We start from the raw sequence: 113,348 nt of genomic DNA on the forward strand, positions 1-113,348 counted from the left end.
TGAAAGAAAGAACAGAACCATCATGGAGATGGTCAGATGCATGCTCAAGTCAAAACAAATGCCTAAAGAGTTTTGGGCAGAAGCAGTCGCAACAGCAGTTTATATTTTAAACAGGTGTCCAACAAAAAGTGTTCGTGATAAAACTCCAGAGGAAGCTTGGAGTGGAAAGCGGCCTTCCATTCATCATTTCAGAGTCTTTGGGTGTATTGCTTATGCCCACGTACCAGATCAATTAAGGAAGAAGTTAGATGACAAAGGCGAGAAGTGTATCTTTATTGGTTATAGCATAGACTCAAAAGCATACAAGTTGTACAATCCAGTATCAAAGAAAGTAATCATCAGCAGAGACGTGACGTTCGACGAGAAAAACATGTGGAACTGGGACACAAAGACAGAAAAACATCCGATTGTAATTTCAAATACATGTGATGATGAAGAAGAAAGACAACCAGATGCAACCGAACAACCTGAATCATCTAGAAGACCTCAAAGAGAGAGGAGACTACCTGCTAGATTAGCAGATTATGAAGTTGGCAATGACAACGATCCGTCCGATGAAGAAATCATAAACTTTGCTCTATTTTCAGATTGTGAGCTGTTGAACTTTGAAGAAACATTTTTAGACAACAATTGGAAGAAAGCAATGGATGAGGAGATTCATGCCATTGAGAAAAATGACACATGGGAGCTGACAGATTTACCAGCAAATAAGAAGCCGATTGGAGTAAAGTGGATTTACAAGACTAAGTACAAACCCAGTGGTGAAGTTGATTGTTTCAAAGCAATATTAGTTGCAAAAGGATACAAACAAAAATCAGTGATCGAGTATTGTCCAACTGAAGAACAAGTTGCTGATATATTTACAAAGCCATTAAAGATCGAGTTATTTTACAAATTGAAGAAGATGCTTAATTCTGCAAGTTTGATTTAAGGGAGGCAATGTTGATTAAAATTTTAAATCAACTTGCATAGATTAAAATTTTCATGAAGCATGGTTAAAGAATTGAAGAAGCAAAGTTTGAATTGAAAACAATAAACATTAATTTACTAGAAGATGTTGGAAATTTGGAAAATAACCAAGAACATTCAAGAGAGTAGTATAACTACAACATTCTACAACAATGAAGAAGTTCAAAATCAAATTGAATTGGAATTGAAAGGAAGTTGCACTCATCACCTCCATACTAGAAGAATCATGAAGTGCATTGAAAGGTTCAAGATTGATGACTAAGCTTAATGAAGAATTTTCAAGATGTGCTAGAAATTACTTATTTGAATAGTCAAAGGAAGAAGCAAAGTTGGATAAGTATGTGTATTAAGAAGTTAGTAGAATCATGAACTTTTAATATGAAACTTTGCCTATATAAAGGCATATATGCCTTATGTATTTTGTGTGTTCATAATGAAATGGGTATGTTTGGTAAATTCTCTCCCTTGTTTTATGAGTGTTAGTGAGTTTAAGAGATGAAAAATATGATAGCGTCGTTTATATGAGTGAGTGATCCTAGGGCCAATATAGTGTGGGTATTATACTTACAGTGAATAAATTTTATACATATTTTAGTTACGTCAATAATTTTTTTTATTACAATTATTAGATATTATTTAAAAAATAAATATAATTAAATTATTGTATTTATTTTTTTAGTGCATCATAGTTAAACTCATAACTAAATGCTTATGGAGACTCAAATCCATAACATTCAACAAACTCAGCTCTACTTCACATTATGTGTCTAACACTGAGGATGTCATCATATTATTCAAGTTCTAAGTAGCACAAATTGATACGAATTACTAATTTGCCAAGAGAAAAAAAAATGTGGAGAGAGTGAGGGACTATATTATTCTTACAATTTAAAAATTTGTATATGCGTTTTTAGTTTCGAAAAACCAAGTTATTTACTATTGTTCTAATAATTTGTTAGTATATGTGATAAACATAATTATCCATTTTTATTTTGGGGAATTCTCCCACTTATAAGCAACCGATCGATGCAATTTGGTAAAATTTGTTGAATATGAAGCAAATGTGTTAATGGCAATCACGTACACAGTCTAACTGCCCCCATATAAGTTTCATTTTATGGAGCAAGCTTTATAAAATAAAAGACAAGAGCAGGCAGCAGCAATATCTGCTTCATATATTAACTTTTTCACAACAGTCCATATGAATTTAATAATGGCCATAGGTATAGCGATAGAGGCTAAAATTATTTTATACCTCCCTTCAATAAGTCTAACTAATAATAAATAATTGTTCCAAAGAAAGTGCAAACACCACCCCTTTACCGTTCATCTTATTAACTAGTTAAAAAAAATGATAAGGCTTTTTAATGGGTATGTCCGATAGATTCTGTTTGGTATGAAATACTTATATTAAAACGAAGATGTTGTAAAATAAATAAATAAAAAATATAAAATAGAAAAATATAAATATACTCTTATCTTACTATAATATAAGTAATTTATTTATTTACTAATATTATAAATATTATAGCTTAAAACTACAGAGAGATAAGAGAAAGAGTTTATTAACAGAGAAGAATATTATAATTTATAAGAGAGAAAGTGAAATATTTTATTGCTGTGTGTAATCTTTTTTGTATTAGGTCATGCTTATTTATAGGCGTGCAAAAACATTGCTATTTGGTTTCATTAATTTCATTTTGTTTTGAGAAACTAAATCCTCGTCCTAAAAAAGAGTGAACCGCCCATTAAATGGGCATCCACATCACCAGACTTATCTTAACAGAAGAGATTGTGTTTGGTATGAAATACTTATATTAAAACAAAGAGATGGAAAAAAAATTGAAATTTAGTATTGTGTTTAATGATTATAGATTAAAATTAAAATTTTAGTTTTGAAATACAAAATTTCAGTTATTTCAATATTTCTAAAAAGTGAGAATATATAGAGCTGAAATCTTTGGAGACGAAAACTAAAATTTTACTAATATTTCTTTCTTAAATTACCCTCTATCAAAATTTAAAAATTCAACTCTACCCTTTGATGAAAATTACTTAGGACATTCTCCTACATTCTTTCTCTGTACAGTCACTCTCCTCAAAGCATGACATCATCGTCGCCACCAGGACCAACTCGTCATCGTCATCGGAATCACTGTGACTTCCTTCTTTCTCTCTTCTCCTTCTTCTCTTCCTCATCCTTGCACCGCTAGTGTTTACTCGCTTCTCAAATCCTTCTTTGTCCTCTTCTTTCCGTATCTTGTCTTAGCTGCCTTGGCTTTATCGTACCTCGTCTGTCTCTGTCTTGTGCTCGTCTGCCTACTTCTTTCATTTTGTCATTGGGTCGAGTCCTCTACAAGCTCTGCTCTGCTCTCTATTGTCGATGGCTTGCTCTTTAATGGCGCAACCCGACCCTTACTCGTCATTATGCCGTCGCCGTCGCTCGTCCCTATGCCATTTTTCATCTTTTTCTATGAGTCACTAATTCCTTTGTTAAGGGGATTAGGAGTTTTGTTTTTATTTTCATGGATTATTAATCTAAGTTTTATTTTATTTTGAGGTTATGCATTGATCTATTTTTAAGGTTGAGTTTTCATTCTTCATTCTTTAAAGGATTAGTAATATTGGTAAATATGCTAATTCTGTTTTAAATTTTGTTTATTATTTTAAAAAATTTAATATCGGAATTACAGTTTGAATATTTTTTCTCATTACTTTTTGATTTGACTAGGAATAATATTTTAAAAAGTGTGCGACGTTATTTTTCTTTTAACTCTCAATTGTTTATGACTAGTTTAAATATGTGACACATACAATACTTTTTTATAAAACACCATCTTTTATATATATATATATATATATATATATATATATATATATATATATATATATATATATATAAAGGCTGTAAAATTAAAATTAAAGTAAAAAACGACAACATTTAACCCTAAAATTTTCATTTTTTACAAACACAATTACAAAACCTCATTGAAGATATTGCAAGAAGAGAAGATTTTTTTTCAAGCTAGCGTTGGTTCAAATAAAATTATCATACTACAAGATTATAAGAAAAATAATAAGTGACCTACTAAACTTTACAAGAATAATGCTTCTTATTCTTTTATGTATAATACTTTTTCTTATTTATTAGTACTAAACTACAATATGTAAATCACTTATTCATATAATTCGCATGCTTTACATTTTTCTTCCTAATTTTGTGTTATGATTGAAAACATGCTTCTTTGCCCTTAAATTTGCTATGTTTAATCCTCTCTCATTACCATTCGATGCCTTGATATGTGTGTTAAGTGATTTCAGAGATTAATAGGGTAAAGTTGAATTTCGTGGATATTGTTCTGCAGAAGTGGAGAGAGTGGGTTATGGAGTGTGTTAGCACAACTTCTATGTCGGTGTTGATAAATGGGTCGCCAATAAAGCCGTTCAAGATGGAAAGAGATTTGCGACAAGGTGATCCTCTATCTCTATTCTTGTTTGTTCTTGTTGTGGATGTCCTACATAGAATGATTGGAGTGACAGTCAGGAACGGTTGGATAGCTCCATTACTTGTTGGGAGAGACAATATAGAACTGTCACATCTCCAGTTTGCTGATGATACTGTGTTATTCTGTCCACCAGAGGAGTATTAAAAATTACAAGAGGCTGCTTCGTAGTTTTGAGGTGATGTTGGGGCTAAGTATCAACTTTGACAAATCCAACTTGATCCCAGTCAACTGTGAACAACAGTGGGTTCAAAGTATGTGCAGCTTGTTGGGGTGCAAAGAGGCTACTCTCCCGATCAGGTACCTTGGAATCTCCTTAGGAGCTAACCCAAGGTTAGTCAAGACTTGGAAGTCAATTATAGACAAAGTGAAAGAGAAGCTCAGCTTATGAAAATCAAAGACACTCAACAAAGCGGGGAAGCTTGTGCTCATCAAAGCAGTTCTGAATAGCCTCCCGGTATATTATTTAAGTTTATATAAGATGCCGAAGGGTGTTCAGGAGAAACTTATTTCATTATAGCCAAGGTTCTTGTGGAGTAAGGAGGATGGCAAGAAGGGGATGACTTTGGTTAACTGGGAATTGGTCCAAGCTCCAAAAAAGCTAGGTGGGCTAGGAGTTGGTAATGCGATGCTTCGTAACACAGCTCTCCTGTTTAAGTGGTGGTGGTGGTTCTCAAAAGAGGAGGGTCCGTTGTGGAAGAAGGTGGTTTGCTCATGTAATAGTCTCTCTCCTACTAAATTATTATCTTCCCAGACTTTACCTACTAGAGGGGGCCCGTGGAAGGATATCTGTCAGCTACAGATCAGGGAGCAACATATAAGAGACAAGATGATAAATGGCTTGTCTATGGAGATTGGCAATGGCAGAAAACTCTTTTTTGGGAAGATGTGTGGCTAAGTGGTGGTCCTCTAAAGGAAAGGTTTCCAAGGCTTTTCTCAGTTTCAGATCAAAATGAATCTGTCATAGGGAACTATGGTTTCTGGGATGGGTTAGAGTGGATTTGGAACTTCCAGTGGAGGCGTGAGCTTTTCCAATGGGAGTTGGAATTGGTGAATCAACTACATGATGCTTTGAGACCGATTAAACTAGCTTTTGATAGAGAGGATAGAGTTGTCTGGAAGTTTGACAAGCAAGGCATTTTTTCTACTAACTCATTTGTGCAGGTCTTGCAGGTGGAAACACTACCGGAAGAGATAACAAGCTATAGCTTCACGAAGACTATTTGAAAAGGCTTAGTCCCCTAAGAGTGGAGTTACTTGCCTGGTTCGCTTTAATAGGCAAGGTGAACACAAAGGAAAGGTTGTGTCGTCTCGAAATCGTTAATCAGGATGAGAATGTGTGCGTATTATGTAATCATGATGTGAAATATATTCACCACTTGTTTCTTGGCTGTAAATTTACCTGACAGGTGTGGTGCACTTGGCTATCTGATTTTGGCAGAAAATGGTCTGTTCCGAGTACCCTCAAGGAACACTTTGAAAGCTGGACAGGTGCTACAGGTAGAAAGGAGGAACATAAGGTGTGGTTTATAAGTTTCTTTGTCATTGTATGGAACGTCTGGCTGGAAAGAAACAGGAGGTTGTTTCAGAATAAAAGTAAAAGTGTCGAAGACATCATCAACATGACGTGATTTAACTACAAGGAGTGGAGGTGTGAAAATCCTTTTTGTTGTTGATGGCAATACTGGAGATGACATTGGGATGCATATATATTCGCTCTGACAAGTTACTAGGTGGATATAACAGACGTTGTTTTATTTTATTTTTATTTTGTTATTGTCACTACTTTGTGCTCCATGTTTGTGTTGAGCTTCTTTGTTTCAAAAAAAAAAAAACAAAAAGTACCAAACCAGTGATAATATAATAACACTAGTAAAACCACATATCTAATTCATTACTTAATAAATAAGTCAAAAAAATAAAAAATTTTCATCATCTCTATACTTTAACATGTGGTGATTTCAATGAGTCAATTATAGCAGCGTCAAATAATTCTTGTGGTAGCTTTGGTGGATTGATTATGGCAAAACAGAGGAATTTACAATTTTCTATGTTAAAAGATGATGAATCATTATTTTGCATTTGAAAAAACCAAAATAATGCGTAGAGTTTGGGCTTTTTATATAAATAAACATTGGAAAAACATTAATTCTCGAAATACGCATGGCTTAAATTAATGACTGAAATACGCATGGCCAATTCAATCTCGCCAGCCACGAAATGGAGTTCCACACCAAATCGCAAGTGGCGCCCACGAAATGCAGGGAAGAGCAGCATGCTTTTTCATTTTGTGGCTGGCAGAAAGGAGATGGGGCTTCTTCAAATCTTGCAACGATGTTTGTGGTGGAATCATTATCCACAATGGATCGTCGCAAACGAATGTAATACCTTCTGCTGTATGAGAAATTTCTCCATTAGGATATATAATCATGTAAACATTCTCCGCAGCCATACAAATAGCAGACCAATATTACTACCTGGAAATTTTAAAGAAAGAATGAGGGTGCAGAGGTTGAGGGCTAGTTTGGAGTGTGAGAAGAGAGTGATAATGGTTCCTTTCGCCGTTGATCCACGAGCGTTTATATAGGAAAATTACGGTACCAATTCGTGGCCGGTACACCTGAGGTGCACCAATTCGTGCCCGCCCCCCTTGGAATACCCATTTCGTGGGTGCTAGCCACAAAATGGCTGCTCCCCCATTTCGTGCCCGACACAGCTGATATGGCCCCTACTTCACTCTCTTCCATTTCGTGGGCGCCACTTGCGATTTGGTATGGAACTCCATTTCGTGGCCGGCGAGGTTGAGTTGGCCATGCGTATTTCAGTCATTAATTTAAGCCATGCGTATTCCTGGAATTAATGTTTTTTCCATGTTTATTTATATAAAAAAGCCCGTAGAATTTTAAGAAAAAGGAAGGGGTATGAAAACAAAAAAAAAAGAAAAAAAGAAAATTGATAATACTAAATAATGTGAACAATGGACATATCGGATATTTAATTCAATAGGTATATAGATAATTATGTTCATTATTTTTACTGGGATGCTTTTTTTTTATTCGATTTACTTATATACAATTAATAATAGCTTGATGTTCAATTCACTAAGTGTATAAATAGTTATTCTCATTGTTAAAGTTTAAGAAATAATTTAAAAGGTAGAGTATTTTTTTATTTTGTTAGGTCAACTCTAAAATTTATTATTTAAATTATTTATAAAAATTATTGTTTACCTAAAAAAATGATCAGAGCAACAAACGCTATAAAAAAATTTAACAAGTGTATGTCAATTTTATCGAATTACCAGGATAATTAGACTTCTATTCATTTCTCATTAGGAACTATATTTTTTTTTTTACTACAAGAATTTGAGTTATATTATTAAAATAATTCGATTAAATGTATGATCCAATTTGACTATAATTCTGTGAGGAAAAAAAAAATCCATGTTTCTATTGTGGGAATTGCAATGGTAAAACCTGGAAGCAAAGATACTTAGACATATAACAATTTACCAACAATTTATTGTGGCCTTACTAATTTGAGAGATGTCAGCATCAATTTCATTGAGAACTAGTGAAGTTGCACGGGGTATGATAAGTATAATGAAAAAAAAAAATAAAAATATTGTTAGATTAGGTGCTTAATATGGATCTTTTATATTAAATTGAATCATAAAAATAAGAATATATAATTTTACTTTTTAAAAAAATGCAAAATTTTATTAAAAAATTAAAAATACCGTTTAATTATAATAAACACATTATAATATAATTGTATAATAAAATTGTGAACAAAACAATTTAATATTAAGGGGTAAGTACGATTTTGGTCCCTTAAGTTTAGTGTCAGAATCGAATTCATCACTCTTGTTATTTTGCCATTAAAGTCGTCCTTAATATTGCATTTGTATTTAACTTCGTCCTTTGTAATTAAAATTTTTTTTAATGACAATTCTACCCTTTTTTATTTCGCGGGAAATGCTTGATTTCTTTCCTTGGACGAGAAACCCTTAACGTTTCTTATTCATAACACTTGGTTTCTTATTCACAAGGCTTGGTAAAGGAAATCCAATACGTTGTGCCCTAAGCCATGATCGGAGAGGACCGGAGATGTTGATGGACTGAAACCGAAGAGTGGAGGCGAGGACGAGGAAGTGGAAGAAAGGGATGTGAGGATTCGCTGGAGCATTACCGATAGGGTTTGAGTAGGTATGTTTTTGTTCCTTCTTTTCAGTTTGGTAGCTGTCGCTGCAGTAGGTATTCTCGGGTTAGATTACTTAAGGTTTGGGGGTGTGTTTATCGTTGGAATGAGGCCATGTGTGTGGAGAGTAGGGAGTAGGTAGTTCCGTCTGTTTCATGTTCTATGTTAATGTGTATGTGTTGTTGTACTCTATTTCAGGGTGTGGTAGAAGATGATGGGTAATTTTAAAGTGAAGGTTTACCATGGAGGATGGTTTACGTATAAGAATGGTCCATTAGAGTATGCGGGAGGAGAAACAACGGTGATAGAAGATATTGATGGTGATCGTTGGTCTGTTTTTGAAGCGTATGCTAAGCTAAAGCAACTTGGTTACGTCAAGGAGAATATCCCATCATTATGGTTCAAGGATCCAGTTGCTGAAGATATGGAAAAAAATCTGAAATTGTTTAAAACTGATGCGGATTCCATTGAGATGTGTCGAATAGCAAAGTTGAGAGACCATGTAGAGTTATATCTTGTCCATAAGGTTCAGGAGGAAGAGATGTTTCCTGATGTTGGCTACATTGATATTGGGGATAAAGAAGGGATGGGTGACATTAGTGAGGGGCTGGAGCTGGTTCCGTATGGTGGAGTAGATGAGGGGGGAAAGCAATCTGAACCATTTGCTGTTGAGTCTGGGGCAGAGGTCGACAATGAAGTTGGGTATGATAAATCTAGTAACAGTGACAGTCTCGATCGGAGTACAATCCATCTGGGGAAGAGGATGATAGTGAAGATGATGTGCACTTTACTGATAGTGATGATGATGTTGATCCTGAGGTTAGTGGGTTTCAAGATGTGAATGTGATGAGTAAAAAACCTAGGGCTATGAATAAGAATGCTTGTGTAAATGAGCAGTTTGAGAATGTTGAGGGAGGAGACAGTGATGAGGGAGATTTCGATCACCAGGTTGGGTCTGATTCAGAGCATGAGGGCTTCACATTTCCAGTTCACAAGCTGCAGAAAGATATGAGTCAATACAAATGGGAAGTTGGCACATTGTATGCATCTCGGGAGGAGTTCAAGGACACTATAACTGCTTATGCTGTGCATACGGCAAGGTCAATCAGGTTTAGGAAGTGTGACTTGTAGAGGGTTAGGGCTGTTTGTTCGGGTGATTGTCCTTTCTGGGTGTATGCTACGAAGGTCAGGGGTGAGGAAACTTGGCAGCTACGCAGCATGAACTTGACACACACATGCACACAAGCACACAGGGTGGGGATCTTACATTTGAAATGGCTGGGCAAGGCGTTTAAGAAGAAGGTTGAGTCGAATCCGAAAGTGAAAATAAAGGAGTTGGTTTCCAAGGCACAGAAGAAATGGAACTTGACTGTGACTAAGTCACTGGCCACTAAGACCAAGCAGATTGCACTTGATCAAATTCAGGGAACCTTCCGAGAGCAGTATAAAAGAATTTACGATTACGGACAGGAGCTTATGAAGGCAAATCCAGGATCCTCCGTTCGCATACAAGTGCAGAGGTCCCCAGATCTTGACAGTGAAGCACCAGCATCATCAAGGACCAATTACTGCATCTTTCAGAGGATCTATGTGTGCTTGGAAGCATGCAAGCAGAGCTTCCAGCATTGCAGGGATTTTATTGGCCTAGATGGATGCTTCTTGAAGACACCCCAGGGAGGACAGCTGCTAACTGCAATTGGGTGGGATCCCAATGACCAAATGCTGCCAATTGCGTATGCGGTTGTGGAAGCCGAGACGAAGGACTCATGGAGCTGGTTTCTAAGTCATCTTGCATCTGATGTTGGGCTGGATAAGATGGGAAGATCTACCTTCATGTCTGACCAACAAAAAGTAAGCAATTAACACTAAATTTATAGAGTGAAATGCATCCATTCAATTCTCCCTAATTACAATTTTCCTGATTCTATGCGTGCAGGGTCTGTTGCCAGCATATGATGAGGTTATACCTGGCGTGGATAATCGGTTCTGTGTGAGACACTTGTACAGCAACTTCAGAAAGAGGTTTCCAGGATTGCAATTGAAGAAACTGATGTGGAAGTGCGCTAAGGCAACTCACTGGAGGGATTGGGATAGGCACATGGCCGAGATGAAAGTTGTGAATCAGGAGGCCTATAGGTACCTAATTGCTATCCCTCCTAGGTATTGGTCTAGATCTAGGTTCACCTATAACTCTAAGGTAGATACATTGCTTGAAAAGTGCAGTGTGACTTGTAATCTACTTCTTGCTATGTTATGTTTCTGTCAACTTTGCCTATGAGCAACTATGACTTGTACTTGGTTGCTGGATTGGACCAGCCATCCCTTTTGGGATTACATATGTGCCTGAAACACTTTTTATTATCTAATGTTATTATGACATTTTACCATATTAATAGAGGTTATCTTTGATTCAAGTTTGTTATATTGTTAGGAAATTAATCAGTTATGGATAACAGTTATTTAACAAGCAGAAATCAAATTCACATAATTGTCATTTATACATGATGAGAACCAATTCAACATAACACATTCATACCAGGTACATAATTGTCACCTAATAACTTACCACCAAAACACTTCTCACCAACACACAGTCAACAAAACCAACCCTAAAAGAATCTACCAACAACAACAACAGCATCATAGCCATACACCCTTTTCATACCATGTTCAACGGAATTACACACTTAGGCCTAGACATAGAAAAATTATGCAGCAACAGAAACAGGAACCCAGCCCACCCAACAAACCCTAACAGAGCAACAACCATTAACTTCCACTCTGCCGCTTTCGTCCTTGATTTCAGGGAGGCAAGCTTCTTCTTCTTCCTTGCAATTTTTGGGTTTCCCAACTCTGTCTCCGACTCTGCCCAACGAAAGAAGTTGCAGCCTTCATGAACCTACACAAAATCACCCTCTTCAATCTCCACTCCTCAACCCAGATAACTCAACTGAGAAGAAAAGAAAGAAAAACAAACCCCATAATAAACACAGCCCCAAAATCTGTGCCTGTAGTTCTCCTTCGTCCCCGAGGTACGCAGCACCAGCCTCTCACCATGGGAACAGAGCAGCAACACACCATGCGAGGAAGATTTGCTCCGAGACGACATCGAGCTTTCGGCAGCCATGGCATTCTCCCTCCTCGCCGTGGACGACGGTGGTGTCGGCAGCAGATCCAGATGCAACCAACTTGCCCTTCTTTTTTGGGGTTAACATATACCTATACCATTTAATTTTATATAACCATTCTTCTAACTACCCCAACGAGTCAAAGGGCATTTATGTCCAAAAGAAAATTTAAGGGCGAAGTTAAATACAAATGTAACATTAAGGACAACTTTAATGGCAAAATAACAAGAGGGACGAATTTGATTCTGGTACTAAACTTAAGGGACCAAAATCGTACTTACCCCTAATATTAAAGTCTGGTAAAAAAATTAACTATAAAATTAAAATTTTAATGAACAAATTATTACCTTAATATAACAAAAAATATTTGTTATGCCATTTACTACAAATTACAAAAAATGATGAAATTCTATTAATAAAAAATTATAATACAATGCAGTATAGTTATCACCATATTTAGATAATGAACTTTTAAAAGTTTATATTTGAAGATAAATGATATTATTAATGAAACTAAAATCCATACGACTGGCAAGATTCTCTGCCAAACTAAAATCAATCCCACACTAAGCTGTCAATTAATGAGACACTATGTAATAAGCCAAAAAAAAAATATGACCCGTAAATCAAAACGGACCTGCTACACATACAAGCTTACAAGCTTACAAGTTAGCCCAGCCCAAATAGAACTCACGCGCATGAAGAGAGATTACATGGAGCGTCACATTCACGCGCTCAACACTCAAACGGTTACGTATGGCAGACTCTTCCACTTCTTCCACTTCTTCCACTTCTCAAAGCGCTTCGAAAACAAGGAAACCCTTCCATTTTCGAGCGAAAATCAAAGTTCAAAATATACAAGTCATTGTTCGAAACCTCCATCAAAACACCATCAAACTCTCCATCAAGAATCTGAAGAGAAAACAAAGCAACAATACTCAACGTAAGTTCATTAAGATTCCTGTATATTTTCCATATTACAAACTACGTTTTACTTTCTTTCTACGTCGTTGTTATAGGGTTTACTGTTATTCTTGTTTCTTTGTTACACTGTTCTTCTACGTTGTTGTTCTAAGTTATCCTGTTATTCTTGTTGTTCTAGATCTTCTGGTAACTGATTTTTGGGGGTTTATTCCATAGATTGGGGGGTGTATACTGCTTGACCTTGTAATGTGGCTTGATATTGAAGCATGTTTGAGTGATATCTGACTGATATATATGGATACTATATCTGAATCATATCTATGGGAGTATCTCACTGTTATCAATGGGTGTATCTGACTCATATATGCGTGTATCTAACTGTTATTAATGGGTGTATCTGACTCATATATATGGGTGTATCTTACTGATAACTTTGGGTGTATTTTTCGTTTCAGAGAAAATGGCAGCAAGAAACCAAACAAAAGATCTTAAGTGTGCCACACATCTCCTAAGTGATAAGTTCAGAAACATGACCGAGGAGAAGAAGGCGATTGTGAGGGATTTAGGATTCGGTGGGTTGATGCACATCCCACCACTGAGGGTGGATCACCAACTGTTAAGGAAGCTGGCAAACAACTTCAAACTTGGGGAGAACAGACTGAAAACAGGATATGGTTCTTTCCAAATAACACCAAAAATAATAGGTCATGTGCTTGGCATCAATGCAACAGGTAACTAGCTTAAAATTATAGGTGTATATTAAATTGATGCTTGGGGGTATATTAAGTTGATGCTTGGGTGTATTTGAACCGACTTGGATACTTTGTTGTTTTCCTTTTTGTAGGAGATCTATTTCCTGAGAAAGTTGAGTATAAGAAACTTTCTGATGATGACAAAATAATTTTTAGAAGATTCCATGGTAAGACCCTCAAAAGGCTTACCGATGAAATGATGGAAATCGGCGTTGGCAACGAAGAGGAACGCCTGATGTTCAAGAGGATATTCATCCTCTATATACAGATGGCGTTCCTTTTGCCAACGACGATAAACAAAATATCGCCTGTGCACCTGGCCCCAATTTTTAAGATGGACAGCATATCGGAGAGAAACTGGGGGGGCATGTTTTGAACTTCATGGTCAAGGGCATCACAGACTACCAGGAGAAAAAGAAGAAGGCAATTGATGGCTGCCTCTTCGCCCTGATGATAATTTACTTTCATCTTTCAAAAAACAAAGGCAAGAAGAGGGCTGAAAGACCACCAAAGCCCTGGATTGCCAACTAGAGTAAGGAGCAGTTGGTGGAAAGAATGACTGCAGAAAGAGAGGAAATTTTCGTAAGTAAACATAATATGTTGGATGTATTTTATTTACCTGAATACTGCTAACTAAAATATCTCATGTTTCAGGGAATTGTGAAGATGGCGGAGACAAGAGAAAAAAATGAAAAAAAAGAAAAAAAAGAAAAAAAACAAGAAATCAAAAAAACAAAAAAAGGAAGGCGAGTCCAACATCGTCTTCGGAGACAGAAACAACTACCAACAGTGACACTTCTACCTCTGAGTCTGAGACTCAAGAAGACTCAGAGGATTCAGGAAGAAAACGCCCTAGCAAAAAGGGGAAAAAGTAAGTACCATACTTGGGTGTAATTTCTTTTTCTAGTTGGGTGTATCTTGTGTTTCATTTGGGTGTATTTTTAGTATGTTCTAAATAATGATTGTTTGCCTTCCAGAATGGACTCCAGAAAAAGAAAGAAGAGGCAAGAGGAGTCAGATTCTGATTCAGAATTTGAATCTGAACCAAGTGATGAGTAATATTCTGAAATTATTACTCCTTTCTTTTGGCTTCATTATAAAGATTTCATGTATTAACTGAAGTGTCTCTTATTAACTTATAGAAGCAAAGAATCATCACCGGCGGAGAAGAAAAAGAAAAAGAAAAAGACAAAAACAACACCAAAAAAGTAAGCGCTTCTTTGGATAAAAATTCTGTGATAAAATTAGTTATTTATTTCTGATTCTTACTTTTTTTTTCAACCCAGAACACAACCAAAAAAGAAAAAAGTTGTTGTAGAGGATTCACCTCTTGAAAAAGATCAATACTTTGATGGGTACAGTACCTCGTAAGCTATATTACCGTCTATCGTTGTAATTATTTTTGTTAACATCTTCTTTTATGAATGTAGTGAGACATATGAAATATCAAGTGACGAACTAGATGAATGGCTAAGGGAAAACGTTGATAAATCTGCTGCAGAGGGGTATGTCTTGCTGGGGTGTCTATTTCAGATTTTGGTGTGTTTTGTTTGCTAATAATTGTTTCTTGTTTCGCAGGGAGAACCAAGCTGACCTCCGATCGACAGAAGGTCGCTATGTGTCCTTTGAAACGTAAGAAGCTTTATTTAATAAAATCTTATTATCATGATTTGGGTGTATATTGTACATTCTGTTGGTTGTATCTTGTGCATTCATTTGGGTGTATTTTATACCTGTATCCTATTTTGTCTGAATAACATGAAATCTATTTTAGAATACCGGCTGTGAACTTGGGAAGTGATGATCCTTCCTCTCAAGGACACACTGAACAGAGTAGTGTAAATCAGGCGTCACAGAGCATGTAATTTCTCTTTCAAATAACCGTTACTTTTGTTCTTCTATTACCTTCTACTTCTAATTCTGTATATATTTTTTTTAGAAAAAAAAGACCTTTATTATTTTATTCAAGAAAAAAAAGGCACGAAAAAAAAGCAGAAACTGCGAGTATGTAAGTTTTCAAAAAACAAAGCCTGTCTTCTTTTTGAATTGTTCGGGTGTTATTTTTTGACTTTCTTTGGGTGTATTTTAGGTTGAGTCCGGCTGATTCGGATATGATGGTTGTGAGAGAATAGACACCGTCGGAAGCGCTTGCAATGTGAGTTTTCCAATAATATTTCAACCTTATAACCTTATTATTTTCAAAGGCGTTGTTAACCTTTTATTTTTCTTCTTGTTTAGAGTTCCGATTCAGGTTTTTGTGTCGGCGTCCCAAACAACCACTGAGACAGATTTTGAACCAACCCCTATGCTACAGATTGAAGGGACTACAGAAACGTAAGAAATAGTATTGGGTGTATATTTGTTTAGAGTTTGGGTGTATATTTGCTAACAGTTTGGGTGTATATTGTTCCTGATTAATTTTTTTTGACGCCATGATTAATTTTGTGTAACTGTGCAGCACTCCTGAACCCCCCAAACAACTTCAAGAAACCACACCCACGCTTCCCCCAGCTCCAACTAAAATGTAAGTTCATCAGACTAAAATCAATCTTTCCTTATCATCCGTATATTCTTATTTTTACTCTTATTCTTATACATGATGATGCAGTCATCCAGCCGCAGAAGACGCTGCTGCCATGTTGATGATGGCACGGACAGCAACCTATGTTCCTAAAATAGATCCAGGGGTGCCATCATTCAGCCTTGGATTGACTGATTCAAGCCAGGAGGGGGCGTCAACGCAGGAGACAGAAAGGGCAAAATCTCCAGAAGATGCAAATTTGATAGAACAATTGGACGATTTGGTCCAAAAAATAGCAAGCAGTGCGGCGAAGGGAAAAAATAAAAGTCCACAAATTCAGAGGGAGACTGGGGTAGAAATTTCTGCGAAGTTTGAAACTCCTGGGGGATTAAATTAGATTACGGATGATATGAAACAAAAGTGCTACATCTGGGGGACGAGACTGAAGAAAGACGCAGATGGCAATACTAACGAGTATGAGGAGATGTGCACTATAATTGCCCAAGATGAATACATTTTGATGAGAATGCACCTTGCATCCCTCCAGGCAAAAAGTGATATAGAATCTCAGGTAATATTAGAATAACATTAATGTTTTTACACGAAAGTCAACTGCAATGTGTATTAATGTAAAATTGATTTCGGCATATATTTCTAGATTGTATCTGCCATCTGCCTCATCCTCAACCAGAAAAATGAAAAGAGGTTTCAAGAACAAATATACTGTCTCCCCCCGATATTGTGGTAAGTGTTACTTCTACGAACTTTGGGTGTATTTTCTATATTGATTTGGGTGTATTTTTTACGTTCAATTGGGTGTAAGTTGTGAATTTTCAATATTTCATTTCTTGTTTTGCAATTCTTGCAGAGCATGGCACTTTCGGATCACCCAAAGGGGGAATTCGTATCACTGAAAACGAATAAGGAATTCAGAGTGGAAGACTACCCGAGTTTTATTCCCTTCATAGATAAAAAAAATTAACTTCGCATCCATATGTAAGTTTTCGTTTGCTAAATTTGTTAGTACGCTTATTTACTTATATGCCAAATAAAATAACACACTGTTGAAATGTGGCAATCCTTCAGATTTTTGCACCTGTTTGCCACACGGGGCATTGGTGGTTATGGCTGATAAATACAAGGAAGCGGAAATGTCATATACTTGACCCGCTACATAAAAAAGCTCCAAGCGAAGAGAGAAAGAAGCTTAATAAATTCACTGTAAGTTGCCTCTGTCTTCTTTACTTTAATAGATAGGTCTATTTCGTTAGTTGTGTTGGGTGTATATTGTCCATTCAATTGGGTGTATCTGGTGCATTCATTCGGGTGTATTAATGATTTGTTTTGGTATTTAAGGGATATGTATTTTCAAGATTGATAGCATATGCCGGCGGGGAACCTCTGCAGAAAGGCGAGAAGGAGAAGGAAATTAAATCATCATATGTTAAAATATCAGGCCAAAAATCAAGGTATAAATTTGTGACTCTGAACATTAAACTTTCCTAAATGAGATTTGTAATTTATTTTCTTCGTTTTCAGCTATGACTGCGCTATCTACATTATGAAATGGCTCGAGTTAATTGAGCCAAAAAACATTAAAAAGGGGAAGTATGAATGGGATAATTGGCCACAGGTAACTGTCTTTAGAACTATATAACTATGTATTACTTTACTGAATTAATATTGCTGTTTAAACAGAATGTACTTTTTAATTGTAGGAGGAGGTGGACCACTATAGAGTGGAGTATGCTTCCCGGATACTATTCAGTGAGATGAATAAACAGAGAGATCGGGCAATTAGAGAGAGTAGTGCTATAAGGCTATCGAAGCCATCCTCTGTATTATTGAGTCCATTTTGTCAGATAAATTCTGCTAATATAGAAACTGCGTAATCCAACTGCTGGGTAGTTTGTAAATTGAATAAATGATGTAAATATTTGCCATTTATCAACAACTTCTATTCCATGTATATTTTTTTCCATAGTTAAACTATCTGTGCTGTTGAACTGCCTGTGCTGTATTCAAAAGCTGTATTACAGGTGGTAAAATATGAAGGAAAAAATCAAGGCATATATAAACGCAAATTATAAACTGTTACACCCAACGCAAGTGTAATAATACACCCAAGATTGCATAAAATATACACCCAAACTGTATGTGCTGTATTCAAAATGTATGAATTACATGTACTAAAATATGAAGAAAAAGATCAAATCAAATATACACCCATAACTTGCGAATTTTTACAGCTTTTGTTCTATATGTATCTATATATGTGTCTATATGTAAATTGTGAATTAACAAAAATACACCCAAAAGAACAGTGCTTTTACACCCATATTCTATAAAACTATACACCCAAAGAGTTATCCCCTGCTGCTGGTACCCGAACTGATAATTCATAACGTGTCCTTGATATTGGCTGGAATTTGAATGCACCGCTGATGCAACTTCAAACAGGTTTATCTGAATATAACACTCACACATTAGCTAAACTATTAACGAGAAAAATAAACTCAATCGCCACAAATTTAAAGAACATTACTTTTACCTCGCTTAAAACTTTCGTCTTCTTCTTTGTGGCATTTGCAATCTGTTTCTCCAACTTTGAACCTAGCCTGTTTTTTGGACGTCCTCTTGTTCGAATTCTTGGCGGGCTTTGAAGCTCGTTAACGGATTCCAAGTTGGCATCTTCGTGGGATAAAGAAGATGTCCCCTTCCTTTTGACTTTTAATGATTCCATCTCGGCCATGACGTTATCGTACGTGTAGCGACCCTCAATTTTAAAAATATAAATATAAATAAGTTATAATTTATTTTATAACATTATAATTCTTTATTTTTAGAAAATTATTTTTATTATTAGTAATTGAACTAATTTTATAATAATCTGAAATTAATCAAAACCATATTATTATTATTATTATTATTATTATTATTATTATTATTATTATTATTATTATTATTATTATAAAACATTGGATATAAACATCATGAGTATTATATGTACTATAAACTTATATAGTTTTGCTCCCTAGTGTTATAAAATCATTGTTGTTATTATATTACACTACGTTGTTGTTATTATTATTATTATTATTATTATTATTATTATTATTATTATTATTATTATTATTATTATTATTATTATTATTAATTATAAAGTATGGAAATGAAAGACGGTTTATGTTTTGGTATTAAGTTACATATATATCATTATTATTATCCACTAAAGACTATGCATAGACGTCCACTATAGTTTATCCTTATCATTATATATATATTATATTAATTTACTTCAGATATTATAAATATAATAATAATATCATTCTTATAGTAATGATTATATTGGTATGCTAACAAAAGGATTATGTAAAGCAGTAAAAGTGAGAACGGGAAAAAAGAAAGAAATGAAGGAGCATAACCGAGAGAGAGAAAGAGAGAAAACGGAAACCTCCACCAAACTTTTGGCTTCAATTTCTTGCCATCCGTAACTCCAATAAAAAATCTAATCCGGTAAAAGTATTCATATCTTCCTCCTCTACACGTTGGCACCACTTTTGGTCGGTAGAAGTTGACGGTGATGTAACTTTTCTATCCCTTGAGTTCGGCCAACAGGAGTTTTAGGAGGCACAGACGATTCTGGACGTTTTCTTCTTCGATAGCTCGATCAGAAAGCTTCTCCGGAGCTTTGAATATTTTGATTACGTACGAAGGTATGGTTTTGGTTTCTCATAGTTAATGTTTAATGTCACGTGAAAACTTAGGCTAGATGACCTTAAGATAGGAATGAACTGAGTGAATAATTGATGGATTGTGTATATGGTATAATATATGTGGTTTAGCTGTTATTAATAATTTGCTATTGAAGTTGGTTGGTTTTGGGAAAAGATTTAATATTGGTATTTGTTTGACTTTGAAATAATTTGTTACTGGAAATAATTTGAATGACTGAGAGGTGTTTGGTTTGGTAGTTGGGACCCTTGAAGGGTGGCAGAAATTCGAGTTTTAGAGGAGGTACTGCCAAAGTTTCTGTAAGAACTGAAGTTTTCGATTTAAAGTGATATTTTAAAAGAAAGAGATTATCATGTAGCTTGTGTATTTGAGATTATTAGTTGACCCTCTGTCGCAAGATGTGACCGGGCACTTTAACTCCCCGAATTCCCCCATGGGCATGCATATATATGAATATTGAATATTACATTTGAGCTTGGAGTTTAACTCCATGGAATACTATATTATTGAGCTTGGAGTGTGACTCCATGGAATATTATATTTGAGCTTGGAGTTTGACTCCATGGAATATTATTGAGCTTGGGGATGCGCGCACAGAGGGACTGTCCAATGGTTAACTACCAGGACTTGTCGGGTTGGCTGTATAACCGACAGATGAGACTTATCAGCCATAGGACAGGCATACATCATATGCATTTGTTTGCTTTGTTTGGGTGTGCATTGCTTTAGTTTGCTTAACTGTTAAATTCTGCTTATCTGCTACTTGTTCTACTTACTGTAAATGCTTCTCTATTTGTGTTTTCCTTGTCTGTAATGTTTGTCTATGTAATTAAGAGGCCCCTTGTCTGGAGAAGGAATGACGAGGGTTGTTCCACCAGTGATTCAGAGGATTAGAAGTGACAGAAAGTAGAAATGTTGGGTTAAAGTTAGATTCAGAACTAGAATACCTTAGACAATTTACCTAACTTCCGGTTTAGTTGAATTCTTAAGCTGAAATCTGAGTGTCGAAGTTCTAGGAATGCCTCTGGCTTTCCCGAGACCTTTTATATTAACTATGTGGGTACCTTTACCATACTGAGAACCTCCGGTTCTCATCCCATACTATGTTGTTGTTTTTCAGATGCAGATCGAGAGACACCTCGTTGAGCGTCTGGGTATTCTCCTTACGAGTGAAGAACTACCTTTTTGACTGTCATATTTTGATTTTGGGCTATGTATACATGTTTATAGAATCTCCATATGTACATTTTGTGTTTTGTCCCTCCTAGAGGTCGACTTGGAGATACAGGGGTTTACTTTGTGGTTTGACTTTTATTTTGGGTTGTATATATATAATCATATACTCTGGCCGGCCTTAGCTTCGCAGGTCGAGTCTGGAGCTTGCTATCTAAGTTTTGGAACTCTGATATGTATATATGTTTTCAGCTTCCTTTTGATTTTTCCTGTCCGTTTTACAAATATCCATGCGAGTGTGACACGATTTCCTATTTATCGTTTTTGATTAGCTTATCCTTCAAGGCTCCTAGATATGACTTCATCCAACTATATATATGTACATATCCTTTTCTTTTAGAAGTCGTAATACCTTGCCACCTCTGCTTTACGACTTAAGCGTAAGGCCCTGTGTGGTAGGGTGTTATAGTACGCACGGTGCAGAATTGCAGTCAGCTCCTCCAATTCGGATGCAAATTCGCAAATATTTTGCGAACGAAAAACCAATTGATCGAACCTCTTGCTTCTTGGCTCCATCAGTGGCTCGTCGTGGCTGCTCTTGATGTGTGTGTGTCGCCTCTTTACCTTCTTGCTCCATCGTTCCAGTATATATCTAGGGGACACTTGGCTTACTTGTTCGAAGCTTAACACGCTTAGTGCGTGATGGCACAGTATCCCTCTCGACTCAAATAATAAGCATTGGCATTTTACCTCGGCTGCAACTGAGTCGTAAGTAACCACGAACTTGTTGAATATTGAGCTGGAAACTTGTTCTCCGACTTCGTATACTGAATAGCCTAGAGCGGAATTCTTTAATCTGGTGATGCAATTCGCCTTTCCTCTGAATTGTGCTTGGACTTCCCTAAACTTTGCATGAGTGTACGCATCTTGAAACTGAGCTTCAATGGAGGATTTGGTTGCACACGGTATGACCGTATGAAAATCTGCAGCATCTGATTCTCTCTCTGCTTGCTCCCTGCTTCCGAGGCAATTATCGTATTGTTTGACGAACTGAATAAGCGAGCTGTTCCGGGTGATATACTTGTTAAAAAATGAATGCATGCTCTCGCTCCTTTGTGTGCTTCTCATCCCTGCCTAGAAGTGGTGATCCAGATAGATAGGAACCCATATGTGACGGTCTTCGTACAGATCTGCATAATACACCCAAACACAGACTGTAAATAACCATAGTACAGAAACTCTTTCGGAGCGTTTCCTCCCATGCAACGAAGCCAGCATTGAAATAACCATTTGAATGATTCAATTTCTTCGTTCTTGATCAAAGAGCATCCGAGAAGTGTTGACTGACTGTGGTAATTCACCCCGACAAAAGAACCACAGACCAAATTATACCTGAAACAAATTACCATAGTCCAGAATGCAAAATCATTAGATACACCCCAACAAATGCTTCGTATACACCCAATGAAACAACCAATATACACCTCTGCTGCGGATTCGTAAAAATAAATTAATTTAGCATCATAAACAGGGGCAGTTTGTTACCTGTTTGTATTGTAGGTGGTGTCGAATGAAATGACGTCTCTGAAATACTCAAAGGCAGCTCTGCTTCTTGCATCGGCCCAAAAAGCTAGCTTAATCGATTGATCCTCCTCGAATTCGAGCTCAAAAAAGAAATTTAGATTCTTCTCTTTCATTCTTAAGAAATATTTCCCGAATTTCTTTGCATCTTCTTGTTCGGAAACATTCTGCACTTCCCTGGTAATGTAATTCCTCACGTCCTTTTCGATAAAATTTAACTCGCGGTGACCCTCGGCAGCCGCAACAAATGATTGGTAGGTTTTGCTTGGTCTGATACCGGCCTCCTCGTTATTCTCTATCGTACGACGAATGGACATGCTTAGTTCCCTGTGCTATTTGAGCATCTCTGCTTTACTTGGACAGCAGGGGTGTGAATGATCGAGCACAACCTTTGAAATGATCCAAGCACCGACATCCTTCAATGTGTGTATATAAATTCTTGCAGGACAGTTTAGACCGGCCGTCGGATTGGTCTTCTCGGTCGGAGATATTTTAGATTTCTATTTTCCCTCTCTGCTACATGTAATCAGTTGATTCTTAATCTCGTTTTCCTTCCTATTTATGCACTGAACTCTTGTAGAGAAACCTGCAGCCTTGGCGTAGTTCCTGTAAAATTTTCCAGCATCTTCAAGGGTGGTAAAGGTCATTCCAACCTTCGGAACAAGCTCGTCATCAACAACCGAGAGAGGCTGCACAATACACCGTGTCAGAAACTATGAATACACCCATAGATATGATTCAAATACACCCAATCATGTCTAATATGATACACCCGAACCGCAACAACTCAACTACACAATGACCTTTAAAGCAATAAACTGTAAATACACAGGCTGCAGAATACACCATGTCAAAAACTAAAAACACACCCAATCATGTCTGATATAATACACCTGAACAACAACAACTCAATTAAAATAACAAAAAACCAGTAAAGTGTAGATACACCCACACTTCTAGAAAAAATACACCCCAAAAAAAATCTGATCTACACCCGAGCGTCTGCTATAAATTCCAGGTAATTAATCACAACTAATACATTGAATCGACAGATTCATGTTAACGTGTTAGTTTCACAGTCAATGTTCAGCAATTTTTCAACTACACAATGCTATACAAATTACAGAAAGAAAATTCATACTAATCTTATGTAAATCAAACCTCAGAAACTTCGTTAGATTCAAATTCATAATCCACTTCGCTTGGATTCAGCTGACAATCTGAGGTTGAATGATCCATTATCTTCAAAACGAGTTCAAACTTTGATTTCAGAAAACAGCAAATCAAAATAGAAAACGAAGCTCGAGTTGCAGAGAGAGAAAAAGGTAACGTAAACAAAGAACATACCAGTGAAAAAAAGAGAGGAAAAGAACGATGGAGAAGAAGGAGGGAAGACGCGCGAGAAGAAGAACAACCAAATCTCAAAATAACGAAAATGAAGAAGGAAACAAATATTTTAAATTCGGTAGTTAGATATACGTGGGATCTTATATAGCGCGTGTAATCAACGTATGTGGAGCAACGCGTATTTTGGTTTTATTGTTTAATGAACTTGTAAAGCATACAAGCCCTAATGGCTTGTATGCAGAGCTTTTCTGAAATCAAAATCAATTACAATAGAAACTTAAAACTAAGATTTCAAACTCAAATTAATAAAAAATCAACCAAGAGGATGAGGGTTCCATTAACTGGACCATTCTTTATTAATGACATGTATTTAATCTTTAGTCAAGGTTTAAGTCTATAAAATAATCCTGCCAATATTGTTGATTCTCAATTAATTATGCAGTTGGAATATCTCATAATATAAAGAGAGACTAAAAAATAAAATAGCATAACCATTTGAAACACAATGGCTCTATTTTTTTAGAAGTAATTTATTAAATATTTAAAACATCTTATAATGCTAAAAGTCTTTAGTATAGTTGCAACATATGAATGAAGAATGGTGAATACAGTGAATGGCCTGGGAACAGTACTGGTTCCCATCTTTCCTGTCATACTCATAGAAAGGTTTGCACATATGGAAGGCATACAAACTGCATACAATGAATGGTTTGTCGTGCATAATCTTTCCAACATTATCACTACAGATTGACACACTTGTTCACCCAAAGCCGTCATTGGCTTTTCCTAAATAATACCAAAAAACAAAGACGTAATTAATGTTATTTAATGTATCATTTAATCACTAAGATATTTGAATTCATAATACCATAAAATGAAGAAACCTCTCCATGCAACAATATATGTTGATTATTTGAATTAATCATTATATGTTACATAAGTTCAATCACAAATGAAAAAAATAACTTGAAAAGAAAACAAACATATATATACTCTAATGCATACTCTCACAGATCAAAACATGAGCAAAAGTAATTCCAAATCTTATTCACTATGTCTAACCAAAGCTTTGAAATGGAGAGTAACGGTAGTATTCAACCTGATTATCAATATTTGTTATTTTTCACACTTTTTTTTATCATAAAAACTTTAACCTAATACCCTCTTCTGCTGGAATGTCTTTCAAACATAGCATAATACACAAAGCAAACCATATAATTTCAAAAAGGATAAAAATAAAATACAAATCCTTATAACATATAGCTCGTATGAGCCTTAACCATTCAATGAAAAAATAACCTAAAGAACAATAGTCAATCAATCAATGATGAAGATGACAAATAGACCCTTTTCAGTGAAAATGCATAACATAAAAATATTTATCAATAGGTGCTAGGGCGATACAATGCTTTGATATGGAATTTTTAATAACTTGATTTTTTTATAGACAAATAATAATAAAAGAAAACTACAAACTTCAAGCTTCAGCTAGATGAGAAAAATTTTATGTATCTTCATGACAGGCTTTAGCAAATGACGAAAAACTTGAAGATAGCATTCATCCCCCATGAGTTCATAAAACAATCTGATAATTAATAACAGAGGATAACACATAATAGACATAAGTGTTTTTTTTTATCTCACATCAAGCTTGAAAATCATGTCTATATAAGTCATATAGTACTTACCTGACAATTATGCAAGGGTTGAAAGCATGCTATTACTCTAACAACAATTGTTGATCTGCCTTCAATTCCATTCGCATGTTTTAATGCACCCCAAAAGATATGCCACAATAGAGTATGGCAATGAAGGCAATGAACTAATAACTACAAAATAAAAAATAAACTAAAGTGAGAATGTGTATGGCAGTGTTAATGGAACCTATCATACCTGCGAAAACAAAGAATAATATGAGTTAGTTACTTTGTTATTTATGAAATGAAATTGTCTCAATTTGAGGATTCATTCATATCCATCATATATACCTTATTTGAGGCACAACTGAACCAAGCACCATCAGCAGAACCACCATGCCAGAGAAGGCTTTGCAAGGAAGAATGTGAACCTGAACCACCATTTTCTTTCTCCAAATCCTCCCTTCTCTTTCAATTATTACATTCAGGACTGCCATCATGGTTTCTTCACCTCCTTGCTTCTGTGGTGATATTATTTTCTTTTTTCTGAGGTTATGATAATGATAAAGATATGAAAAGATCACATAAACAGTTAAAATCAAAATATTTACCAAATTTCATTATCAAAACTCAAAAAGGAGATACCAAACCGTGTATCATAAACAGTAGAAGTTACCAAATCTAAGTCAATAATGTATTGGAAAAATAAGATTATAGAGAGGTGATATGAAATGAAAATCAAGATTTTAAAATATGGTTAAAAAACATATTAAAAAATATAATAGTAATGTCACTCTTAAATTAAAAGAATATAAAACCACTATTAGAAAAAATTAAAATAAAAAATAAACGCAATAACAAATCAATCAAATGCTGACTTCAAAAAGAAAGGAAGAAGACCGAACAAAAGGGATTGCAAGAAAGAAAGCAGTAGAGTAAGGGGTGCACAAAAGTGTGCATATTCACTTGTTATGAAGAAAGAAAGCCATAGTGTCAGGGATTGCAAGAAGTTAGAGTACCACAAATCTAAATGAAAGATTGGAGATCCCATAAATCTGGCTGTTGCAAGAAAATGTCTCTGGAAATCAAGCAGAGCTGCTGGATCTTGGACTCCGAAAGCTAAACCTTCTTGCCGGGGTTGCCCACGAATTTCCAGTAGCCAATTTGATTTTGCCTTCACGTACTCTGCTCCATTAATGGAGTGATGAAAAGAAAAAAATTGAAAAATATGATCTATGAGGATGATGAAAATGAATATATACTCTGAAAATACAAAGCCAGGACATCAAAAACTAAAGGAAAAATGATTAGTTCATGCTGCATTACTTAACAATCTCATTTGGTTTGTACATTGGATGCAAATTGAAGATAAAAGGGAAAGAGATTAAGACCTTTTGGCGAATTGCAAATAGAATCCCGGCAACAACAATGAGGTTATGGATTTACTGCATCAAAAGCTCCACACCAAGCAAAGACGCCTCTGCACAACAACAACATCATCATTTCAATTCTTACCAAAATTAGAACATATACATCAGATCAAATAATAAGGAACACACATAGCTCATCATCGCAAACCATTATGAATCTGTGACTGAACAAAGAGGAGTATGAGTAGGCATATCAAAATTAAAAATCGTATACGTTCATTTGAAGAAGACGACTACTTACATAAGCATAGAATACAACATTATCGCACCAAGACCGTTGATGGCCGCTTCTGGTGCTACAACTATGACTTCTCTTCCGTTCTATCTATTGCCATCCGAATCATCTCAGCCTCACCAAACTGCATGCCCATTGTTGTCGATGCCAGTATGCATCTCTCGCTCCTCCCTGTCATGTCTCTACTTCTTCCCTCTGCTTCCCCGCAACAAACACAATACCATAATGCATGTCACCATCAAGAAATCTCCGTTTGACAAAGAGAACACAGAGATAACAAAAATAAAAGAAAAGAAATGATGCAAAGAGATATATAGATCTGGGAGAAGAAAGACATGAGAGAAGATAGAGAAAGAAAGAGAGTTATGGTAAGAAGAAAATTGAAATTTGATTATTTGAGAGATGGTTTGAATGCTTGATAAGGTTGTGCATATTTAAAATTCAAATTTCATATCAAATTACATATAGATATAGTCAAAATTAAAAGGATGGACATTAGGAACATCTTGAAAATAAAGATGAATCCTTGTCTGGTTGCAAATCTAGTCTTTACGGACAGAAAGATAAAGACAAATATAAAATTATTATATCATTGTTGTGCTCTTTGCTTTCATAGTCTCATTGCATGTGCTCTTTGTGGCGGTGACTCAGTACCTTCCAGCGATCTGTTAGGTACCAGACAAATGACACAGCAAAATATAGAGATGAAAAATTAGAAATTTGTATAAAATATGGAAATAATTGAATAATTTTCTTTGAGAATTAACTTCTCTCTATCACAAGGAGACTACAATAACACTCTCTCTTGACAAAAGGAGAACACACTTCTCTCTATCAAATATAGGAGAAAACTACTCAAAGAAATCTTATGTTATTCTATCTGGATGACTTGATTGAAATGAATTAAAGAAAAACTCAATTTATAGGTGAGTCTCTTCAATATGAACCATCCATCAATTAGAGGTATATAATTCTTTTCTTTTTCAACCATTAAAATCCTAAGGTTATAAACTAGGATTGTTTATTACCTTTCATTTTATTTAGTTATTATTTATTTATTTATTTATTTTCTAAAATTAGCTTTACTAATTTTCACAATCTCCCACTTAAAGCTAATTTTGATAAATTTTCAAAATTCATGTTGCTTATGTATTCCATAGGCCGTATGAGGATCTACACCATTCAAACTTTTCTGTGTTGATTGGTTTTGTCATGGCATCTGCTAGGTTGTCTTTAGTGTGAATCTTCTGCATATCAACACTTCCTTCTTCTACTACTTCCCGAACAAAGTGATATTGTACTCCAATGTGTTTTGTTCTTGAATGAAAGGCAGGATTCCTTGCAATGTGCAAGGCACTCTGACTGTCACAATACACAGAAATCTTCTGTTGTTTGTGCCCGAGTTCTTCTATCAACCTTTGGATCCAAATAGCTTCCTTGCATGCTTGTGTAGCTGCCATATATTCAGCTTCTGTAGTAGATAAAGCCACAACAGTCTGTAATTTAGATAGCCAGCTTACATCTCCTCCTACAAGTGTAAACACATAGCCTGTAGTAGATTTTCGTTTATCAAGATCACCTACAAAGTCTGAATCGACATATCCATTGACAATGAATTCTGATCCTCCAAAACATAATGCAACATTCGAGGTTCCTTTGATGTATCTCAAGATCCTCTTAACAACATTCCAATGCTCTTTACCTGGATCTGCCATAAATCGACTTACTACCGCAACTGCTTGAGCAATATCTGGTCTTGTACAGATCATGGCATACATAAGGCTTTCCACTGCTGATGCATACGGTACTCGAGACATTTCCATCCTCTCTGCTTCACTACTAGGGCACATACTTGAGGATAATTTGAAATTCATAGGAAGTGGGGTTGAAATTGGCTTACATTCTTGCATATTGAAGCGTTGCAAGATCTTCTTCAAATAATTCTTTTGCGATAGCCAAATCTTCCTATCTTTTTTGTCTCGGTGAATTTGCATCCCTAAAATCTTGTTTGCTGGTCCCAAGTCTTTCATATCAAACTCCCTAGCCAACTGTGCCTTCAATTCTTGGATTTGATCTTTGTTGGGACCTACCACCAACATGTCATCCACATACAACAGCAGAATGATGAAATCATTATCACCAGACCTCTTGTAATAAGTACAATGATCTGAACTAAGTCTGTTGTATCCAAGGCTAATAATGAAAGAATCAAATCTCTTGTACCAACACCTTGGCGCCTGCTTTAGACTGTACAGAGATTTAGTTAACCTGCAAACCAAGTTTTCTTTTCCTTTTTCTTCAAAACCTTCTGGTTGGAGCATATATATCTCTTCTTCAAGTTCTCCATGAAGAAAAGCAGTCTTTACGTCTAATTGCTCTAGATGTAAATCAAATGCAGCACATATAGCCAAAACTACTCTAATAGTAGTTAGTCTCACCACCGGAAAAAATATTTCATTGAAGTCAATACCTTCTTTCTGAGCATATCCCTTGACAACCAATCTTGCACGATATCGTTCCACCTGATCATTACTATCTCGTTTGATCTTGTAAACCCATTTGTTACCAATGGCTTTCCGACCTGCTGGAAGTTCAACAAGTTTCCAGGTATGGTTCCTATGTAATGCCTCAATTTCTTCTTGCATTGCTGTCATCCACATAGAAGCATCTGGATTGCGCATAGCCTCCATAAAAGTTGTTGGTTCTCCATCTTCTGTCAAAAGACAATATGCATCATGGTTTGTCAAAACATAATTTGAGTGCCATGATGGTGTTCTTCTTTGTCGAGTGGATTGACGAACTTCTATGTCATTGGCCTCTGCTTCTTGTTCTTCGTGCTGTGGTTCTGCTTCAGAAAGATCACCTTCTCTGCATTTTTCATCTATTTGAACAGTGGTTATATCTTTAACAGTGCTGTCATTTTCTTGTTCCTTTTGCAATTCATCTTCTGCAAATATCACATCTCTACTGACAACTACCTTGCGGGCAGTGGGATCCCACAGGCGATACCCCTTAACTCCGTCAGTATAACCCAAGAATATACATTTTCTAGACTTTGGGTCCAGCTTTGTTCTTTCCTGGGAATTGTACATTACGTACACAGGACAACCAAATATATGTAAAGAAGAATAATTAGGTGGCTTACCTTGCCACATCTCCATTGGTGTCTTCAACCCAATTGCAGTTGATGGTGACCGATTTATCACATAACAGGCAGTTTTAACAGCTTCTGCCCAAAAAGACTTAGCTAAACCTGTAGTTTGCAACATAGCTCGTGCTCTTTCTAGGAGAGTCCGATTCATTCGCTCTGCTACACCATTTTGTTGAGGCGTATATGCAACTGTGAATTGCCGTTGAATACCTGCTTGCTTGCAAAATGTTAGAAAATCGCCATCGACATATTCTCCTCCATTATCTGTCCTTAAACACTTGATCTTCTTTCCAGATTCAAGTTCTAACTTTGCTTTAAACTCTTTGAACATCGCAAACACGTCTGACTTCTTCTTGATCGGGAACACCCATAGCCTCCTAGAGTAATCATCAATAAATGATACAAGATATTTTGCTCCTCCTAGGGACATCTCCGGCGATTCCCACACATCAGAATGAATCAACTCCAATATGTGCTTGCTCCGAGCAGTTGATCTACCAAACGTCAATCTATGTTGTTTGCTTGTAACGCAGTGCTTACAAAACGGTAAGTTTACCGATTTGAGCCCGGGAATGAGATTACGTTCTACAAGAATCTTCAAACCTCGTTCTGACATGTGGCCTAGTTTGCAATGCCATATCATCGTCATTTTTTCTTGGCTTGTTGAAGCAACTGATGCCTCTACTTCTTGCAAAGTATCTCCCACAAGCATATATAGATTTGCTGCAATCTTTTCTGCTTTTATTACCACAAGAGCTCCTTTAACAACTTTCAAGATCCCACCTTCAATATGGGTCTTGCAGCCAAGTTCATCCAGTTGCCCAATCGACAACAAGTTCTTCTTCAAGCCCTTCACATGTCTTACCCCTTGAAGTGAACGAATAGAACCATCAAACATTTTTATTTTGACAGTACCTATTCCAACAATTTCTAAGGCATGATCGTTTCCCATAAACACAGATCCTTCTAAGACAGGTTCATATGTACAAAACCAATCACGATGAGGAGTCATGTGCCATGTTGCTCCTGAATCAACAATCCAAACATCAGTGAGCTGTTTGCTGCCTTTAGAACCAATTGTTGCTTCGCCATACAGGATTTCTCCATCATCAGAGGTACTCGCAACACATCCTTGAGAACTTGATCCTTCTGTAACCTTCTCTATACTCTTCTTATTCCAACAATCTTTCTTGAAGTGCCCTCTCTTACCACAATTGTAGCATTTGATCTGCTTCTTACTTTGTGACTTTGGTCTACTTTGACTCCCACTGGAACCACGCTCCATTGATCTTCCTCTTGTCATCAACAAAGCCTCTGCTTGTTTTGAGCTCTCTAATCTATCTTCCTTATTCTTGCGCCTAGATTCTTCTTCAAGAACCGCAGCAGCCATGTCATCAAAAGAAAGATAATCAGTCAAAACATTATTAGTTAAGTTAATGATTAGCTGATCATATGAATCTGGTAGACTTTGAAGTAAGAGCTCTGCACGTTCATTTTCCACTATGGTATATTCCAACAATGAGAGTTGGGAAAATAGCGTATTTAGATTGTTGATGTGATCCGTTGCCGATGTGGACTCACTCATTCGAAGAGTATAAAGTCTTCTCTTCAAGAATATCTTGTTGTGAAGTGACTTGACTTCATATAATTTGGTGAGAGCATCCCAAATTTCCTTTGCTGTCTTTTTCTCTGCTACACTTGATAAAACTGAATCAGCTAGTGCCAAGTGTAAGTTTGCAACAGCATTGTTGTCCATCTCCTTCCATTTTTCATCTGTAATTCCAGTGGGTCTACCTTCAATTGTTGTCACGCAATTGTCTTTTCTCATAATGGCTTTTATCTTCAATTTCCATATGGAAAAATTACTCCCACTGAATTTCGGAATTTCATACTTTGCTGCCATTTTTTTTTAGACGGTAACTCGCAGCGAAAAAAAAAAATCTTAATCAGCAACCTTTGGCTCTGATACCACTGTTAGGTACCAGACAAATGACACAGCAAAATATAGAGATGAAAAATTAGAAATTTGTATAAAATATGGAAATAATTGAATAATTTTCTTTGAGAATTACAACTTCTCTCTATCACAAGGAGACTACAATAACACTCTCTCTTGACAAAAGGAGAACACACTTCTCTCTATCAAATATAGGAGAAAACTACTCAAAGAAATCTTATGTTATTCTATCTGGATGACTTGATTGAAATGAATTAAAGAAAAACTCAATTTATAGGTGAGTCTCTTCAATATGAACCATCCATCAATTAGAGGTATATAATTCTTTTCTTTTTCAACCATTAAAATCCTAAGGTTATAAACTAGGATTGTTTATTACCTTTCATTTTATTTAGTTATTATTTATTTATTTATTTATTTTCTAAAATTAGCTTTACTAATTTTCACACGATCTGCTCTCTTTCGTTGATTCCTCCTCCGTATCCATCCCTACAGCATTGAAGATCACCACAAACTCCACCGCACCCACTGCGACCACCACCGACGTAGCATGGTCCAACACTGCCATAGCATGGTCCACCACCGTAGCAGTCGCCATCTCATCCACTGCCGCAACCCTACCACCAGCGATAGCGTTGCCTCCACCGCGATGACTCCCCGAAAGGTTGGATCCATCAAGTACAGTGACATTCTCTGTCTTAGTGCGTACACTAACTCTATAATCTCCACTTCTGACTTAAATTAGGAACAGTAAGAATTAGAAGAAGAAGATGATGAATAAAAACTACTGAAGAAGAAGAAGAAGATTATACAAAAATAGAATCATTAAAAGGAGGAGAAAAAAAAGAAGAGAAACTGATGATGAAGAAGTAGAAGAACCGAAAAAGAGGAGAAAGAGATAAAATTGGAAACAAAGAAGGGAGAGAAATCCTTTTTTTAGTTTTAATTTTGTATTCAAAATTTAAAATTTGAAATTTTAGGAATGTGTGTACATGTAAATTGTAAAGCAAACTGAGAAAGGGAGATTAAAAAATTGGATACGGTCATGAAAAGTGTGGTGTAACGAAATTAGTTTGATGTAGGAATGTAATATAAGAATCATAATGATTGAAGACCTTTAAATTTTGGTGGATGAATACATATAATAGAAATTGAGAATAAATCTGGTAAAAGACAAGTAGGAATTCCACTATGAGAATAACCTTCTTTTATAGGATTAATTGGACTTTGTTATTGTGTTTAGGCTTGTTACTTTTTTTAGTTGTTACGTACTTATGCCACTTTGTAAAATGACACTGTACATGAAGCTCCACAAATGACATACACAGCATTGAATAACCAAGATACATCACATAACAGTGCAAGCATTGGGGTTCTCATCGCTGAAGGCGGTGGTGTACTTGACCTCAAAGGAGCTAGCACGTGCCAGTTGAGAAGCTTCTGGATCCAAGAGCACGTTCCTGACGTACCCAGGCGGAGCCTTTTTGTCATAAGCCTCTGGCGCATACGGGTGTGGAACGACGTCGTATGGTACATATGGCCAAAACTCTGCTTTCTTCCCAGTGCGCTGCCTCACGCGCTCTAACACTTTCTCTGGATCCACGTAACCCTTTACAGTTAACTTGCTCTACTTGGGTTCAACTTCCACTTCTGTCACGCCTTTCATCCCTTCCACTGATTTCTTCGCCCTTCTCTCGCACCCTTCGCAATCCATCTTCACCTTTATTTCCATTCCCTGTATTTGGTTCAGCTTTTTCTACTTTTGTGCTGTATTCCACACCATTTTTCACACACCTCTCCAATACTATCAAAAACACCCATTATTGTTTATTAGTTTTTACGTGCCTAATTAATCTAAGCTACCTAGTTTGCTTAGTTTATGAAATTTTTTATATAGTCCCAAATGAGCAATCATAAGATCAAATGCGGCCCTGCTTTTGGCAGAAGATTCTAGTGAAAAAAAAGTGAACCAGATTATTCTAGTGAAAATATTCTTTTTAAATTTTTTATTTTCTTTTATTTGCCGTGGTGAAAAGTGAAGACGATAAACCTACCCACCTATCGTCCATATAATCATCATCATCCAAGGTGAAAAGAAAAGAACAAGTTTGTAATTGACCTCAAACAATAATTGATGTCTAGTTTTAGTCTTCTAGTTATAACAATTTAATACGATTACCAACATTGATAAGGAGCTCAAGCACATGCATAAAAATAAATAAATAAATAGTTAATAGTTAAATTAGTTTCTTAAAGACATATTTAATACTGACAACCCTTGGACAGACCACAATGTTGTTGGCTTGGGCAGAATTACCGCCAAGGACTTACAGATTTACAAGAATCGAAACAATGCCTTTCAGTCTCTCCGAAATTGACTGTGTTGGAAACTACCGATAGGCAACAGTTTTAAAGTTAATTGTAATGCAAGCTTGTATCAGGATTCAAATTTAGCGGGATTTGGGTGTATTATTAGAGATTCTAAGAAAGATTGGGTCTCGGGCTGCTCTAGAAGCATTCCATCTAGTCTATCATCAGATGTGAATTATTTGATGCTTGAAGGGGGCTGGTTTTAGTTTAGGATTGCGGTTTGAGGGATATTCCTTGACATTCTGCCTATCATGCATGAGCTTACAAGTGGGTATTCATCTGAAGTAACAGATTTGGTTCACAAGATTCAGGAGCTTTTATCTCATTCTTGGCTTGTTCACGTTGAGTGGGTGTCCCGAGAAGCAAATAGAGCTGCGGATTGGATGGCTAGATATGGTGTCAAGAGTAACTCTAATCATGTTATTTGGTCTGAGCCTTGTGCTGATCTCCAACAAATTATTCGCTCGGATATAGGATAGTGTTGCTTTGTTTCTTTCCATGTTTAGACACAAAAAAAAATAGTTTCTTAAAGATAAGACATTTTTTTAATTCGTTCCTGAAAGATTTTTCAATCAAATTAGTCTTTCAAAGATTACGAATTAATTATATCTGTCCTTTGATTACTTTACTCACAATTTTCGTCAATAATTGATGATGTAAAATATTAACTGATAGCATACATGACATATAACATGTTCAATTAGACGTTAACTAAATATATTTACGAAAATCTATAAATTTAGTCACTATGTTATATTAGGAATAAGATTTTTGTAATTGAAGAAAATGACTAAATTAATAAATTTTCATAAACATATCTGATCAATATCCAATTAGACATATTAGGTGTTATATATGTTATCAATTAACGTTTTATAACATTAATCTTTGAAGAAAATTGTTAATGGAAAGACAGGAGGACAAATATGATTAATTCACAATCTTTTAATGATCAATTTGATTGAAAAAATATTTGAAAAATGAATTTAAAATTTTCAGAGACTAATTTGACTATTAACCCAAAAAATAAATGAAGAAGTTACGAGTTTTTGGATGAGAATTATAGAAACCCCCCAATTATGGCAATGACTAAAACCGAGTATAAAAAGTTAGAATTCTATATTCAAATCAAATTCATAATATTATTTCTATTGTCATAAGAACTTGCTAATGTTAACCCCAAAATAAAGTAAGAATAATGCATATGAGATGTGAATTGAAAAGAATGTATGAGTGTGTGAAAAAGTGAATAATGAGTAGCTAGTTTTGTATTAAAATTGTATACGTTGTTATGTATGTTAGATGAAAGTTTAAGTTAATCAAAAATTCAAATTTCAAGCTCATTTGATCACATACATCTTTATCTTTACTCTAATCCCATTACAACCTTTAGATAAGTCCTCATGATATTTGTATGCATGTATTGAATAATTGTTGATTGTTAGATGAAGAACAAATCTTAAAAAACTTGATTAGAGGAGAATTGAGTGAATCAACCCTAAACACTTGAGCGACTAAAGCGTATACACATTTGATGAAGAGTTCGATTAGTCAAATTTATATTTTCTCCTGTAATTTTTTCTTGTAAATTTGTACATTTTTTTTAATTTAATTCAATTGTAGATTTAACTTGACTGTGGTGGCTTGAATTAAGCTTTTAGTTTGAAACATAACCCGACGTAAAACATTAGCTAGATGAATTCGTTGTTATCCATTTTATTTGTTGTGTTACACAAACATTTTCTTATGCGATAAAATACATACTTTGAATGCTTATTCTATTTCATATATTTAGTTGACAAGTCATAAGAAATTATATGCCCGCATAATACAAAATAGAAATATAAACAAATAAATAGGACTCATCTCGTGTTGTTGAGAGAAATATAGTTTGCTTCGTTGGATCAAGCTAGTGACCACAACTATGGTGCTCTTCTGGCTGACATTTGGGTTTTGAGGCATCGAGCATGGACTGTGTCTAACATTCTAACTGCCTATTGTGAACTGCATGGACTCATGGGTGAGACTAGGGCAGTGTTACCGACCCAAAAGAATCACAAGACTAAAGAAAAATAATTATTTATATTCATAAATTTTGTAATAATTCTGCTACGTTACCAACAATATTTTTGTCAACATCTGCCAACTCTTATTTATAAGTATGTTTAATAAAAGTGTCTTTGTAGATGTATCTAATAAAAATATCTTTTTTATAGCTGTATTTAATAGAAGTGTCTTTATAGATATATTTTTTGGATGTGTCTCTTTATATATGTGTTTAAAATATAATAATTAATTATTATTGGCAATAAGTTGGCAGATAATATGTTGATACCTCATACTTTTTCATTTTGTAAATATTAACAAAAATATTTATTAAACAAAAACATTAATATTATATTTATAAAAAATGAGTTTTGTGTAACACAAATACTTAAATTTTAATTTTTTAATAAAATTTTTAAATAATTCTTACATTTTATCTTCAATCTCAATTCTATTATTTTTTTTCTTTCCAACTTTTTCATTTTTTAACAAAGATGCTTCTTTTTCTTCATGCACCACTGCATTGTATTTCTTCTTCTCGTTGTCATTTTCAATCGCCAACACTAAGTTCAATTGATTTGTGGTACTTCCTTTTTTCTTCTCCAAAGCTTCAATTACAGAGTCGGTGGAGGGATTCTTCTTTAAAACTTTTTTTTTCTTTTATCCTTTCCGGTATTATGGGGTGCGAATATGATATTGTTAGGGATTTGAATTTGTTCATTTGATTCCTAAGAAGGTTGAGTGGGATTTTTCCAAAAAGAATTATTGTCAGAAAATAAAAAAGCAAGGGCAATGCCTGCTTCCAGCAATGCGGCGGTGAAGAATGAGGAGAAAATGCTAACAGTGGGGGGGTGGGGGGAGGAAGGAGCTAAGTTGATTTGGAAAAAATTCTTTAATTTTTTTGTCTATTGTTTGAATTTGAGAATATACTGAGTCATAAATTCGGGTTTAGGTAGTAAAAAAAATAATCCTAAAATTGACGCGACGAGACAGAACAAAGAAGCACAATATCAACCTCAAATATGGTAAGAGTGGGAATCGATCCCAGGTGTAGCTTAATATGAGGCAAATTGATTTGTCACTCACACTTTGTCTCAACTACGTCTGTAGTGGGTTAATTAAGGGAGTTTGATTTTTTTTTTTTGTGTATTAAAGGAGTTTGATTTTGGTTTAAAGAAAATGTGTTAGTTGTTGGATTTTTTTGACATATTGGATAAAGTTTTTGTTAAGATTGGACTTTTTGTTGATTATTGAGTGTGGAAGGATCATTGTAGTTTTATTTTTATTTGTAGGATATATCAAAACTAAATTTTTGTAAGATTATAAAGGATTATCTTAGAATTTGTTTGGGTGTTGTTTTTGCGCGGTAAGTTTTGGGAGAGGTACATCTTGTTCGGACTAAGGTTGAGCTCGTTTCAATTTGGGTGGGATGAAGCATATGTGATATGTCGATTTTCAAAGAATGAAGGCGGTAAAAATCTGTAAAGACACTCTAATGTTCAAGTCAAAAAGAGTGTGAAATAAATATAGTGCAATTCAGAATGAATAGTGTTGAGTTTGGAAAACTTATGTCTAATTTAAATGATGATCAAACATTATTAAAACATTTATTAGAAAAATGTTAATTTGATATTTGCTTCAAATTGTTTGTATGATGGGTGTGTTAGTGTGTAGAAAATTAAAATGAGTTTCCTATTAGGTCAAAAGGCAATATGAGCTCAACTTGTTATTAATCAAGCCTTGTGCAAAATTAATATAAGTGGCTATGCATTGAAATGAAAGAAAGAAGATCCAAAGAGGCCCATGTCACAAGCGCACTAACCAATATTGAATGATCAAAAGAAGGAACCCAAAGGTTTTCAAAGCAAGCCACGGTTACCTACTACATTGTGGAATGGAATTCAAAATTTAAATTGATTAATTGTATGCATAGGTAATCGAAACTGAAAACTAAATTAGGTTTAATATTGCATTGAAAGCTTTGTATCTTCTCTCTCCTCTTTCTTTGCATTCGGTCATATCATTAGTCAGAAAAGAAGATGGAATAAAGAAGAAGTTATCAGAAGAAAAAGTAAAGTAACAGAGAAGCCTATGGAAGAAAGGTTATGAAGAAGGAAGATCTGAAAAAAGGCATGGCAAGATTTTTGCCATTGAAGGCAAGATTTGAAGAAGGGCTTTAAGATTTTCGAAGTCAAAAATAGAAGCAATCCGCCTCTGTCAGAGAGGAAGATTTTAGTTGCAAAAGTTCACTTCCATTTTTTGTTCATCAAAGAAAGAAAGTAGCCGCAGAGCTACACGTAGGAAGAAGCAAAAAATAGAAAGCAAGGAGCTGTCCTGGGATAGAGGTTCATCAAGGGTTCAAATTCATTTTTGGGGCCAAAGTCAAGATGAAAGGCTCAGATTGAAGAATTTTGGTGAAAAGGGTTGAGAGAGGTACATGTATGTTGGTTTTGTTTCGGTTTTCCCTCTCTCTTCTCTCTGTTCGAACCACTGCTACTCTGGGTTGGAGAAGAATTTGCTTGGTTGAATTGGTTTCAACCTTGGAAGCTTTCCCTTCTATATTAAGGGTGAACGGCCAAGGGTTGAGATCAAAGAGAGAAAGTGAAAAGCACAGATTTCTCATAGCTACTTAAGCTTCCTGAGTTCTTCTCCTTCAAAGATGTTCATTTTGTTTTCTTTTTCTTAGTATTATTTATCTGGGTCTCATGGTAAAAGACAAACATGGTGAGGTTTGTAAGAAAAAGCCAGTGAGAGGAAAAATGCAGTAATCAATATTAGAAAAAAAAGTCATAGATGTCTCAGAGTTTCTTTGTACATCTGTATGTTGTGTTTCATGATCTTGTGAGAATTCTCTTACAAGTTAGGTTAGCACTTTGCGGTTGAAAGCTAGGTTTTGAGTCCTAATCAAATTCAGATTGGGTGTAGAATATGGGTTTGTCTCTGATAGGGTTGGGTAGATCCTAGAAAAAGTATTGGTGTTTGTAATCTTGTAAAAGATAGTGAAATTCCATCATTGTTATGATAGAGACTGGATGTAAGCTGTATTGCACTTAACAGCTGAACTATGATACTTCTTGGTGTGATTCTCTCTTCTCTGCTTCTTCTCCGTTTCTGGTTCGCAGGAGACAAAATGAAAATTGTCTCTCAACTTGTTACGAGACAAAACAAAAATGTCTCTTAACTTGTTAAGAGACAAAAGTAAAAATATCTTCTAAAGTTCTTTTAAAAGTGAGAAAGTAATTTTTAGTAAAAAGGGAGGCTAAGATTCAACCCCTCTCTTAGTCATTGATTACTATAAAAAAACATATCTTTTTTCTATAGAATTTCTTTTTTATATAAAGTTGTTACACTATAGGTGTTTACTTCATGGACCTACTATTTCGGTAATCACTTTTAAATATTTGCAAATGATTCCATTATAGCTAAGATTTCGTACAATTAAATAGGCACATTTTATTTGTTTTCACCGAAGTTTCAATTTATAGATGTATTTGAGTTGAGTTATAACTAACAAATCAGGTGTCATTAAGTTGTAAAATTTTTTTTCAATAAAATTTATTTTTTTATTTTTTAGTGTATTTAAAAAAATTTAAAAAATAAAATTAAAAAACAGAGATGGATCCAGGAATCTAACAGTGGAGGGGCCGAAAATTAAAATATTATATAATCAAATATAATATTATATATTTGATAATAGATATAATTATAATTAATTTTTTAATTTAAAAAATTAATAAATATTTGTCAAATAAAAGAATTATCTCGGTTCTTATAATTTTTTCATAATTTTTTTGTTGTTTTATATCTAATAAAATATAAAATTATATATTTTTAAATATTTTATTAATTAATTTACTTTATTAAGTATTTATGTGACACTAAGTTATATTTTTATGTTTTATATCATTAAAAAATATGACATATAATAATATAAGTTAATTGCACTAACAATTTTGTTATGTGAATTTAAAATATATTAAAGTATTTTTATATAATAATAGGGATAAAAATTAATTAAAAAAGAATAAAAAAACAACTAAATAAAATTTAAAAAATAATATTATCATAAATAATATTAAAGTATTTTATATGATTATAAATGTTAAAATTAATCTTAAGAAAAGAAATGTAAAAAAAGAAATTTTGAATTAAATAAAAAATACAAATAATATATTCTAAAAAATACAAATAATATAAATATATGTAAAAAAATTTAAACCCTATTACATAAAGAATAATAACTTTTTTTTATCAAAAATAAAGATATTCGAACCCACAACTTCTTAATTGAGTATGGAAAAATTATGTCATTTGAACTATAGTTCATTAGCAAGAATAATAACTTTTTTTATTATTACTATATTATTAAATTTTATCCTATACAAGATATCTATTATAATAGTATATGAACTTTTAAAATTTGTTGGGAGCCAAGACCACTACTCTCCCCTTGAATCCGTCCCTGTTAAAAAACATATTTTTTTAACTATACATTATTTCTTGAAAGATTTTTTATTTAAAACAAGATGTTTTTAAACATTATAAATAAATAAAATTTTTATGTTGTGATATCCAATCATAATTATTAAATAAAATAATATTTTTATATAAAATATCTAAATATAAATTTATTTTTGTCCCCTTAAAATTTCACCCAAAGAGGTGAAACAAGTCCTTATTCATGCATAGCCTTATTTATCCTCGGTAGCTATTATTAAGATAATTGTTTAAGCAATAAAGGAATTTGTTGATGGTTCATATTCTAATTTATTTTGGTTCATATTCCTCTTTCTTATTTTAAAAAATTGCATAGTTTTATAAAGATTTTCTGAATTAATAATGCCTTATTAATCATTTCTTTAAAAAAACAATTTAATTCATTATTTTAAAATCAGAGTATTGTTAATCTGTGTTTTCTTCTTTACCAAAATTAACCCAACTCAAAGCGAAAGAGCTAATAATGGTCAAAGAGGGCGAGATCAAGAGGAAGAAGCATATTCTCCATTACGTACATCCCAAGCGGGACGCAAACACTCACAACTAGCTACCACGCACACACTCCTTCCACCGGCAGTTAGAGGGATCCAACAACCCACCCTCCTCCCTCAAACTCCATCACCACCACCGCCTCCGCCGCCGCACACAGTGAGGAAAAAATAAAAATTAACCATGTTAGACGGAACCGAAGACGAAGAGAAGTTTCTCGCCGCCGGAATCGCTGGCCTTCAGCAGAATTCCTTCTACATGCACCGCGCATTGGTAACTACTCTTTTAAACCCTAACCTCTCTCTCTCTTTGCCGCTTCTTCTTCCTTCTGTTCCACGCTAAATCCAGATTCGCCTCTTCGCAAATTAATCGCAATTCCTTTGGATCCAATTCCGATTCTATCTCAGGACTCCAACAATCTAAGAGATGCTCTCAAGTATTCCGCTCAGATGCTCTCCGAGCTCAGGACTTCCAAGCTTTCTCCTCACAAGTACTACGAACTCTGTCAGTTTTTCGCTCTCAGAACCCCCTTCACTTCTTTGATTTTTTGTTTATTTTCATAATTGGATCCTGAAATTGGTTATGCTGTTTTTTAATTGCGACCTTTGCTGTTCGTAATTTGCGTATCTATTGTGAATTTTTTTTTGGTGGGGCTTTAGACATGCGCGCATTTGATCAGTTGAGGAAGCTGGAGATGTTCTTCGAGGAAGAGACTCGTCGTGGTTGCTCCATTATTGATCTCTATGAGCTCGTCCAGCACGCCGGCAACATTTTGCCTCGACTGTAAGTCACAGTTGTTAGTTATTGTCTTTGCATTCATCTATTAGAAAATGCTTGTGATAGGACATTGTTCCCGAACGGTATCTTCTCTATTATAGTCACCATCGTGAAAATGTCTAGTTAGTTATGTATTTGATAAGCTTCACTTTTTTTTTTCAATTACTAATTTGAGTTATGTGCAATACGGCTGATACTTAAATGCTGATTTCTTCTAATTGCTCGTTGTTGGGTTTGATATTTCACAACGGTGAAAATAATTTCTCTTGCTAAGAAAACCAATGGCAAGTAAATTTCTGATTATTGCCTTGACATGTGTTTTACTAGTAAGCTGTCACATCAGTTTTGGATGAGAAGGGTTTTAGGTATTGAGGTTGCAGTGGTTTATGCATTATTTCTTTCATATTAATCTGCTTCTCACATATGATGTTTTAATTGTACAATCATGATCAGGTATCTCCTCTGTACAGTAGGATCCGTGTACATCAAATCAAAGGAAGCTCCTGCCAAGGATGTTCTAAAGGATCTTGTGGAGATGTGTCGTGGTATTCAGCACCCTGTTCGTGGACTCTTTCTCAGAAGTTATCTTTCTCAAGTTAGTAGGGACAAATTGCCGGATATTGGTTCTGAGTATGAAGGGTAAGCATTTTTTTTCCAACTTTGAAGTTATCGGAACAGAACAGACTAGGTGTTTCATGATATTTGCAATTTAGTTGATCATTCATTGGCTCTCTTTTGGCATGGTCATTTCTTTTGGTTTTGTCCAGAACAAGAGTCTAATCTGAATCCAATTTAAACTAGTATCTTACTGGTCCCTGCACTTTTGTGATGTTGATGATGATTTTAACTATTAGTGTGATTAGAGTATTGGGTCCTCCTTTTTGTTTATTTTTATTTGTTTCTCTTTCAAATAGTGTGTGTTTTACTTAGATATGGGGCAGTGGTGTTGTCATTCACTTTATTTTATGCTGCACCGATTTGAGATTGAACCAGATACGTGAATGTCTACTCTGTTATTTGTAGGGATGCTGATACTGTATCTGATGCTGTAGAGTTTGTACTCCAAAATTTCACAGAAATGAACAAACTTTGGGTGCGCATGCAACATCAGGTTGGTTAAATTGCCTGCAGAGTGTTTCTGCTCTCATGTTTGGACATGCATGTCGTCACAATAGTTGCATGTCATGAGGGCATGATTTCTGGTCACGCAGGTTTAGTAATGCATGTGAATCATTCATACTCTTAGCTGACCCTGAGTTGAGGCTTGCTGTCGGGCTTTCTGGTCTGCAGGGGCCTGCCCGGGAGAAGGAGAAACGGGAGAAAGAAAGGAGTGAGCTGCGCGATCTTGTAATATCTGAAGCCTGTAACTGGTTTAGTTGGCTGCAATGGGATTGTATACATGATCAAATGCTTATAGAAGGTTTTGCTTGCTTCTTTATCCTTATTTGTTAGGTTGGGAAGAATCTCCATGTTCTCAGTCAGATAGAGGGTGTTGATCTTGATATGTACAAAGATATTGTGCTTCCCAGAGTATTAGAGCAGGTCTTATTTGTTGCTTTGTTATTTCTATTTTGTTTGTCAAAGACATAATTCACTTTTTAACTGGATTTTTCTTTTTCCCTTGTGCTTGATTATCTTTGACAGGTTGTTAATTGCAAAGATGAGTTGGCCCAGTTTTACTTGATGGATTGCATAATTCAAGTCTTCCCTGATGAGTATCACTTGCAAACTCTTGATGTATTGTTGGGTGCTTGCCCTCAGCTTCAGGTTAGTGAACTTGGTTAAAAACACGAGGTTTTGTTCAATAAATAGAGTTGCAAAGAAGCTCCAAAAATGTATCAGCAAGATGATTACCCATAGAAAGATTTGACTAAACAGCTACAAAATAGCATGTGGACCCTCAATTTTTTAAAAACTGCTGCAGATGTTTCTGTAAGTCGATGCTGTTCAACTTGTAACTTGAGGAGTAGCTCATTTGGCATCTCCAAAATTTTACTTAATAATGTGATATGCAACAAATGGAAGCCAACCTAGTGATATTCTTAATGCATTTATTTGCAAATTATCTTACGGCCAATAAAGTATTTTGCATCAAATTCTATTTTCAGGATTTATGTTTTGCAGGTCTACAGAACTCAAAAATACCAGTTAACTTGTTTTAGTAAATTAGCATCTGCCTTTTCTGAGTGCTAGTTGTTACCTTTTATCTTGAGCACTAACCCCTTTAGGGAACCATTGTACATTACCTGTATTGTTTTAATATGTAGGCATATGAATGAATTTTACATCTAATAGTTTACAGTTGCTCCCCCATCTGGATCGATTGGAAATGTTTAAGCAAATGCTTAACAGTAGCTAATGTATATCTTGTTCAGAATTATGACATTATCCAAAATATATACGACAATTTTATGGTGTAAATCCTGTATGTATCGTCACTAAGTTGCTTTTTCATTTTTCTTTCTTATTATCTTTTCCCATAGCCGTCCGTTGATATCAAGACAGTACTGTCTCAATTAATGGAAAGGCTTTCACATTATGCTGCATCAAGTGCAGAGGTGTTGCCAGAATTTTTGCAAGTGGAAGCATTTGCCAAATTAAGCAATGCCATTGGCAGGGTATATTTGGACTTTTTGGTTTAATAAATGTCAGATGTTGGCATCATGCAGTGCCAACACGTGTGTCTCATTGATTGTGAAATACGAGGTCTTCCATTGTTATGCAGGTGATAGAGGCACAGCCTGACATGCCCACTCTTGGAGTTGTAACTTTATATTCATCTCTTCTCACATTCACTCTTCATGTTCACCCGGATCGACTTGATTATGCAGATCAAGTCCTGGTATGTTTCCATTCAAAATGGTTGTGTGCATGCATGTTAACTGCTCTTCTTACTAATTCATTTGATCAAAATTCAGCCATTGTCATTATTTCCTTAATTTGTGGTAATAACTAATAAAATACTTTAAAAAAGAATGAAAGAAACAATATCTTTGTTGAATTTTGTCATAAAATAGCATTATTGCATTTAATGGACAAGAACACTGTTCCTTTCATGGCAAGAAAAAAAAAAAATCCTTAATTCTGTCAAGGTCATGTCCTGATTGTATGTACCTCTTGTTAGGGAGCATGTGTGAGAAAACTCTCTGGCAAAGGGAAAATTGAAGACAGCAAGGCAACAAAGCAGGTTGTTGCTCTATTAAGTGCTCCATTAGAAAAATATAATGATATTATGACTGCCTTGAAGCTTTCAAATTATCCTCGTGTACTGGAATATCTCGATGTTCCAACTATTAGGGTCATGGCAACTGTTATTATTCAAAGCATTATGAAAAATGGAACTCGCATTTCTACTTCAGACAAGGTATATAGGTTATTTAATTGTCTTTTTTTTTTTTTTCATTTCACTTTCTTTTGTTGTTGTTGTAAGTATCTTACTACAACATTGCTTGGATTCTAGGTTGAAGCATTGTTTGAATTGATAAAGGGGCTTATCAAGGATTCTGACGGGACCTCAAATGACAAGGTCATTTAAGTTCAACAGCTAGTCATCTAGGGATATTTCTTAAAATCCTGGTTATTGTGAAAACACAATCCTTATTTGTTGGATCCTTTCTCAGTTTGGATTTTTTTTTAATCCCCCCTTTCCTCCCTTTTAGCTGGACGAAGATGACTTCAAAGAGGAGCAAAATTCTGTTGCCCGCCTAATCCAGATGTTTTATAATGATGATCCTGAAGAGATGCTTAAGGTGAATATACATGCATTAGCATGATGATAATTATGCTCATTTTTTCTGCCTGAAAGTCCATATATCTTTCTAACTGCAGTTAATAGTTTCGTCTGATTTCACTTCCTTCTTACTGTATTTTTTGTATTCATGCTGCTCGTGGGTTTTGCCCTTGCAAGTACTCAAATAAGTTTTTTACTTGCAAGCTGGATCTGGTGGCGAGTTAGTTTGTCACATTGAACTTTTCACCTTAATAATAAGTTGATAACTGTTCCTGGGCTCCTGTGAGTGGAACTTGTTATCTGTATTTTACTGTTATTATAGTTTGTTTTAACGGTATTTGAGATGAAATCAGTGAGTGGAAAGTTCAGCTTTTACTTTATGTTGTGTCATAATAGTTATCCACTGAATTGCAGATCATAGAAACTGTGAGGAAGCACATATTGGCTGGAGGACCAAAACGCTTGCCTTTCACTGTTCCACCTCTTGTTTTTTGTTCGTTAAAGGTTTGGTTGATCATATTGATTAGTTGTCTTCTTTTGTTATACCTTGTTTTCTGCTTAAACCGTGATGAATTGATGATGCTGTAAACAATAGCATAGATTAGATACCAAATTGAAAACCATAATGATAACAATAATGCGGTTGTGAACTAGTTGAGGATGGCTGGTGGAAAAACCGAATCACTTAAGCATTTTGGTGGTTTCATTTATAGGTTGGTTGTAACATTTCATTTATTTTATTAGATAATCATTTTGAGGCCCTGAAAATGCTACTAAGGCTTCTTATCTCACGGTAGATAGTGTATTTGGCATTGGCATTCTATTTGAGAACTCTGATAAACGGGGAAGCGCTGCCTAGCAAGCTGCAAGTTGTTGTCATATAACAGAAATTGTGATTTTTGTCTTCCTTTCCATTGCTAGATGATGAGAAATAATGGGAGCTCCATTTCTCATTCTGATTAGGTGGCATACATAACAAGCCATAATATCAATCATGCCAAATTACTATGACAACTATAAATTATCTGTTCATGCTCTCTTGATTTTCTTCATGAGAATGGCTGTTTTTGTATTTTGTATTTTTTATTTTTATACCTTAATTTACAAAGCCAAATACAAGAATTAATGCAGTATATATACTGTATTATATATGCAGTTGGTCAGACAGTTGCAAGGCCAAGAAGAAAATCCTTTTGGAGATGATGCATCAACAACACCAAAGAAAATTTTTCAGCTTTTAAACCAGGTAATTTTTCCCCCTAGAATGATTGGTGCTAGCCTAGTTGTACAATATGACTGAATATTTATTAATGTCGAGGGTGTGAGATTTGTTGGCGTTTTAGTATATACAGCAACTAATCATCCTTACAATTGAGTGATGTTTACATCTTATCTATTCTCTGCTTTGGCCTTTTGTTGAAGTTCAAATTGTTAAAATATTATGGGTTCATAGTTGGTCAATTGGTCTGCTGATACTTGTTCCTTTTTGTCTCAGATTATCGAGACTCTGTCCGGTATACCTGTGCCGGAATTGGCATTGCAGTTGTATTTGCAATGTGCTGAGGTACTGGAATATTCTTGGAGCACATCGAAATGGTATTTTGTAACTATAATACTAATATTATTTTGTTTTACCTTTCCAAAAGGCTGCAAATGACTGTGAGTTGGAACCCGTTGCTTACGAGTTTTTCACCCAAGCTTATATTCTATACGAAGAAGAGATTTCTGTGAGTCCAAACTATCTCCATTCCCTCCCCACATTCCTCTTCTTTCCCTTGTCTTTAGGGTAATTTCAGAAGAGAACCTTTCACATTGATGCATTTTATGGGTTACCCATGCTTAGTTATGCTTTTCCATTGTCATACTAGGATTCAAGAGCGCAGATCACGTGTATCCATTTAATAATAGGAACTCTTCAAAGGATGCATGTCTTTGGTGTTGAGAACAGGGATACTTTAACTCACAAGGCCACAGGGGTGATTATTTATACTGATATTTAAATAATGCTCATATATATTCTTCTACTAAATCTTAAATTTATTGTGCCTTTTCATTGGATAGTATTCAGCAAAGCTTCTGAAGAAGCCAGATCAGTGCCGAGCTGTGTATGCATGCTCACATCTGTTTTGGGTTGAAGATCATGATAACATGAAAGATGGAGAGAGGTGTGTTTCTATACGACATCTAGGAGACTTCGAACTCCTGATGAATTATTGTGTTTAAAATTTTTTAAGCATTTTTCACAGTGGTGGTTTATTTGAACTCAATTAGTTTTAGGTGAATTTCAGTGTTTTACATATCCTAAGTTAGTTGTTAAGATTGATTTTAACCAAAATATGTGGCAAAGGCATACAATACTTGGCCATGGGGAATGGTTGAAGAGAAATATGGGAATTAGTATATAAATTTATCTTTTGTGATCCTTAATTGTTTTTGTTATGTTCATACTTATTTTTGGACCAGAGTCTTGTTATGCCTCAAGCGGGCTTTAAGAATTGCAAATGCTGCACAACAAATGGCCAATGCAGCACGAGGTAGCACTGGATCAGTTATGCTCTTCATTGAGATATTGAACAAGTAAGATTGCTTCTGTAACCTTACTTCGCGTCACTTTCTTGTTGCTGGAATATTGATGTGCTGTGTGTTTACAAGGTATCTATACTTCTTTGAGAAGGGGAACCCACAAATCACCGTTGCTTCAATCCAGAGCCTAATTGAGTTAATCATGAACGAAATGCAAAGTGACTCTACGACATCAGATCCAGCTGCTGAGGCTTTCTTAGCTAGTACTATGCGATATGTACAATTCCAGAAACAGAAGGGTGGTGCAGTTGGTGAGAAGTATGAACCCATCAAGTATGAACCCATAAAGGCTTGACGCGCAGGTTTGATCCTGTTAGATTTGGAACTATTTGATCGTGGGATGTCTAGTGATTGTTTTCATTTATCTTTCGATTTCAACTGTGGGCCCACAAGTTTTGGTGTTCCTGATATTTTCTGACAGCAAAAACACTCGGCCATTTAGTTAGGATCAAGATGCACTATGTAACTCATGAGAGAATGAGTCGTTATTGAACTTTTGGTTGATCCTTTTTCAGGCCTTACATCAATTAAGAGAATTAGTTCGTAGTACAGTCGCTAGATTATTCCAGTTGTGCAAAAGGTTTACACGAAGTCGTGGTTGTCTAGTTTAGTCTACAGATTCAGAATTACTGTCCATATTTATGTCATTTGCGCTATGCACTATGGAATTGTGGATACCGTACCATTCTATTTTTTTTCGGTGGACTGGATACCATACCGTTGTTAGTGTTTGCTTCTTTGCCTAGTTTGTATTGGAATGGGCTAATAAAGTTTAGTCGAATGTAATTTTCTTCGGTTCCGCTACGTTACCAACAGTATATCTGCCAACTTCTGCCAACTCTTATTTATAATTGTGTTTCATGAAAGTGTGTTTATGGATGTGTCTAATAAAAATGTCTTTTTTATAACTGTGTTTAATAGAAGTGTCTTTATAGATATATTTTATGGATGTGTCTCTTTATATATGTATTTAAAATATATTAATTATTAGACACATCTACGAACACACTTCCATAAAACACAAATATAAATAAGAGTTGGCAGAAGTTGGCGAATAATATGTTGGTACCCTATACTTTTCCAATTTTCTTTTTCTTTTTCCTTTCTTTTCTCCTTTTTTTTAAACTATTATTATTATTTGTCTAGTTGTCTTACCAGTGGGGGGGAATAGAATGGTGGATGTATTTGGGTCATTGGGTGAATGTCAAACTTACCTTATCTCTCTTGTCAGTTCTCCGCACTAAACTAGTATTTATGCTCGGAATAATATTACGGAAATGCATTCTTTTAAAAATAAAATGAGCTAGTTTTTTAATTTTTTATTAAGAAATAAAAAATTATTATCTAACGATGTAATAAATTCTAAAGATTTTATCAAATTATACGTGGAGGGAGGAGATTCAATGTTGTCAATAATGTCATACCATACGGGTGAAGTTTCTACATCGTGAATTACAAACAGCTAAAATAACCAAAATTTTGGGTCGATCGGCGGGCGGTTTGTCAAATGATCAGGGGCAGGTCTTTGGTCGAACAATCTGTCTGGGTAGCACGGCAAATGGTTGGGTCAATAGGGTCAATCAGCGTGCATTTGCTTTGTTGTTCGACCGACTGTGTGTCACTTTGCTGTCAATAGGCAATCTATCCGGTGATCGGTCAGTTGGTTGGCCTATATTGGTCATGGGATGGTCGTTCGGTATAGGTCGACGTCAGCCGATCAAATAGTTGGTTGTTGTTAGTTACGCTCATTTCCAATCAAGGGCAATTCGTTGTCCAGATGTCGCTTGGCAATCTATGAGATTGCTAATCCGATGGTATGTCTGTTAGCATATGGTCGACTGACGTTGTTAGTGTGCGAGTCCGTGGGACTGTTGTCCTACCTCTCAAAATTCTTTTTGCATCAATATATAAAGGATTTTTTTCATTTGATATAAAAATAGAGATAAAAAGGATAAAAAAAATTCTTTAATTTTGGAGGAAAAACTATGTCATGACACATTTTGATTATAAAATGTAATATATAATGAATTTGATTAGATCATCATACCAAAATAAATAAATAAATAAGATTGATTGGATGTTAAGTTCTACATTAAATTAAGATGGTTCATGATACAAGAAATTGAGGGAGAGGTATTCTTATATACTCAGGAATTTAGTTTATGATTTTGTCCATTAAATTTCAAAAGAGGGAGGGAGGGAGGGAGAGAGAGAGAGAGAGAATAACTTCATTCTATAAAGTAAATAAAATTTCTCAATTGAGCAACATAATAATGCAATCGAAGATGTATGATGAAATTGTAGGTTAAGACAATAAAAGGAAGGCGATTAGTTTAGCAGTCGACTATTATATGTTTGGTTCCAATGTTCCATGATGGTAATCAAGTCTCTAATAACACGAAAAATACCTCTACACATTACATCAAATGAGTTTGTAATTTGCTCAGTGCACGTTACATACTACCTATGAAGCACGAATACTTCGCTGAGTTGTCGTGTCGGACACATTTCGGACACGACACTCATCGATACACGTGTCTGTTGTGTCCAACTGTGTCTTAATAAAAAATAAAAAATAAAAAAATTTTTGCCGGAAAAATACAGGGTAAAGAAACCCCAGCGGCATCACCATTCAAGGTAGGTGTGGTAGCTATTTGGTGCAATTTTCGTTGAACCATTGTCCATTGAACATTGAACATTTGGGCATGGTTTGGGTATAATAAGGGTGTCGAGTTCTTTTTATTATCGAAAAAGAAAGGATGAAATTTCTCATGCAATGCAGAGGGTGGAGTTTCAACAACTCCCAAAAGAAGAAAAAAGAAAGAGCTCCATAAGTCTAAGTCTTCCCCGGATGGCAACTGAATTATAGAGGTGGAAATACAAATAATTTAAATATTAATATATATCCAAGCAAACAAGGCGTTATCCTTAGTGGGATATTCCAGTCTTTGAATACATAAAATCAAAAGGTGGGAATCATAAAATGCAAATTTGACTATTAGAGTTGACAATAATTCCAAGAAAGCAAAGCAAGTTATACTCAAGGAGATGTAGAGTATTTGTCGGACGAACACCCACATACTCTTCTTCAACAACAAAAGAAATGATTGATGAAAATGAAGAGGGGCAGGACAATGCAGGTTGGTTGAACATAGGGCTGTCAAATCTTTAAACCTAGCCAATCACAATATCGAACACGCCTTTTGTCCTTTACCCTTCTTTTTCTTCTGCTTTGGTGGTTGAAGCACAACTCTTATGGCTGCATCAAACACTGCCTTCACATTCTGCAAAACACAAGTCAATTTCAAACTCAATTAGCATATTAACCTTAGGAGTGGGAAATAAATGTCAGAAAAAGATTCAAATTATGTACCTCCTGTGTTTTAGAACTGCATTCAATGTAAGCTGGTGCATTGATCAGCTTCCTAAGCTCCTCGCCCTTTAGGGGGATCCACGTGTCAGATTCGATTTGTTATATAACCAAGCAAGATTCAAAAGCACCAAAAGCAATGTTTACCTGAGCATTGGTAATGGGCACGGCACCAGGATGGTCTATGCAAAACTGCTTATCATCCCGAAGATCTGCATCATTGCAAAATCACAAAATGAAACTCTCACTTTTTTGGAATTTGTTTGGAGAAAGGGCCAACCTGTCTCCATTTACGCTGTACTAATGAAAGTTATGAAACCAACAGCCAACCAGAAACATCAAAGCATTGACCATAACTGGGTTCATTCAGATAATCGAAAGTTCCAAAGAAGTCAACATCTATTGCGTATGCATTATGAGAGGTTTAAGTTCTCATCCGATTTCATCATGTTCATAGCACAAACTGTATACATTTAAAAAGAAATAAACAAATCCTAAACGCTCTGTGATTCACGTAACATACAAAAACATGCTTGAAGGCAGCATCTAACAAAATCACAACATCACGATAGCAATATCACATTAGATGGTAATAAACTAACCGAGCTTCGTGCCAACCAGAATTATGGGGACACCAGGTGCATAATGCTTCAACTCTGGAATCCACTGGAAATGAAACATGAACATATTTATCAACAAATATTCATAAACACAATAAAACACAAGGAACACAATATCAGTGCAAGATAAGTACCTTCTTGGAGACATTCTCATAACTAGCCTTGCTTATGAGAGAGAAAGCCAATATGAACACATCGGCACCACGATAACTCAAAGGTCTCAATCTGTTGTAATCTTCTTGTCCTGTTCCCCAAATAACACAATAAATCTGGAAAGAACTTCCCAAATCACAGATTTCACACATTAAAATAACTTAATTATGCAACATTACCAGCAGTATCCCACAAGCCCAGGTTAACAATGCTTCCGTTGACAACCACATTTGCACTGAAATTGTCGAACACAGTTGGCACATAATCCTGTTCCAAAGCAAATTGCAGTGTAAATAACATTCAAACAAAATATCACCAATCCAAACACTTGAAAGGAATATTTAAACTCATTCAAAAAAATCATCATTTTTTATATATAAAAAAGTAGGCAAGTTCCATGGCTAAATTTCATAATTTCAAAATTTCATCACCACCCTAATACACCCAAAAACTAAATTTTCAACAAACAAAGAAAAATGCTGAAGACATGGAAGAAGAAATCACCGTTGGGAAGGTGTTGCTGGTGTAGGAAATTAGCAAGCATGTTTTTCCCACAGCTCCATCCCCAACAGTTACGCACTTAATGAACTTGGAAGCACTCATCTTTTCACCTTCTCTCTCACCAAAACCCCTCCAACAAACAAAAAAACGATAGCCTCAGATCTTTCACCTGAGGAACCAATGAATCACACAACCACACACTCTCTCTCCCTCCAATTTCACCTTCTCCTCCTCCACGTACTTTATCTTCTGCTTCAATTACGCATCTGTGCAGAGCAAAACCAAAATGCACTCACAAAAAGACGAAGAGGAAGCAGCTTCCATGAATGAACCACGAAATTTTCAAAAAACAAAAGAAAATACCGAACCCTAATCGTTAGGTAAAATGGGTAAAAAAAAAGAAAGGAAAATAGGAGAAATGTGGAAACCCTAACCCTTTTGGAGGAGAAGGAATTAAAAACGGTAATGGGTGTGGTGGAGACAGTGAAGAAAGAGAAAAAGACGAAACCTTTTTTTGGCCGATAAATTTTGCAGTTGAAGCGTTCGTTCGTTCACCCAATTCACCAACAAACTCGTAGCACTTGTGAGTTGTATTATTTATTTATTTATTTACTTACTATTTTTTGGTAATAAAAATTATTTATTTAGTTATTTTGGTAATAATAAAAAATTTGTCATCTTTTTTACAACTTTAACATGACGTTTTAATCGGAATAAATTTCGGATCCGGCCGGACTCAAATGAATTTGTGGCCAGGGACAGTTCATATTTTTGTTTGTTTTTAATTTTTATTAATTATTACATTTTGAAACTTATTTTATTTCAAATGAAAATGGAGGGAAAAGAATAAGATCGAATTGAAAAAGGGTGATGTGTGTAGGTGGATGATAATAAAGGCCAAACTAAAGAGATCCGTTAACTTCAAATTGTGCTATGCTTTTAGGCTATTAGCTTTATTTTGAATACAAACTTTTTGGTCAACAGAAAAGAATCTTCAACAATATTAGGTTAAAATTTGATGGAGGGAACTAGGGAGTTGAAAGTTAGGTTCAATCAGTTTAACAAGCATAGTATTGAGCTTCTTCACAATTTTGCTTTATTTACTTTCAACAAATCAAAATTTAAAAAGAGTGGGACATGCAATTTTTATTCATCTTTTTTATTTTTAAGCCTATACTACAATATATTTAACTTAGTGCGAATCTCAAATAAGTTATAGATTATAACATCATTGATTTACTAAAGATGTCATATGAATAAGAAATATTAATCGACAAAATTTTGTCTATACTATATTATTGTAAATTAAGATAAGTGATCATGAAAATTTGTAATTCTAAATATTTATGTGTTTTTTTTATATAAGATTTAGATATTATATTTTATATTAAGAAATATTAAAGGGAGTTAATTTGAGGTTTTAGTGTTAAAAAACAAAAGATAGAGAATTGACTTGTGTTAATTCAAATATAACTTAACATTTTTTATATTGACATTTTATCACTTTTAAATTTTTATGTATGATGTATTTTTACACTTTTAATTTTTATTATTAAATATTGCTAAATATTTTATAAATATTTATTTTTAAATGTTTAAATAACACGATTGCAATTTCATGCTTCCTATGCTGCCTTCAAATACAAATAAAATGAAACGAAATGGAACAAAAAGCAATCAAACTGCTTGACTAAAAACTTAATCCAGAAACAACAATATTTCAGGTGGGGATTTAAATTCCACGTGTGATGCAGAGAAGCCTCAACCATTCCAAAATTGTATGTTTTGACCAAGTCAGATTGTCAACAATAGCTAAATGTGAATTGGACAAACAAACTGAAATAATTGTCACACACACACACATTAGAAGCACCGAAATATTCTCCTAAGTCACATAATTGAAGGGCTAATCCGTGAGTTTTGATTACAATATAGTAGTGTTAATGGATGATCCTTCACATATACTCAAAAAACATAACATATCCTCTCCTGTTATGCACAAATTCTCTATGTTAGAATCTGAATTAAATGAGTTGTGTTTGAAGTTTTGACCATTTTTTTTGGGAGAGCTTTTTTGTTATGATATGATGTTGACTATTACAAGTAGAGGTTTGTTTCTCACAGCACTTGTTACACAGCTTTTTGTCTCAGTTGTTTCAAATGGTCCAGCCAAGGGTGTTACTTATGATGGGAAGTCATTGTTCATCAATGGCAGAAGAATGCTTCTCTTCTCTGGTTCAATTCATTATCCTCGTTGCCCCCCTGAGGTACACATAACACATGCATATTTGCCATATTGTCTATGTATATATAATAATGTCACTCCTATTTTTGATTAATAAACGAAAGAGAAAGTATAAGGAGCCAATGAAATATTTGTACAATGTGTACAATTGAGGTTTAGGGAGTATTAGAGATATAACCATTAGTATTACCTTTTCCCATCAGTTGAAGCTTTTGAGATGAGTGGTATTATGACATGGTATTAGAACTCTAGATCCGAAAGGTTAAAAGTTTGATCTTTGGTGAACCCCAAAATCAGTTTAAGCTTTTTGGGATGAGTGGTTTCGTGACCTAAGATGTTTATTATCCCCATTACTCGGATGGTTATTCTGGATAGTATGAGTAATGTTCATTTTGTAACTCAATAGCTCATTGTACATATTGTACACTCAAACCATTGGCTCCCTAGCAGTACTCTAAACGAAAAGTTATACATATATATTACATAAATTCAATAAATGCGAGTATAATTTACTTTTTAATTTTGACAAGGACATGGAGACTTACTATATGTTTCATTTGCTATACTTTCATCTATTTTGATTAGATGTGGCCAAATATTTTCAAGAAAGCCAAAGAAGGAGGGCTAAATGTGATTCAGACTTATGTCTTTTGGAATATTCATGAACCAGTACAAGGCCAAGTAATCATGTCTAAAGTGTTTAAGTACAAAGTTTGTGTAAGATTATTTTATTAATTATTCTTTTAAGTATGCTAATTAATGCTAATAGATTAGTGTTTCTTATCCTATTGCAGTTCAATTTTGAAGGAGACTATGATTTAGTGAAATATATAAAGACAATTGGGGAGAATGGTATGTATGCAACACTTAGAGTTGGGCCATTCATAGAGGCTGAATGGAATTATGGGTATGGAATGAAAGTTTAGTTTCTTAATTCTAACTTAATGATTGAAATTACTATATAATACCATTGATGCTCTTCTCAATTTGCATTGTTGGCAACATTTCAGAGGATTGCCAGTATGGTTAAAACATGTTCCCAACATTACATTCAGATCAGACAATGAACCTTTCATGGTAGTTGCTCTAACTTGTTGCTTTAAGTCACAGAATTTCTTCCTGAAATAGCATAAATGAACTTGATTGTATTTGTATATGCAGTATCACATGGAAAAGTTCACCAAAATGATCATAAAAAAGATGATGGATGAGAAGCTTTTTGCCTCTCAAGGAGGTCCAATTATTTTGTCACAGGTTAACAATTGAAGTGAGAATTAAATTGAAGTTCAAAAATAATAAGTATGTACCTTTGATCAGAACACAAGCTTTACATTTTCACTGCTGTTTTTCTTCTTTTTCAGATTGAAAATGAATATAACACAGTTCAAAAGGCATACAAAGAACACGGAACGGCGTATGTCCATTGGGCGGGAGACATGGCTGTTGGCCTAAACACTGGAGTTCCATGGATTATGTGCAAGCAATCAGATGCACCAGGTTCAGTGGTAGGTCATGCAGTTCCTCTATGATGGCTTCTTTTTTATCTTCTGAATGAAAAATTGATTGGAAGAAATCAACAACGGTTGCGCAGATAAATACTTGCAATGGAAGAAACTGTGGAGATACTTTTGTTGGCCCCAACAGTCCTAATAAACCAATATTATGGACTGAGAATTGGACAGCACAGTAAGTGTAACACTCAAGTGATGACATTAAAATGGTGCTAGGTACTTTATTCATTTGGAATCACTATCTCATTACAGGTATAGAGCATTTGGAGATCCTCCATCACAAAGAACTGCTGAAGACATTGCATTCTCCATTGCTAGATTCTTCTCTAAGAATGGAACTCTTGCTAACTATTATATGGTGAATAGCGTTTCAGTAATGGATGTTGCAAAGTTTAGCTGTGAAACTTAGAATCCAAAAAGATTTCCATTTCCAATAACACTTTTGTTTATCTTTTGCTTGACAGTATTATGGTGGAACCAATTTTGGACGAACAACGTCGTCTTTCATAACAACTCGGTACTATGATGAAGCTCCTCTTGATGAATATGGTTAGGCATGTTGGACTTGGACCCTCATAAAAATTTTATTTTGGTTGCTTTAGATTGCAGAATGAACCTTTATTTGGCACTCCATAATTCAGCTTTCTTCATGTCTGAGGTGCATTTGTTTGTGAATTTAGGACTGCAGAGGGAACCAAAATGGGGGCATCTGCGAAACTTGCACGACGCTTTGAAACTAAGCCAGAAAGCTTTATTGTGGGGAACTCCATCACTGCAAGAGTTCAGTGATGATACAGAGGTAGGCCTGTGAACTATGGAGTAGTTTACATCAGTGTCTTAGGCTGCATTGTTGCTTATTATGGGAATTCTTTGTTTGTAGGCCAGAGTTTATGAGGGGAAAGGAAACACATGCACTGCTTTCTTGTCCAACAACAACACTTTATTGGATGCAACTGTGGAATTTAGAGGAGTCAAATATTACCTGCCGCCGCGTTCTATAAGCATACTCCCCGACTGCAAAATAGTTGTCTACAACTCAAGAATGGTAGTATACACGTTCATGTTCTCATCTTCTAAGTTGTGAGCTTGATGCCAAGCTAAGCTTTAGTTCAATCTGATTCAATTTTACTTAGATTGTTTCCCAACACAATGAAAGAAGATACAAGGATTCAAATATTGCCAATAATCTCCAATGGACAATGTTCAAAGAGACCATTCCTACCCCAGATACTTCTCCTCTTAAATTTGTAGAGCCTTTGGAGCACTTCAGCACAACCAAGGATGATTCTGATTATCTATGGTTTACAACAAGGTAAGTGGAAATCCTTACCAGAATATCAAGAAATGGTTCTGAACTTCTCACTGGATTGACTTGCCTTTCCTTTCCTTTCAATGAATCTGTTGGTGTTCTTTCTCCATGGCGCAGTTTAAAGTTGGACGCTACTCAGTTAAACTCGGCAACTGGTCGCCTGGTGCTTGAAATAACATCCCTTGGTCACCTTTTGCATGCATTTGTGAATGGTGAATACATAGGTAATATTCTTTCTAAAGAGACTGTCCTCTACTCCAGGGCCTCATCTTCAATGTGGCCTTGACATCTCTCAATTTGCACTGTCATCATAGGATCTGGGCATGGGACCCTTATACGAAAGAATTTCGTCTTCAAAAAGCCGATATCCTTGAAGCCAGGAATAAATTACATATCAATCTTGGGTGCAACTGTTGGGTTCCCTGTAATACTTTCATAACTTCTTGTTGCCTCATTTATTATTCATTCTTTCCTCTCAAGCAGAGTGGTCTAGGAACTCAAAACATGTCTTTCTTAATCACTCTAGGATAGCGGATCCTATTTGGAGCACAGGGTCGCTGGTGTGCGCGCTATAACCCTGCTTGGCCTTAAAACTAGTCCTCTTGATCTGTCGAGAAAAGGATGGTCACATAAGGTGTGACAATAAGTACTTCACATGCACACAATTATTCCCTAGTGGATAGTTTTGAGACATAAAGTTACAATTGTGTTGCAGATCAGCTTAGATGGCGAAAAAAACAACATTTTCACAGAGCAGGGTTCTCAGAAGGTTAAGTGGACTAAAGCCGACAAGGGGGCGGCTCTTACATGGTACAAGGTATTCTTGTTTGGTAAAACATGATCATGTAACAAAGGAGAACATGAATTTGAAATCAAAATGATAGGTAAAGAACCAATTTATCTAATGCTTGAAATGTATGTTCCATCAATAACAGGCTAACTTTGATGCTCCTGAGGGAAATGACCCTGTTGCTATTCAAATGGAAACCATGTCCAAAGGCATGGTTTGGGTTAATGGAAAAAGCATTGGGCGTTATTGGCCATCGTACCTCTCTCCTCTAGGAAATCCTTCGCAGGGCATGTCAGTAATGTGCTATATAATATTACTTCCACCCACTTTTAAGTGTCATTTTTTGGATGTATTTGGAAACTGTTTCCAAATGCAGCCGAGAAATGACACTTAAAAGTGGGCAGACAGAACATGCAATCCGCAAGATATACAATAACATGAAACCTAAACTCTTATTTCAATATTTTTTGTTCCCAGATATCATATCCCAAGAGCTTTCTTGAAGCCAAAGGAAAATCTAATAGTTGTATTAGAGGAAATGGGAGGGAAAGTAGAGGGTATCAAGATCCAAACCGTCAATAGAGATACAATTTGCAGCATAGTAAGGGAAGATTATCCACCAAATGCGAAGACATGGAGGAGAGAGATGGGTGTGGTAAGCACCAAAATGAAGAATCCAAAACCAACAGCAAACTTGGCGTGTCCTGAGAACAAAATAATTACTCACGTTGAATTTGCAAGTTATGGTGATCCGGTAGGCGAGTGTGGACATTTGTTCCCTGGAAACTGCACTTCACCAAATAGCCAGAAGGTGGTTGAACAGGTAAAACAACTTAACCAACCTTTATGTTTTTTTTTTTTTAAATTTTACAACTCGCATGCAGGAATGCATTATATTCAGATGAAACATTCTTCATGTCATTGTGCAGTATTGCTTGGGAAAGGCAAAGTGTGCTGTGCCCCTGGACAAGAATATATTTGACAAGCAAGGAAAATTATGTCCAAATAACTTAAAGACTCTTGCTGTTCAAGCACACTGTGGCCACCAAACCTGATGCAGCAAAGTGGATGTGGATCCTCAAAAGTAAGATTCTCATTTTAAAGGGTAAATGAGGAATTTCATCATTGGATCAATAAAGAGAAGATGAGTCTTGCTTCTAAATTCATTGATCCAAAGGTAAAATTTGCTTACTTTATCCTCTAAAATGATATCTTCGCTTCAAAAGATCCTTGTCCACAGTGAATAGTCTATGTAAGGTAGGCACCAGGAGGATCAGAAAACAATGTCCAACACTGGTCTGACATTTTTACATGCAATCTTTTTGCAGATTTAGGTAGTCTATATGAATCCTTTTAGCCGTTGTTATGAGGCTATAATGTGATTTGGTTCATCACAGGCTAGGTAGAAAAGTTGGAAATTTTTGTCATGGCAAACCAGCAAATGTAACCATATTTCTCAAGAATGATAACCAATTATAATATTTATTTACTTGTGTACATCACAGTTCTTTTTCTATATTATCCACTTGAAATGAACACTGCCTATTTCCAAACACCACAAAGAATATGCAGCTGTAAAAGTTAGCTTCTATTAGAAACTTTGCCGAATCTTCATGACATTAGAATTAAAGTAACCATCTTTAGTCTTCAAGTCACCGTGTTCTGGAGCACATTTCAGCAAAGTTGTTAGCAACGAAAAATATGGGAATAATATGAGCTCTGCCCAGATAATAATTATTGACCAAGCCTCGATTTTTTAATGTAATACACTCTTGCTTGTATAATGGTAGTACAAAGTGTGACATAGCGAGAACACAGGAAAAAATACACGAGACTATCATGAGATACAAGCATCATTAAAAAGAATTGCAAATATATCATAACCCAAAATCAGGATTTACAGAATGCATGAAGAGTATCATCTAGTGCCTTTCTATCATAGTCCCCAGTGAAGACACAATTGCCCAGAGGACCCTTCAGAAGGATAAGTCTTAGCAACCCATCTGCTACCTTCTTATCAACCTGTCAAACCAAAACGAATCAACCATTGAACAAAACAAAAGAAAATCAAGCATGGAAAGAGTGGTAAAGTGTCGAGACCCTTACCGCCATCACAGATTTGAACATGTCCACCGTCATGATTTCAGGAGGTGTAGTAGGTAACTTAGCCTGTTTTAAAATGTCTCCAACTCGTTTCACAATCGAATCATCAATCCAACCTAAGCGATATGACATGTCAACAGCCATTACCTGTATACATAGACATACAATTTCCATTCACTATGAGAAAAAGTGGGCAAGAATAAAAACACAAATGTTCCTATTAAGGGTTCTATTTGAACTTTGAAAAATAAAGAATAAAATACCGTGCCAGCTGCAACAGCCTCTCCATGAAGCCACTGCCCATAGCCAACTCCAGTTTCTATTGCCTTTAGTGGCGCAAGAAAGAGAAAAAAAAGTTAGGAAATTACAGAAGAATATTCTTGACAACCTTCAGTACTAATTTTTTTTCAAACAATCCATGTTTTCCATATTTCTATTTACTCAATTTCAATTCTGATTACATTATCAGTTTTATACTTGCTCGAGAAGAAATATGCATTTATATCCTCAGTTATACAATTTTTCAGGATATCACATAGAATAATACAATACAATACAATAACCAGTAAAAAGAAAATCACTCACATGACCAAATGTATGACCCAGGTTTAATGTTGCTCTCATTCCACTTTCCTTCTCATCTAAGGAGACAACCTCAGCCTTGTTTTCACATGATCGCTTTATAGCATATGCCAGTGCCGCAGGATCTCTGTAAATGCAAGCACTAAATTGTTAGGAATGGAAGAATAGAAAACCACTACAGAAGAAACTGCACAACGTTGTGATGAAAAGTAAAAAGAAGACAAAGCGAAAAGCATGTGAAATGCAATAAGCAATGAGAAATTGTAAAATACAAACTCGAGAGTTGTGACACATTTTTTCCCTTCCCGCAAACAGCACATTTTCATATCACTTCCATGGTTCCACCAATAATATTATGACCCATGAGATGCTTCACCTCTTCTTACAAACTTCATATGCAGGATTGTTAAAGTACAGTACAGTACTTAAAAGTTTACCTTGCCATTAATGCCTGCATATTTTTCTCTTGCCACTCAAAAAATTCTGCATCCCTAATAAGCCCATACTTTATAACCTCTGCAAAACCTGATGCTAGCTCCCTATCTGGCAACGTATTCAATGTGTCTGTGTCAATAAGCACACATTGGGGTTGGTAAAAAGCACCAATTAGATTCTTTCCAAGACGATGATTTATCCCAGTTTTACCACCAACTGATGAATCAACCTGAGAAAAAAAAATACACAATCTAATGAATAGTGAAGAACAGTAACTTAGGAATTGGAAATCAGAACTATTACCATTAGATGGAGCAGCAGCAAAATCAATAGAGAATTAAAGAAAATCAAGAAAGGTGTGAGGGGGACAGAGAGAAGCAAAAGACCTGAGCCATAACAGTGGTAGGAATCTGAATAAAATTAACACCCCGTAGAAAGGATGCAGCAGCATAGCCACACATGTCTCCAATCACACCTCCTCCAAGGGCAACAAATGTACTGCGTCGGTCCAACCGTGACTCGATGGCCTTGTCAAAGACTTTCATAAGCGTATCCTATCAGTTGAATATGCAATCACCATTTACACAATTTCCCACGGGAGCCAATAAACACAAAAGTCAACTTTAACGAGAAAGACCTACCATGTCCTTGTACTGCTCGCCATCCGGCAAAATTACACTCTCGACTGAAACGTTTGGGTTTCCCTTTGTTAAAGCATCAATGACCTTGTCTAGATACAATGGTGCAACCGTGTTATTAGTGACCACAAGAACCCTCTTTCCATGGACATGCCTATCACACAACAACAAACTAGTAAGAACAGAGCACTTCAGAATAATATAAAATGAAATATAATCCCCCATCTGAATGGCAAGTTTGAGTTCTCAATCATATTTTTAGGTATGGGATAACACACTACATAATTAATTTGAGAACGGAGAAACCGGATATCAAATAATAATTAAATATACACTACAACAATACATCAATCAAAGGCATCCAAGTGTCCTATTGTGACACTAGCACAACCCTGATCAATACAATTATATGATTGCGATGAAGCATGGTTGACTGATATAAACTAATAATATGAATATCTTCCTTTTGTGCACAATTTTGGTCCATTGCAGTGACTTGGAACTTCCAACCAATACCGACATTTACATCATTTGAGCGATCAAGATTCAAAAACACAAATTTGGCAATAATTAAAGACAAGAAAAAAACTGGGGATGCCATAAATGAAAGAAAAGTTTGAATTTGAGAAATTCACCTCTGGAGAAGCTCGGGTTTGTGGAGCAAGGCGGATCCAATATAAATGGGGTAGCTGCGGTTGCCCAAATCGACGTCAACGATGGTGGGTTCATTCTTGGAAGTGACGGGATCCATAACTTGAGCTGAGCTAGCGCAAATCCTTGATTTCGAAAGAGGGACACTTTGACTGTGAGAACATCGTAATCCGAAGTGGGGTGGCACCAAGTTCGGTTTTTGAAGCGAGGAGACACGAGTGGGTAGCTTGGAGGCTGTTGTTGGGGCTGCGTGTTTGGCGGAGAGGGAAAGGGAGAATTGGGTGGCGGTGGAAGAAGCCATTGAAGGTCCTCAGGAGGAGTATGAGGTTGTTGATGATTGTGGGTTGGTGGGTGAAGAAGGTGCGAACATGATGAGTGTGTGAGATTGAAATAACAGAGCCTTTTTGTTTAAGACAAGACGAAGATCGGAAGGGTGTGTGGGACTGTATGGGTAGGTGAGGGACCTGAGTTGGTGAGTTAAAAATTAGACTATCAGTATGATTCTTTAATATAATAAATGATAGATGCATTATATTTTTTTTATCAATTTATCACATAAAATTTAAGAATAGTATTTATAGGTATAATTAACTATTATAGCGTCTCTATTTATAAAAAAATATTAAGTAAATAATAATTTTTGGAGGGAAGCTTCATTTATTTTGATAGAATTAGTAGTAAATAAAAGTTATATGAAAATTCAAAAAATAATGAATGCTTTATTATCTAAAATTACATCGTTTCTATACTCATGTGACAGTAAGTAAAATACACTCACTACTAGGGGTGGAAATAGGCCAGACCAGACCAGGCTTTGCTTTTAACAGGCCTGGCCTGTCATACAGTTGATTGGTCTGAGCCTGGCTTGCAGCCTGTTATAGGCTCTTTATAAAGTACTAGGTCTGGCCTGGCTTGAAGCCTGTTAAAAGGCCTGATAAGTTTTTTTTACAAAAATAAAAATATTATTTAAAAAATTATTTTTTAATAAAAATAGTTATATGTAATATGTCATATATTTAATATTTATAAAAAATTTTAGACTTTTAACATATTTAAAATATACAAAAATATTTATAATAAAATATAATAAAATTAAAATATCTCATAATTTTATTAATAATAAATAATTATTTATATATTTAATTATATTTTAACAGGCCCAGGCCGGCCTGACAGGCCTATAAGACTAATTAGTGAGCCTGGACCTGGCCTATTAATGTATTAAGGCTTTTAGAAGAGCTTGGGCCTGAGCCTGTACCTATTTTATAATAGGCCAGGCCAGGCTAGGCCAAACACAGGCCAGGCTGCAAGCCCCTGGCAGGCCGCCTGGCCTTTTTTCACTCCTACTCACCACTATAGATAACAAAATACATGGACAACTCTATTTCGTTTCGCACTATCTATTGACGGAATGACATATATGTCAGTCATGTCTACTATTTGCTATGGTACAGGACCTAATAAGTTTTTTTTTCAAAGACTAATTAGTCCGAAGTCGAAACCCTTGAAGACACAATTGTCACTTTATTTTAAAAACTAATTTGTCACAAACTTGAATATTTAAGAGTTTATTGTTGACCAATAAATTGTTGTATGAACAAGATGAGATTCGAATTCTAGACAAAAGAGTAACTATTCATGCTATAATAGTTTCCTTGAAAAAATAGTTAGACAATTTAACAAAGATGATTATTTATACAAAAAGATATGATTACATGAAAATGATAACCGAAAACTATTAGACCAATCAACATATTTGATTAAACTACTTAATATAATTAATATCATATTAATATTTTAACGGTTGTTTTCAAAGAAAAATACTAAAAAACTTGTTTTTAGCTATTACTTACCTATCAACTCAATTCTTTTAGTATAATTTTTTTAGTCTAATAATTCAACAACATATTTTATCTTATACTTTTAAATATTAAAGACTAAATAATAACAAAAAATAATAAATTTTGATGATCCTCTAAGATTCCTCATCTTCGAATACTAACAATTTCATATGAGTAGTGCATTTTAATATACTTGGTTTTTAAGTTTTTACCTTTCACGGTGAAAAAACTAGTAATCAACTTAAACTTGTTTATACTTTTATGTACATAACTCTAAAATCTAAATCATAGAATGTATACATGTATTTCTGCATCAAATTCAAGTCTTATACATATAGATAGATAATTCTTGAATGATGAAGTTCTACAATTCTTAATACAAACTAGCAATGCTTGTGGATCAAATTCAATCAAGGTGAGCGACTGTGACTGCGTCGACGGAGATTATATCTCATATCTGAAGAAGATGTGATTGAATACTCTCCAATTTGTTCTGGAATTGTATAGCTAGGATCATGAAGACAATCATCATCATCTGATAAATCAGTGTTTATCCACTGAAGCCAATTTATATCACTGTCTTCATCCAACAACTCTTTTTGCATTTGCATGCCGTTAACCTTTTCAACCAGAGTTAGTAGCAACTCATGGTTCAATTTTTCATAATCCCTACAAAATTTAATCTTCATAGGGTTATTGGATCAAGATTAGTCTTGTATAAATACCCAACATTGTTCTTTGTAAATATTAATCACCTGTATGTGAAAACTGCATATAGAAGTTGTATTACAGCAACTGCCATGAAGAATGATCTAACCATATTCACAATCAAGGTTTGTTGCTCAATGTTATCATAAGCAAATCGAAAAATGGATATTTCAATGAAGAATGTGCCACAAAGTCCTGAAATTAACCAATCACATTCACATTTAGCCAAGAACTTAGAATCAATCAATTAAATTTCTAGAGTCTAGACTAGAAAAACACATAACTAAGGCTTGATTACATACCTATGTATAACCGTGGCCTAACATTGTATGTTTGTTTTGTACTAGTTAACAAATAGATGACGAAGCTCGACATGGAATAGACGAAGAAAGCCTTGATTCCTCGCGATTCAAGCAACATTGCATTGTGCAGAGCAAAAAGCTTGTCTAAAGCCAGAAACATGCTTGCTTGCTTTGATTCAAAAGATTCCTGCAGAATAAAAAAATTGAGAACTTTAGATGAAAAAGTAAATATGAACATTGATACAAGGAATGGGAATAAACTACATAGTTTCTATATTCTAACTCTAAGAATTTGCAAACCTGAGCAGCCAATATTGTTTTAGAATTTTCCATTAAATGATCATGAAGTCCTTGAATCTGCTTCTGCCTCTGAATCAACTCTTCATGTTGCTTATGTCCATATTCAGCAAAGTGCTCTAAAGATTTTCTGCAGTATGATAAACAAAGTAAGTATAGTTTCCAAAAATGTCCTTGAATTCACATTTGAAAACTTATCTACCTGCTCTCTTCCATTGCTTTCGATTGAAACTCTGATAGAGAATTTAGACTCTTCAATGCCATGGATTGTCCATCTAGAACTAATTGTTGTTTATCTAAGGATTCTCCAGCCATATTCCCAATATCTTCAGCTTTTTCTTGTAAGATTGTCATCTTTGTTGACATAGCATCTCCAAGTTTTATAACCTCTCTCTCAATTTCAATGGCATCATCCCTTAACTTGTTTATTTCTTGCCCCAAATGAATGTAAGAGTCCTTGATCATTGCCACCCCATCTTCCAAATTCCTCTTCATACCTTCTTGTCCCTCCTTCAATTGTAATTGTGATGCTGAAATTTTCTTGGTTTGCTCATAAACACTTTCTGAATGCCTCAATACAGTATCTACATGATTCTCCAAACTTTTAGCAGTGTGAGCAACTTGTTGAGTATAAACATCAATTGAATTTAGGGAATCATGAATTTGGTTTGAACTTTGTAAAAGACGTTCTGATTTTTCATCCATGCTATCTAACTTATCCTCCACATACTGTGCTGAACTTTTCAGTTCCGTCACAAGCCTTTCAGTTTCATGCTTAAATGCATAAGCCCTAAAGAAACAAGGGGGGTACAAAACATTGGTTAACTATCACTCAATATTTTTCATCAATTCAAAAACTAGAGATATTAGATACAATGATAAAGTCTCAAGCTTTCTATCTTATCACTATTTTATTATATTTGGATTAAGATCATGAGACACTAACAAAAACAGTAAAAAAAATATAGGACAAATTGATAATGTAACCAAGATATTGTATGAGAAATTGCACTTAACTGTAACTGATGACAAATGGAATTTGTTTCCAAGTAAAATTCAAGGTAAACCTTATGAGCAAGATCATCCAAGTTTCTTAGACATTTAGCCATTGGAGATTTTGGATGACATTTGTCAAAGGGTGTTCTACCAGAGTCCCTTTGAAAGCAGTCACTAAGATGCCATGCAAGTCTTGACCTTTTCTCATTGTCAGCAAGAATCTCAGAACACCCTGCAAAGAGATGCTGATAAGCATTTAGCCAACATGAGTTAGAGTCAACCATTTTGTTCTTTGCATTCTCTACCAACTTCACTCCTTTGCTGTCATGGAAGCCTTCCATGGAGAACTCAGCAACAGAACCTATAGTAGTGCTGCCTTTGTTGGGAAAAGTTTCTTCTTTACTAAATGATGCTGATGATGATGAAAACCAACCCCATGACTCACATCCTAATGAGAAAGAGAGCAAACTAAAGAGTAGAAGATGGTAGCAATTATCCATTAAAGAATTTTATTGGTGTGATCATCATCATCATCATCATGGTTGATCGTGATATATTATGAATGGAGAGTCACGTTGGTTTGCAAAACAGTGCAAAGGTTTGTGCCTTTTCATGAATCCATGTAACTGGAAAATGGAGGGGAAAAGAAATCACCGCAATATATCAACAAATTAAATTCTCATGAATAAATATATGAATTTCTCGTGAATATTTTCATAGAAAATGTTATTTGCACGCCAAACTGTAATTTAAATTTCATGTTATAAATGTTATAAATGTATATATTGTTTAACTCATTTTAATGTATATTTTATATTTTAATATATATTTTATATAAGTAGTTGATTTTGATTTAAATTTTTTTATTAATTATTTTACTTTTTATATTTACAATAAATATTGAATGTAAAAAAAAAATAATATTAAATATTATCTATTTTATTTATTTAGAGTTATAATTAAATTTGATATAATTATAGTAAGTATCTAGAATTAATAATAACATGATATAATTTTAAGTTATATAATATAATAAAAAAATATAACAATTTATGTATGCTTCTTATATAGTAATAATATTATATATATATATATATATATATTTATATATCTCCTCTTTTAGCTCTTTCCTAAAAATATTGGCATATAATTAATGTCGATAACATATATATTGAGTAAGTATCTCTATTGAATCAATCATAAAGGTTAATAAAATATAATGGCATAAATTTCACCTAATTATAACAAGTATCTCCATTGAAAATATTTACTAATTATTATCCTGTATAATTAGTATATATATATATATATATAAGAATTAGTAGTGAATTATTACAATTATTTATCATCTAGAAAATTCGTACTCCGGACATAGAACTTCTTCTATTTATTATTTTTCATACCTAAGGGATACAAACTACGATTCTATCAACAGTATTACCTATGGTAGATTATGTAATGAAATAATTTAAAAAATAAAAGCAAGAATTATAAGGTTATGGAAAGTCACATCCAAATTTGACAAGAACAAGACGACTTATATAGAAATGGTTCTCATAAGGTAAGTTGATTATTTTTTATGATTTTTTCAAGTGATGCTAGGTCCATTTTATAAATATTTTTTGTTCATATTTTAACTTTATTTGATAAGTAAACCTTGCACGAATCAAAGACAGTGCGATTTTATAGATTTATAAGTGTGTGCTAATAGCCTTTATATTTAATTTGTTTTATAGTATGATAATAGCCAATATATTTGTTGGTAGATTTAACTATTACTATATTATTTATGATCACATTCAATATATATGTCGGATTTATTGAAAAAAAGTAGATTATTAAAACCGATTAATAACTATTGTAGAGTTAATTTAATTAACACTAGATTAAAAAAACAAACAATACATAACATATTACCTTTTTTATTAATCAAATTATTATAATTTAAATTAATTTTAAAAAAATAATTTAAAATTATAATTTCAATCTTATCACGTGTATGGCATGGGTAATTACACTTGTTTAGATGATTTATGAGTTTCAAAATTAATATAAAAATTAAACAAAAATAATTTATGAACATGAAAGATAAATTATTATTATTATATATGGAAGGATATATCTAAATTTTATGAATGAAATACAGATATGGAAATATAATATAGATGAAGTTGTCTATTACCACTTTTCAATTATGGTTTTGATTTTGATATATTGGTTGTTGAATTCATTTTTAGAATTCAGAAATATTATCACTTATTTTAGTTTTAATGTAAAAATTTACGTATAATTCTTTTTAATATGAAGTTAATAATAAAAAATTATTAGATGATTTAATAAATTTAATTAAATTATTATTTAACAATTTTTAATTATAAATTTGATATGAGAATAATTGTAAGTGAATTTTTATCTAATCTTAATTGTATCATCCAAATTTAATTTTAATTAAATTATTTTAATATGATAATTTAATTTCATTTATATGTTTTAAGAAATCATCATTAAAGAAATTTACTTTGCCCAAGTGGCTTGTTTGGAGTTTCCCTTCTTCGCAAACGGGTTTTGTTTTTGTTTTCCATGATTCTCAGCGCGTCCTCCATTGTTGTAATCTCATCGTAATGGGAAGATCGCGGGTTTCTCTCTAAGGTAATTTTACTTTCTTCCCTCTGCTTTAGGGTTTTCAATAGGAAAAAAAGAAACATTTTTTCTTAAATTATTTTATTTGAAATCATGATTCTATCAGAATATAATGCGTGACTCGATATGCATTTGCTACCCTTGCTTCTGAATGGTGTAAAGTTTCTGGCTTTTCCCCATTTCATGTTGTCTGCTATGCTTGCCTAGTGAATTGGCATGTTTGAATTGTTTGCAACTTTTGGCTGATCAATCACTTTTATGTATTGGAGACTGGAGAGTTCTTGACTTCATATACAGGAATTATCATCAGTTATAACTAGGTTACTTAAAAAAAAGTGGAGCATTTGGCCTTTTTCATTGATTTCAAGGTGTCAATGAATTATGGCAATGGAATTTAGGTTTTGAAATATTTGTTATTGTCTTGCATTCTTTCAGTTATTGATAAACATAGGTTCATTATTCATAGTCTTGTTATTGACATTCTCTTGCATGTGTGTGACTGTAGATGGCAGGTCATGTTACCAGATCAAAAAGACTGGAGGCTCAGCAGCAGGAACAGTCGAGGGCAAGGTGGACGACGCCACTCACCAAGATACTTGCAGAGCTGATGGTTGATCAAGTACAAAAAGGGAACAAACACAACAACTTATTCAACAAGAAAGCATGGAAATATATTTGTGATGGATTTTACAACAAAACAGGCTTGAAATGGGACAAGGAACAACTCAAGAACAGATATTCAGTGTTGAGGAGGCAGTATTCTACTGTGAAATCCATTCTTGATCAAAGTGATTTTAGTTGGAATGAAGCCACAGGGTCTATAACTGCCAGTGATGAAACTTGGGCTGAATACATCAAGGTGAGTTCCTTACTTATGTTTTCTGTTCTTGATGAAAATATTTTATTCACTGTTTTTGGAATTACAGAAACATGCTGATGCTGAGACACTAAGAACCAGTGGCTGCCCAATCTTCAAAGAACTATGCACAATATTCTCTGAGCCAGCAACTAATGGCAAGCATGAGCTTTTAACTGTATCCGAGGTTGATCATACTCCTAGACCTCTTTGTCCACAGCCCTTGAGGATGCATCAAGAAGAGTCTTTGTCCGGATCACAGGATGAGGATGATGCTAATGATCCTGAAACACCTCAACCTAGCACACCTGCTGCTGCAGCAACTTCCAACCGCAAAAGAGGGCGAAAAGGAATGAACGATGCCATCACAGAAGCAATATTGGAGATGGCTGCAGCTTCAAAGATGAGGGCAACTGCCATAGAGCAATATAATGCTAGATATAGTATGGCTGACTGTATTAAGGACTTGGATTTGATGCAAGGTGTTGATCAACAACTATATTTTGCCGCTTTAGATCTCTTCAGCAAACCTATTTTAAGGGAGATCTTTTTGTCTCTCAAAGACGATAAAAGATTAACATGGTTGCGTAGCAAATGTGCTAATGCATCCAATAGGAAATGACTACTTTGATCACAGCTTAATCCTAGGTGTTACAAAATTATAAACAGTTTGATCACAATATTGCTGATCTTTTAGTGTTAATATATTAAAGTTTGCATGACCAAAATATAGGCAACCATAGTAAAATTGGAGTTGATAATTTGGTCGTCTAATGCATTAATGACAATGCAAGTGAATTTTTTAACTTTTTCTGATTCCAAATAATGCCTCAGCTTAAGAAGCATGTTACATTCACTCAACATAAGCATATCCTAAAAGGAAAGCAAAACCATGGTTACAAACTTTTCCTCCTAATTTCAACATTTATCAAGTATGTGTTATATAAACAGCACAATGTAAACAAACCAAGTGAAATTCTAAGCCGAAGTTCATTCAGCTCCTTTGCCCAGCAAACTTTGCAGCTTCTGCTTCCACTGCTATGAGGATTCAGCACTAAAATGAGTCATACAAAAATACTGAGTGAAATTACATTGCACTCTTTCATTTGCCTTCCCGATAATATTACTAGGTGTAAGTACAATTTATAGATATGTTTTGCAAGGGGATCATCTATACATCCATGTCAATTCTCCTATGGCAATATTCTTTTCAATTCATGTTCCTGTCCAACAGCTTTGGCCTTGTTGTATACAGACTCAAAAACCTCAGTGCACAAATTTGAAAATCCCACAATTCCCTGAAAAACATGGGGGAATGACATCTGCAAGTTGTTCAATGTCATCGCCCGTGTTACGCTCACTGCCTTTTCATGTTTAGTCTTCTCTTCTTCGGCCTTCGCTCTCAAAGATTCCACCTTAGCACGCTTCTGGCTGACGGGGTCCTTGGTCCGCATGGTACCAGAGGACTCTGGCATGGAGTATGGACCATATTTGCACTCAAGAGATCGAAGCTGAACAACCTTCTTCTCGAGCTCTTTGAATGCAGAATCTGACCTCTTCTTTTGTTTATGCTCCTCTGTCTGTTGAACTACAATTGCATGAATAACAGTCAACAAGCTTTTAATTCCTTCGGATGCGACCTTGTCTGGTATGCGATCAACAGCGAGGTTCCATTCTTCACAGAGGGCATATATCTTTGACTCCTCGGTAGTTCTGCTCAGTGGGGTTCGGCCAAACTGGAAAAGGCTGAGCCTTAGCCAGCCTGTGAGGGATTGGATATAATCTCTGTGAGCCTTGAAGAGGTTGCAGAAGGATTGGTGCCATTGCTGTACTTCAACCTCAAGCTGAAGAGTCGACTGCCGATGAATCTCGGAAGTTGGGGTAGTCGATGGTATGGTATTGATGTATTCCAGCTGCTGAACTATGTGCTTTTGAACTTGATGGCATTCATACATGCTCCGCCACATGCACATTAATCTGCCAATGTAGGACACACCAGATTCTGAGTGAGAGTAATAACTCCATAATAATCAAAGGAAAAGAGTAAGATCAAGTTTCTTATATCTATATCTATTTTCTCTGATTCTAAAATCAGATAACAACATGCGAGCATTTTTTTTAACATGGGTAACAATCATCTCAAGAGATCTTATTATCTCATTTGAGAACTAGGTGAAATGGATATTAGAAATTCTATTTAAAATTTTTCCTTAATCAAAATGTTCCACTCTGTAATATAATTTACGTCATTGTGAAATGAATCATCAACCTAATAGGAACAGTGGTACAACATTCTTAATCCTCCAACACACAGTTATTGGCATGGTACTTCTTGTCAAAGTAAAACTAATCAAATAAAATACAAAAATAAATAACATCCCATCTTATCATATACTACATAATGATAAGGGATTTAGAAGCAATATATGCGATGATTTTAAGTTTGATTAAAAAAGAGACAACGGTACACGCAGTACTTATCATGGTCAAGGATGTTGGGAGAAGCACAAAATAAGACTGTATTATTACTGATACTGATCCTAGCAGTTGACTTTTCAACCCTCTCCCCTGACTCCATGAGAATTGAGATAAAGAATTTCAATGGCAACAACATGCAATCTCTTCTCAGTGCTTGATAGTTCTACAAGGCCACGCTAGATTCTACAGACTCAAAATCTAGGGATAAAATTGAAATGGACTCTCAAATATACTAAATCAGAAAAAATGAGAAGACTAACCCTTTGACAAGATCAATGAGTTGAGGGCAGAGCTCTATTTCTCTTAATTTGATGATTTCGGAGGAGGTGGTTTCAATGGCCTGCGAGGCAACTATCATCTGTGATTCTAATTTCTCGACCTCTTTCTTTGTCTTTTCCGTCTTCACATAGTCAGCCCTCTTCAACTCAAACTTCCTTAGCTGTGCTGCCTTCTTCTCATGCTCCATCTTTATTATCTTAGCATTCTGCACACAACAATGTGAAGTTAAATCAACAACAACAAAGTCTTGTCCCACTTTTTGGGGTCGGATACATGAATCAATCGACACCATTGCGTCCCCGGATATTAGGCGGAAATCATCACATAATCAATCAATCTAATATGAAATCAGGACTTACTCTTCAACTGATTTTAGATCTTATTAGAGAGGTTTTTCTGTTATCAATGTTGCCTTTGACACCAAAAAGGGAAATGCACAAAATAGACTAAAGAGAAGTCCTATTGGATGGGCAGACCCACATCAAGTTTATGCTCCAAAAAAGAGAAATCTTCATCATTTTCATCTACTTTTCTTTTTTCCTTTAATTATTTAAACATCCAAAGAAGCTGACTGAAAATCTATTTTCATACCTTAACCTCTTGGTACAATTTCTTCTCCCATGCATATAACCTCTCCACAGTTGAGCAGTGACCACCACTGCCGCCGCCGCCACTGCCAACAGTATTACCCCCAAAACCACCCACAGAAAGAGGATTTTCCTCAGCCAACTTGCCAAATCCATTCAGCTTCGGACTCGAACTCCATGTCAACAGCGACGGCCATCCATAACCATACACTTTACCTAGGATCAAACAAACAAACAGCAAGCACAACAAAATACACCCTTCAAAATTCAGAAAAGTTCATTTTTTTTTTGTTTTAAGAAAAAGACCAACTTGAACAATCAATGCGAATAATAAAAAAGAATAAAAGAAGCCCATTTTTTGTTAAATGCTTGTGATTCTTACTTCCTTTGCTCTGATGAGAAAAACCAGAACTTGGAACTTGAAGCAGCGACGAAACTTGTGAACCAGAATCAGCGGCTCTGAGAAAATACTCATCAAGCTCCTTTATAACTTCAACCAGATCTTTCGTGTTTCTTGAAACCACCATTGCAAGCTCGCTCTGTGTTCCCTTCGAGAACCCACTCACCATCGACGGCGGAGCCGTCACGCTTGCCGCCGCACCACCGCCTCCCCCCGCCATAACCACCACCTCCGACCCCGTCGTGGTGGTTGCCGCCTCCCACTCCTCCTCCGTCGCCGACCTCGAAGACGGCGGCGGCGGCGCCTGTTGCTGCTGATGCATGAACGGCTCCCAGAAATCCCAACCGGAAGTCGGCGGCGGCGGCGGAGGAGGCGGCGGCGGAAGAGGGGATGCAGTCATTGACGTCGTCCAAGTGTCGGAGCTCGGACTCATGGGAGGCGGAGGAGGCGGCATCGGAGCCGGAGCCCGCGGCGGAGGAGAGGGGAGAATAGGCTGAGGGTCCGGCGGAAGGTGGTGGTGAAGATGGTGAAAAACAACGGTTTCAGTTTCGGCGTTTGCGAACTGAAGCAAAGCAGAACCAGTGGCACGAAGCGAACGAATGTACATAACATGCGCAGCGGAAAAAGCGTGTCTTGCTTGAACAAATTGTTTCATGTAACGCTTCCTTGATTTGCAACGTGACACTGTCTCTTCTCTTTCTATCCTCGAATGGCAGCACCCCATCTTCTTCTTCCTCTTCCTTCTTCCCTCAAGAGATCAACTTGCTTCCGCACAAGACTAAAGCTCCTTGCTTTTTCTTTTTTTGCTGTTTAATATAAAAAATGGTATGCAGAAAAGTGTGTCTCAGTGAAGGGTGGTTCTCGTTCTGGAAAAAGTAGCCTCGAAGTGTGGCTCAAAGGCACTTTCTTTTTGGGGTCTAAGCCATTCTTCTTTCACAGTTCAGAGGTAGATATTTTTTTTTACTCTGGTTGAAACCAGTTGAATCTAAACTAGCATAGTGTGTTTAATGGAGCAGAGACAAGAAGAGAAAGGGGAAGGGGGAAGAGGTAAAAGGAGTGGTTGGGAATGGTACTTTTGTTTTTGAGGAGGAGGAAGGAGTAGTAAGTACTAAGCAGTAATAGTAGCAGACAGGGACAATGGAGCTTTGGGCAGAGAGCCTGCTCCATAAAGAGTTAAAGACACTAATTTTATTTTCACTAAGCATCAAAATTAATCCTTAAAAAATTTTAAATTGAATATTTTGATTTTTTTTTTAAATTTACTATTAACAAGTTTTTGTGATAGATTAACTTTTTAAACAAAAATAATTTATTTTATAATAATATTTATTAAAAATTAAGTTGATTTATATTTTAAAAATATAATAATATAAATTCTTTAAAACTTTTGATGTATTAAAAATATAAAAATTGTATTTTAATAATTTTTAATAAAATATTTTTTTATTATGTTCTTAATTTATATTTTTAAAACACAAATTAGTAAAATTTAAAATTAAATTATTTTACAATAAAATTTATTATAAATTTATTTGTCTAATATGTATATCAAACATTTTATTATAAGGAATAAAAAATTAAATTATCTCGTAAAAGTAATTCTCAATTATTTTTAAAAAAATATATAATTTATTAACGATAAAAATTTTTTATACAAAATTTATTAGAGATTAATTTAGATATATACTGTTTTATTTTGGTTTTAGAGGATAATGTTAACCAAAGTGTTTAGTACTTTAGTGAGAGACGAGTATGGAAAAAAATGGATATATCAGCCATAAATATTTTTGTTGTATTAAATAACAAGAAATATAGTAAATTGAAATATATTGGAGACTAAATATTTAAATTTATTTTTAAAAATTTTAAATTGGATAAATATTTATTGTTTAGAAGCTTTTGAGATAAGTTAATTTTTTATAAAAGGAAATTATTTATTTTATAATAATATCTTTTAAAAAATTTAATTATTTTGAAATAAAATTTATTGAGAATTTTATTTAATATATTTATTAAAAATAAAAACTATTTTATTTGACAAAAATAATTTTTAAAATAATAAAAAAAATTATTAAAAAGTCTAGTAAAAAAAATGCAAGAAATATATATATTTTTCTCCCACTTTGCTATTATAAATGTTAAAATTCAGTGTACATAACATGAAAGAACATGCATGGTGAGTATAATTTCTTAAGTTTTAATTTTTAGGAGCGTCATATATATGCAGTAATAACCATCAAAAAGTGAATTTAAATAGAATTAAGAATTATTCATCAAAAATAGAATCAGAATTAGGTGTTAATTTGCAACAGAGGAATACTCAAAGGTTTATGATCATTGATCTAGATAATTTTTCAATATTTTAAAAAATATCCTTTTAAATATTAAATAAAATTAAAATGAGCTTAATTATTGTTTTAAGAACAACATCCTCCCTCATAAGTCATAAGGTAGACCATTTTCTTTCCTATTATAATTGATAGCTAGATATTTGACAAGAAGTATTAGAGTAATATATATTTTAATAAATTTAACCTTTCATAATTCATACTATGATTATTAAATTTTTGTACATCTCTCGGTAGTGTCTTTACTGCTATATTTAAAGGAGAGATTAAGATGGAGAGATAAAAACAAAATACAGAAATAAAAAATTAAAATTAAATTAAATTTTATATTATATTTAATATAAAATATATAAAATTAAGTTATATCTTAATATTATATTTGATTTAAAATAAATATAAATATAAAATAAAAATATTTATTAAAATATTTTTAATTATTAAAAAAATATTGTTAAAATTTTAATTTTTATTTTTAGAATTTTTAATTTTTTATATTTTTATTTTTTGAAAATATTAAAAAAATTAAAATTTTGTATTTAATAATTAAAATTTTATTTTCAATCTCAAATTACTAAATACAATATTAAATTTTAATATCTTCTAATTTTTAAAACAAACATTACCTCCATGCCTCTCATAAATTTAATAACAAGAAGAGTTAAAAACTCATGAAAAGCATCGTGGTCGGATTGAGTCTGGACAGTGAGTCAGTGATACACTTCAATCTAATTGATCTACGGAAGACAGATTTAGTTTAGCTAATTACTTCGGAGTAATATGTGAAGTTTCAGTAAAATTTTATTTTCATCTTTCTTAAAATTCAGCCTTTTCGGTCTTTGTAGAGGAAGGAATATATGTATGTATTAATAAAATAATACAAGAAAAACGTCGAGAATCATCGAATTTAACGTCAACGATTACCAGCGAATTTTGTATTGGATACAAAATAGATTACATTTCTTAAAAATGTTTACCGTCAAATTTTATATTCTGATGCTAAATCCAACGGTAATTAATGACGCGAAATATGATATTATTGGCGCCATAATTACCGGTGAAATTTATCGTCGGATTTTGCTGACAGTAAATCGATTTAATAAAACGCTGTGTTTCACCAATTTACCGTCGGATTAAACTGGTTTAAAATTCAAATGCGAACCCTCTCCTTCACTTGTCCTCTCTCTCTCTCTCTCTCTCTCTCTTTCTCTCTCTCTCTCTCTCTCTCTCTCTCTCCTCGTGCTCCGCCATCGGAGGAGGTGCTGCTAGCGTTACCGTCACCTGCTAGAGCCTCTGGTGTTATCGTTGGGGAGGTTGGGAACGCTGCCGCTGTTTTTGGTAGCCACTGTCATCTGTGTCGCCGTCACTACTGGAAACACCATTGCTCCAGCATTCCGCAGCCACCATCAAAGATAAATTTGGCATAGATTTTTAATTTTATTAAGATTTTTATGTGAGTTTAGGGTTTTTGTTAAATAGTTTATGAAATTATTGATTAAATTAGTGTAATGAAATTTGTGATTAGGGTTTAGTATAGTTTTTTTTTTACTATTTTTCTTTTTTTTTTTGTGACTTTAGGGTTAGGTATTATTTCAAATTGTTGACTAAATAATGGTAATGGAGTTTGTGGTTAGGGTTTCGTTTGTGGTGTTTAGTTTTCTCTCTTTTTTAGTATAAGATTTTGTTATGTATTTTATTATCAAATTATTGATTAAAATAGGGTAATATAATTTTTTATTAGAATTTTTTTTATCTTAATTTAACGTAAATATAAATTATAATTAAGTTAATGTAGGTTAAGTAGGGTGAGATTAATAGTGTTTGACTTTGTGTAGTTTGTTTAATTAATTAGTTTCACCTTATGAGTTTAATAAGTTTTTTTTTTTATTAGGACAATGCTATTTCTCTGAAATTAATTGGATTTCGCTTCTTCTGTATTCTGTGCATCCGTGTTTCAAGTAGGTTTTCTATCTCTAACTATAATCAATTGTTTAAGCTTTATGTTCGACTTACTTTTCCTATGATAGCGTTCTAGGACGAAAGTAGGAGAAAGTCGCGTAGAGGCGCCTTTTCGAAATCCTTGTTTGTTAGAAAAGTGTGGAGTTATAAGGGATTGCGCACTAGAACGGTTAGGATTTGATATGTTATTGAATTTGTGTTTGTTCTAATATATGCTTGCAGTTATTTTCTTTGTAAAAATTGTTATATTTATTTGATGGATGTCTCTGAGTTAAGGGAAAATTCTACTAAAATTTCGTGCGATTTGTTTTAAAACTTGTTTGGTTTGCAGAATATTTTAATTATAGGGTATGCTCTGCCGGAAGTTGTAAAAACGTTAATAATTTTGTTTTGTTTGTCGAATTCTAGGGTATGTGATTCAAAATGATTCCAAGTTATCGTCTATGAATGTATGATAGAGATAACGATGGACGGGGCGATTAAAACTTAAATATTTTGAGAGGGTTGACGCATTTGTTGGGCATGTATTCAGCATGGAACCGTTTAGGTCTGAAGGGGTATCTAGGTATTCGTGTGAAAAGTGTTGGCTGACTAAGTGGTTAGGACCTACAGATATAACGCTTTACCTTTATCGTAACGGGTTCAAGGATGAGTATTGGATGTGGATGGAACACGGAGAATTGGACGAACAGGGAATTAACAGGTCTGGCTTGAATTTCAATAAGTTCGACTGTCAACTAATGAGGGTTCGGGTGGAAAGAGAACTAAACATGGAAGACATGATTTGGGAGGCTAACCAAGAGAGATATAATAAGATGGTGTTTGATGCAACAAATGTTACAGAGCAGGAAAAGGCTAAACAAGAGCCTAACTCAGAGATAAAGATATTTTATTATCTGTTAGAATTTGCTACGAGATCGTTGTTTAAAGGAAATGTTCATTCAGAGTTGCCTGCATGTGTTAGAATTATGACTATTAAGTTGAAGTCAAATCATACGCAAGAGTTTTTTATAAGTAGGCCACCCTTTGCAACGAACTAGTACCTATCGGGACCTCTGGTATCCCCCGAAACCACTACGAAGCAAAGAAGCTAGTTTTGAAATTGGGTCTAAATTCATTGAAAATTGATTGTTGTTTGAATAGGTGTACACTATATTACAAGGGGGATGTAGACCTAACTGAATGCAAAATCTGTAAATCATCGAGGTTATAAGTCAATTGAGAACAGATTGGTAAATGCCGGTTAAAGAGAGTTCCAATGAAATAGATGCACTACTTACCCTTAATCTCTAGGCTAAAACGATTGTATATATGCATTGATGAGTTCGGCCCCTTACATGACCTCGCATAGTAATAACAAGAGAGATGATGGAATCATGACACACTCGTCACATGGAGAAGCCTATAAGCATTTCGATCGGGTCCATTGATGAATGAATTTTTGCCGGTATAGAAATTATCGAGTAATCAGTCGTAGTATAGTCTAAACCGACGCAAAATCCATCATCAAACAATTCTACAATCTATAACCGAGAGTATTAGTCCCGAGTCGTTCTTCCCTAGGAATGCTATAAGGATGCATGTTATTGGTTAAGTGGTCTTTTGTGGCTTGAAGAGTGTGGCATAAAAGTGCTAATAAAAGAAAACAACAATCAATCAATATTAAAAGCCTTGGCCAAGGTTGAACATTGGAAGTTCCATCACTATAGCTTCCTTCAATTGTGATAACAAAGGAGTATTGCTTCACTTAGTTAACCCCTAATTATAGAGGAAAGTCAAGTAAAAGTAACTAACTTGAGTCACAAGTCCTAGTCTTACCCTAGGGAAGTCTAGCTTTAGTGCACTCTAAGTCAATTAGCAATTTTCAATCCTTAATCAACAATTGACATCCATTATTCAAGTGTCTCCAATGACTCAACCACTAGGCCAAGTGAGGGGATGCTACTCCATATCTAAAGTTGGCATTTTCTCAAACATTTGGAGAGCAAGAATGAAAGACATAGTAAAATTGAGAAGAGGTTTAGAATCAAAGTGATTCAACACAAGAGATTAACAAGAATCAACAATGAACAACAATGAAAATGAGATCTTCAATGAATTAATAGAATCCAAAACAACAAAGTTAAATCTAAGATCTATGAGAATTGAACAATTACAAACACTAATTGAGATTAGAGAAGATGATCTACAACATGAATAAAGTAAAGTGAGAGTTGCAATAGATCTCACCAAGGAATGGTTGAGAATTGAGAAAATGAAGATGAATCCTAGAGAGAGGTTGGAGTTTCTCTCTCTATAAATGTAACTAACTAAAAATATCTAAGAAAACTTGTTAAATGAGTCTATGGATGTGAATGTGTATTAATCCCCTTCAATCCTTGGTTCTTATATGCAATTTGGCGCCAAAGTTGGTTGTTGAAACCATCCAAAATCGCCAGGCACGTGTTGCAATAACAGAATCACGTGCGGACTACGACGCGTGCGCGCACGGTATGCGTGCGCGTCCCTGGTCGATTCTGCAATGTGCGCGCGGGCGTCTTGTGCGCGTGCGCGTGCTTAGTCGAGATCAATTCTTTGGCTTTTGTGCTTCTCTCCACTTGCATGCTTTCTTCCTTGCTCCTTTGATCCATGCCTAGCCTATTTCAACCCTGGAATTACTAGCAAACACATCAAGGCATCTTATGGAATCAAGGAGAAATTAGAATTCATCAAAATAAGGCTTAAAAAGCATGTTTTTACACTTAAGCACAAATACGGGAGAGATAACAAAACCATGCTAATTCATAGGCTAAATGCGAGAAAAGGTTATCAAAATACTCTAAATTCAATACAAGATAAACCCTAAAAATGGGGTTTATCATCCATCCTACATTTGCGAGCGAGTCGAGAAATGTTAGACTAGTTTTATGCTCTGACGGGTTCACACCGAATTTCAATTTCGGTAACACGTACTCTTGTTGGCCTGTAGTCGTAACACCATATAACATGAGTCCCAAAATATGCATGAAGGATCCGTACATGTTCCTAACTTGCATCATACCTGATCTAAGCAATCCAAATGTCAAAATAGATATCTTTTTGCATCCCTTGGTGGATGAGTTAAAGGACTTGTAGATCCAAGGTGTTGAAACATATGATATTTCGACGAAGACAAACTTCCAACTACATGCTGCGTACGAGATATTGTCAGGTTGGTCCATTTAAGGTCGTTTGGCATGTCCTATTTGTATAGAAGATACAAAGGCATTTTGGTTGACCAGTAGTGGTAAAAATTTACGGTTTGATTGCTATCGAAGATTACTCGACATGGATCATCCTTTTCGGTGTAATAAAGATTCGTTCAAAATAAATGCAATTGAACACCAAGAGACATCCGCGTAGATGAGTGATAGACAAGTTTGGCATCGTATCAGTAGAATCCCAAAAAACATTGAAAATAGGACAAGTTTGAGACCTCCGGGATATGGCAGGGAGCATAATTAGACTAAATAGAGTATATTTTGGGAGTCAACTTATTGGAGAAACAATTTGGTTCGACATTGTCTTGATGTGATGCACATTGAGAAAAACATGTTTGATAATATCATGCACACAGTAATGAACGATGAACGAACAAAGAATAACGATAAGACGCGGTTAGACTTGATGGACATTTGCAGGCAGCCAGATCTGAACTTAAGGAGACTTGATAACGGGCGGTGGAATAAACCAAATGCGATGTTTGCTCTAACAAAAGAATAGAGGCAAAATGTTTGTAGGTGGATTAGAGGATTGAGGTTTTCTGATGGTTATGCCTCTAACCTGAGTAGGTGTGCAAACGTGTGATAAGGTAGGCTTGCTGGGTTGAAGAGCCATGATTGTTACGTTTTCATTGAGTCTTTGCTTCTAGTCGCGTTCAGAGAACTTCCAACTAACGTCTGGATATCCCTCACAGCAACAAGACGAGTTCGATGATAATTAAAAAATTACATCGGAAGAAGAGGATGATGAACTAGAGGAAGAAGATGATGAATCTGATTAGGGTTAATGTAAATATAGTTCTATGATATGTATTTCTTTAAGAAACTTTGCATATTTGTAATATATATTTCATTGAATGTAAACATAGTTTTGTGAATGTAATATAGTTAGCATTGTTTTAAATATTTCAATTACCATCATTCGGTATTTGTATTTTAAATTTTTCGTACTTCACATAAGGTTTGAAGTACTATTTTAATCATTAATTATCAAGACACACAAGAAATAGACAGAAAAAGATAATTTAAAAAAAAATAAAAACACAACAGTTGAGATTACCGTCGGAATATTTCGATGGTAACATTAATTTTTTTTAATTTTAAATAATATTTCCCGTCGGTTTGACCGTTGTATGAATCCGGTGATAATATGGCAGGAAAATGAATGAAGTGACGCCAAATGTTACCGTCGGAAGACAGTAACATCCACCAAGATCTGCTTTTGTATTCACCATATTCCGTCACTAAATTCAATGGTAATTACCGTCGGACGAAAAAAATCTAACGATAATCATTTACCGACGAGTTTATACCGGTTGATGATTTTCGATAGCAAATTGATTACCATTGAATTTATTTGATGAATTCGACGATAAATTTGAGGATACTCAACGTTTTTCTTGTATTGAAAATTTAAAAAATTTCCAAAAAAATTAACACAAAAATAATAAAAACAACGCAATATAATCTATAACATAATTTAACTTAGATATAAAGATTTGTAATTTATTGATTAAAAAATCACATAAAGCTAAATATTATATATAAGATTATTCATATATTATCAATAATCATACTTTTTATGTTGATATTGTTAAAATCTCATATTAACAAAAGTATAAAACTAATAATTGCTAGAATTCTAATTTGGATCTTTATTGAAATAGAATAAAGAGTTATATTATAATTTTATATGTCATAGAATTTAGTAAGTCTCTATGATAGGTGATACATGTTTTAAATATTTGTGATACGAAAAGATCAAATATTTTTAAAAGTTATTAGTTTATTTTAATGTATTTTGATTTATGTTTATTTAGTTACTAGATTGGACTTTATGTTTATGGGCTTTAGGATTTTCTTTGTTTTAACCCAATAAGAGGTTATAAATAGCTCCTTAACTATTATAATCGTAGATTCAGTAATTAGAGGTTTGAAAACTTCTTTTTGGTTTCGTGAAAAAATCATGATGCGGACAAGTGAGGTTGAGTGAGTCTTCCCTCTCTTGTTGTATCAGAGAATTGGATAGAAGGTTGTGGAGTCTAATTCGATCTAATTCTCAAACTATGATGTGGACAAGTTAGGTTGAGGAATCTATTTCTTATTGCGTCAAGGAATTGCGTAAAAAATAGAGTGATTCTCTTTGTATTCAATTTCAATTTATCTTTTATTTTCTATTTTAATTTCAATGTATTTTTCGTATTCAGTTTAAATCCTTATCTTTTTGTTTATCTTCTTTCTTCTGTATCAATAGAGATGTAAAAATTGATTCAATCTTTGGGGTGAATTTGTTAAATAGACCAATTTTTTTTAAATGAACATGTAAAAATGAGACATTTAACAGATTCAGCAAAAATATATTACATAAATTAAAATAGAATGACTCATGAAATAAATAAATTGATCTGTTTAACATGTTTAAAATTGTTCTCATAATTTTTTCCTTTCTTTTATATCGTCTTTTGTTTGTTAACAATTTTTTTATTAATTTGACTCAAATATCTCAAATTCTAATTCAATAACTTCATAAATTATTTTATTTATGGAAGTTAAAAACGTGATGTGCAACAATATTGTATCATGGTGAGTAATCCACAAATGTAGAACCAGTGAATTTAGTAACCTGCAAAACGCAGGTTACGTTTTGACTGAGGTGATTTCAAAAAGGCTGCATGCACCACAAAACGCAGCTTCGAAATGTGTCTCTGTGCCCCCTGCATGCCAACACCTCGAAGCTCCAAAACGTAAGATGCGTTTGGCAGGTGCACAGTAAAATGCAACCTGCGTTTGGCAGTCTCCCCACCTGCATGTGTGACACGTGGAAAGGAAAGTGGTGGAGCCTGCCTATAAAACCAAAATGCAGGCCATCAGAGTTTCAGTTTCCCTTTCATATTACATGCTGTGAGTGAGATTTGAGAGTGAAAGGGTTGGGGTTAAGCGTGAAAGAGAGTAAGTTTGTGACGAGGAAGAATCAGTGAAGGTTTGAGGCTTTATTTAGTGAAGAAGGAAAAATGATTCGTAATTTTACTTTACTTAAGGAACACATTATTGAATATTTGAATCATCCTCAATTGGTGAGTATTTTTTTTTAAGTTTACGATAAATAAATATATTTATTTTTAAGTTTTTTATTGATATATTTTGACTAATAAATTTATTATTATTATTGTTGTTGTTGTGCCTATGATATGAATAATAGTTGTATTTTATCATACCGGTAGTCATAAAATATTATTATTATTATTATTATTATTATTATTATTATTATTATTATTATTATTATTATGTTGTTGTTGTTACTGTTATTATAATAATAATTTCTTAAGATAATAATAGTAATAATACTGTTTAGTTATCGTATTATTATTATTATTATTATTATTATTATTATTATTATTATTATTATTATGATGATGATGATGATGATGATGATGATGATGATGATGATGATGATGATGATGATGATGATGATAGAATACTGTATAATAATTATTATTATTTTTTAATAATTTATTATCATTTTTTAATAATTTATTATTATTATTTAGAATTTAATAATTATCTTTTTACTTATTGCAGGCTATCAGGAATTTGTTGCCCAGAAAACTCAATACACTAGATACCTTTAACGAGGTAGCGACAGAGGCACTAGCATTGACTGGGTTTCAACATGTTTCGCGAGTAGGTGAAATGAGAGGTCATGCTGCACTACTAAGTGCCTTGGTGGAATGTTGGAGGCCGGAGACGCACACACTTTACCTTCCGGTCGGTGAAGTGACAGTAACGTTGGAAGATGTGAACTATATTCTTGGTCTCCCGATTAACGGGGAGGCTGTTACTGGTAGATCAGACAGTAGTCACCAGTTTTTGGTGGAGAACTACATTGCCTATTTTGGTCAGGAGTCCGGTCCATAAGATCACGTGTTGAGGAAGGTTACTATCGCATGGGTTCGGAGGTGCAGAGACACTGAGCCTTGTGATACTTAGGAGTCTGTTGAGCGGTACGTTCGGGCGCACATTTTCTGCATGCTCAGAACAGTAGTGTTTCCGGATAAGTCAACCACTTTATTAAACTCGAAGTTTTTGCCGCTACTTCGAGATTTCCACCGAATTTCAGGATATAGTTGGGGGGCAGCCAGTTTGGCACACTTATACATAACGTTGTGTTGTGCTTCGCGATACAACTGTAAAGAGATGGACGGTCCACTGATATTGCTTTTTGTTTGGACATGGGAGCGTATGCCACTCTTGGCACCTATACCCCGCGATCAGCTCAGCAACGTCGGTATTCCACTTGCGCGAAGTATTGTTTTTTATTGTTGTTGTTGTTGTTGTTGTTGTTGTTGTTGTTGTTGTTGTTATTATTAATTTGTTATTCTTATTAATATTATTATTCTATTTTTTGTTAGGTGGAGTCATTGGCATCGACATACACGATATATACGGAGGCCTATTGCGCATTTTAGGCGAGGACTCGACGACATGGGAGTTGACGATGTAAGTTGTAACCATTAATGTCCAATGTTTTTATTCAGAAGAATAATTTTTCTAATAGGCCTCTTGGTAACTAATGTGCAGTTTATATGGCGGCCGTATATGGGAGAGTGGGTTTCGGATGTCCTTGCTGGCCAGTTGGTTATGCGCTCCACCCAGTCACGGCTAGTGTCCTTCGAGTGCATAGAATGGCACCCAACAGACTGAGTTAGGCGACAGTTCGGGATGCAACAGCTTCCACCATGTCCGGCGTTCGACCTTGGTCGTGATCATTGCACGTGGTTGACAGGAGCACAGAACCATGACTGGAGAGAGATTTACAGTCAATAGGTTAACTGGTGGAGATCTGACCGCTATAACACATTGCAGTTAGGCGAGAAGATTATTGACTTTCATCCTCTCCCAGTGTACTATGAGTGGTACACACAGCAGTATGGGATTCACCTGTGACTATCAGATAGAGTTGCAAGTGAAGAGGCTGGCGCCGATGAACCACAGAATGACAGAAGTAGTCTGTTGCAGTTGATCTTGTATTCAGTGTTGTATTCAAATTTGTATTCAGTGTCATATCTTATATATAGAAACTTCTGTTCGGTATTATTATTCTGACATATTTAACTTTGTTCTCGTATAACTCTGTTTGGCTCGAAATGTTTATTCTCTAAAAAATTAAATAACGAGATTACAAAAAAAGTAACATATAATTGTGAAGTAGGTCATAACAAAGTTACATTGAAAAGCTTAACCACTAATGACCTCTAGCGGAGCTTGGACTTGCGCGATGAGGACATGGCTGCGGCTATATCCCTCGCGTCCACATATAGTGCACTGGCGAGGACCACGCATATCACGCGAATCCATCTCATTCAAGTAGCAGGTTGACTTTGGTCTTCCTTTTGTCGCGCGCCTCAATGTCCAATTGGCGATCACCTTCACTCCTTCGTATCTATCCCACATAGATGGGTCACCCATCGGAACAAAATTGCCTCTGTACACCTTGCGAATTTCAAACATCTTGTACACATCGTACACGTACACTTGCCAATCAAGACGCTGGTTGGCACAACATGCAAGCACGTGGCGACATGAAAGTCGCTCGACCTGGAAATGGCCACAGTCTCAGTGTCGTTGTGCAAGGTTAACAGTGTAAATGGTACCATCTTACATTTCACGAACCTCAAACATCTCGTTGCGCCTGTCGAACCGGTTGACCACAATGTTTCCTTCACGTCGGAAGCTTTCTTCAACTTTCTTCGTTGCAAATTCTAAATATGTGAATCCGTTGCGGAGACGCTCATGATCCTCGGTACTCTCCCGAGTGAACAACTCATTCAGCCAATAGAAAGTTGACCGGACAAGGGCAGTCACAGGAAGGTTGTGTGCATCTTTCAAGACAGAATTTATGCACTCTACCAAGTTTGTCGTCATATGTCCCCAACGATGACCACCATCGAATGCCAACACCCATCTCTCAACACCGATCTCATCGCATCATTGAGTATATGCCTCACCCCGCTCTTTAAGCCTTTGATAGTTTTTGTTGTACTCCTACTCCGTCCTAGAATAGCCTGTTGAACAAACCATTTAATTATAAGCAGATGCCACAAATTTAGTACGAATAGAACCATAACAGCGAGTTGAAATACCTGTGTTCACCACGAGTTTATGCAAATATGGAGTCTTGAACCTCCTTAAGAAGTTGGATCCGATATGCCTAATGCAGTACATGTGCCACGCCCTTGGTGGTGACTATGCACCGTTACTGCGAGCTATTGCAGCATCGATGGAGGTATGGCAGTCAGAAATAATACCCACACCATCAATGGTAACAACATATCTTCGCAAATTGGTTAGGAAAAACTCCCATGCATCTGCTGTCTTGCCCTCGACAATCACAAATGCAATAGGCAGAATATTTTGATTCCCATATTGTTCAACCACTACCAGAAGTGCACCTTTATATTTTCCATACAGGTGCGTGCCATCAACCTACACTAGTGGCTTGCAGTGTCTGAATGCTACAATACACGGATAGAAGCTCCAAAAAATGCGGTGCATAACTCTTACACCTTGAACCTTCTCACTCTCACGGTAAACGGGGAGCATTTTATTTGAACACGAGACCTTGGCATCTTCACTGTCATTGCTTTCAACCATACTGATAGAGTCTGGTAAGAAACTTCTCAATCACCGAAAATTTTTGCGACAGCTTTCTGCTTTGCCAACCAAGCCTTGCAGTAACTCACAGTGTAGTTGAACATGCCTTAAACTTCTGCAATAACAGACTTCACCTTTATCGAGGGGTCTGCTTCGACCAACAGCCTAATGACATCTGCAATTGTGTCTGAGTCCAACTTGGCATGATCTTGTGAAATCGTGCCCATGGTATACGTGTGCTTGCCATTGTATCTCCTGATCTCCCAACAAGCTTTTTTTTCGAATCAAACTAGCTCGGATAAGCCAGTCGCACCCTGCACCATTCCCCTTGCATTTCGCATAGAATGTCTGCGGCTCAGACTCATACATACACATTGTAATCAACTCCTCTAGAGATGATGTAGCTTTTGATTGCAGATATCACCGACTCTCTCGAACCAAATTCCATTCCAACACTAAACTCGCCATCTTCTGCCGCAACGCTGCCTTTACCTACGACATGCGCACCACCATCAGTTAGACAAGGCAAATAAATTAAGCACTATACGAAACTTGAGTTAATAATCATAACATACCCATATTCGCATACTTAGGAAATTCCGGGACATGCATGGCTTCGAGATCTAGAGTCCACATAAAAGACAAAACACCAAACGAATGTTGGCTTACAATGGCATTCACTTCATTTTGCACCGCCGGATTGCCTGCCAAGTCTCTGTCATCGTTTTCATCATCGACTTCATAGTTAGCTTTGAATTCCTCTTCAACATTATTATCTTCTTCCCAATCTATATCCCTGAGCTCATCAACATTGACCTCGTCGCAAACCGTGCCCATCCCCTACTGCTGTTCAAACTCAACGTACAGTTCTATCATCGGCACGTGAGATCGGGTTTGTTGATAAACATACAACATCTGCTGCATACTGGCATCATCAGTGATGGGCATTATTTGAAACTGTATTAGCCCACCAAATACTTGCACAGGACTTCTGTATAAAAGATTGCTCACCCTTTTCAAAATGTGGCTTTGATTGTTATTAGAAAGATCATTTTATAACTCGACAAAACTCATGGTACATGGAATAGCAAATGACAACAGACATTCACAAACAAAAGTCACTCCTTCACGTGTGTTTGTTATAACCTCACCGTTATAATATACTCTCAAATTCGCAACACCTTCCATAACTTCAGCCTCAACCAACTTTATTTTTTTGACACAGTTATTTGCCAAAAAAGCACCCCACTAAGGACTTTATGCAAGAAAGAGTAAGAGGAGAAGTGAAGATGAAGATGAATGAAACTGGACTTCGTATTTATAGGCAAAGATGTGGATTTAAATATTATTTTGTGTACAAAATGCTACCTGCGTTTTGGGACTTCCAAAAATAAGTTTCTAACACTTACAAAATACAACCTGCATTTTGCGGGTTTAAAATTTTTTTTGAATTTTCTGACTACAAAAACGCAACCTGCTTTTAGCCTAAAACAAAATTTTAAAAAAATGAAAAACCCAAAAGGTAAGCTATATTTGGTGTATTTCAAAATTAAAAAAAATAAACAAGTATAAAACGCAACTTACAATTTTATATCTGATCCATAGCAATGCAATTTTTAAAATTCCTTCCATTTTATGGTGATACAGGTTGCTTCTTTTCATAACAAAAAAAACAGCCCAATAACTTATTAGAAAGACAGAAAATGGTCAAAAATTTATGTTTTTAGCTCAAAAATTATTTATTTTTAATTATTTAAATTAAAAACTATATATTTAAACCAAAAAAAAAATTGGTCTATTTATTAGCCCGATAAATTTTTCTTACATGGGCTAAGCCTCTATTTTGAAGATTTGTATATACTTGATATATAAATGATCTAGATAATTAAATCAACAAATTTAAAAGGGAAACTTAGAGGAATCAATCCTTTTGACATTCTTACTTTGTGAGATGAAAACCTTTGTATTACTCTATCTCTATTTATTCGAGGAGGAGGATCTTTATTCCGATATTGATGGATTTTTGTTTCCGTTTGTATAAATTCTAAACTTACAATTCAAATCGATTCTAATAATTCTTCCATAAGAAAGAATCCTTAAATCATAATTTCATATTAGAAGAAAAAATAGTACTATTAGTATACATATCAACCATTAAGTTATAAACTACTTGTTATTTCAAATTTTCAATTATATCTTTTCTACGTATATTTAAATAAAAGAATGAATTAATAAATCCCTTAATAGCTATTAATAATTTAATAGAAAAATATAGGTAGAGAATAAAAATATTAAACAATGTGAACAATAGATATATCAGATGTTCAATTCAATAAGTGTGTGAATAGTTATTCTAATATTAAAATTTAAGTGAATAATTTGATATATAATCTGTTTTTACTTGAACCAATTTTAAAATTCATTGTTTATAAAAATCATTGTTTACCTAACAAAATTCTAATTTAATACAATACACAAAAATAAGACTTGTAAGGATTGTTTGAAGCGAATCACTGAAAGACGATAAAGTTTTCCTGTTAATGCAGCAAAGCAAGTAATAATGAAATTAAAGGGAGAATGAAATGCTTTACTTGCAACGAAAACATACATCAGCATCTTCTTCTTCTTCCTCATCACTTTCTGTTGTTATAAAAACCCGAAAGCTGTCTTCATTCCGATCCATATATACATTGAGAATAATGGCGAAAGAGGGAGTAGCAGTTGACTTCGAGTACGCCAAGCAGATAGACAAGGCGCGTCGAGAACTACGCGCTCTTATCTCCTCCAGGAACTGCGCTCCTCTCATGCTCCGATTAGCGTACGTATTTCATATCACACATGTTTTAGAGATTCTTATGCAGTGAATTTCATATACAGTTAATATTTGATAAAAATTTAGCCAAATTAATTAAATTAATTAATTATTTTTAATTATTAATTTTATGTTAAATTAATTATATTTAAATTTTTATCTTAAAATTATTTTATTTTATATTTATTAATTATTTTTAAAATAAATATATAATATTAAATAGAAAAGTATATGGAACCAATTAATAATCAGTAAAAAATAGAATAACATAATTAATTATAATTAGTTTTATTAATTTATAATTTTATTTGTTTGTTAAATTATTATTGACCACGTTCAAAATATGAGAGAAGATACGCTAGTGTTAGGAGAGAATCACGGATTATTCATTAATTGATTCCATATAATTAATTATGTTTTATTAATGCGTAACACATGAAACATATAAATCATATCCAAAATCATCAAAAAACCATCTGTGTGCCTATCAGTAGCAACATCCGATTAAAGTCACCGGTGCCTCTGGTTTACCAGTTGGCTGATTCTTGGCTTATATAGAGTTGGTTCCCTAACATTATTGTTTTAAATATTATATACATATAATTATATATATTAAATTAAATAAAATAATTTTAAATTATTATTTTTTTAATATTATAGAATTCATATATACCATTCTAAGTTTTTTCACTAATCAAATCAAAGAAAAAAATTTAGGTACACAATTATGTAAAGTTGATAACCGAAAGTTATTAAATAATTTGATAAATTTAACTAAATTACTATTTAACGACTTTCCACTATTAACTTCACGTAAAATTAACTATATATGAATTTTTACATTCATGACTAAAGAATTAATTAATGTGCGTAGATGGCACGATGCTGGTACCTATGATGCAAAGACGAGAACAGGAGGTGCCAATGGTTCCATTAGGAATCAACAGGAATTGAATCACCAAGCTAACAGGGGCTTGGAAACAGCTGTTCAATTTTGTGGTAATTCAACCATCATCATCCATTCTCAACTTCTAATCTTTTATTTTTCTTTAATGTAATATCTAGTTATTTACACAAAAAATATTTGTATATAAAAATAATAGTTAAATTTTTTTAAATAAATTAATATATTTAACTAAATCATTTAATATAATTAATATAAAATTGGACTATATTTTAACTAACATCTTTACATAAAAATATTTATTTTGGGCAGAGGAAGTGAAGGCCAAATGTCCCAGAGTTTCATATGCAGATCTTTACCAGGTTAGATTGCTATATATTGAAGAAATTTGAGGCTTAATTTACATTTTTTGTATATATAAATATAAATTATGTATGTTTCATTATCAGCTAGCTGGTGTTATTGCGGTAGAGGTAACCGGGGGTCCAACAATTCGCTTTGTTCCTGGGAGAAAGGTATATACTATATATATACTATATACTATATGAGGCTATAATAATTAATGTTTTTTTTTGTTAACTAATTAATGGTTTAATACATGATTTGCTTAATTAATGTCATGTTTTATTTTCATTTACTAGGATTCACTGGAATCTCCACCAGAAGGGCGCCTTCCTGATGCTACAAAGGGTAATCAATTAACTAATATATAAAGTCATATTATAGGGTCTGTTGTATGAGTATGTATTTTATATTTTATGCCATATATAGTAGTGCTGTGTTGAATGTTTTTTACCATAACATGCCAATTAAATTTCCCATCTACTACCTCTGTCTTGTTAATTACTTCTCCATTACCTTAAAATACGTTAGTTTGAGACTCTTAGTATAAAATTAATATTTAGTACACATTAAATTATGAGTAATATTAAGAAATACTTAGCATCAACTTGATATTAAAAAGGAATCATTCTTTTTAAAAATATATTATATACATTAAAATTAATTAATATATTTATATATAAATATATGTGTAATTTAATTTATTTTTAAAATATATTTTATATTTTAATATATATTCTACACTAATAATTAATTTTAATATGTAATTGATTTAGGTGTTGTTGGATAATATATAACTTAGCATAAATTTACTGTATTAGTTAATAGGAGATGATTTCTTCATAGACTAATCATCCATAATCTTTAACTAATTTAGTTGTATAAGAGCAATATTATTAATTAGTACAGTAAATTTATGTTGAGTTATACTATCCAATAGATGTACACTTAACATAATTATTTTTAACGAAAATGTTTAATAATAAAAAATTAATAAAAAACAGTCAAATTTATTTATTTATTTTAAAATTTATTAATTTTAATAATAATTAATAAATATTGAATAAGATAAATTTTGACTATATTTTTTTATCTCTCCAGTATTACTGTATTTTTAAAATATTAATATCATTTTATTTGGAGACAAATATTTTGAACCAGAAAAATAATTCCTAAGAAATTGACTTCACTCGCATCTAATCTAATACAATCTTACCTAACCTCACCATTTTATTTTATATTCTTTGGCGAGCCTATCATATAGACTTATGTTGATTGTTGTTTATGTTCAAAGACCAATATACCTAGTACAACTGGCATCAATTTTTTTAATGTTACAGATCTCAACATATATAGACAATGATTTCATCCAATGCATGTCTGCCACGTACGTACTATATTTGGTTATGCTCCGATCTTGCTTTTTTGTTATCAATCTCACTAGGCACTCAATAAGTGCTACACTTCATATTAATTAATCATGATTAATTAATAATTATTTATTTTTTTTAAATATAAAATTAATAATTATTAATTATAATTAATTAAATAAAAATTGTTTATCTATATTTTTTGTTTCGTTATTAACTCTGCTCTTGTTAATTGCTATACAATAATACTCCAGAACTTTTTTAAGGAAAAAAATGAATTCAATTTTACCCTATCGGGTAAAAGATTGTGCGTTTTTTTTTTCCCTGGAATGCTAATATGATTTTTATTGGCAAGGCAATATCACAGTATAAAACAAAAATAATTTAGCCATTGAGTAATAATAGGTATCTGTTTCTACTTGACCATGTATGTCCAAATATTTACAACAATAATTATAGAAAAAAATATAATCATTTGATATATATACCAAAAAATAAATTTCAGATGCACAGCATTTAAGGGATGTCTTTTATCGCATGGGTCTCACTGATAAAGACATAGTGGCTTTATCCGGAGGCCATACATTGGTAAGTTCCAAAGCTATTCATATAGAGTATATATCTAAATTAAAAATATTATTTGTACACCAAAATCAGTCACTAAAATTAATTATTAATATATTTATATATAAATATATTTAATTTAATTTATTTTTAATGTATATTTATATTTTAATATATATTTTATACTGATAATTGATTTTGATGTATACATAATATAATCATATCTAAATAAAACCTTAAGAAAATTTCACATTTCCTCTCAATAAAATTTTGTTACATTAAAATTTTTCAATTTTATAAAAAGAAAACATAAATTTATATTTTAATCTAACCGGTTGTTTTTATCTAGACAAATAAATCTAATGTGACAAAAGCACTTACATGTTATAAAATTTAAAATTCTCAAATTTTTTTTTAGAAAAGAAAATATTAAATGTGAACTTTCTTGAGGAGCTATTTCCATATATATTCTTCCATGTATATAGTTGAATAATTAAAGGAGACATTATTTAACCTCAACTTCATTGTATTATTGATTGATAAGGGTAAAGCACATAAAGAACGCTCAGGCTTTGAAGGCCAATGGACAGAGAACCATTTGAAGTTTGATAACTCCTATTTTGTGTAATAACTATTTGCCATAATCTTTCATCTTGAATTGTTTAATCAATTAACCATGTATAATTGCTTTACATTGAAATCTCATCATCTCATAGAAATTGTTAAAACTAACAAACAGAGAGCTAATGGATTCAAAAGATTCATTCAAGCTTCCAACAGACAAGGTTCTAGTTGAGGATCCTGAGTTCCGCAAGTATGTAGTGCGTTACAAAAATGTAAGCTCACACAGTTAATTACTCTAATTAATTAGTAGTTGGAAACATTAATTTAAAACAGTTTATACAATCGTAATACTAGTTATTTTTGCTGTCATAGTTGATACGTAATTGAATGCACGTGTAAAATTATTTTATTACAGTTTGATGAGTAATTAATGATTTTAACTAACATTGTTGTTAGGATGAGGATGCTTTTTTCGCAGATTATGCAGAGTCACACAAGAAGCTCTCAGAGCTGGGGTTCAATCCAAATCGTGTTTCAGATAGCCGTATAGTCCATGGAGTTATAGGGTTTCTAGTTGCCTCAACTGTGATCGTGATGGGTTACTTAATTGAAATCAACAGAAAAAGCAAGTGATTATGTTGTCTTATTATTGTCTTTCTTTCCAGAAATATATGCTGATATTATATTAACACTCGTGTCATTTGTGAATTTCGCAATTTCAATTGTATGTGGGGGACCTTGTATTCATAATACAATCATAGTTTATTATTGTTTCAATCCATATCCATAAACAACTGGCCTATTAGCTCAGTTGGTTAGAGCGTCGTGCTAATAACGCGAAGGTCGCAGGTTCGAGACCTGCATGGGCCATTTTGTTCTTTTGCTTTTTCATTTGCTCCGTTTTTGACATTTTTGCTCTGTTTTCTTTTTGGACAGTTATTCTCTTTTTGTTCAAATTGCATTTACTATAAAAGGCCCAACAACCTTGTATCTTTTAATTCAGAAGTTAGCCCAATACCGTTTAGACAGAAAAAAAAAAAGCTCATGATAATTCTGTTTTTTTTTTTAATCGTAGAAAGATTAACCTTTTCATATGTGGACTCAAAACAAAAAAATATGGGCGAAGACCTAACATGGACTACGAAATACTTTTTAACACTTTGTGCCTTAAAACACCCAACTCCGCCTATGTTACACTTGCGGTACATAGCCGGTCCCAAGCCCGGATAAAGGAGGAGGGTTGTGTTAGGTCTTCGGCAACCAACGTAAAAATATAGCCGAACCCCCCATGACATGAATCAAAGACATTATTGCGCTAAAGCTAGGTCGTTATCCGGAAGTAACGCGCCGTATGGCTCGAGTACGGTGTCAAAGCAAGAGCCGCTGCATCGGTGCCCGGATGTAGTGTTAAATGAGCAAGGGTTCTCGCGTTTTCGTGAACGGACGAGGGTAAATAAGCTAGTTCACAAAGGAAAAGGTAAAGGTCGAAGCGACAAAAGGTTGAGATTTGGGACATGGAACATAGGCACTCTAACAGGAAAGTCCATGGAGGTGGTGGATACCATGACAAGGAGGAAGATTAACATTATGTGCCTACAAGAAACGAAATGGGTTGGTGCAAAGGCTAGGGAGTTGGATTCTTCTGGTTTCAAACTTTGGTATACAGGAAAGGTGAAGAATAGGAATGGAGTTGGAATAATTGTGGATAAGCAGTGGAAGAAGGACGTAGTTGATGTCAAGAGGGTGGGAGATCGGATCATCTCTATCAAACTCGTGGTGGAGGGAGGTGCTTTTCATGTGATTAGCGCCTATGCACCGCAAGTGGGTTCAGACGAACAACACAAGATAAGGTTTTGGGAGGATCTAGAGAGTTTAGTTCAAGGCATATCTTTGGGAGATAAGATTTTCTTAGGAGGAGATTTAAATGGCCATGTTGGGAGAAAAGTGACTGGATATGGGAGTATTCACGGAGGCCATGGTTTCGGGGTGATCAATGCCGAGGGTAAAACTATTTTGGACTTTTCCTCAACTTTTGATCTTCTCATCGCAAATACATGTTTTAAAAAGAGAGACGAACATCTTATAACCTATAAGAGTGGCATGACAAGCTCTCAAATCGACTTCTTCTTGTTGAGGAGAATCGACCGGAAATTTTGCATTAACTGTAAAATTATCCCGGGAGAGAGTTTGACAACACAACATAGGGTGCTCGTCATGAATTTTCGCGTTGAGCAAAAGTTGAGGAAAAGACATCATACGAAGAACCCAAGGACGAGGTGGTGGCGGATGAAAGGTGAGGAACAAAGAAGCTTCCTAAGACGGGTAGGAGAAGAGGCAAGGTGGGATGGGAATGGAAGCGCGGAAGAGATGTGGAGGGAGATGGCAGAAGTTATTAGAAGAACAGCAAAAGAAAGTTTTGGTGAATCTAAAGGAATAGGACCAAGAGACAAGGAGTCCTGGTGGTGGAATGCGAGTATACAAGAAAAGATAAAGATAAAAAGAGAATGCTTTAAAGAGTGGTCTTTATGCCGCAATGCAGATAACTGGGAAAAATATAAGGCGGCTAAGAAAGAGACAAAAGTGGCTGTAAGTGAAGCAAGAACAAGAGCATATGAGGGTCTCTACCAGTCTTTGGACACGAAAGAAGGAGAAAAAGGTATATATAGAATTGTAAAGAGCCGGGAAAGAAGAACGAGAGATTTGGATCAGGTTAAGTGCATAAAGGATAAGGATGGAGAGGTGTTGGCTCAAGAGGAGAAGATTAATGAAAGGTGGAAGAGCTACTTCTACGAGTTATTTAATGAGGGACAGAAGACTCTTCCGAGCCTTGGTCGATTATGCACAAGGGAAGAAGATCAAAACTTTGACTACTATCGAAGGATTCGAGACTTCGAGGTAAAAGAGGCTCTAAAGCAGATGAAAAATGGCAGGGCAGTAGGACCTGATAATATCCCGATTGAGGTTTGGAAGGGTCTTGGAGGAAAAGGCATCAACTGGTTAACCAAGCTTTTTAATGAGATTTTAAGGTCAAAGAAGATGCCTGATGAGTGGAGAAAGAGCACCTTGGTACCTATCTACAAGAATAAGGGGGATATACAAAGTTGCGGAAATTATAGAGGGATTAAGCTTATGAGTCATACTATGAAGTTATGGGAAAGGGTGATAGAACGGAGGTTGAGAAAAGAGACACAAGTAACAGAGAACCAATTTGGATTTATGCCAGGCAGATCTACCACTGAAGCGATATACCTATTAAGAAGGATGATGGAGAGGTATCGTAGTAATAAAAGGGATCTACACATGGTGTTTATTGATTTGGAAAAAGCGTATGATAGGGTACCAAGGGAGGTCTTATGGAAGGTTTTAGAAAAGAGGAGAGTAAGGATCGCATATATTCGGGCAATTAAAGACATGTATGATGAGGCCACAACTAGTGTGAAGACTCAAGGTGGTGTGACAGAGGAATTCCCTATTGGTATAGGATTACACCAGGGATCATCCTTAAGTTCATACCTTTTCACATTAGTCTTGGAAGTACTCACAGAGCACATCCAAGAGCCTGTGCCATGGTGCATGCTTTTTGCCGATGATATCGTCCTTATGGGAGAGTCAAGGGAAGACCTAAATAAGAAGTTGGAGTTATGGAGAGAAGCTCTAGAAGTGTATGGTCTGTGCATAAGCCGTAGCAAGACGGAATATATGGAATGTAAGTTCAGTCTGAGAAGGGAAAACTCCAATATAGAGGTGAAAATTGGAGAGAACACCTTACGAAAAGTTAAAAGTTTTAAGTATCTTGGGTGCATCATACATGATAATGGAGAGATTGAATATGATGTAAATCATAGGATCCAAGCAGGTTGGTCAAAATGGCGGAGTGCATCTGGTTTTATATGCGACAAAAAAGTGCCTTTAAAACTTAAAGGTAAATTCTATCGCACCGCTATAAGACCGGCTATGCTGTATGGTACGGAGTGTTGGGCGGCTAAAGGAGAGCACAAACATAAGCTGAGTGTGGCAGAGATGAAGATGTTGAGATGGATGAGTGGTCACACGCGATTGGATAAAATAAGGAATGAAGATATAAGGGAGAGAGTTGGAGTAGCACCCATTGTGGAAAAGATGGTTGAATCGCGTCTCAGGTGGTTTGGACATGTGAGAAGAAGACCGATAGAACATCCAGTCAGGAGGGTGGATGAGATGGAAGATGGACAAAGGGCGAAAGGCAGAGGAAGACCTAAGAAGACCATCCATGAGGTGGTCAAACGAGATCTACATGTAAACGGTCTCTCTGTAGACATGATACATGACAGAGCACAATGGCGTCGTTTGATTCATGTAGCCGACCCCACTTAGTGGGATAAGGCTTTGTTGTTGTTGTTGTTGTTGTTTTGTTTGTTGTGCCTTAAAACACCCTTACCAAGTTACCATCACTAATATAAGCCTTATATATTCCTAATTACTCCTATTGAATAGAAATTAATCTCTATGATTATTACCTACAAGGCTACAAATTTTTGAATATCAAGGATAAGAACTAAAGAACAAGTCATTTTCTCCTTAAATGGTATTGACTATTTGAATTGCCTATTATATCATAGCATCTCATTGTAAATTATGTCTTCATAGATTCAACCATGTATGGTAGAATATAATTGGACGAAATTTGTTATTTTTCTTTCTTTTATTTCAATAATAAATATATCCATCTGAAACTCTATTTGTTGTCTTGAATCTAATGAGGTACAAGAACAGGAAATAAAACCTTCTCAAAAGTAACATTCTTCCATAATTAAAACTCAAAATATATATGCTTGCATTGCAAAGATTTATTCCAGCGGGCCCCTACTCCTTTTACTTGTGTCTCTGCAGTAATATGCAATAACAAGAAAAGCATCAAGCTTAAGACAATTACTGTTACTAGTGAAGTGAACTATTATGTCAGGAAAATTGGACTATATATAGTTCTTGAGATCATACATATCACAGCTATGATTTCAACCGTCACAAAAAAAGAAAAAAAAAAAGAGCTAACCACTATAAGGTAAAAGCTTCTATACAACTATTTATAGGCTTGTTTTCTAAGGCAACCCTTTGTTATCTTAGGCTCTCTATTTCTGAAGTCATGATGTTTTTCTTTTGGTGAGTGAAAGTATGGTGGACACCATTTGCTTGAAGTCAATTGGCTTTGTTAAGTAAGCATCCATGCCAACTTCAAGGCATTTGGCTTCATCACATGACATTGCATGAGCTGTAAGGGCAACAATTGGAATATGCAATCCTGTTCCCACTTCTGATTTCCTTATTGCTTTTGTTGCTTCATAACCATCCATCTTTGGCATCTTGTTTTTCACAAAGACACAAAGAATCAGAACATTTAGGCTATATAATTCACTATGATATTTAAGCTTGTGAAAAAAACAAAGAAGAAGAAAAAACTACCTAATATGCATGTATGTATGTAAGTATTTATGTATGTTACAATTTCGGTGTACCAGTATTATCAATTGTTCTAAATTAAGATTGGCAATCGCAATCACAACCACAATTGTTGCAATAATATTTGCAATTACATTGCAAGAAATTAACCATAGCCACAATTTTAAACCATATCCTAAGTTATTAAATATAACAGTATAAACATATTATCTTTTTTTTCCCCCTACTTCATACCTGACAATCCATTAGGATCAAGTCATATGGTGAAGTCAAAATCTCTGTTTGAGATCTCATGTTTCTTTCCTTCTGGAGAGAATCCCTTCTGCAGTCATCAACACCTAGCTTGCAATGGAGAGCATCTACTGCTTGTTGTCCATCACCTACAGCAACAACAGAAGCTCCCATTTTCTCAAGCATTATGGTTGCTACCCTTTGAAGCACAGGAGTATCTTCTGCAAGCAATATCCTCAGGCCTTCAAGAGAATTTTTTCCATTGACCACATTATTATTTGGGCCGGCGGCCCTATGTGTTTCGCCACATTCAGAATCTCCACCTTGAGATGGTTCTTTAGTGGACAGTGATTTAGGGTCACTTTCTTCAATGGCATGTTTGGAAGAACTGGGGCTACTCTGACATGACTCTTCTTTCCTTGCATTGTTAGTATCTTCCAAATGTTCATTGGTTAATCCAACTAAGCAGTTATTGATCTTGTATGTTGATGATGCGGGTGATCTAGCCACCAATTCAATTTGTTTATCTCCATCGACACTAACAGGATTAGAACCAACCGTTTCGGAAGTGTCCGAATCATCAGAGCTACCAGCATCAAAATGAGTAGAATCAATCTCAAGAAATTCATGCAACTCGCCCTCTTTTGTAGTGGTCCTTGGACCAATCATATTATTTCTCTTTTGCAGCTCAAGATTTCTCTCCTTTATGACTGCTTCCAAAATGTGAACCATTTTCGCTTTATAAAGGGGTTTGTTGACCATCAAAACATTCCCTTTCCGACGAATCTCCATCTTTATGTTATTGGATGTGTCATGATTTAGCATCCACACAAACCTTGCTCTCCCAAAGTATCTATGAAGGAAGTTAAGCTGTTCCTTCCATATGTCTGTGCTCAAGTCAAGTAGCCCAATGTCCACAACAATGACGAAAACCGGTTTCTTCATGTCTTGTATGCTGAGTAATTTAGACTTCAATCCCTCGGTTACTGGATAATGTGCATCGAAGTTATTGTTATTATGGACTGGACTTCTTGCATGAAAGAGTTCCCTCAAAACCTGTGTTAGTCCATTCCATTCAGATGCTTCTATAGTGCAAACCCCATTTTTCTGTAACCACTTGGAAGTAATCAAGCGACTCATGTTGCCATGCAGTGCAAGAAGTACCTGCATTGAAACTTCTTACTTAAGAAATGCTTGTTATCCTTAAAGTGATTTTCTTTTATATCAGTTCGCATAAGGTTATACTTCCATATAAGACTTAAACTTTATATATGAGTCATTTTTTTCCCCGAAAATGTTTGTTATATTTTATCTACAACTCAACATAAGGCAGTAAAACATTCTTCCTCATATCTATATCAACATCAATATAATTTTTTTCTTTTCTCAAATATTATTTGCCAAGGAAAATAGTGATTCTACTCACCACTAAGCTATTGTCAGTAAAATCCAATGCATAATGTTGCTCTGTGACATCAGTAGGTGTACTGAGAACTAAGCATAATCTCATGAGTGTTCCTTGGCCCTCCTTTTTGACAACCTTGATATCTCCGCCCATCTTATTGACCTGCCACCCAACAGAAGTAATTAGAAATCATATTTCAAACTCACAACATGAGTGGTGATTGTATTGTGTTTGTGTGAAATTTGACACATCAAGGATCATACTCACCAAGTTTCTGACAATGCAGAGACCAAGACCAGTGCCTCCATGCCTGAAATGATCAAACGCTTCAGAACTCGATAAATCATAGCATTCAAAATGTTATCTAAACTGTTGGAGATAAATTTCATATTAACTTTTTAGTTTCATAGCAATCTCATAGGATAATATCATGACCCATGACTAGCTGTTAGCTAAGTAGTAAGTAACTTATAGAAGACTTTATCTTGAATTTCTTGAACATTTAAATACTTACAATCGAGTAGTTGATGGATCAGCTTGCTCAAAGCTTTCAAACACAGAATCCCATTTACTTGGGTCAATGCCTATGAAAATGTAATAGAATTCATATGGATGAATGAGGCATATAACATATAGAAAGAAACCATAGTTGTAGATATAGTATTCCAGACAATAGTTTCAGGTTCATACCACAGCCTGTGTCATCAACTTCAAACCAAAGTATCACTTTGTTATCTCTCTTAGTTGTTCTCTTTTCATTGTTTGCATTTTGCTTCTCTCTAGCCTTTTGTATACACCGTGATTTCTTCTGTTCAAGTGGAAAAATTGGACTACCATTGCAAGAATTTGGGTATTCGCACCATCCTCGCAGAATGATGTGACCAGCTGCAACACATAGTAAGACACACAATACTCAATGTTTAACCTCATTCCAATGTTTAAATGTGATTTGCAACATTCGGGCATGTATTTAGAAGTCATTTTCAATAAACCAATTATAAATTTCTTTGAGATTTTTGTTTATTATTAATATTCCAACTAGGTAAACTATTCCAATTATAAAGGTTTGGCTTACATGGAGTAAACTTTATTGAATTGTTGATCAAATTTGTAAAAATTTGAACCACCCTAGCAGAATCACCCCTTACTACCTTTGGCATTTCATCTGCAGGAAAATGGGCATGACTAGATGCATCAAAAGCTTGTTAAAAAGTACTTCTCATGATCTACTTTTAGGGTGTGTTTAGGAATTGAAATGTATCATGAAATTATGAATACATACCAGACAGATCTAAAACAGTCTCTACATTGTGGTTAATGCACTGGACAGAAAACATATCTACAAGCCCTTCAAGTTCACGACCCAAGTCAAATTCTGCATCTTCTAGGACTAGTTTTCCTGATTCCACCTACATTAATTAACTATTAGGAAGCTTTTGGGAAGTGCAATTTTGTTAGTGTTGAACAGAAAGCTTAGCGTATATCTCAACCTTGCTAAGATCCAAGATGTTGTTAAGAAGACGGAGTAGTGCAGTTGAGCATTTTCTTATTTGAGTAACTGTTGAGTATTGTTCATTTGTGAGACAGTCATCAGATATAAGAATGTCAAGCAACCCAATTACTGCTGCCATCGGTGTCCTTAATTCATGACTGCAATGAATCCAAAATCAAAACTCACAAACACACCTTAAATTATAAACTTTTGAATAAATCAGCCTCATACTTGAAAAAAACTTACCTCATGTTCGCAAGAAATTGGCTTTTGTAGTTGCTTGAAGCCTCTGCCTTTCTTCTTGCTTCCAGCTGACTTATCAATGCTGCTCTTAGTTTCATTTCCTTCGACACTCCATTCGTCAATATCAAAATGCAAACACATCCAATAACTAGAATGCATAATGATGCAGATATTAGAATAACCAAAGTTTTGAAGGCTCTTTCATCAACCTGCCCCATGATATACTTTCTTGGTATGATGATTACCCCCACCTGCAAAGAATAGGTCATTAATTCATATGATATTCTACAATAGGATAGTAGCTAAATTAATAGGGTGAAATAGTGATCACTTACTATATTCTACATTTAAAGATGCCTTTGAAATTTTAAAAGTGGTGTTATGAATACGAATTAGGATCAAATATAAGGAAAGCAAAAGTGTCTTAAAACTTTACCAAAGGAAGTCTCTTCAAGTTTAGGAAGAAAGAGTCAATGTAATATTGCTGGTGGCCTAGCTTGGCATTTTCTACATGAACCTCATGACTAGGAGGAGAATGGTTTCCATAAGCTCTCTGCAACCACTCAGCACCAAGTTTGATCACTTCATTTTCGCAATCAACCGCCATCTTAAGCGTTGGATGCTTTGTTGAATTTGTCAGCAGAGGTGCATTTGTGGAAGTTGCAAGCAAGTAACCCTCTTGTGAAGTCAAGTACATGTGACCACTGTGCATCTCAACTAGCTCCTTCATCAGCTGTCCAACGCTATAAAGCGCCGTTGTGACACCCACAACTGCCATAATACTCTTATTAGAAGAATCCCAAACAGGTAATGCTGCTGAAAGCAATGGCGAATCAGTGAACTTGCTCACTGCAACATGCCATGAGGCCACACCATCAGGTACTTGTGAAAGGCCAGCTATGTTGATTAAGTCTTCCGGTGCAATCTTCATAGCTTTCCCAATCTTATCCCCAGTGACAGGATCAAGCGGCTCACGGTACCAAATTGCTGATTTGTTACCATGAATGGCCTTATCATTCCAAGCCTGATGCGCCGAAAAGGAATTCATCTCATTAGCAACCATAGAGTAATTCGAGAGATCCGAATAGATGTAAGATGTGTTGTTATCCTTAAGATCTCTATGGAAAGCTTGGACAAATCCATTCTTATAATTGATGGTTATGGAGTTCAGAGCTTTCTTACTAGAAAACAATGCCCATGTTATAGCCCTCATTGCTTCATACAGCTGCTAGAGTTGGAACAATCAAGACATTAACAAGTTTATATGGTAAGTGCTGACATTGTATCAAACATGTTAAGTGCTAACAACATGGTCCCAACTAATAACATGGAAAGAAAGAGTTTAATTTTGAATGAAATAGTAAGAAACTAATTAAGGCGAACCTCAACTTGCTCTGCTTGATTAACAGGGTTGCTGTAACGCCTGATCACATACTGAGAAAGCTTCACCTGAGCCGTGGTGATCTCGGCCGTAGAATTCAGAATGTTCCACATCCTCAAGATTGGGCGTTGAAGAAGCTCGTAACGCAGATCATATGCCAGGGTTTTGAGTGATTTTGTTGTGTAAATCTTGGTGAAATGCCATGTTAGAATAGTAAGTAGCCCTATCAAGATTGCTAGCATCACCTGCACAAAAACAAAATCAGGTTCTACTTCTACTACTCTTCATATTTCAATTTCAATTATCTATAAATTAGGGTCAAATTTCAATTATGACATACCATGATTGCTAGGCGAACAACAAAGACACTGTAGTAGGATGAGAGGCAATGGCTACTACTTGCATATTGGAATGCTTCTTTTTCAACATCTCTATGGAAGATTCTTCTGCCACTTGGTGGTGGTGGTAGTGTGGTTGTGGTGGTTGTGTTCCAATTCCATGAAGGTGCAAAACCGCATAATCTATCAAACACATGCTTGCACTTATTATTGCTTCCCATTTGAGAACATGCAGAACCTTCAGAACAGGTTTCATATCTGTCTTCTGCCATATATAACTAACTTCTTCAGCTTTTCAGGTAACAACACATTCAAAGTTCATACAATCTTCTAAGCTTTCAGAAAAAGAAGAAAAAAAAGTTCACACTCCTCACTACTCACTACTATGCTTTCAGTTTCTGTATCTTCAATATAAATACAAGCACATGTAATATTATAAAGACGAGTCTAGATTACTAATCCGTTAAGTAAGTGTCGGGTTTTGAATTTATTAGCCAACAACAAATTTTCAAATAGAGTTATGATTCATGACAAATTAGTCCTTGATGCTTTTAAACCGTGGAATGATTCATGACAAATTAGTCCTTGATGCTTTTAAACCGTGGAATACTATGAGAAACTAAAAATAAAGACAAAGAATTCTATATTTTATTATAATAATATGTTACAGACATGAAAAAGCAAGGAAGAATAATATAATGTTGATGGATATTGATGTTGGAATATTGAGGTTTAAATGCATTTAAATATTTAATTGCAAAATGATGTACTATTTTCATGGTCATTGATTGTAGACTACTAATATAGTAATGGAATTTTTTGCCTATAATAAAAGTAAACAAATTTTACAGAATTAACTATTATTTCTTATCCACATGATTTAACATCGAGAACTTATTTAAGAGAAAATGAGTTTTGCAATATTGAAAGGAATCAATGGTTACTAGAATATAAAATGTTTAGTAGTATAAAAACTTATAATTGATGATGACATGAAAAGTAAATTATATATATATTGACAATATCTAAGATTATGCACTAATTCTTTTTACTATTTAAATTATATGATATACTTAAAATATAAATATGATGTTATCCGTTTCTCAATATAAGTATGACAAGTTGAAGGTAGAAGATAAAATGTCAGTTAACAAATAACCACTTTTAACAAGTTGAACTATTGTGATGTGTCATTTGGCACTTGTTAGTGCAAGAGCAAGAGGCTAATTGGTGGTGTTAATTAAGTGAGTTGTTTAATTTTGTTATGTATCAGCAACCACAATGTTCATGGCTTGACAAGATACTGCATTTCTCAGTGAGTTAAACAAATCTTCCAAAGTTACAAAAAAAATTTTAAAAATAAAAAAGTCCAAGTGTTAGTATGTATACTAGAACAAATTGCATTTTCTTATTTGAACCACTTTACCTTTAATTGTGAGATGTTGACAAGGGAGAAGGCTAGAAGGTAGGGATGTTATATGGAGTTAAGAGTATTTTTTTATATTTTATTTATAACCTTAAAAATCCACTCAATTCTTGTATTAGTAACTAAGACCTATTTTATTTTGATTTTATTTTGGGAATCTTAAAGGAATTATATCTCTTTTTTTTTTTTTTTTTGAATCATTTCCATGGTATTAGTATTGATTCCAAATTAGTCAAGGAATTGAATTTAGTTTAATAATTTAATTATGTGATGATAAATTAAAGAGAAAATTCCACTCCCCTTTCTTACGAGATGTTAAAATGACACTTCTTTTTCTTTTATTTTATAAATGTACATTTCCCTCCCTTCTAACTTTTAAAAAATCTCATCTTTAATCCATTTTATATTTTTTGTGTTAACTAATATTAACTTTATCTATTTTTTAAGAAAAATAAAATTATTTTTTAAAAAAATATTCATTAGCAAAAATTTTATTTTTTATCATTAAATTTTGCTTATCAAAATATCCTTTAATAAATTAATTTTTTATTGATTAAATTGTATTTTTACCAAAATAATTTTAAAAAAAATAATAATTAAATTATTTTTTCTAAGATACCTACCCTTCAATAATTTTTTAATTATTAAATTGTGATTTTACCAAAATTTTTGTTAACAATTATTTTTATATTTTACTATTAATTTTTTGATATCAATATATATTATTTTAACATTAAATAAAAAAATCTTACCACTGTTAATATGTATAACAATTAATATATATTGATATTGAAAAATAATTTTACTAAAATTTTTTTATTTAATATTAAAATAATATATATAGATATAAAAAAATTAATAATAAAATATAAAAAAATTGTTAACAAAAATTTTGGTAAAATTATAATTTAATAATTAAAAAATTATTGAAGGATATTTTAGAAAAAAATATAATTATTAATTTTTTTAAAAATACAATTTAATCAATAAAAGAATAATTTATTAAAGGGTATTTTGGTAAGCAAAATTTAATGATAAAAAATTAAATTTTTGTTAATGGTATTTTTTAAAAAAACAATTTATTTTTTCTTAAAATATGAATAAAATTAACATTAATTAACACAAAAAGTTTAAAATGGATTAAAATTTTTTTTTAAGTTAAAAAAGAGAAGAATATACATTTATAAAATAAAAAAAAAGTGTCATTTTAACATCTCACAAAAAAAAAAAAAGAGAAATGAAATTTTCTCTAAATTAAATTGATATTTTGTAAGTGTGATATAAACAAATCCTATGTTCACTTGTGAGTTGTGTCATTTCGCACTTGTAATGTAAGGGCTTGGTTTTATTAAGTGGCAATATTTATTCGGTATCCACATTGATAACAAAATGCTTGTGGCTTTTATCAGATGCCACATTTGTCAGCCACCTCCTCCTCTTGATTTGCCCAATCCAACCATTTGAACCACAACAAAAACAACCTATAACCCAGCAACTAGGGGCATGGTCCAGCCCGGTTTGAAGATCTGGCTCGGGTCTAAATATTTTATGGACTAATTTGGTGTGATTTTACTGGGCCTAGAGTTTGGTAAAGATTTTAAAAATAGATCTTGTCATTATTTCGGATCGGGTTCGGGTCATTCGAAATCGGCCCGGTAGTCCGATCATCATACACAATTAATATTTTGTGTATTAGTGATAGATGATGGCTATTCTTATGTAGAATTTACGTAATGTAAACTTTAATATTTTGTGTTATTAGTTATTATAAGACTATAAGTTAATGTTTTATGTTTAAAATGCATAAAATTTTAAACTAATTAATGCATAATATTGTGTTATTTGTATTGATTTAAATATTTCATGTTATTAGACAATATTAGTATTGATTATGGTTATGTTTTAATTTTAGAAGAGAGTTGGTTATTGTTATATTTTTCTAAGTGAATTTTACCATATCAAATAATAGTTGGAGTCTTGAAAATTTGGATATTTTCACATGCTAACTTATAAGAAGGTATCAAGGTAATGTAATGTTAATGGTTCGATTTTTACCCGATTTTTATCCGATATAATCGTGACCCGAAAATGTATAGATTTCATCGAGTTTAGGGTTGGATTCGAGTCTAATAAATAGGTTCGGTATATATTTCGGGTCGGATCTAAATCACATCAAACTCAATTTCACCCGACTCATATACACCCCTAAAAGCCATGCAGCCCAAAAAGTTTTCTAATGTTTTGTTTGGATGGTATGTTGGTAAATAATGATAGGAAATAAATAAATAATAGTCAACTTATTCATCCGTTTAAATAAGTGTCAAAAATTTAAATTTTATTTTATGTATGTAACAATTTAATAGTCCACGATAGATTTACGACGGATTAGTTTTTAATCAAGAACGTAGGCAACTAAATTAACTCGCTTGATTTAATCGAATAACCAATTCACTAATCTACTTAAATAAATATAAAAAATTTAAATTATATTTTATATACACAATAATTTAAATAACGATAAATATTTAAATAAAATTCGCATTCGTAATGAATTAGTTCTTAATCCCATCGAACTGAAAAATATCATGGTAAATATGAAGTGGAAGCGTGTATGGTGGCCCACTCTTCCAATTCATAAGTATTGCGAAGAATTTCTCAATGTAGAGTTATATGGTGAGTGAGAATCCGTTGTTTTTGGAGAAAGGTACTTTATAGCACTTGTTTATAACCGAATTTTCTTTCTTGTCTTGGAAGCGAATCTTCGTTGAATTCAATGAACTTATTACTTTCACGAGTAAAAATATTATATATTGAAGTTCATTTGAAAAAATAGATTAACAAAATCTTTTTATACACCGACTTTGAATTTATGAGGTGTGGTCTCTTTTCAAGGGAGCAATCATTGTTCATCCCATTTGAGTTTGGAGGCTAAGAGACAATGCATGCCTTTGGCACCACGTCATTGGATCCGAATCTCTTCATGAAACTAACAAACAATATATAGAATCCATCTTTAAAAAATAAAATAAAATAACTATTTAGTAAAAATATTTTTATCTAATAAAAATAAAGATTTAACTAACAAATATTTTAAAGATATATGATAAAGTTATCAATTAAATTTTTTTTATAGAAATACTACAAAATTTAAATTTTTAATATATTTATTATGTATTTATTAAAATAAATTATTTAAAACTTTTTATTATTAATAACTTTAACTTGTGTTTTTTAGAATACAAATTAATTAGATCCTAAAAATAATTTAAAATACTTAAATAATTTAATTTATTTAATTAAATTATTTAATATAATATATATTTGTTCGTACTTGATATAAGATTTTTAAATTAATAAGTTATTGAGATTCTAATCTGTAGTAAATTGAAATTAGGCCGGAAAGACAATTTGTGAACACACTTCGATCCTTAAATTAGTAGTGCTTTAGACGATAATTTTGTTTAATTGTATATTACATGCTCAATTTTTTTCATTTATTACACTTTTTCGATAATTATTTTTAGATATTTATTATTTTTAATGTATTGCTTTAATGTCATAAATTAACAATGTTTCGAGTTATTAAATTTATATTTTTAAATGATATATTTATTAAACTTCATTAAACTAGTAACGTAATAGACTTGTTTAATCGATATTATGAAACAATGATTCTTATCTAAAATAATATTAATATTTTAATTATTATTTTCATATGAAAATATCTATCTTTTAAAAGCTATATATGAAAAGAAAATCTTGTTTGGTACATGTATATATTAGTCTTCTTAAGTGTATGCTAGATTGCTAGTTGACCCACGCCACAATGATGTGCCATCATTTATGTGAAGCGATATCTGTATATGCACATTTCAATATAATACCTTTTTGGCAATCCATGTTCAGACTTCAGATATATGGAACTTATGGAATGAAATATGAACCAACACGGATGCTTTACAACTTCAATAATTAATTTCTGACTTCTATATATGCTATGATTTTTTTTTTTTCGTCATACTTGTGATACCCCATACTATTACCTCATTCTAAGCTAAAAGTCCACCAAATGATAACCCTCGAGCAAATGTAAAAGTATTCAATAATTAACACAACTTATAGCTTGTGTTTTAGTTGTAATTTTTATTTTCAACATATACATTTAATAATCATGCACAAAATGTGTCATATTAGTCAACATATTTAACTTCATTTATCATTGATTCAAAATTTCCATAAATACAAATGTTTAATTAGATCATAATATACAATTCTTTTATAGTAGTGTGGATAGCAACTAAACTCAATACACACACGCAATATACTAAAAATAATCAACCATTACATATTTTTATATAAAAACATACGTTATATATATATATGGCAATTTACTATAATAAATAAAATGAAAACCAATTTTATCAAAATGCACAAAATGAAAAATAGATACTAAAATGCATTTTTTTCATAATCTATGTAAACTGCGGCAGGAGTTCCGCAATTTATAGAATACACGTAATTCGCTATAGGGGTGTCGCGGTTTACGTGTGGACGTGAATTGTGCATAAACCGTGAGAAGGGTGTAGCGGTTTATGCATTACTATAAATACGCTGAATGGGTCTCGTGAATTACATTTGTGCTGAAAGAAAAAGTATTCTAGAGAGAGAAGTAGTGGTTTTCTAGAGAATGGAAAAGAGAAAAAAGTGTGGTTAAGTAGTTGAGTTGAGATCGGAGTCGAGACCATAGCGGAGACACACAGTCTATACAGGCTCAACGGCGTTGCGCACGTGGTTGGGGGCATAAACGAAGAGGTTAGCATTATAATTTTTAGTTAATGTATTTTATATAATATTGTTCGTATTTTTCGTTGTTTTGGTTATTTTTAGTTTTGTTATTGTTAGTTAATGTATTTAAATTTAGATTTAAATTATTATTTTAATCAAAAAATATGGTATTTAAATTATTATTTTAATCGTTTATGTCTTTCATTAAATTTGGTGATTAGAAAATAGGAAGTGTTTATTACCAGTTTAAACTTTAAAATTGTAGCTATGTGGTAGATGATTATAAATTACTGTTGGATTTTTTATATGTTTAGTTTATTATGTGACATGCTCCAGCCGACTAGGTGTATATATAGTGTTCGGAGGTAGCAGAACATGCCTCTGCATGACAGGATTGTATCATATTTGGAGAGGGCGGATTTGTACCACCTGGCGAGGCTCAATGCCAGGTGGTTCTGGTTGGAGGAGCCCTTAGTTAGTGCTTTCATTGAGAGGTGACGTCCTGAAACACATACCTTTCATATGCCCTTTGGAGAGTGCACTATCACGCTGCAGGATGTAGCATACCAGTTGGGACTACCCGTGGATGGTTTACCTATATCTGGGTGCCTTAATGATTTTCACCGAGGAGCACAGTCGGTTATGGCATGCATGTACTTTCTTGATATACTTCGCCGTCATTGAGTGGCACCAGGTGGATAGGGTGCTGCCACAGCTAGGTGGCGTTCAGCACGAGCCTGAGCCAGCCTCGAACATTGATTTGCTCCATGCCAATGATGGGAGGGGTGGAGACAGATGGTTCCCGAGCTACTACCAGCTATGACACCTTAGTTG

General features: G+C 34.3%; 9 protein-coding genes, 1 non-coding gene and 1 pseudogene across 17 annotated transcripts; 5 read left to right on the top strand and 6 right to left on the bottom strand.

The window, feature by feature from the left end:
• Positions 1 to 33,591: 33,591 nt before the first annotated feature.
• On the bottom strand, positions 33,592 to 34,064 carry LOC112804086 (heavy metal-associated isoprenylated plant protein 27-like; annotated as a pseudogene).
• A 7,448-nt stretch (positions 34,065 to 41,512) lies between these two features.
• Positions 41,513 to 49,521, top strand: LOC112800326 (vacuolar protein sorting-associated protein 35A-like). 2 transcript variants are annotated; one of them, XM_025842550.3, is made up of 21 exons: positions 41,513 to 41,918; positions 42,053 to 42,149; positions 42,305 to 42,428; positions 42,876 to 43,061; positions 43,446 to 43,533; positions 43,713 to 43,769; positions 43,875 to 43,964; positions 44,067 to 44,189; positions 44,906 to 45,040; positions 45,148 to 45,264; positions 45,547 to 45,786; positions 45,883 to 45,948; positions 46,082 to 46,171; positions 46,567 to 46,656; positions 47,309 to 47,398; positions 47,648 to 47,716; positions 47,799 to 47,879; positions 48,021 to 48,128; positions 48,214 to 48,317; positions 48,616 to 48,729; positions 48,805 to 49,521. In XM_025842550.3, the coding sequence occupies exons 1-21, from the start codon at positions 41,829 to 41,831 to the stop codon at positions 49,028 to 49,030; spliced, it is 2,385 nt and encodes a 794-aa protein (XP_025698335.1). In that variant the 5' UTR covers positions 41,513 to 41,828; the 3' UTR covers positions 49,031 to 49,521. The 2 variants fall into 2 exon arrangements, with proteins under 2 accessions (XP_025698335.1, XP_025698336.1); XM_025842551.2 differs by having other exon boundaries at positions 41,553 to 41,918; positions 43,634 to 43,769.
• A 2,080-nt stretch (positions 49,522 to 51,601) lies between these two features.
• LOC112800331 (rac-like GTP-binding protein RHO1) lies at positions 51,602 to 54,112 on the bottom strand. 2 transcript variants are annotated; one of them, XM_025842555.3, is made up of 8 exons: positions 53,888 to 54,112; positions 53,383 to 53,645; positions 53,058 to 53,145; positions 52,860 to 52,969; positions 52,708 to 52,771; positions 52,253 to 52,317; positions 52,109 to 52,174; positions 51,602 to 52,019 (listed from the first exon to the last, which is right to left on the bottom strand). In XM_025842555.3, the coding sequence occupies exons 2-8, from the start codon at positions 53,479 to 53,481 to the stop codon at positions 51,918 to 51,920; spliced, it is 594 nt and encodes a 197-aa protein (XP_025698340.1). In that variant the 5' UTR covers positions 53,482 to 53,645; positions 53,888 to 54,112; the 3' UTR covers positions 51,602 to 51,917. The 2 variants fall into 2 exon arrangements, with proteins under 2 accessions (XP_025698340.1, XP_072092722.1); XM_072236621.1 differs by having other exon boundaries at positions 53,383 to 53,696; positions 53,888 to 54,050.
• Positions 54,113 to 55,363: 1,251 nt separating this feature from the next.
• LOC112800325 (beta-galactosidase 13-like) lies at positions 55,364 to 60,723 on the top strand. Of its 2 annotated transcripts, XM_025842549.3 has the most exons (19): positions 55,364 to 55,646; positions 56,210 to 56,305; positions 56,419 to 56,531; positions 56,635 to 56,701; positions 56,786 to 56,878; positions 56,986 to 57,129; positions 57,216 to 57,310; positions 57,388 to 57,493; positions 57,600 to 57,684; positions 57,816 to 57,934; positions 58,016 to 58,180; positions 58,269 to 58,447; positions 58,562 to 58,668; positions 58,759 to 58,868; positions 58,971 to 59,078; positions 59,160 to 59,261; positions 59,380 to 59,525; positions 59,712 to 60,057; positions 60,164 to 60,723. In XM_025842549.3, the coding sequence occupies exons 1-19, from the start codon at positions 55,464 to 55,466 to the stop codon at positions 60,287 to 60,289; spliced, it is 2,490 nt and encodes an 829-aa protein (XP_025698334.1). In that variant the 5' UTR covers positions 55,364 to 55,463; the 3' UTR covers positions 60,290 to 60,723. The 2 variants fall into 2 exon arrangements, with proteins under 2 accessions (XP_025698334.1, XP_072092721.1); XM_072236620.1 differs by having other exon boundaries at positions 59,712 to 60,723.
• A 213-nt stretch (positions 60,724 to 60,936) lies between these two features.
• On the bottom strand, positions 60,937 to 64,165 carry LOC112800329 (3-dehydroquinate synthase, chloroplastic-like). Its single transcript, XM_025842553.2, has 8 exons — positions 63,628 to 64,165; positions 62,996 to 63,146; positions 62,741 to 62,908; positions 62,357 to 62,583; positions 61,923 to 62,046; positions 61,601 to 61,663; positions 61,341 to 61,484; positions 60,937 to 61,256 (listed from the first exon to the last, which is right to left on the bottom strand). The coding sequence occupies exons 1-8, from the start codon at positions 63,942 to 63,944 to the stop codon at positions 61,125 to 61,127; spliced, it is 1,326 nt and encodes a 441-aa protein (XP_025698338.1). The 5' UTR covers positions 63,945 to 64,165; the 3' UTR covers positions 60,937 to 61,124.
• A 1,729-nt stretch (positions 64,166 to 65,894) lies between these two features.
• LOC112803168 (protein GAMETE EXPRESSED 1-like) lies at positions 65,895 to 68,287 on the bottom strand. Its single transcript, XM_029298658.1, has 6 exons — positions 67,779 to 68,287; positions 66,994 to 67,581; positions 66,795 to 66,921; positions 66,495 to 66,681; positions 66,240 to 66,387; positions 65,895 to 66,153 (listed from the first exon to the last, which is right to left on the bottom strand). The coding sequence occupies exons 1-6, from the start codon at positions 68,285 to 68,287 to the stop codon at positions 65,895 to 65,897; spliced, it is 1,818 nt and encodes a 605-aa protein (XP_029154491.1).
• Positions 68,288 to 70,287: 2,000 nt separating this feature from the next.
• On the top strand, positions 70,288 to 72,011 carry LOC112800330 (L10-interacting MYB domain-containing protein-like). Its single transcript, XM_025842554.3, has 3 exons — positions 70,288 to 70,436; positions 70,933 to 71,286; positions 71,354 to 72,011. The coding sequence occupies exons 2-3, from the start codon at positions 70,933 to 70,935 to the stop codon at positions 71,903 to 71,905; spliced, it is 906 nt and encodes a 301-aa protein (XP_025698339.1). The 5' UTR covers positions 70,288 to 70,436; the 3' UTR covers positions 71,906 to 72,011.
• A 33-nt stretch (positions 72,012 to 72,044) lies between these two features.
• On the bottom strand, positions 72,045 to 76,169 carry LOC112800327 (protein ALTERED PHOSPHATE STARVATION RESPONSE 1-like). Its single transcript, XM_025842552.3, has 4 exons — positions 75,010 to 76,169; positions 74,632 to 74,843; positions 74,022 to 74,245; positions 72,045 to 73,260 (listed from the first exon to the last, which is right to left on the bottom strand). Exons 1-4 carry the CDS (start codon positions 75,749 to 75,751, stop codon positions 72,477 to 72,479), a joined length of 1,962 nt encoding a protein of 653 aa, XP_025698337.1. The 5' UTR covers positions 75,752 to 76,169; the 3' UTR covers positions 72,045 to 72,476.
• Positions 76,170 to 91,773: 15,604 nt separating this feature from the next.
• On the top strand, positions 91,774 to 96,554 carry LOC112800332 (L-ascorbate peroxidase 3-like). 2 transcript variants are annotated; one of them, XM_025842557.3, is made up of 9 exons: positions 91,774 to 92,039; positions 92,908 to 93,032; positions 93,250 to 93,299; positions 93,387 to 93,452; positions 93,579 to 93,627; positions 95,155 to 95,237; positions 95,758 to 95,837; positions 95,953 to 96,049; positions 96,234 to 96,554. In XM_025842557.3, exons 1-9 carry the CDS (start codon positions 91,804 to 91,806, stop codon positions 96,408 to 96,410), a joined length of 963 nt encoding a protein of 320 aa, XP_025698342.2. In that variant the 5' UTR covers positions 91,774 to 91,803; the 3' UTR covers positions 96,411 to 96,554. The 2 variants fall into 2 exon arrangements, with proteins under 2 accessions (XP_025698342.2, XP_025698343.3); XM_025842558.3 differs by having other exon boundaries at positions 91,888 to 92,039; positions 96,256 to 96,554.
• Positions 96,555 to 96,573: 19 nt separating this feature from the next.
• On the top strand, positions 96,574 to 96,647 carry TRNAI-AAU (transfer RNA isoleucine (anticodon AAU)). Its single transcript has one exon. It is a non-coding gene; the product is annotated as a tRNA-Ile (tRNA).
• Positions 96,648 to 100,540: 3,893 nt separating this feature from the next.
• LOC112800333 (histidine kinase 1-like) lies at positions 100,541 to 107,283 on the bottom strand. 4 transcript variants are annotated; one of them, XM_025842560.3, is made up of 13 exons: positions 106,306 to 107,283; positions 105,968 to 106,210; positions 105,021 to 105,809; positions 104,588 to 104,835; positions 104,340 to 104,499; positions 104,132 to 104,258; positions 103,925 to 104,014; positions 103,540 to 103,734; positions 103,364 to 103,433; positions 103,117 to 103,159; positions 102,871 to 103,011; positions 101,448 to 102,608; positions 100,541 to 101,116 (listed from the first exon to the last, which is right to left on the bottom strand). In XM_025842560.3, exons 1-13 carry the CDS (start codon positions 106,573 to 106,575, stop codon positions 100,898 to 100,900), a joined length of 3,756 nt encoding a protein of 1,251 aa, XP_025698345.1. In that variant the 5' UTR covers positions 106,576 to 107,283; the 3' UTR covers positions 100,541 to 100,897. The 4 variants fall into 4 exon arrangements, with proteins under 4 accessions (XP_025698345.1, XP_025698344.1, XP_072092723.1 ...); XM_025842559.3 differs by having other exon boundaries at positions 105,021 to 105,812; positions 106,306 to 106,969; XM_072236622.1 differs by lacking the exon at positions 103,925 to 104,014 and having other exon boundaries at positions 106,306 to 106,873.
• Between the last annotated feature and the right edge of the window lie 6,065 nt (positions 107,284 to 113,348).

Source organism: Arachis hypogaea, chromosome 5 (assembly GCF_003086295.3).
Source record: "Arachis hypogaea cultivar Tifrunner chromosome 5, arahy.Tifrunner.gnm2.J5K5, whole genome shotgun sequence".
Taxonomy (NCBI): Eukaryota; Viridiplantae; Streptophyta; class Magnoliopsida; order Fabales; family Fabaceae; genus Arachis; species Arachis hypogaea.

Coding starts and splice junctions, on each gene's coding strand:
- LOC112800326 (XM_025842550.3), top strand. CDS start 41,829: ATGTTAGACGGAACCGAAGACGAAGAGAAGTTTCTCGCCGCCGGAATC. Junction 48,318..48,615: donor AACATGAAAGATGGAGAGAG/GTGTGTTTCTAT, acceptor TTTTTGGACCAG/AGTCTTGTTATGCCTCAAGC. Junction 48,730..48,804: donor TTCATTGAGATATTGAACAA/GTAAGATTGCTT, acceptor TGTGTTTACAAG/GTATCTATACTTCTTTGAGA.
- LOC112800331 (XM_025842555.3), bottom strand. CDS start 53,481: ATGAGTGCTTCCAAGTTCATTAAGTGCGTAACTGTTGGGGATGGAGCT. Junction 52,970..53,057: donor GGGCTTGTGGGATACTGCTG/GTAATGTTGCAT, acceptor TTTGGGGAACAG/GACAAGAAGATTACAACAGA. Junction 52,175..52,252: donor TGCCCATTACCAATGCTCAG/GTAAACATTGCT, acceptor ATCCCCCTAAAG/GGCGAGGAGCTTAGGAAGCT.
- LOC112800325 (XM_072236620.1), top strand. CDS start 55,464: ATGATGTTGACTATTACAAGTAGAGGTTTGTTTCTCACAGCACTTGTT. Junction 57,311..57,387: donor ACTGAGAATTGGACAGCACA/GTAAGTGTAACA, acceptor ATCTCATTACAG/GTATAGAGCATTTGGAGATC. Junction 59,262..59,379: donor CGGCTCTTACATGGTACAAG/GTATTCTTGTTT, acceptor CATCAATAACAG/GCTAACTTTGATGCTCCTGA.
- LOC112800329 (XM_025842553.2), bottom strand. CDS start 63,944: ATGGCTTCTTCCACCGCCACCCAATTCTCCCTTTCCCTCTCCGCCAAA. Junction 62,909..62,995: donor GCGAGCAGTACAAGGACATG/GTAGGTCTTTCT, acceptor TTCAACTGATAG/GATACGCTTATGAAAGTCTT. Junction 61,485..61,600: donor AGGCTGTTGCAGCTGGCACG/GTATTTTATTCT, acceptor CTATGTATACAG/GTAATGGCTGTTGACATGTC.
- LOC112803168 (XM_029298658.1), bottom strand. CDS start 68,287: ATGGATAATTGCTACCATCTTCTACTCTTTAGTTTGCTCTCTTTCTCA. Junction 66,388..66,494: donor TAGGCCACGGTTATACATAG/GTATGTAATCAA, acceptor GGTTAATTTCAG/GACTTTGTGGCACATTCTTC. Junction 66,154..66,239: donor TATGCAGTTTTCACATACAG/GTGATTAATATT, acceptor TAAATTTTGTAG/GGATTATGAAAAATTGAACC.
- LOC112800330 (XM_025842554.3), top strand. CDS start 70,933: ATGGCAGGTCATGTTACCAGATCAAAAAGACTGGAGGCTCAGCAGCAG. Junction 71,287..71,353: donor CTTGGGCTGAATACATCAAG/GTGAGTTCCTTA, acceptor TTGGAATTACAG/AAACATGCTGATGCTGAGAC.
- LOC112800327 (XM_025842552.3), bottom strand. CDS start 75,751: ATGGGGTGCTGCCATTCGAGGATAGAAAGAGAAGAGACAGTGTCACGT. Junction 74,844..75,009: donor TTCTCATCAGAGCAAAGGAA/GTAAGAATCACA, acceptor GTTTGATCCTAG/GTAAAGTGTATGGTTATGGA. Junction 74,246..74,631: donor AATTGTACCAAGAGGTTAAG/GTATGAAAATAG, acceptor TGTTGTGTGCAG/AATGCTAAGATAATAAAGAT.
- LOC112800332 (XM_025842557.3), top strand. CDS start 91,804: ATGCTTTACTTGCAACGAAAACATACATCAGCATCTTCTTCTTCTTCC. Junction 92,040..92,907: donor CCTCTCATGCTCCGATTAGC/GTACGTATTTCA, acceptor TAATGTGCGTAG/ATGGCACGATGCTGGTACCT. Junction 93,453..93,578: donor GCTTTGTTCCTGGGAGAAAG/GTATATACTATA, acceptor TTCATTTACTAG/GATTCACTGGAATCTCCACC.
- LOC112800333 (XM_025842559.3), bottom strand. CDS start 106,575: ATGGCAGAAGACAGATATGAAACCTGTTCTGAAGGTTCTGCATGTTCT. Junction 103,735..103,924: donor TTCAATAAAGTTTACTCCAT/GTAAGCCAAACC, acceptor TATGTGTTGCAG/CTGGTCACATCATTCTGCGA. Junction 101,117..101,447: donor TGATCCTAATGGATTGTCAG/GTATGAAGTAGG, acceptor GTGAAAAACAAG/ATGCCAAAGATGGATGGTTA.